This window comes from Xenopus tropicalis, chromosome 4 (assembly GCF_000004195.4).
Source record: "Xenopus tropicalis strain Nigerian chromosome 4, UCB_Xtro_10.0, whole genome shotgun sequence".
Lineage (NCBI taxonomy): Eukaryota > Metazoa > Chordata > Amphibia > Anura > Pipidae > Xenopus > Xenopus tropicalis.
In genome coordinates this window covers 35,323,181-35,467,359 of record NC_030680.2, presented here as the reverse complement: position 1 = coordinate 35,467,359, position 144,179 = coordinate 35,323,181, and the positions used below count along the sequence as shown (strand labels likewise).

The following is a 144,179-nucleotide window of genomic DNA, read 5'->3' as shown; positions in this document are numbered from 1 at the left end:
CCCTTTAATACTTTTGGGCAGGGTGTACAGATAAGTGGCTCACCAGGGCAGGCCACATGTGCTGTTTTCAATAGGGCAAAGGCACACGTGGCATTTCTTTACCAGAGTACCAGTGTTGAAAGGCTCAGTACCTCTCTGTGCCACCTGTCATCAACATAAATGGAAACTGTCACTGATGGTGACAGATAGTTTTTTAGGCCCCTGAATGTAGAAATGTGAAAAAGGGTGTTCTCGGGTGTTTTTATTGATGTGAATGATAGATGGCATCATTGCTGACATACAGGCAGAGAAACATTGTGTATGGCATAGGAGTAAAGCAAAAGCACAGAGACTAAAAAATAATACCAGAACATGCTCAAAATAAGATCAGATTATATGGATCAGCGCATAGAAAGGGCACCTTGAATAAAACTTTGGGTTTGATGTGAGTTGGGAAACTGATGTGCCATGGAGAGGACCATTGGCGTTCCTAAATGGTGGGGTGCCCCACAGCAAAAAAGTCTTCAGAGGGGCCCAGAGTGCAATGCAAGCACTATCCTCCTGCTCCTCACGTTCTGCACTTGCCCATCCCTCATGTCCCAACTCCCTGCCTGCTAGCTCTCAGGTAGGAAAGCGGTGGGGACGATGGGTAACTAAAGCTATAAAGGAAGCGATTGTGCCCCCCTGAGACTATGGTGTCTGTTTCCTCTATAGTTACGTCACTGTAAAGGACTAATGAACAATACAGTAGAACCCTGATTTTACGGTTTCCAGGGGTGGCGTCAAAACTAAGTAAATCCCAGGGGACATAAAATTGGGGTTCTGCTATATTTCATTGTCCAAGTTCTACTTGATCCATCGGTGTGCTTGTGGCCAATGCAACAGGTGCAAATCCATGATCTAGTTTAGGAGTCGGACAAGATTCGTCCTTTTTTCAGCAGGATTTGGATTCGGCCAAATCCATGTGCCTTGCCAAAACTAATACGAATCCTTAAATCACATGACTTTTTTGTCACATAAACACGGAAAATGAATATATTTCACCTAGTGCAAAATTAAGAGTTCTTTTCTCATATGCAGATTAGGATTCAGGTCGATATTCAGATAAATCTTTCACAAAGGATTCAGGGTTTGACTGGATCCTAAAATCGTGGATTCGGTGCATCCGTAGTACAAATTGCTACAGGATTAGTAACCTATAGCAACCACTCCAATCTTTGCTTTCAAAGTATATGCCTGCTCCCTGCTCAGTGGTTGTTATTCGATACTGGAACTTTTTTTTATAAATATAATGCAAAATTAATGAAAGAGCATAACTATTGTTGCACACAATGTCAAATTACTTCTCTCAAGGTGTGAGAACATTGACATACATTCATGTACATTGTTTGTCCAAAATATCCAGAAGAAAAAAAAGGAAAAAAGCCACACTCTCTCTAAAAATAGTCCTTTATTCCATTAAGTTAAAAAAATAAGTGGCTACTGTAGAGCAGACAGCCGGATGCGTTTCGGGAAAAACCCTTAATACCTTAATATTCAAGCACCTGCCTGTCCAACATCCCATTCTGAAACTAACTGTATTAATATGAAGGTGGTCCCCTCTATGCTATAGATCAGTGATCCCCAACCAGTGGCTCGTGAGCACCATGTTGCACCCCAACCCCTTGGATGTTGCTCCGAGTGACCTCAAAGCAGGTGCTTATTTTTGAATTTCTGGTTAGGAGGCAATATTTGATTGCATAAAAACTCAGTGTAATTGCCAAATAGATCCTTCTGTAGGCTTGCAGTCAACTTAGGGGCTATCAAATAGGCAATTACAGCTCTCATTGGCACCTCCAGGAAGCTTTTTTCATGCTTGTGTTGCTCTCCAAAACTTTTTCCATTTGAATGTGGCTCACGGGTATAAAAGGTTGGGGATCCCTGCTATAGAGCAACCTTTATTCTTGTTTCACTCCCCCACAAGGTTGGGCACTGAAGTTGGGAATCAGGCCTGATTCATAATTCCATTTAATTGGGTGAAGGTCAGAGTTGTGTGCATGCCAATGTCAGGAACACTCTGTCAAGGAGAGGGGTTAAACCTCCTGGAAGGCTTCTACCTAGCAACTGCTGGGGGAGGCTTTTTAAAGACCTTGCCTCTGTTCCCTCATTGCGTGAGCAAACAAGCTTTGTGTGTTGAAGTGGGGGTGTTGTAGAAGGCTTATTTCCTTTAGGGCTCTGGCATACGGGGAGATTAGTCGCCCGTGACAAGATTCCCTGTTCGCGGGTGACTAATCTCCCCGGATTGCCATCCCACCGGCGAAAATGTAAATTGCCGGTGGGATGGCATACACGGCGGTGCCTCGAGAGGAAACTTGCGCGATTTCAGTGAAATCACGCTGCCGCGTATGCAATCCCACAGGTGATTTACATTTTCGCCGGTGGGATGGCATTTCGGGGAGATTAGTCGCCGGAGACACGGGAGATTTGTCGCGGGCGACTAATCTCCCCGTGTGCCAGAGCCCTTAGTCAGTGGGTTTCAGCTATCAGATCAGTATTTGACCTTGTCCTCTCTAACTTTGATTTATGTTAATCTTTGGGTACTGCCTCAGTCTAATTCCTAGTACTGCGTTATTGGTTTCCCCCTTGTGTATAATTCAACTAGCCTCCTCACTATGCTCCTGTCTCAGCCCTTAGTACCGTGCCTCCTCTGTTGTGTATGAACCAGCCCATCTGACCATTCTGTTACTGATGCTCACTCCCTGCCTCTCTAGGACCGTAGTGGTTCCACTTCTCTCCAAAGCAGCGACTTTGGTTGAATTGCTTGACATTTTTTAAATCAGCAGTGAATGTTCTGACTGAGCACATGTCATTTAATGTAGTGTGCCTGGATAATTTTGGCTAAAAATGTGTCTGGATACTTTTGGCCATATAGTGTAGGTTTTTATACCAGAATAACTTGTTCCCTGGCGTTAGATCAGCATTAAGCCTAAAATACCTGAAAGATGGCAACAATTTCCCTTGCTTCCATGAAATATTTTGAACCTCAGGAGAACCATTAGCATCTCTTCCTATAAATAGCTCTGCATTTATAAGGCTGAAAAACAGCAATGCGCCAGTGTGTGTCCTGATATGGGCGCAGGCACCCTGTGCTTCTATAAGCAGCTGCTCAGCCTTGTAAAATCTCTATATGAGCACAGTGGCATGACTAAGAAGCTAAAGGGATTCTGGCTTCATCAAATAGCTGAATGAATGTTAACTTCTCTCTAATGGTCTCTACTAGGTCTCTCACTACTAGGTCATAGGGGGCTTCTTAAAAAAATTAATCATCACTCATCCCTTGCATTGTTAATAGCACAGACTGGGGGAAAATGTGCAAAAATCTATGGCAACCAATAAGCAGTTAGATTTGATCAGTATTCTACAGGCAAAGGAATTAAAAGAAATATGGGATGCTACGGACTACAGAATTTTGACATCCATTGTGTTTTGGGAATGTCCAGTATGTACCAGGAATACCGTAGCAGCTTCTATAAGAGAATGTGCTGATGTGTGTGCTATATTATATCAGTATTGCATAATTCTCAACATTTTTTACTGTGTCTTATTATATTGCTAATATTGTGTCTCTAATGCAGGATAAAAATAGCATTGCGTAGTTACCTGCCTCTTAATTGCATTCATTTGCATAAATATACCTGCCTTGTCCGGGAAGGCTTCAAGGGGGAGTTTCGTAAAATAGAACACACTAATGGTGGTTTAACACTGCATGCTGGATGTGACCTAATCTGCACTGGGATCACTTTTACTGCAGCTTGCATTTGGTAAAAAATGGACCACAATTGTATGCATTTCACACATCAGATACAATTGTGGTGGAAAAGAATTCTCCATGTGGCTGAAACAACACTTGAATTGGGGGGAAAAACTTCAACCCAAAGGCCAGTATTACAAACAAGGTGACAACTCTATACCTTCATGAATGCATTTGACTTTTGTGACTGGTCAGATTGCAAATACTTTGAATCTTTAGCTAATGACTGTGAACTAAATTGAGTCAGCAGGTTGCAAAATGAATTTTTAGGAGGGCCTCTTACCTTGCACACAGTGCCTGACACTGGTTCCCTCACCCGCCCCTTTTCCAATATGCTTGGCACCTGTATATTGACTTTAAAGCAATTATCCGAGGTGGAGAGACAAAACCCCCACAAATCACTCCCCCTCATCAACATTTCTAAGTGAATGGGAATCACCTTAATGGCGCCTTGTCCTGTCTAGTGTACCGCTTAAACACTGGCAGCTATATGGTTCTGTTACTAGACAGTATTCACCATTCACAATATTTATACCTCCCAAGGTCTCTTTTTGCTCTGTAAGGAAATATAGTATAATCCATCTGTTGTTTCTATTCTGTCTGCTGTAGACAGTGAATTTTACAATGGCAAAGACCTTTCACTGTTTCACAACAATTTACTGTTGTAAAATTCCCTTACAGGCACTGTAAAAAAAAAGTGCCTCCAGAAGTCTAACATTGTTGTATCGCCTGTCGCTGGCTACGACCCCAGAGTGGGCTATTCCTTTGACTTTTTTGGACAAGGTTAATTGAACACTGGCCTCCATAGTCTAGTAATTCCCAACAAGCTGCTTTGTGTGGGATAAACGTGTATTCTGATTGTGGTTTAAGAGTGTGATTGTGTTCAGGGTGTGCAGTGAGTGTCATTTGATAGACAGCAAGGCTCTGGCAAGTGAAATCGGATGCAGCTTGAGTCTTTCTGACGTAGATGGGATACTGTGAAACTACTGAATATGAGCCGATTGGTTGCATGCCGAATGTAAAGTGATCCTGGGGTGCATGTGTGGAGACCTGCATTTAATGAGTGCAGTGAAACAGTGGAAATAATGATGGTAAATTAGTACATGGGTTTGCACTTTAACAAGATAGATGTAAGGCAGATGTCTCCAAACCAGTCCAAAAATTGTTTTTTTTAATATAAACACATAAAGCAGGGCGACATACATAAGAAAATGAGGGAAACAAAAGCATAAATGGTCTGTTACAGTTGCCGTAATGAACATATTAACAACAATGTTTAACTCAACTTGGTGATGATAGAATATTATATATGTAATTAGTCGTCATATTCTGTCAAAAGCAGTTACATTACATTATGATCCATCTTTATGCTTTGCATAGGGGGTCATACCTGGGTCTGGATGAGGTTGCTAATTGAGAGTTTTTTGTTATATTCTGAGGATTCTTTGTAGAGAATCCAGGTTGTCCAGACTTTAGTGAAGTTTTCACACGATTTGGTGGTATCTGCAACCATTTCCTCCATTCACATTATATGGTTCAGCTCAATCACCCAGTCTCCAATCGTTGGAGCCCTGGTACTCTTCCAGCGTCTAGGTATTACTGTTCTAGCAGCCGCTAGTGAGAAGCCAAGGAATCCCTTTTGTTTAATAGTTATTTGCGTATTAGCTGGGGATATACAGTAGAAAGTAGTGCTAAAGCTGGGTCAGGGTGGAGATCAAGACATATCACTTTGGAAATGGTTTGGAATACTAAGGACCAGAAGGGTTGTAGACTAGATCACTCCCACCATTTATGTTTCATGTCACCCGTTTGGGTCCAAACAGTGTTTTATTAAAGGGGATGTTCACCTTCTAGTCAACTTTTAATATGACGTAGACATTGATATTCTGAGGCAATTTGCAATTGATTTTCATTTTTTATTTTTTGTGTTTTTTCAGTTATTTAACTTTTTGTTCAGCTCTCCAGTTTGGACTTTTAGTAGCTATCTGGCTGCTAGGGTCTAGTTTACCTTAGCAACTAAGCAGTGGGTTAAATAAATGATTGGATTAGATGAGGGGCTGAATAGTAAGATAAGTAATAAAAAGTAATAAAATTAATAGAAAAAGAAACTAGAATAAATTAAAGGAGAGCTAAAGCTTAAGCAAAGAAGTAGGTTAGAATTGCTGTACATTATGTTTTGGGGTCCTATATCAGCCCGAGGCACCCACAGGCCTTTAGCAGGGAAGATCTGTGCCCCCAAAGATGCCCCAGTAGCCCCCCATTTTCTTTTCTGCTGATTCCCTGCACATGCTCTGTGCTGCTGTCACTTACCTGAGCTTAGGGGCAGACTCATGATGTACTGTATATATAGAATATAAATGTCACAATACAATGCTAAAAAGTAATTAATTCAGATTCACATTACATGGCAGCCAAAAACCAGTGCAATCAGCAGCAGAATTTAATAATCAGCCCTGTAGCATCAGCTTATATAACAGCGGAACCTCAATAATTCAGTTTGAGAAACATTGTATCTAAGTGCAGGTGTAGCTTGTTAACATTTCTGGGCTCTCTGCCAAAAGCTACTTTTTAATTAAGTTTGAAAAACATTGTATCTTTTTTAGCGTTCAGGTCAGGTTCAGTGCAGGAGATCAAAGGTAAATGAGAGATTTTTCAGAAAGAATCCGGGATTGTGGGCTGAGCTGTCAAAATCAAGACTGTCCCGTGAAAATCGGGACAGTTGGGAGGTATGATATATATATATATTCCCAATGATTATGGGCACTCCAGTATCCTTCAGTCAAATTTTTTAATACCTTAATTCATGGTTAAAAAACATCAACATTTCGGTCCTGGTCTAGGACCTTATTCAAGATGTCAAACCCCAAAACCTGTACACACAATTGAGCTTTATAAAGGAAACATAACCCCACGGTGGGAGTGCGGACCTTACTGTGTAGGATATCTCTCTCTCTCTCTATATATATATATATATATATATTAAGGATGCACCAAATCTAGGATTCAGTTCGGGATTTGCCCAAGAAGTGACCTTTTTCAGCAGCATTTAGATTCAGCCGAATCCATGGTCTTGGCTGAACTGGATCTGAATCCTTAAAACCATGTGACTTTTTGTCACATAAACACGAAAGTTGTGCACGCTGTTCTTTTTAACCCTTCATTTTCTCAATTAGCATATGCACATTAGGATTCGGTTTGGTATTTGGCTGAATCTCTCTGAAAGGATTCGGGGTTCAGCAGAATCCCAAAATAGTGGATTTGGTGCAGGCTGCACTAGGGAGGATGGGGGTGTTATAGTAAAAAAATTAACACACATAGGAAGAGGCAGGGTTGTGGTTACCTAGAGCGGTTGCTGTGGGGTATGAAAAATAGTGTTTATTGAACACATGGATACCAGCTCTTATGAGCGCAAACTTAAATAAACTGACTAAATTCAAGCAAATAATGGATAATGCATAGAAAATATTCCAGAGTCGTATGAGCAAATGTGGGAGGAGGCCTAAGACTTGGGGGCACATTTACTAATCCACGAATGTCCGAGAAGCGTCTGAATGCGTTTTTTTCATAATGATTGGTATTTTGTGACTTTTTCGAGCGCTCAATACGAAAAAGTCGCGACAATTCGCAAAAATCGTAATGGCTATAAAAAAGTTGTGACAATTCACGAAAGTCATAATGGCTATGAAAAAGTCGCGACAATTCACGAAATTTGTAATGGCTATGAAAAAGTCGCGACAATTCACAAAAGTCATAATGCTATGAAAAAGCCGCTACAATTCACGGAATTTGTTAAGGACATGAAAAAGTCACGACAATTCGCGCAAGTCGTAATGGCTATGAAAAAGTCGCAAAAAATACGAAAAAGTCGCAAAATGTTCGTTTTCCAATCCAAATTTTTCCCATTCGGATTCGTGGATTAGTAAATCAGCCCCTTGGTGTACCACAGTTGACATTAATGCCATGGACAGGCACATCTTTAATTACAAGAAATACCAAGGCATATCAGAATGATTTTCTAAATGTTTAAATGATATAGGTAACTTTTACCTGTCATACAGGGATTCCATTTCATTTCTGGATTTTGCTGGAACAATAAATATGAGTAGTTAAATGCCAAATAAGTAGTACTACTCAAGTGGAAATTGGTTGCACTCCCATCTTTGTACTTCTGGAATAAGCTGGGTAATGACACTTATCCAGATAAAAACTTGTGTATTTGGCATGTGGATGCAATGATAAATTTGAAGCAATATGGAGGTCCTGGTTAGACCAACAAAACCTGGGGTTGCTGCTTTTGCCATCAAACTAGGAATTGCTTTCTTGGGCTCAAATCAAGCATCTTAACATCAGGCTTGAGGGCAGTGGCACATGGGGAGATTAGTTGCCCTTCGGCAAATCTTTGTTACTGCGGACAACTAATTTCCCTGCAATGCCATCCCACCGGCAAGAATGTAAATCGCCGGTGAGATGGCTTACGCGTTGCCAGCGCCGTATTTGTGTTCCATACGCCCCTAGGCCGCCCTCCCCCCTACTTCCCTGAGAACGCATGCGCGAACGCGCGAAGAACCTGCCCCCCTCCCACGCAGCAGCGAGTTCGCATGTGCAAATAGTTCAACTCCCATACGGAGCAGTGGGGAAAGGTCCCCGTTGCTCCGTATGGGGGCAAAATTAAAAAATTTTGTTGCGGCGGGGCAGCATGCCGCCCCTAAATTTCTGCCGCCCTAGGCCCGGGCCTTTGTGGCCTCTCCACAAATCCAGGCCTGCGCGTTGCTTCGTTTTCCCGAAATCGCCCGAAGTTGCCTCGATTTACATTCTTGCCACTGGGATGGCATTGCGGGGAGATTAGTTGCCCATGGTATATTAGATTTGTCGTGGAGCGACTAACCTCCTCATGTGCCACTGCCATAAAGGTTAAGTTACAGATTTAGTAGCTCTGTAAAAAACCATACAAGATCCTTGCAATATCACTTGTTAAAAGGGCCTGTAAGCGTTTCTTGATATCATGCAAGTCCAGTAAATAAGCAAAATCCACCACTCTTACTGTAAAAATAAAAAAAATTAAAAAATTTCCATGATAAAATGAAACCTCCTTTCTTCATATCAAAAGGTAACATTTTTCTTTTCCATCTTCACCTGCCTCAGACATCACTTTTCTTACACACACATTTTATTAAAGTGCTTTTGATTGTTTTTCAAAAATGAAAATCATTTTTTTTATATTTAATTTTGAAATTTCACATGGGGCTAGCCATATTCTTCATTTCCCAAGGTGCCACAGCCATGTGACCTGTGCTCTGATAAACTTCACTTACACTTTACTACTGAGCTGCAAATTGGGGTGATATCACCCCCTCCCAGCAGAACAATGGGAATGGAGCAAGATAGCAGCTCCTAGTAGATTTAAGAATAGCACTCAATAGTAAGAAATTCAAGTCCAACTTGGGACTCCTCCAGTTACATGGGAGTAGGAGAAACAATAGGTTACCTGAAAGCAGTTCTAATGTGTAGCGCTGGCTCCTTCTGAAAGCTCTGAAACAAAATACATTTATTGGTTCAAGAATAAAATTTTAAATGGTAGATAGAATTATTTGCTATGTAAACAGTGTAATTTAGAAATAAAAAGTACACCATAAAAATTATGACAGTATCCCTATAATTTATATAGGGCATTTACAAACATGTGCTCTGTGTAAGGTGTAGAAATGGTTGCAATAAGGCAATATTTTCCCTTAGGGCAGCGCCTTCCTGTAAATGAACCCTGAAATGTGCATAATCTGATCTGATGCTAGGCATACGTGTGTGTGTGTTTGCAGTGTATGTTTGCACACTATATTTTGATACATTGTATGTATGTAATGATGGTGATTATATGCAGTGTGCAAATCTTAGTAATCTTCTATTTTCCTGAAGCAAACATTCAGTGTTTATTTAGGCAAGTGAGGCGATTATCACAGTTTGTGTACTTTTGTGTTGTGTTTGTGAGCTGATGCCAGGAATCACACAGACATGTCTGTCATACTCTATGATGCTTTCTATTTAGGTCAATGATTTCACTGGCTTTGGAAACAGATCATTTGCTTATTCATAAGTTTTATTCATGTAGTGACACTCATGCCCAGGCTGAAAATCTGGGAATTATGGCAAATGCCTGAGGGGTTGCTGTAAGATGCCATAGACAGTCACTATTTATCCCAGTCCAGCCCCTCTGACATATTACCTATTAGGGCTCTGGCGACTAATCTCCCTGTTCGTGGGCGACTAATCTCCCCATGTGCCAGAGCCCTTAAGAGTAGCAGGCCTGGGTTGATGCTCTATCCAGGGTAGGACTGGCCAACCTGGCTACCAGGAAAAAACTCGCTCCGCTCCCACTCTGCTACCTACTTGCGGTGAAAAAAAATAAAGATGGCCATGCATTCCAAAATGGAACTACTTGTAGGTATGTAACAAGGCCTACAAGCTGGACGGATACTATATAAGAGCCCATGCACAGCATGGCCACCTTTCCATTGTTCCAATCATTTGGAAATATGGAGCATTGGCAAGTTAGATCCACAAACATATGGTACATGTATAGTTTTTAGGCTTAAATCAGAGGACCATTTTGCTTTCACAGCCCCCCTTACACAAAGCTGTTTGTGTGACAAATATATATATCCTATAGGGGTGGGTGCTAGAAAGAGGTCTTGCTTACAAAAAGCCTTTGAATTTTTTAAGCTGTTGTCATAGCAAACATATGATTGGATGATTGCAGACTGCATCACAAGCAGGCAGAGCCATAATGCTGCAATTCTACTTGTCCACCCTCTGTCCATTTGTACCCATGCCACCATGCTAAGGCTTTCCCAACTCCCACCCCAGTTGTAACTCACTTGCATCCTCACTCCCTTCCTGTCAGTTGTTCAGTCATTTCCCCTGCTTCCAATTAATTGGTTTATCTGCTGGTCTTCAACCTCACTCCTATCCTGTCTATCCCTAGTTCCTGCCCTGCAAGCAGTCAATCCTTTGCTGAATTGAACCGTACAACTCAATCAATGTCCCCCACATCTTCTAATCACTGTCAATAAAAATCATTGCACATGCTCTCGTTCTGGTTGCCGTGTGTGGTTACTCACTAATTCCTACAGACACCCGCAGCATCAGTGCGCTGGGTGTACAAAAGGAACAAACGATTACAGATGCGGCTGGGCAGCATATCGCCCTGAATAACATCCCCAGGCCATTGTGGCCTTCCCACAATCCCAGCCTGTGCACCATTTTGCCAGTGATTAATGAAGTTAAAATACCAATAAGACCTTGGTATGAACTGTAGTCTTATAATATTCACAGACCACGTTTATAGGTTAGATGTTCTGATTTTGGAAGTAGGGATTCTTACGTTGATTTTATTTCTTTTCTCTGTGACTGTACACAAGACTTTTAAGTGTTCATAATAATATTATTGGCAACAAAATGTAAGAGCATATTTCTTGCATGATTCATATCATAGATAAATCTATATAAATATATAGATCCAGTAACAATATTTTAGTTGAGCTCACCCATATTTACATATACAGGTGCAAGATATCATATCTGGCCATTTAGAATTATTTTGAGTCATTTCATCCTCTTTTGTTAAGGGAATACTAACACCCAACTGAAAACTCTCACTCAATTAGAAATGCCATCCGTAGGATTTGAAGTTTTAACAAATTTGCTCTATTTCCAAACTAGAACAGCCAACCAACCAGTTTACTGAGTAAGGAAGTCATTGCTCTCCATGGAATCAAGCAGAATCCTATAGCTCTGTGATGGGTTAGGGCTGTGTTTTTGAGTTGCTGTAGGTCTAAAAATATTCTGTATTCTGTAAAACAAAGTGCCAACCCTAAGCCCTGGGGATCCCACCTCTGCATCAGTATCTATTTTTTGACCATAACTGTAAACAATGCTTTCTTAGTATTCAGCTGCATTCTGTGTCACCTGTACAGACCAGTAGAGGAAATACTCCATTGAGAACCCTCTGTTTAATTTGTAGGGTTTAATTGACCTTTAAGATAATCCTTCTCACAACTTAGATTTCCTTTATTTTATAACTGTAGCTATCTTAGCGCTAGTACATTTAGATAAATAATAGTACATAAAACTATACAGAGGTTAATTTAAAAATGTAGAATTTTGTTCAGCAGAGTCACGGAGGAAACCCTCACAGACACTAAACAAAGAGTGTGCCCAGTTCAGAACTGAAGCCAAGACAATATAGTTGTGAGAAACCTTCTGTGCCACCATGTACTCTGAATGTAAATGCATCATAAATATTCTACTATATTACACAATGAACCCCGCTGGGGTTGCATTATACCTTAGAACCGAGCCATGAATGGCAGTTGACTTTTGTTAAGACTGGCCCACCACGGTTAGAAGAGCTTGAAGAAGCACTTTCATGCGATTGCAGTTTCAATGGGTATGACTACTTTGTTACTGTCTTGGATACAAGAAGAATGAGTATTGCAACCATGTCAGAAAGTTAAGTGTTGAACAGGATAAATGTTGGGCCACAAAGTTGGGTTTAAACCCTAAAGGTTTGAAGACATTTGATCTATGCTATCTATATGTTACTAACCCCTTTAACGTTGCTCCCAGTGGTCTCAAAGTAGGTACCCATTTTTAAGTTTCTGGCTTGAGGCTACCAAATAGCCAATCACAGCCTTTATTTGGCATCCCCAAAGAAATTTTTTTAATGTTTGTGTGGCTTACCAAAACTATTTACATCTTAGTGTGGCTCACAAGTATAAAAGGTTGGGGATCCCTGCATTAGACTTACAGCTGCTAAGAACCCATTGTGCTTTACTGCAACTGTGTGAAAAATGTTTATTGGAGAATAGTCCCTTCACTCTTTGTGCATACAAGCAGTAGAAATAGGCTGATTTTATATAATAGCACTAACTACCATGGGGTGAGGAGACATGTCAAGTGTTACTCATTGACACCATTTGTGGAACCGTTTGAGTCTGTATAGCTGTGCCTGTTGTGCATTTTCTGCTAAATTGTGCACAAGTGTGCCTACTGACCTAGGGGAACCCTGGAACTACTGCCACGCTTAACATTATTGAGTCATTTGGCACAGCAGACTTGTATCCAAAGAATCACATACTAATGCTGTTTTAACTCTTTTACTGCCAAGCACGTATGGCATACGTGATGGCAGTAAAAGGGCTTAAACGCCAACGACGTGTCTCATACGTCGTTGGCGTTTAAGCGCTGCCCTCTGCAGCGGCGGCATGTGCCGCCGCTGCAGAGGGCTTCTAACAATGACAGCCCCCCTGGGCAATGTGCCAGGGGGGCTGTCATCAGGGTCCTGCGAGCCGATCGCTCGCAGGACCCTCCAGGAAGCAGCAGATGCGATCGCATCGCATCTGCTGCTTCCTGCTTCCTCCCTCTCCCCCAGCGCCGGCCCAAATGAGGAAGGAGGCGATCGGTCTTCAGGAACAGGTAAGGACTTTTTTTTTTTATTGCATTTACACACTTTTACACACTTATACACACATTTACATACATTTATACACACTTACATACATTTACACACACTTACAGCACACATTTTAGCATTTTTTTTTTTTTTTTTTTTCATTTTTCACACTTTTATACACTTATTTACACTCATATACACACTTACACACTATCACACAACTTTTACACATGTACACACATGTATACACAAACACTTTAGTTTTTTTTTGTTTTGCTTTTTTTTTTTTTTTTTTTCATTTTACCACTTTGTTTTTATTTTCTTTTACCTAAAAACTGTTTATTTTGACAGCGTAACTATTGGATCAGATATTCTGGCCACTAATTACACTGTCATGTAACTTATTTTGTTGTTTCACTGATTTGCACAATTTTTGTGGTTTTATCACATTTTATCCCTATATAAGTATTCCTGATCTGTTTTTAGCGTAGCTTTGCCAGGTGTAACTTTGGTGTACAAAAATAACTTTACCTATTTTGAATTCATCAGAATGTGTACTTTCCAAAAATATATGGTTTTCTGGGGGTCACTGTATAGTTAGGGGGGGTTACTGCACATAATACACTGACAGGGGGCTCTGTGTGCAAAAGCTGAGCTGGCAGGCGAGAAATCCTTATGCGCTATTTTCATTTTGGGTTCAGTACATACCGCAGACTTTGGTATATCTATGCATATTGGGCATCAATCTGTTCAGTAGACCTCTGGTGTTCCTATTTGGGGTGACTTGCCTTTGTACGCAAGAAATTGTGTGAGATAAATGCGGCAAATTGCAACATTTTTAGGCGATTTTCTGAAATCTCATAAAAACCGATAACTTTAGGAAAGCTTTGCGGCTTGGTACTTTGGTGTAGAAAGGACTCTTTACCCTTGTTGGATTTGTCAGAATGTGTACTTTCCAAAAATATATGGTTTTGTGGGGGTCTCTGTATAGTTAGGGGAAGTTTTGGCACATAATACACTGACAGGGGGCTCTGTGTGCAAAAGCTGAGCTGGCAGGCGAGAAATCCTTATGCGCTATTTTCATTTAGGGTTCAGTACATACTGCAGACTTTGGTATATCTATGCATATTGGGCATCAAACTGTTCAGTAGGCCTCTGGTGTTCCTATTTGGGGTGACTTGCCTTTGTACGCAAGAAATTGTGTGAGATAAATGCGACAAATTGCAACATTTTTAGGCAATTTTCTGAAATGTCATAAAAACCAATAACTTTAGGAAAGCTCTGCAGATTGGTACTTTGGTGTAGAAAGGACTCTTTACCCTTGTTGGATTTGTCAGAATGTGTACTTTCCAAAAATATATGGTTTTGTGGGGGATCTGTATAGTTAGGGGAAGTTTTGGCACATAATACACTGACAGGGGGCTCTGTGTGCAAAAGCTGAGCTGGCAGGCGAGAAATCCTTATGCGCTATTTTCATTTAGGGTTCAGTACATACCGCAGACTTTGGTATATCTATGCATATTGGGCATCAAACTGTTCAGTAGGCCTCTGGTGTTCCTATTGGGGGTGATTTGCCTTTGTACGCAAGAAATTGTGTGAGATAAATGTGACAAATTGCAACATTTTTAGGCAATTTTTTGAAATGTCATAAAAACCAATAACTTTAGGAAAGCTCTGCAGATTGGTACTTTGGTGTAGAAAGGACTCTTTACCCTTGTTGGATTTGTCAGAATGTGTACTTTCCAAAAATATATGGTTTTGTGGGGGATCTGTATAGTTAGGGGAAGTTTTGGCACATAATACACTGACAGGGGGCTCTGTGTGCAAAAGCTGAGCTGGCAGGCGAGAAATCCTTATGCGCTATTTTCATTTAGGGTTCAGTACATACCGCAGACTTTGGTATATCTATGCATATTGGGCATCAAACTGTTCAGTAGGCCTCTGGTGTTCCTATTTGGGGTGACTTGCCTTTGTACGCAAGAAATTGTGTGAGATAAATGCGGCAAATTGCAACATTTTTAGGCGATTTTCTGAAATGTCATAAAAACTGATAACTTTAGGAAAGCTTTGCGGCTTGGTACTTTGGTGTAGAAAGGACTCTTTACCTTTGTTGGATTTGTCAGAATGTGTACTTTCCAAAAATATATGGTTTTGTGGGGGATCTGTATAGTTAGGGGAAGTTTTGGCACATAATACACTGACAGGGGGCTCTGTGTGCAAAAGCTGAGCTGGCAGGCGAGAAATCCTTATGCGCTATTTTCATTTAGGGTTCAGTACATACTGCAGACTTTGGTATATCTATGCATATTGGGCATCAAACTGTTCAGTAGGCCTCTGGTGTTCCTATTTGGGGTGACTTGCCTTTGTACGCAAGAAATTGTGTGAGATAAATGCGACAAATTGCAACATTTTTAGGCGATTTTCTGAAATGTCATAAAAACCAATAACTTTAGGAAAGCTCTGCAGATTGGTACTTTGGTGTAGAAAGGACTCTTTACCCTTGTTGGATTTGTCAGAATGTGTACTTTCCAAAAATATATGGTTTTGTGGGGGATCTGTATAGTTAGGGGAAGTTTTGGCACATAATACACTGACAGGGGGCTCTGTGTGCAAAAGCTGAGCTGGCAGGCGAGAAATCCTTATGCGCTATTTTCATTTAGGGTTCAGTACATACCGCAGACTTTGGTATATCTATGCATATTGGGCATCAAACTGTTCAGTAGGCCTCTGGTGTTCCTATTTGGGGTGACTTGCCTTTGTACGCAAGAAATTGTGTGAGATAAATGCGACAAATTGCAACATTTTTAGGCGATTTTCTGAAATGTCATAAAAACCAATAACTTTAGGAAAGCTCTGCAGATTGGTACTTTGGTGTAGAAAGGACTCTTTACCCTTGTTGGATTTGTCAGAATGTGTACTTTCCAAAAATATATGGTTTTGTGGGGGTCACTGTATGGTTAGGGGAAGTTTTGGCACATAATACACTGACAGGGGGCTCTGTGTGCAAAAGCTGAGCTGGCAGGCGAGAAATCCTTATGCGCTATTTTCATTTAGGGTTCAGTACATACCGCAGACTTTGGTATATCTATGCATATTGGGCATCAAACTGTTCAGTAGACCTCTTTTGTTCCTTTTTGGGGTGATTTGTCTTTATCTGATCTTTATCAAGAAATTGTGAGAGATAAATGCGGCAAATTGCAACATTTTTATGCGATTTTCGAAAATGTCATATAAATCTGCAAACTTAGGAAAGCTTTACAGCTTGGTACTTTGTAGCAATAAGAAATATTTACCCATTATAGATTCGGGGGGATGTGTATTTTCCAAAAATATATGGCTTTCTGGGGTGAATGTACTTTTTTTGTAGCATTATCCCACATAAAGGATGTAAATGTGTTGATTTTGCAGGAGCTGAAATGATAGATCATATGGGGGTATGTTCCCATTGGGGCCCCTACATGCCACATACTTAGGTAAACCTATACATATTGGGCATCAAACTGTTCAGTGGACCCCTGGTGTTCAAATTTAGGGTGTTTTATCTTGGTACCTAACACTATGTGGGAGATAAGATGCTGCAAAGTGGAAGCTTTGAGGGGATTTTTGGAAATGTCATCAAAATTGCTAACTTTAGAAAAGCTGTGCGGCTTGGTACTTTGGAGTAGAAAGACATGGGTACCCATTTTAGATTCGGGGGAATGTGTACTTTCCAAAAATATATGACTTTCTGGGGTGAGCGTACTTTTTTGTAGCTTTATCCCACATATAATGATGTAAATGTGTTGATTTTGCATGAGCTGAAATGACAGAAATGACAGTACATATGGGGGTATGTTCACATTGGGGCCCCTACATGCCACATACTTAGGTAAACCTATACATATTGGGCATCAAACTGTTCAGTGGACCCCTGGCGTTCAAATTCAGGGTGTTTTATCTTGGTACCTAATGCTATGTGGGAGATAAGATGCTTCAAAATGGAAGCTTTGAGGGGATTTTTGGAAATGTCATCAAAATTGCTAACTTTAGAAAAGCTGTGCGGCTTGGTACTTTGGAGTAGAAAGACATGGGTACCCATTTTAGATTCGGGGGAATGTGTACTTTCCAAAAATATATGGCTTTCTGGGGTGAGCGTACTTTTTTGTAGCTTTATCTCACATATAATGATGTAAATGTGTTGATTTTGCAGGAGCTGAAATGACAGAAATGACAGTATATATGGGGGTATGTTCACATTCGGGCCCCTACATGCCACATACTTGGGTAAACCTATACATATTGGGCATCAAACTGTTCAGTGGACCCCTGGTGTTCAAATTCAGGGTGTTTTATCTTGGTACCTAATGCTATGTGGGAGATAAGATGCTTCAAAGTGGAAGCTTTGAGGGGATTTTTGGAAATGTCATCAAAATTGCTAACTTTAGAAAAGCTGTGCGGCTTGGTACTTTGGAGTAGAAAGACATGGGTACCCATTTTAGATTCGGGGGAATGTGTACTTTCCAAAAACATATGACTTTCTGGGGTGAGCGTACTTTTTTGTAGCTTTATCCCACATATAATGATGTAAATGTGTTGATTTTGCAGGAGCTGAAATGACAGAAATGACAGTATATATGGGGGTATGTTCACATTCGGGCCCCTACATGCCACATACTTGGGTAAACCTATACATATTGGGCATCAAACTGTTCAGTGGACCCCTGGTGTTCAAATTCAGGGTGTTTTATCTTGGTACCTAATGCTATGTGGGAGATAAGATGCTTCAAAGTGGAAGCTTTGAGGGGATTTTTGGAAATGTCATCAAAATTGCTAACTTTAGAAAAGCTGTGCGGCTTGGTACTTTGGAGTAGAAAGACATGGGTACCCATTTTAGATTCGGGGGAATGTGTACTTTCCAAAAATATATGACTTTCTGGGGTGAGCGTACTTTTTTGTAGCTTTATCCCACATATAATGATGTAAATGTGTTGATTTTGCAGGAGCTGAAATGACAGAAATGACAGTATATATGGGGGTATGTTCACATTGGGGCCCCTACATGCCACATACTTAGGTAAACCTATACATATTGGGCATCAAACTGTTCAGTGGACCCCTGGCGTTCAAATTCAGGGTGTTTTATCTTGGTACCTAATGCTATGTGGGAGATAAGATGCTTCAAAATGGAAGCTTTGAGGGGATTTTTGGAAATGTCATCAAAATTGCTAAATTTAGAAAAGCTGTGCGGCTTGGTACTTTGGAGTAGAAAGACATAGGTACCCATTTTAGATTCGGGGGAATGTGTACTTTCCAAAAATATATGGCTTTCTGGGGTGAGCGTACTTTTTTGTAGCTTTATCTCACATATAATGATGTAAATGTGTTGATTTTGCAGGAGCTGAAATGACAGAAATGACAGTATATATGGGGGTATGTTCACATTCGGGCCCCTACATGCCACATACTTGGGTAAACCTATACATATTGGGCATCAAACTGTTCAGTGGACCCCTGGTGTTCAAATTCAGGGTGTTTTATCTTGGTACCTAATGCTATGTGGGAGATAAGATGCTTCAAAGTGGAAGCTTTGAGGGGATTTTTGGAAATGTCATCAAAATTGCTAACTTTAGAAAAGCTGTGCGGCTTGGTACTTTGGAGTAGAAAGACATGGGTACCCATTTTAGATTCGGGGGAATGTGTACTTTCCAAAAATATATGACTTTCTGGGGTGAGCGTACTTTTTTGTAGCTTTATCCCACATATAATAATGTAAATGTGTTGATTTTGCAGGAGCTGAAATGACAGAAATGACAGTTCATATGGGGGTATGTTCACATTGGGGCCCCTACATGCCACATACTTAGGTAAACCTATACATATTGGGCATCAAACTGTTCAGTGGACCCCTGGCGTTCAAATTCAGGGTGTTTTATCTTGGTACCTAATGCTATGTGGGAGATAAGATGCTTCAAAGTGGAAGCTTTGAGGGGATTTTTGGAAATGTCATCAAAATTGCTAACTTTAGAAAAGCTGTGCGGCTTGGTACTTTGGAGTAGAAAGACATAGGTACCCATTTTAGATTCGGGGGAATGTGTACTTTCCAAAAATATATGACTTTCTGGGGTGAGCATACTTTTTACTAGCTTTATCCCACATATAATGATGTAAATGTGTTGATTTTGCAGAAGCTGAAATGACAGAAATGACAGTATATATGGGGGTATGTTCACATTCGGGCCCCTACATGCCACATACTTGGGTAAACCTATACATATTGGGCATCAAACTGTTCAGTGGACCCCTGGTGTTCAAATTCAGGGTGTTTTATCTTGGTACCTAATGCTATGTGGGAGATAAGATGCTTCAAAATGGAAGCTTTGAGGGGATTTTTGGAAATGTCATCAAAATTGCTAACTTTAGAAAAGCTGTGCGGCTTGGTACTTTGGAGTAGAAAGACATGGGTACCCATTTTAGATTCGGGGGAATGTGTACTTTCCAAAAATATATGACTTTCTGGGGTGAGCGTACTTTTTTGTAGCTTTATCCCACATATAATAATGTAAATGTGTTGATTTTGCAGGAGCTGAAATGACAGAAATGACAGTTCATATGGGGGTATGTTCACATTGGGGCCCCTACATGCCACATACTTAGGTAAACCTATACATATTGGGCATCAAACTGTTCAGTGGACCCCTGGCGTTCAAATTCAGGGTGTTTTATCTTGGTACCTAATGCTATGTGGGAGATAAGATGCTTCAAAGTGGAAGCTTTGAGGGGATTTTTGGAAATGTCATCAAAATTGCTAACTTTAGAAAAGCTGTGCGGCTTGGTACTTTGGAGTAGAAAGACATGGGTACCCATTTTAGATTCGGGGGAATGTGTACTTTCCAAAAATATATGACTTTCTGGGGTGAGCGTACTTTTTACTAGCTTCATCCCACATATAATGATGTAAATGTGTTGATTTTGCAGAAGCTGAAATGACAGAAATGACAGTTCATATGGGGTATGTTCACATTGGGGCCCCTACATGCCACATACTTAGGTAAACCTATACATATTGGGCATCAAACTGTTCAGTGGACCCCAGGCATTCATATTTAGGGTGTTTTATTTGGTTACTTTATGACCTGTAGGAGATAAGATACTATAGACTAGAAGCTTTGAAGCGATTTTTAAAAAAAATCACAAATTTTGATAAAAACCAATAACTTTAGGAAAGCATTGCGACTTGATAGTTTGGAGTAGACAGATAGTTGTGCCTATTCTGTATTCCCCAGAATCTGTTCTTTCCAAAAATGTACAATTTTCTGGGATAAACCTTCTGTTAGTGGAATTTTGGCCTTGAAATCCAAAGTATGCAGTTTTTTTGGAGCAGTGCTTTGGGAATTTGGTAGTGTACTGCTGGGAGTTTTTGACCTATACAAGTGAGAAATCTCCATAAAACTATATATATTTGGTATTGGCACGTTCAGGAGACATGGGACTTTCCAAATCAGTTGTATATTCGTGCATAAAATAATTTTTGTTTCTAGTATGTGTGATTATATTATGGAAAATTTGATTTTTTTTGCATTTTTAGACATTTAGAAGCCTATATCTTGTTACAGAATTGGAATTACACAAAAATTCTACCATATTTTGAAAGCTTAGGTTGTTCTGAAAAAAACGATATATTGTTTTCCTTGGTAAACTAAAAGTCCCCCCGAGGAAAGGCCCCTAAAGTGAAACAGTGCAAAATGTTCAAAAACTGTCTGGCAATACAAGTTCCGCTTTGACCAAAATGGCTGGCAGTAAAAGGATTAATGCCACTTGCCGGAAGTGACAAAATTCCCACTCTGAAAATGTTAGTTACCACTTGCTCCTGATTTGTGAACACATACACTAAATGACCCTTACAGTTTAAACCTTACTTTATTTCTCTCATACATGGAGATTAAAAGGTCACTTTATTTCTAGATCTCTAACTGTCAGTGATATGGTTGTTCAAGTAAATGATTATTAATTAACTTGGCTAATCAGGTTGCTCCTACAGAGTGCATGTCTCTGAGGTTCCACTTTAGGCTTTGCTGCACTTCAGGCTTTGCTATGGCTGAGTAATGAATAGCAGCAAAATTAAAGGCAACCAAGGCACTTCTGTGTTAAGGTGGTCATACACAGGCAGATTTAAGCTGTAAATTCTGCCCAATGAGACCAAGTCACTAACTTATCTGCCCGTGTATGGGGTCCCCTAATGTGCCTGTCCAACTGAGGAGACAGGTTGTATATTGAGAAAATGTCAATGCAGGGACAAGGGCTTCATCGGCTCAATAATGCAGTGCTTACCATGATGGCCAGCATACCATAGTTGTGATCTGACTGATTGGCCCAGGTCAAGTATATTTGGCAATTTAATGAAACTAGGGGATCTTTATATATATGTCAAGCTTTAGGCAGCAGACTGACTTTTGTTTATATACAGTCAACAAATTTACATAGAATGTTCATCATTTACTGCCCCAGTAGAGCTTACATTTCAAGTTACCTATCACACAGTGATAGTCAGTTTCAGTAGGATCCAGTTAACCTGCCTGTATCTTATTGGATTGAATTAAGAAACTGTTTGAAACCCCTGCAGACGCATGGAGAGCATGCAGACCCCTTTCACATAGTGCTCAGGTCAGAGTTGACTCAGTATTGTGGCTCTACAATGCAGGATTGCTAACCATCATGCCATAAGTACTTGGATAGGCGTAGTCTAAACTGGGCTTTTTTAGCCAAACCTGGCTCTGAAGCCATGTCATTTGCTTTCATGGAATTTGCCTGTGACCTTCAGCATTTACATTATAGCAAACAACAGGCTATGCAGCTGGGTCAGGGCACTTTTCTGTTTTGTGTTGGTGGAGAAATATCACACGGTAATCTCACTGCAAGTATTAAGACACAGTCAGCACTCTCATGCATTACTACCTTCCATTTATCATGTCACGCGACTCCCATAGAGGATAGAAATTGCAAACAATTGTGTTTTTTACCTGATAAGATTACAGCAAAAGCACCTAGTTAAACAGCAGCCTAGGGATTATGGTACCATGCTGTTTCTCTGCTGCTAATTCTAGTAAGATCAAGACTTGGGTTTTGTTCCTTCAATTGCGGGAGATCCAATACTGAATATTGAATAGCTATAGGTACAGTATGCAAAGGAAGCCTTGTACAGATCTTCATTTCTGTGATGGATTTGAGTTTGAGCCTAATTTTTGGTTTCAATTTACTTCTCCTTTAAATACATGACTTCTTCAATCTGCTCTTCAGGCACAACCTGAAAAAAAGTTGCATTTGCCCATCATACTGCACCTGCTTTTTATAAATGAACATAATGTTATCTGGTACTAGGAATACATGCCTGTATATCTGCAGTGAGTATTCTACAATCTGATACACTCTGGGGTCTATTCATTAAAGTATTGTGTTCGAATGCACGTATTTTCTATGATTTTTTTCGTTAATTTCCACAACTTTTTCGTACTTTGCGACAATTTGTGCAACAAAATCGTATTTTACATAAGTTTCGTTATTCATTCAAGCTTCACAGTATCTTGACTTTCCTTGGGCCAGGTTGGAGCTGCAGAGTGCCATTGAGCCCTATGGGAGACTTTCCTTGGGCCAGGTTGGAGCTGCAGAGTGCCATTGAGTCCTATGGAAGGCTTTCCTTGGGCCGGGTTGGAGCTGCAGAGTGCCATTGAGCCCTATGGGAGACTTTCCTTGGGCCTGGTTGGAGCTGCAGAGTGCCATTGAGCCCTATGGGAGACTTTCCTTGGGCCGGGTTGGAGCTGCAGAGTGCCATTGAGCCCTATGGGAGACTTTCCTTGGGCCGGGTTGGAGCTGCAGAGTGCCATTGAGCCCTATGGGAGACTTTCCTTGGGCCGGGTTGGAGCTGCAGAGTGCCATTGAGCCCTATGGGAGACTTTCCTTGGGCCGGGTTGGAGCTGCAGAGTGCCATTGAGCCCTATGGGAGACTTTCCTTGGGCCGCGTTGGAGCTGCAGAGTGCCATTGAGTCCTATGGGAGACTTTCCTTGGGCCAGGTTGGAGCTGCAGAGTGCCATTGAGCTCTATGGGAGACTTTCCTTGGGCCAGGTTGGAGCTGCAGAGTGCCATTGAGCCCTATGGGAGACTTTCCTTGGGCCGGGTTGGAGCTGCAGAGTGCCATTGAGTCCTATGGGAGACTTTCCTTGGGCTGGGTTGGAGCTGCAGAGTGCCATTGAGCCCTATGGGAGACTTTCCTTGGGCCAGGTTGGAGCTGCAGAGTGCCATTGAGCCCTATGGGAGGCTTTCCTTGGGCCAGGTTGGAGCTGCAGAGTGCCATTGAGCTCTATGGGAGACTTTCCTTGGGCCAGGTTGGAGCTGCAGAGTGCCATTGAGCCCTATGGGAGACTTTCCTTGGGCCGGGTTGGAGCTGCAGAGTGCCATTGAGCCCTATGGGAGACTTTCCTTGGGCTAGGTTGGAGCTGCAGAGTGCCATTGAGCCCTATGGGAGACTTTCCTTGGGCCGGGTTGGAGCTGCAGAGTGCCATTGAGCCCTATGGGAGACTTTCCTTGGGCCAGGTTGGAGCTGCAGAGTGCCATTGAGCCCTATGGGAGACTTTCCTTGGGCCAGGTTGGAGCTGCAGAGTGCCATTGAGCCCTATGGGAGACTTTCCTTGGGCCAGGTTGGAGCTGCAGAGTGCCATTGAGCCCTATGGGAGACTTTCCTTGGGCCAGGTTGGAGCTGCAGAGTGCCATTGAGTCCTATGGGAGACTTTCCTTGGGCCAGTTTGGAGCTGCAGAGTGCCATTGAGCCCTATGGGAGACTTTCCTTGGGCCAGGTTGGAGCTGCAGAGTGCCATTGAGCCCTATGGGAGACTTTCCTTGGGCCAGGTTGGAGCTGCAGAGTGCCATTGAGCCCTATGGGAGACTTTCCTTGGGCCAGGTTGGAGCTGCAGAGTGCCATTGAGTCCTATGGGAGGCTTCCAAAATCATGCACTGAAGGTTCAATGTTAGAAAGTTTTTCACGCCGTTTATGATTGTTCGGATACGAATGGATTACGAAAATTTTCGTGCGACCACAGTGTGATTTTTTTGTGCAATTAACACACATCGGAATATTTCGGATTTGATACAAATTTTTCCTAAACATACTTTTAAAAGTCCGAAGTCAGATAAATCTACTGTTTGTGATTGACTGCAATGCGCAGAGTGCAGTAATATCCGGTTACAACAGGCAAATATTCATATTCAATATGTTTTTTTTAAAAAGTGAGATAAAATCATTATATAGTTTGCATACTTTTATATTAATTCTTACCTTTTATTTGTATTCTTTATGTATATAGCGCCGACATATTCACATAGTCAGTCCCTGACCCAGTGGACCTTATAGTCTAAAGTCCAGTAAGTCTCCCTGTATGTTATGGAATTTGCAAACAAAAACTTCTCACCTTTCCTTGCCCCAATGCAAATATTAAGGGCTCCCTCTCAGTGACACTACAATATACTAATGTAAATTAGGATATGGAAGGGTCTTAACTTCTGTGTGTATGTGACACGTAGTCATGTGTTCGTCCAGGATTCGGATTCAAATTTGGTTTGTCCAGATCCGAATCCTGCTGAAGGCAGAACATTGGCCGAATCGCCAGGGCCTCTATTGAATTCCAGTCCTGACCTGCATCCTAACACCGATTCAGTTCCTGCCACACCAGCCCAGTGAGAAAAAGCAAAATAAAATCCTTCCTTATATCCACCAAATGTTTCTGGATATATTTTCAAAGCTATTAATTTAAATAGCCACTTATTTGCCAAAAATAATCTTAATCCTATTACCTAAATTGTGACCATAACTACAAAAGAACTTTTTTGATAAAGCATCATTCAGTATCACCTGTAGCAAGCCAACAGCTGGGAGATTCCAAAGAGATCACTTTAGGCTGACCTTAAAGTATCATTATTCCATTATTATATGTAGGGGCCTTTATCATTCTTTCACCAAACTAAATTAAACTAATCCTTCTCACAGCTAAAACTTTCCATGTCTTTCAGTACTCTAGCAATATCAGCTCAGTACATCTAGATAAATAATATGAAAACGTCTTAGGAACTATGCAAGGCAGAGGTTTACAGAAAGGTCTATACTTTTTTTTAAAGTAAAAATGTACCATTTAGTGGGATTGGGATTTATTTGGATTTAGCAGTGCAGACAACAGTGACGCGCTTCCAGAAGTGAAAGAATGAGGTGGTGTTGGTAACATGTATCAGTCAAGTTTATGAAGTCTATGTGGGATATAGTGGGCTCTCCTGAGTAAGGACTCTTGTGGATATAGTATTTCATCCCATTGTTCTGAGGCCAGGTTGTGCATGTCATTGACCCAAATCCTACTTGTCTAGCATCAGAGCTCTGTCATTTATTCATATGACTCTTGCAGTAATGACACCTCTGTTAGAAGTATGTGCATTCCAAAGATGCAGTTGTGATAGCAAGTTGCATTATATTGCTATTGCATGAGAATTGCTCAATTATGATCAAAATTAGCAATCAAAATGCCCCTGGGGCTAAATACATTGCAGGAAATGTTACATTATTGATATCAGTTCCTGGCACAGAAGTGCTTACAATCTAATACTAATAGGATCAGATTCATCAGATTCCAATTAACCTGCCTGTAATTTTTCTCGTTTCTAATTAGTTTTGGGAGGAACTACATGCAGAACCTGACTACGTACAAGGCTATGTACAAGACTATGTCCAGGCCCCTGCCTAGGAACTCATCTGTGCTAGAGTGATCCACCACTGCATCAGTAACTGGCCATGACCATTGGGTACATCAAGTAGTCTCTACCCACTGCTGTTCCCCAACATTTGGATCTGAATAATTCTCAAGTTAGGAGATGGAAAGGGGTTGGGAGGGGGTCCACCTACCTTCCTGAACCCACTCACCCCTCATGAATAGAGCACAGCAGAATAAAAGCAGCAGATATTTGTTGGGCAAACACAGGTCCTTTTTCTCCATTGTTGACCATATGGACCTGCAACAAAAAATATATACATCTAACATAAAAACTTTAAGTTGAGAACAGTAATTTACCAAACGTAAAACATGTACCAGAACCTCAGCAGAAGGGGAGCAGAAATCCATACATATACAAAAGTGGGATAGGTACTCAAGAGTCCACATAGGAAAAATCTGTATTAACATCTTCACCACCTTATGTGTTTCATGCTCCAAGAGCACTTAACCATAGGCTAGAAATAAGTAACAGAAAGTCACTATTTAAATACACAGGGAGGGAGACCTATGGTAGCAGGTATTGGCTCTTTGGGTGAGGTGTTTTTGGAATTAGTTTACTCACCTTTAACCACTAGTTACACATCTCCATAAGTATATCAAGGATGGTGGACAAATAATAAAATTTATGATTTCTTTGAAATGGTGTTCACACTTCAATTGGGTTACTGTTGATGGTAAAGGCTTGTATCCATTTATACCATGCTGCTTAGGTTTAAAAGCAATTGCCTTTCACTTAGAAAACACCATTAACTACGAGAAAGTTTATACTTGAAACAACTGAAATTTTGTTGACCCACAACTTCTATGTCTTATTAAATACTAACTTCAAATGCAAAGAGCTGCCATGGGTCTAAGCTTACCCCATCATATGCAAGCTTTTATATGGGCAGGCATGCATTTGTGGCGAGGCACAAGGGCCCGGGCCTCGGGCGGCATAAATTAAGGGACGGCATGCTGCCCAGCCACCTATAAAATTTGTTCAGAGCACAGAGGATGGGACATGCAAAAATCTTCAGATCCTCCCCCCGCTCTGTATGTGAGTGAAAAGGGTAGTATCAACTTTTTGGATATAAAAGTGAAGCGTGTTGCACTATTGTAACATCCGTATACAGGAAAGGTTGATATAAAATGTTTTACATGAGGCAATCCCCATTTCTCTTGATTACTTTCAGGAACCTTGTCACCCAGGGGATAGGAGATTACCCAGGGTTGACAAAGCAGTACAGGTTTATGATCTATAATCTGAAATGCTTGGGACCTGGGGTTTTCCTGATAAGGGATCTTTCCACAATTTGAATCTCCCTATTAAAGGAGAAGGAAAGGTACAGTCACTAGGGGGTGCCAAAATGTTAGGAACACCCCAGTGATTGTAATCGCTTATCTGAAACCCCAGGTTGTGCCCTAGGTTGTGGCAGCCTGCGGTTTCAGATAAGCAATTACAATCACGGGTGGTGCCTAACATCTTGGCACCCCCCAGTTATTGTACCTTTCCTTCTCCTTTTAGGCTATTAAGAACACTGAAACATTAAATAAAACCAGTAGAATTGTTCTGACATCAATACAAATGCATGCAGCTTAGTTGGGATCAAGTACAAGGCACTGTTTTATCATAACAAAAATTATTTTTCAAAAACAGAATTATTTATGTATAATGGACTCTGGTTTTCCAGATAAGGGGTCCCATATTTGTGTCATTGCCCTAAATCAGTGCTATGCAACTTCTTTTGTACTGAGGGCTGGAATTTTCTGGCGTCATGGTGAAGGGCTGATAATGGGTTAGAAGGCCAATAATGGAATCCAGTTTTGACCCCTCCCCTTTTTTAAACTGCACCCAGTTCTGGGTGAACAACTAATTTATGTTCATTAAATTGGACCCTAATAGTGTTTGGACATACTAAAAATTATGCAGTTTTACTTGTTGTCGGAACCAGATTTGCCAAATGTTGAGTCCAAATTAACACCAAGTGGTGCAAATTTAGATTACACTTTGCATAGTTTTTATGTAACCTACATGTCTCAGTGTCATTAAACCCCCATGCTACTTGTCAACTTCAATAAAAAATGCATAGCTCCATAGAAACTAATTCAGTGTTCAACTGAGCTGAGTATCGATGAGCTACAGTATACATCATACCAATGAAATATGTCAAACTTTGCTATAAAGTTTATCATCAGTGATATAGAAAGGAGGCAAGATGGTAGAGAATTCCCAAGGAATGCATCGCCAAGCGAGTGGATCTTAAGGTGTTAAACCTTTAAACCTGCACCTTTAATAGAGGTCTTATGTCTTCAAAAATATGTGTTGGTCCTACAGATCTGTCCTAGATAGATACATTGTACCATAAGTCAAGGTGACTTTCCTTTCCCTTTCAACAAATCAAGACTATCAAGACCTGTTGGGTCTAGAAATATGGACCTTATCCAAACAGGGCCGTGCTCCTTCTTGCTTAAGCACAGGAGGCTTTTGTGGGTGCAGTCTTGTAGTTCATAATGTTGCTTTACTTCCCCTCTGCCTGTCTTTGTTTAAAACTGCAAACTCATTAGGTCCAGCTGCAGACAATTTCCCAGTTAAGGGGTTATTTAAGGCTGCCTCTTCCTCTTGTTTAGTTCTGTTTTATTAAATTATTAGCTGGATGATTAGCTCCTGTTCCAAAGGGTCCTGAGTCCTGTCCTAAATCACTGATTTGATAAAATGTTTGCCAAAATCCACTCTATGTGGCAGAGAGAGGAGGATTCATGTCCTGTCGATGTGTATACTGTACATACAGGGCAGAAGGGGGCCACATCTTCTTCTGTGTTGTAGCTGACAAAAAACAACTTATGCTGTTCCTGGTTTTGACCCCTGGCCTTTATATAGACTTGCTAGTGTCTGCTGCATGCCCTGACCTCTTGAAAGAAATACAGAAAGTAGGGGTGTAGGTATTGAAACTAGCCCAGCCACATGCCAGTGATATAGACTTAAAGTAACAAAGAGCCAGTACCTGAAGAGTGCGGATGAATGGGATATTCCCAGCTTTATTACATGGTGCTTATGACACTTCAAACCCGATCAAATGCAGTGGTGTAACGACTCTGCACCGGGCCCCCCTGCAGAAAAGTTTTCAAAAAGGCTTGGTGCAGAGTAGCAAGCCCCCGGCACCCTTCCCACCTCCTCCCTCTCCCTGCGCGCTGATGCATCTGCCCAGACCCGTTAGCATATAAATCCCTGCTTCCGCCCACTCTCCTACCAAGAGAGCCAGCAGTGAGCAAAGATTTAAATGCACCATTGGAGGAAGCAGACCACGTGGTCCGGGTCCCCCTGTCCCCATCTATTGTTCCTCTATTGTTATGCCACTGAGCAAACGTTTTGGGACCCACGGGGCCCTTCCTCAATAATAGAGAGCAGTACCCTGACTTCTTACCTGCCTATTTGGCTTGCTATTGCCCACTGCCTGCCCTGATCTCTTGCCTGCATAATTGACTTGCTATTGTCTGCCACCTGCCCTGACCTACTGCCTGCTTAACCAACTTGCCATTGTGTTCTGTCTGCGCTGATCTTCTGCCTGCCTAAGGCCTTGTCGCGGGTGACTAATCTCCCCAATATGACATCCCACCGGCGAGAATGTAATTCGCTGGTGGGATGGCATATATACGGTGCCGGCAATTTGCGGCGCCGCGTATGCCATCCCGCCGGCGGGATGTTATATCAGGGAGATTAGTCGCCCACAACAAGGGAGACGCAGGCAACTAATCTCCCCGTGTGCCACAGCCCTAACCAACTTTTTATTGTCTGCTACTTGCTCTGATCTCCTGCTGGGCAATGTCAGAATCATCCAATTAATCAGATGATAATGGGGCCCATCAGGAGATGAACGATCTAACGCTGTAATGTTAATGCTGTGTAAATGCTGTTAGACCTTAATTCAGCACCTGGGTACTAGAACCCTACAAAACACAACAGATGAATTTGCCATTTCTTACTCTGCAGTTTTATGGTTTAAGCACAGTTGGGCGTTTTTCCAAGCCTTACAATGAATACATTTGATCTTTAACTAATTAAAGATGCAGCTCTAATTAAGTCCTTTGGTACTGGCAATTAGATTTTTTTTCTTTGTCAAATTAAAATTCCTCCTCTAATTTAGGACAGCTGGCAGTTCTAGAATAAGTGCCATGTTCATTTTAGTGTGAACTAACAATGGAAATTTTTTCACAATACGTAAATGTAATTGTATATATCCCTAGCCTCTGTCCCATTGGAGGCTAATCGGATTAACTCCAACTGCATCACATGATAAAACAGATTGATGGGTACTCCTTTACTATAAATATATATCATAAAAATATAATAATATATAAATATTTCTATTGTACATAATTGAGTATCATAGTAATACATATTATTATTACTAGGCATGCAATAATAAGGGGAGATGAACCAGCAGCCACTGGGGGGGCTGGTCTTGTCGGACCTAACTGATTAAAATAAATGATGGAAATTTAGTTTTTTGTAGCCCTAATAAAATGTTGGTGTGGGGCCCTCCTAGCCCAGTAACACCATTTACACCACTGCCAGAGCCAGCGTTACTAAAATAAATGAAATGCAGGGCAAATTCATTCAGAGGTGCCAAACCTGCAGGCATCTAGATATTGGTAAAATACTATCATTGGCGGAAAGTGGAAGACCCCTGCAGAGTTCAGACAAGCAAGGGGCTGCAGTGAGGAGAAAGTTGCTGCATCATCCTGCTGACCTGGATTTAGGTTTTAGTTTCCTTGGCATTGCCCAAAGTTTTCAGATGGCTCTTTCCAGTGCACTTTTTTATGTTTGTTACAGTTACTGCAAGATGAAGGTGAAAGCTCTTTTCGGTGCAGAAGACAGAAAATACCTAAGTATTCAAAGGGCTGGATGCCTACAGAGTGCTGACAAGCAAGGAGTGGTGGAGTGAAGAAAGCAGCCACATCAGGTGGCAGAGCATCTCACAGGTAATCCAGGTCTGCTGCCCTTGTAACCAGTGCAAGCTGGTATTACCCCATACCTCAATTTATTGTTGGTGTATAATGGACATGGCATTTGGCAAGTAGATGTGGCTAAAATTTTTGAAATGTGCGAATAATGGTTCAATTACCATGCAGATCAAAAATAAAATAATGTCGAATCAAAATGCAGATTACTGTATCTTGTTCTAAGGCTGTATTTACACAAGCTATAAAATAAATATTGGGCCAGATTCAGTTCAGTGAGAAAACAATTTATCATGTAAAAACTCATGGACAAGATTCAATTCAAGGTGCAATTCAGTTCAGAAAATACTTATCTTACTGTTTATCACGTAAAAACCTGATGTCAGTAATTTGTACCCACATTGAAAAGCTTAGAACTTTTAGCTGAAACCCTCAGAAGCATCCGGAGCAGGGAGCACAACCAGGTCAGAGTGTGGTTTGGGGGGGTGGATGATGCGTGGCCTGGGCGAATTGGGGGGGTAGTTAGGGGAGGGATGGGCATGGTCAGATGCACCCTTGATTGATATAGCATCAGGTTGGCGTCTCTGTCATCCTCACATAAATAGTGATGAGCAAACTTTTTGCTAAGTTTTGCCAAGAAAACACGACAACCGGCAAGGCAAAACGGGACACATTTGCTCATCATATAAGCACACTGGGACATCATTAAAAACTCTGTACTTAAAATTTGCCATAGGCAGGCAGTAAGTATAGGGCTGTCCTGCACCTGGTTGGCCCCCGGTGCTCACTAGCCTGCTCGTGTGATTGTTGTGCTGGGGGGGGCTTTTGGTGATATCCTCATGCTGCCCACCACCTACCCACTCTGAATGCAGTGCTCAAAAATACAGGCAGAGCTGCATTCAGAGCAAGGTGCAGCCCTTTTTGCATTCAAAAAGCATTGTTAGGCCAATGTGAAAAGTACGAAAAATAAATTAACCCTATTGTCTAAATTCTGATGATTTCTTATAAGTGTCTCTCTGATGTATATTAATTATACCACATCAAACCTGTAAACATCAGAAAGCCAAAATGTCATACTAGTAACAGGAAGAGGCTAAAGCTTGTGGTGATTCTACGAAACCTTTAATGTGCTTGTGTCACTAGAATGTACAGGTTCTAATCATGTTCTGAAACTTACAGTAACGTTCTCATGAATGTCTTTGTTCATTGTGTGGCTGTGCTGCACTTTCACATTCATACAACGGCATCATATACAGAAAATGCTTCTTGTTCAGGCCCAGACTGGGATTCAAATTAGGCCCTGGCTTTTAAAGTACACAGAGGCCCAAACAGCCCTCACCAGCCCAATAAACAGTGACTGTATATGGCATCTTACAGCAGAACCTCTGACTTTTGCCAGAATCCATAGACTGCCAGTGCAGGCCTATTCTTGATGTGTGAGAAAAATAATGGGACCTTTCAACCACATAACAGTTTGGAAGTAGAGAGCTGCAGAACAAATGAAAAATAATAATAATAATTAAACAACGATTGCAAAATGCCCTAGTTTATTACTATCCGCATATTTAAATGTCACAGAGCGATTTGACAAAACTGTAAAACTGGGCAGCAAACTATAAAATGAGGTTCAATGTGGACAAGTGCAAAGTTATGCACTTTGGTAAAAATAATATAAATGCGAGCTATCAATTAAATGGTAGTGCGTTGGGGGTATCCTTAATGGAGAAGGATCTGGGTTTTTTTGTAGAAAACAAGTTGTCTAATTCCTGGCAATGTCATTTGGCGGCTACTAAAGCAAATAAAGTACTGTCTTGTATAAAAAAGGGCATTGACTCAAGGGATGAAAACATAATTTTACCTCTTTATCGGTCTCTGGTAAGGCCTCACCTTGAGTATCCAGTGCAGTTTTGGGCTCCAGTCCTTAAGAAAGATATTAATCAGCTGGAGAGAGTGCAGAGACTGCAACTAAACTGGTAAAGGGGATTGAAGATTTAAGCTATGAGGTTAGACTGTCGAGGTTGGAGTTGTTTTCTCTGGAAAAGAGGCGCTTGCGAGGGGACATGATTACTCTGTACAAGTACATTAGAGGGGATTATAGGCAGATAGGGGGTGTTCTTTTTTCCCATAAAAACGATCAACGCACCAAAGGCCACCCCTTTAGATTAGAGGAACGGAGCTTCCATTTGAAGCAGTGTAGGTGGTTTTTCACGGTGAGGGCTGTGAGGTTGGGGAACGCCCTTCCTAATGATGTTGTAATGGTAGATTCTGTTAATGCCTATAAGAGGGGCCTGGATGAGTTCTTGAACAAGCATAGTATCCAAGGCTATTGTGATACTAATATCTACAGTTAGTATTAACGTTTGTATATATAGTTTATGTATGTGTTGGTATAGATTGGTAAGTATAGGTTGTGTGTACTGTACTTTACTTTACTTGGAAGGGTTGAACTTGATGGACTCTGGTCTTTTTTCAACCCAATGTAATTATGTAACATCAATGTGAACATTTTTTCACTTAAAGGACCAATAAATCTTTGACACACTTGACAGAGGGATACCATATAAGTTTTATATGTTTACTGGAACTTTGGAGTTAATCAATGACTTTTTATATTCAAGTAAAAATACATTTGGTCATGACATAAATTATTTTGGGTGAATTGTTCCCAAGAAAACATCAACATTAAATTGTCTTTAATAGAAGACTTGAGAGGACTAAGAGATTGGTCCTTCAGCCACTATAATGCAGATGACTACAGTTGAATACATTGCTGATGATAGGGTAAAGATAGATGGAACTCAATGTGGCTATCCAAAATGTGGACAGCAGGGCCAGAACTAGGGGTAGGCAGAAGAGGCACCTGCCTAAGCCCCAACTGTAGGAGGGCACAAGACAAGTACCTCTTCTGCCTACCCCTAGTCTAGGATTCCTTACCCAGCTTGTCACCATGCTCCCCCTCCATCCACAACTTCAGTGTGCATGCCCACACATGCAATGATATTGGATAAATAGGCCGTACAAAATAAAAAAAAATATTTCTAATATAGTTAGTTAGTCAAAAATGTAATCTATAAAGGCTGGAGTGAGTGGATGTCTAACATAAAAGTCAGAATCCAACTTCATCCTTTCAGCTCTCTAACTTCTTAGTTAGTTAGCGACTCAATGGCCACTTGGGCAACTGTTTAGTTAACATGACCATACAGTAAGATTTGCTCATTTGACAAGGTCGCCAAATGAGCAAATCTTTCTCCCAATATGTCCACCTAAGGTGGGTGATATTGGGCCAATTTGATTGTGTGGCCCCAGGGACAAAGGCGCAGTCAGACCAAGGACCGCTTCAACGAGCCGATGCAGTCTCCAATCAGACGGAAAATCAAACCTGTCGATTGAGATCTGCCCAATTTTAGGCCAGATGTTGGTCGGGTAGGGCATGCAATCAATTTTTTAATGATCAAAAGCTCTCAGCAGCATGCCTTTTACTCCACACCTTTTCTTTTTCACTCATTATAGTTTTCTCTCCTTATTCTCCCCAGAAGTTATCTCTCCATTCTGACACCAATAATGCATTTGCTGCAATAACCTCTCATTGTATATGTATGTATGTACCATGGACTTGCAGGGGGTCGGATTAAAAGCTGAGCCTCTTGGGGGAGCTAAAGCAAAATGTTGAAAACTCTCTGCTTTAAGTTATTTACTCTTCCTAGATTCTAGAAGCCTGAAAGGCCTTAATCAAGCTTTTGCCTCCCCTTCAATATTGTATTACCCTAATGCCATGTTTGTGGCTGAAGTGCATGTTTCTGATATAAGGAAGGGGCAATTCCTCTCTGTGGCTTTTTGCCAAGGACATATTCTTTTGTCAAATGTATGGCTAACACTGAACACAAAAATTGCACATGCACATCTTACTAATATGCAGAACGCTGCAAGCTTCGGGTCTTGGTCTTGCTAAGGGAGGGATGCATCAATGAGTTAAGAACTTAAATAGACTTTCCTCATCCTTTATATCTCTCCTAAAACGCGAATCAGAGGTGCCATAGAATGGCATGATCATTATAGCTACTGAGCACTCTGAGTGATATATGAGATAACTCCATGATTCTCCAAAAGCATATTATCCACTGAGGGCTCTGAGAGACATTGGTAGTATGTAGTAATTGGCTTATGGTTAGATGCAGTTAGGTTTAGAATACAGGTCCAATAAAAAAAACTAAGTTTGGAGCAGGCCTGACACAAAGCATCAGTTTATGGCAGATTACAGCAGTCCTTCTGCCGGTTTTTAGACTGTAAATTTTAAGATAGGATACACTTGTTGCTAGATAATCCACAAAATAATAGCTAGTCATATTATTCAAACAATTTTTTTTCTTTTTTACCACCTGCAAGCGTATTAGTGCTTTTTACTAGTCCACTAATTGTTAAGAACTTTAAGAAATATCACTTAACTTGTCTAGGTCTTTCCCACTTGGCGCATCTTCTCTTTTTCTTTATTTAACTCAACCACTAAACTTCACATCCAGCAGCCATCTGTTTTTGCTGTGCTGGTTTCAGCCGGGTCCTTTTGACCACATCTTGTTTTCCTGCCTCAGATCTTGACACAGTTACCTGTCCTTTTATAAAGATTGCATTTCCTAGTTTAGCAAAGTCAGCATGGCCTTTTCGATCTACTAGTTATCCATTATAGCATGTTTGAGAACTAGACTATATTAAGCTGCTGATGTTGTGCAAATAAGTATATTTAGCTCATGGGACGGCTGGGTCCAAAAATATGCCTGTTAGGGCTGTCTGGCCTAAACGCCTCCAGCTGGCTAGCTTCTAGTCCTCCATGTAGGGTTAGGCAACAGGGCTTGTGTGTGTTAAATATGATGTGGTTATTATCAAACCAGGTGTGTGACTCCTCACCTTATATATGAATGTCAATTGTACCACTGCCTTAAGCTGGCCATACACGTACCGATAAAATCATACAAAATCCAGTTTCGTACAATTCTCAGACTGTGTGTGGTCTCAGAATTATCATCCCAATAATTTTCATACCATGATTGGCCAGGTTAGAAAATTTTGGTCACATAACAATAAAATCTGCACCTTTATTGTGTATCTGGCGATATCATTGAGGGACCTGCAATGGAAGTCACTTTCGTACGACTGACAACTCTTTCATGTTCAGAACATCCTCCGATTTCAAATCAGTCTGAAGGTTAGTGTTAGATCGTTGCATTTAAACATACAACCAATATCCGAATGTTTGTCCGAAGAAGACTAAAATATGAATGTGTATGGCCAGCTTTATAGTAAGTACCTTTAACCTGTTGTTTTTTCAATCGTCCAGATAGAATTTCTGGTAAGCCCTGAAGGGATGTGAGATGTAGTCTACAGAGCAACAGCTTGAGTATCAGAAGTTGAAATTACTGGATATATAACGAATTCCGAGTGGATATAGCAGTTTGGAAATGGTAGAGGTATCTATGGATTCTGCAGTGGTAAAGAAACGTTCCTAGAGCATAGAAAAGGGAAAAGCTACTAGAAGACCAAAGACCCCAGTGAAAGGAGAAGAAAAGGTACAATCACTGGGAGTGCCAAATGTTAGGCACCCCCAGTGATTGTAATTACTTACCCGATACCTCAGACTGGTGCTCCTGTTAGCAGAAAACTTCACAGGCAATCCCGTTCCTCCTGTTTTCTTTCTTGAAAATCCCAGGGCCGATGCATGAGCAGTAGAGCTACAATATATGCATAAATGGTGTGAAGAACGGAGGAAGAATATCGCTCACTCCAAGGAACCCGGGCTGGTTTTCTGCTAACAGTAAATTCTACATGCTAATGGCTTCTACTGAGACTAGATTGTTAGCAAACTTTGCACGTTTTATTACATTACCTCATATATGTCCTAAATATATTGACACGGGTGAGTGCGGAGGATTTCTTGTCTTCGTATAAAAGTTTGCACCCTCCCCCTGAAACTTCTTAGGTGGGCCAGAGTAAGAATGGAAAGGAGAAAGCTGTAGCTTAAGATTCTTTTTCAAAAATATACTCAGAACCTCTTGGACCCTATTTATTATTAAATCTAAAAGTTCCAGGGACAGGGAGCATTGAAAGGGGGGTTCGCCTTTGATTAAATTTTAGTATGAAGTATACCTTGAAATTCTGAGACCATTTGCAAATGGTCTTTATTTTTTGTGGTTTTTCAGTTATTTAGTGTTTTGTTTAGCAGGTCTCCAGTTTGGAATTTCAGTAGCTGTTTGGTTGCTGTGGTTTTATTTACCCTAGTAAACAAGCAGGGGTTTGAATAAGAGACTGGATTATGATTAGGAGAGGGTATAAATTGGACAATAGGTAATAAAAAGTAACAATAAAAAATGGAAGCCTTAGGGCTCTAGCACACGGGAGATTAGTTGCCCGCTACAAATCTCCCTTGTCGCGGGTGACTAATCTCCCTGAAATGCAATCCCACCGGCGAAAATGTAAATCGCCAGTGGGATGGCATATGCGAAGCCGCGATTTCCCCAAAATATCGGAAGTTTCCTCTCAAGGCAACTTCCGCGATATCGGGGAAATCGCGGTGCCACGCATGCCATCCCACCGGCGATTTACATTTTCGCCGGTGAGATGGCATTTCGGAGAGATTAGTCGCCCGCAACAACGGAGATTTGTCGCAGGCAACTATTCTCCCCGTGTGCCAGAGCACTTATAGATCAATAGTTTTTTGCCTTCTGTGGTCATTGTCTCCCATTTGAAAGCTGGAAAGTGACAGAAGAGGAAATTAAAATTAAAAATTATAAAAAAAAATAAATACTAATTGAAATGTTGCTAGGAATAGGGCATTCTGGAACATGAAAGTGAAAGTGAAAAAAGGTGAACCACCCCTTTCACGGCTGGTCCTGTTTTATTAGCACTCTAAAAATATGGTCTTTTGAGACACTGTTACCAATGTGTGTAAATATAGATTCATCCCAATCCCCTAGAAAATGTTGTTTCTGCTAACAGTCAAATATTCCATATGTGTAAATCACAGATTCCAAGAGTCATTTCAATCACCTAACTGTAAATCATTATTGTTGCTTTAAAACATTTCTGGCAATTGGTAGGTTATACTTTTCAGGCCCAGGCCCATCAAATGCTTAATCTGGCATTTTGTCCCCTAGTTCCTGAAAAAGTGTGTTGTGTAATTGTACATGCATGTCTTCATTATGTATTGTAAACTAGCGGGATCCATGACAGATACTTTCTCAGATTTAAAGGAGAAGGAAAGGCTAAGTCACTTGGGGGTGCCAAAATGTTAGGCACCCCCAAGTGACTTAGAGCGCCTACCTTGTACCCCGGGTTGGTGCCCCTGTACGGAGGGAACAGCACCAGCCCGGGGCACCTGTAGACACCGCTTCCTCCTTCCTTTGCGCGCTGCCGGCGAAATCCGCCGGCCGGCGCATGCGCAGTAGAGTGAAAAGCCGACTTTAATGTTTAAGTTCCGCTTTTCACTCTACTGCGCATGCGCGCGCAAGCGAGGAGGAAGGAGGAAGCGCCGGCAGCTACCCCGGGCTGGTGCTGTTCCCTCCGTACAGGGGCACCAGCCCGGGGTACAAGGTAGGCGTTCTAAGTCACTTGGGGGTGCCTAACATTTTGGCACCCCCAAGTGACTTAGCCTTTCCTTCTCCTTTAAGGCAGTTTATTTACACAGGGGTGCCCATTTCAGCATACAAAACACAAATCATAAAAGTAAATCCTGCCCTCTGGGCACTACCTTCACACATTAGATTAGTTCCCTCACTAACCTGGGCCCCTACCCAGGTGTAAGAAAACACAAATGTTGTGGTCACCCCTTTACTCATAACACTTCTGGGGGATTAGCTCAGCCTCCTGGCTTTCATTTCAGCTCCTTAGATCCTCAGTCTCTTGGTAGCTTTCACAAGTCTGGCTCCCTCTGCTCCTTGCAGTGGCAGGAAGCACCCCCAGCCCCTCTGGGAGTCCTAACACAGAGTGGTATCCTACCTGCTCTGTGCCCTGCTCTGAGAGACTGCTACACACCTTTCCATACAAATTAAATACTTTTCCACAGGACAGCCTTCCCATGGGAAGTAAGCTCTAATAAGTGAGCTGGACTACTGGAATGGATCGCCTGATCCGCTTGTTCTATCCAGAACCCTATAACTTCCAGGGCCAGACAGCAAAACCTTTTAAACAGAGAAACCATTCTCTGTTTATCAACCTCTCCCTTAAAGGTTACATCTCCCACTATGGAGAACTTGAAGGGAAAACTCACCTTTTCTCTCATTTGTTGGGCCATTCTACCACAGTATTCATTTCAATTGGTTACTTCCTTTGAACTGAATTATAGAAGAGACTTCTCTACCACACATGAAAGGCCATTGTGTGGAAAAACTAAAGCTGCAGTGCACCCTGTTTGACACAGAGACCTAATTCAAAAGTAGTAACATTTATTGCATATTGTTCCACCTCCACCAATAAAAACGCCAAGGTTAATATTTTATTCTGGATACGACTTTGACTCAACTTCAACTTGAACTGTTGTTCTGGCATTGGCACTGGAGAATTTACACCAAGAGAAAAGTCACCACATTTCTCTCACAACAGTGTGCTTATGGTTTTTAGTAAATATGTGTTGAGATGTGTTGTGAAAATACATCTATTGAATTGAGAAGAACTTGCGGAACTGGCAGAGTAAGACAAGGCGAAAACGTACACTTCTACTATACTGTATGGAATTGGTTACCAGCACAAATGTGGCTAAATCCTGTGACTGTGTCTGCTATAAATTTGCTGCACAGGAGCCCTACCTTATGTAGAATAAAGCTGCAGGCTGTGGAAAATAGTCCAGTAGCCTGATGACATTTTTTAGTTATATAGATCCAGCAAGCTACACTGTACAGGTATAGAATATGTTACCTGGAATCCCTTATGTAGAATGCTCCGAATTATGGGAAGGCCATCTCCTATAAACTCCATTTTAATCAAATATTTCAAATTTTTAAAAATGATTTCCTTTTACTCTGTAATAATAAATCACTACATTGTATTTGATCCCAATTAAGATATCATTAATCCTTATTGGAGGCAAAACAATCCTATTGGGTTTAATTAATTTTTTAGCGATCCAAATTACGGAATGACCTCTTATTCAGAAAACCCCACGTCTGGTGCACTCTGCATAACAGGTCACACACTTTTTTTTTCTTTATTCCAACTTTATTGCATGGTAAGTATAAAGGTAAGTACATAATACACAAATCTGGCAGGGTATTGCTAATACATTTAACCAATCAGTATAACATAATTACTTACTTGACCTGAGTCCTCTTCCTACTTTTAGCTTTAACCATTCGTCTATGTTTGTTTTATTTGTACCATTTCTCCTTTCAGGTCTTATCAAGACTGTACCAATTTAGTGTATCACAAGGACTAACTGCCAAAAAAGAGAGTAAAGAAAAACAGGTCACACACTTATAATATAATTTTACAAAAATTAAAGAAATAAGGGTTTTAGATTGAAACAAGAGGTTTTAAAAAACAAATTTCATCTGGAACTTTAGTTGTCCTTAAGAAACATTAAAAAGAAGAATAAGGTGACTGTAAATCCTGCCACTGAATAGGGTACATGTTACTAAAGCTGAAGTACATGTGTCTTTATATACACAAAGTTAGGTATGAGCACAAAAACATACCCATGTAAGCAAGGTGAGGCTGTTTGTTCCCTTATTAATGTGTATTCTCTGTTTCACAATCACTAACAAAGATAATTAACAGTGACTCATAAAGCATCCACCCACTCCTTGCAGCACCACTACTGCACCTCTGATTTGTGGCCCCTCCTGCTGCCCACAACCTTTTGATTAACCGGACAGATTTTGCAACAAGTAGGCAAGCCTGAACCATGCAAGCTCTTCCCCTTCATGTGTGACCAGGTTATTATGTGCATGAGTGCACCCCTAGGGTTGCACACTTACCTTCTAACCCTGCTGCTATATCTGTAAGCTTATGTGGCTATTTAGCCTTATGAGTCATGAGGTACAAACATCAGCACATTTAGAAGCTCTGGTTAAGTAACAGTAAAATGAGTGCATGGGTAAAAGTGCTGAGAAGGGATATGTTGCTCAGAAAGGGTAACACAATACATAATTCTGTGACATTTCCCTAGTGGCACACAAGGTGGCAGCACAAGCACACAAGCCTCTTGTTTTGTTTTTCTCACCTGAGTGCAAAATGACAAGTTTTTATTTTCTGCATTTCAAGCAACATTGTGAAGACAACCCAAGGTTGCCACCTGGCCAGTATTTTACTGGCCCGGATCGTAAAAAAAAAGTTATACTTGCTGTCAATGTTGTTATAAGGGAAGAAAGATAACAAACGTGACAACCATAAACACACCTCACTCATGCAATATGTTTAAATAGGAGCATATTCATTCATTGCATGCTTTCCAGGGATCTGCCAATTTGATTGTTTAGTGCTAAACACACTGCAAATCCATCCATATATGGGGCTGCCCTAAACTAATTAATCAAAGCTACCAAGTCACTATGATCAGCCGAGAGTCTCCAACCTTCCCAGTGTTGAACAGAGCCCTAATTAATCCATGTAATTTGGCTGCCACATGTGGTCAGATTAGACCTTTTTGCCACCCAATTGCAAAGGTATCTGGACATGTACAGCCAGATTTAGCATCTACTAATTTTCCTGTGTATTAAGTTGACCAGAAGAGTGAATCTTTGCTTGATCCTGTCGCTCAGTTGGTGTGGCAAATCTGTTGATCATTTGGCCCAGTGTTTGGATCACTTAAAGGAGAAGCAAAGGCTTATAAAAAGTTAATCTCAAGCTGCAGGCATACCTTCAGTTGTCTCAATAGTGCCCTTAAGTCTCCCCATATTTCACCTGTTCAGAAGATCTGAAACCAAACAGGAAGAAAAAACACTGAGCTGTGTAAAGAAAGTTCCCATAATGCTTTTTAGCATTCTTGAGGGAGGGGGGAGCAGGAAAGAGCAGAGAACAGAAAGCTGCGTGTCTCTGGCACAGGAATTACAGACACAACTAATCTTTTTTCAGAGAAATCAGTGCAGCGTTTCTGTGAGTGCTTATGGCTGTATTTACATAGACCTTTCTGATAAAGCTTACTTAGTTTTTACCTTTCTTTCTCCTGTAAGGGGCCCTAGGAATATGTATTAAGAGCGGACTGTATTCCTAGCCCGATATGGCTCTTGCAGAAGTTTCCAGCCATACATATCCAATCTAAACACTGGACAACAGCACTTATATTTGCCTATTTGTGTCTGTAAGTTACCCTCCCATATAGATTGTAAGCTCTACGGGGCAGGGACCTCCATGCTCTTGTCTTTTTGACTCTTATTGCAACTGTATCTTTTATTTATTTGGCTTTATTGTAATACTTTGTATTTATCTATTATCTTAATAACCCCCTATTTGTATTAATGTATTCTACTGTACAGTGCTGCGTACATAAGTAGCGCTTTATAAATAAAGATATAGATACGTACGTACATACCATATTGGAAGCCAGTATGGCACATGTAAGACAAGCTTTACAGACGATTTAATCCAGACTACAGATGAAGCTCAAGAACACGTTCAGATAGAAGCACAGTAAATGGCACAGACTTATGCCCCAATCTCTCCTCTGATGTTAGACAAACTATATGCCATAGCAACAACCAACACATATGCAGATTAACATGTATATTAGGGCTGTACTGCTGTCTGTAGGCCAGATATCATTATTTTAGTATGATATGGTCATGGAATATGGGGGCTATTACATAATTACCCCACTATATGGAAAAACTATAACCTGGCCAATGTATAGCACAACCCAGATAGCTGTCAGGCTGAGCACAATATACAGAATGTTATAAAGCACCAAACCCTGGATTTCTCCTTTGGAGTACAATTTGTTGGCAAAAAAGCACGCCTGTCTCTAACTATATAGATGTGCTGAGACGAGTTGAGGCAGAAGTTGAGTTGGATTTGCTGTTGCCAGGTGCCTCTTGGTAACAGAGAGCAGGTTTAGCAAGTTTTGGATTCAGTCTAATAAAGGGTGACATTCTGTTTCCTGTTAATTAGTGCCCAAATGCCCCATTACACCTAATCAAATATAAGTGGAGATGTATGAATTGAACACTTTACACACATGGATGTTGCACACTAGAGTTTTTTAGGCAAACCCTACCTGTGTTGATATAACAATGCTGACAGCAAGCAGTAACAGAAATCAGTGTTACAGTGCTTATAACTGGACAGGTAGTGCCTTGGTTCAGCTGGGCATTCCTGCGCTAAGGAAATACCACTACCGCTAAACTTTTCTTGCTAAACCTGGTCATACGTGGGTAGCTCCACTTGATGGCAACAGAGCAGATCTTTGCAAAATTAGGCCAAACCATATTGGCTCAATTGTAAGCCCCTGGGCCATCTGGATCACTGGGGGGGGGGGGGGGGGGGGGGGGGGGCATTTATAGACCTGTTGAGAGTCAACTGGCCTATATGGTTCTTGTCCTATAGGATTTGATATACTGCTTCTGCCTCTGAGAAAGCCTAATTAGACTGGGCATACACAGGCCTGGTTGAAGATACAGATAGGTCCCCATTCCTTCCTATCCAGCCCCAGGAAACAGCTGCAAAGCTCCAACATCCTGGGACCAAATTCCAGGTTTATACCTTCTCTTGGAAACCTCTGCCTGCTCTACTCCTGTGATAAACTATTGTAGGCTTTCTTGCTTAGTTTTAAATCAAGCTAGTCCTCATTCACTGGGTCCACCTCCCCAATTTCACTGAGGTGAACACCTTACCTTAGGGCACATCTTCTTTACCAAGGGCTACTATGCCTTAGGCTACCAGCACCATCTACCTTCCAACAATAGGAGTCTAAAACCTGAGAACATCTCTATTTTATTGCCTGGGCAACCTGCCTGTCATAAGGAATTTTGTTCCACCCCAGGACATGCTTTACCTGAACCTCCTCCCCCATACCTCCCATATTCCTAGCCCATGGTTAGAGTTAAGCTGCCCATATACATACCACTAAATTTGTATATATATGGTGACCTGCAAATCACTAACGATATCCAAGGTAAAACTGAAATAGGCCCAGATGAAACCTGGTAATTTTCTTGATACTATGCTCAGTTGACTGCACATCGTAACCCTGGTTCATTCTGGCTAAAAGAATAGGACTATTGTCATGACAATCAGGCACAAACCAGTTTTTATTTGTGGGTTTTTACAAAAGATAGAAAACAAATTCCTTGATAGTAGATAAAGGAAACAGGGTGTGACAAAGGTGGAAGCTTTGTGTCTAACTTCCCAGATTAGCAAACTCAGTATTGTTATGTAATGTGCTCAGTTAATAAAAGATTAAAAGGCTGACTTACAGTGTCAAATATAGGTCTGAAAGCAAGTAGGCTATGCAGGGTCAAGCACTGGCAAGTTTTTATTACTGGCTGTAGATATATTGATAAAATTTACCAGGTGAGGGACACTTTCAACGTTGGCCATGCACAGGCTGATTTAATCTGAAAATTCATTCCCATTTTAGGGGCAAGTTTTGGCCAAAATATGCTATAATAAGCAGGCGGCAATGAAAATACCTGGCTAGCCACTAGCCTAATAAAAGCTGCTGGGCTGCAATGACTGCAAGTGGGAAACTTACAGAAAATACAAATAGTAGGGCTGTGCAGCCTAGGATCTGCCATTTATTAGAAGTGTCCCTGAATTCTCAAGTAATTTGATAACTTTGCCCTGACTTTGTAGAAGCTTCTTTAATTTTGATAAGGAAAACAGGGATTAGAGCAAAAAGGATAGTTTCTCACCATCTACAGTGCCAGGCACCACAATCAGGCCTTGGTAGAACATTGGAGAGCAGCCCCTTCTTTCCTTTATATAGGACTCTCCAACCTATTGCTGGTCAACTACACCTCCCAACACTCACTAACAGACTGAGGCTGTGCAATGGAATAAAGCTGCTAGACCAGAATAATCTGGAGCAGCTCTAGAAAATACAGCTAGAAGGGCTGCACTGCTTCTGTTTGCTCTAAAGGCAAATCACTGCAGCCAGTTGCTGAATGGGAAGTACTGCAGGTTGCCCTGCACAGGAGAATGTACCTGGCTGCCAGTGCCAGGTGACTCATTGGGCTTCCTGTTCAACTGAATACGAAGTGATCCCATACTGGTAGCAGAATTTGTATTGCAGCCACATACACAATGGATTAAAGGGACAGCCATTCAGGCTGAAAGAAAGGAAAAATGGCACAGGATACATAGCAGATAACAGATAACCTCTGTAAAGTAACAAGGGTTTTATCTATTATCTGCTATGTAACCTGTGCCTTTTTTCCTTTGATGGATAATCTGTTTATATAAACTTTCAGAGGCAAACACTCCAGTTGCACCAGTGCAGGGCAACAGAACATAATATTGTAATTACTTTTATACACTTTCAGTTTTTTGGTGTTACTGTTCCTTTAAGTACAGAGGAAGCAGACCCCGTGATTGCTGTAGGGCCCAGTGAGGCCTAATTAGTAAGCAATTTCAATATATTCTGACAGAATACGTAAATTAACCAATGTTTTGGGAACCTAATTGAATTTGATGTTGGGCCCTCTAACATTTGGTTACACCAATACACATATGATGTTTGGGTGCTGTACTTTAATAACAGCTTAAAGGGGTGGTTTAAGTTTAAGTACATTTTTAGTACAGGTATTGGACCCATTATCCAGAATGCTCGGGACCAAGAGTTTTCCGGATAAGGAGTCTTTCCGTAATTTGGGTCTTCATACCTTAAGACTACTAAAAAAAATTAATAAAACATTAATTAAACCCAATAGGATTGTTTTGCATCCAATAAGGATTAATTATATCTTATTTGGTATCAATTACAAGGTACTGTTTTATTATTACAGAGAAAAAGGAAATCAATTTTAAAATCAGGAATTAATTGATTAAAATGGAGTCTATGGGAGACAGGCTTTCCATAATACGGAGCTTTCTGGATAATGGATTTCCGGATAATGGATCCCATACCTGTATACCTTGTAAGGGATTAATGGTCCTCCATTGATAATTAGGACACAGGGCAATAAGCACATACTTCACTTTGTGCACTTGTGTGTACCCCACACTCCTGTTAGGTTGGTAGGCGGAAGGCGCCCATTTATAAGGGTGACAGAGGGGTACACATTACCTTGCATTGCCAATATAGGTTGGTAGGTACCATGCAGGGTGACAGAGGGGTACACATTACCTTGCATTGCCAATATAGGTTGGTAGGTACCATGCAGGGTGACAGAGGGGTACACATTACCTTGCATTGCCAATATAGGTTGGTAGGTACCATGAAGGGTGACAGAGGGGTACACATTACCTTGCATTGCCAATATAGGTTGGTAGGTACCATGCAGGGTGACAGAGGGGGTACACATTACATTGCCAATATAGGTTGGTAGGTACCATGCAGGGTGACAGAGGGGGTACACATTATATTGCCAATATAGGTTGGTAGGTACCATGCAGGGTGACAGAGGGGGTACACATTATATTGCCAATATAGGTTGGTAGGTACCATGCAGGGTGACAGAGGGGGTACACATTATATTGCCAATATAGGTTGGTAGGTACCATGCAGGGTGACAGAGGGGTACACATAACATTGCCAATATAGGTTGGTAGGTACCATGCAGGGTGACAGAGGGGTACACATTACATTGCCAATATAGGTTAGTAGGTACCATGCAGGGTGACAGAGGGGTACACATTATATTGCCAATATAGGTTGGTAGGTACCATGCAGGGTGACAGAGGGGTACACATTACCTTGCATTGCCAATATAGGTTGGTAGGTACCATGCAGGGTGACAGAGGGGTACACATTACCTTGCATTGCCAATATAGGTTGGTAGGTACCATGCAGGGTGACAGAGGGGTACACATTACATTGCCAATATAGGTTGGTAGGTACCATGCAGGGTGACAGAGGGGTACACATTATATTGCCAATATAGGTTGGTAGGTACCATGCAGGGTGACAGAGGGGTACACATTATATTGCCAATATAGGTTGATAGGTACCATGCAGGGTGACAGAGGGGTACACATTATATTGCCAATATAGGTTGGTAGGTACCATGCAGGGTGACAGAGGGGTACACATTATATTGCCAATATAGGTTGGTAGGTACCATGCAGGGTGACAGAGGGGGTACACATTATATTGCCAATATAGGTTGGTAGGTACCATGCAGGGTGACAGAGGGGGTACACATTATATTGCCAATATAGGTTGGTAGGTACCATGCAGGGTGACAGAGGGGGTACACATTACATTGCCAATATAGGTTGGTAGGTACCATGCAGGGTGACAGAGGGGTACACATTACATTGCCAATATAGGTTGGTAGGTACCATGCAGGGTGACAGAGGGGTACACATTACATTGCCAATATAGGTTGGTAGGCACCATGCAGGGTGACAGAGGGGTACACATTACATTGCCAATATAGGTTTGTAGGTACCATGCAGGGTGACAGAGGGGGGTACACATTACATTGCCAATATAGGTTGGTAGGTACCATGCAGGGTGACAGAGGGGGGTACACATTACATTGCCAATATAGGTTGGTAGGTACCATGCAGGGTGACAGAGGGGGGTACACATTACATTGCCAATATAGGTTGGTAGGTGTGGGGCTAGGGCGGGGGGCGTGTCCCGGGAGTGCGTAGGTAAGGAGATGGTATGTGAGGAATGTGACAGGGCTGGATGCCGCCCCAGTCACTAGGCTTTATACAGGTGCGATAAGGAGAGGTGACTCGGTAGAGAGGCGCAAAAACTCAGCGCCTAGGAGCTGTATGTAACGGGACTCGGTTAGGGGCTGACAAGTTCATTTCGGGAGGGGGTAGCTGGGCGTTTCTTCCTTACAGCCCTGGGCGCTCCTTACTCCGTTCTCCTCATCCCGCTTTACTATCCCTCCCTTCCCCTCATTTAGCCGCCCATTCAGTCTCTCCTCCCTCACTGCCCTCCCCTTCTCACTCTCCTAGTTTCTCTCCACCCCCTCAGTCAGTCCCTGCTTCTCTCTCGCTGCTGCCTCCTCCTCTTCCTCGTTATTTTGCCCCCCTAGTTGCCCCCTGCCCTGTTCCCCAAACATGGCGGGGGCACGGCCAGGGGTTCACTCTCTTCAGCTGGAACCAGTCAAAGTGCCGGAGACTCTTATAAAAGGGAGCAAGTTCATCAAGTGGGATGAGGTGAGACGAGGGGAAAAGTTCTAAACTGGAGAGGGGGCTACTTACTGTGTACTGGCGGCTGCTGGGGATACACGGCTCAGTGACTCCCACTGACAAGAGATGGGCGCCGGCATTCTAGATTTCTTAGAGCTCTGTGGGATTTTGTAAGAGAGTGCTTGCAGTGCCTGCTGGGTAAAACATGTCTAGAGACTGGGCAGAATTTGCCTAGAGGGTCTTGCTGATCGCGTAACTTAACCTAGGGGCTTCTGGGTATCTGCTGGCTGATACATGTTCAGAAGCTGCTGAATATGAAAATATTTATTGGGGTTCAGGGTATCTGCTGGGAAATTCTTTGGGTATCTGTTGGCAAATACAAGTCCAAAGGGTTGTGTTGGGCAGTGTTTGTACAAAGGCTGCTGAGTACAACTTGGTACCTGGTTACCTGCAAACAGTATAATTCACATGCTGTCAGGTATCTAGAGGATAGCACTGTTTCAGAGGGGTGTGGGTATCTGCCAGGCGAATCTTGTTCAATGGCTCCTGGGTATCAATGTAGTACTTGCTTAGAGGCTGCTGGGTATCAGGGCAGTACTGGGGTATTTCCTAGGTAATACTTGCTCAGAGGGGGTTGCAGTACTTGTACAGGGTGTTCTTGGGATCTACAAGGCAGTACTTGTCCAGAGTATTCTGGGTATCTACAGGGCAGTACTTGTCCAGAGTATTCTGGGTATCTACAGGGCAGTACTTGTCCAGAGTATTCTGGGTATCTACAGGGCAGTACTTGTCCAGGGTATTCTGGGTATCTACAGGGCAGTACTTGTCCGGAGTATTCTGGGTATCTACAGGGCAGTACTTGTCCGGAGTATTCTGGGTATCTACAAGGCAGTACTTGTCCGGAGTATTCTGGGTATCTACAGGGCAGTACTTGTCCGGAGTATTCTGGGTATCTACAGGGCAGTACTTGTCCGGAGTATTCTGGGTATCTACAAGGCAGTACTTGTCCAGAGTATTCTGGGTATCTACAGGGCATTACTTGTCCGGAGTGTTTTGGGTATCTACAAGGCAGTACTTGTCCAGAGTATTCTGGGTATCTACAGGGCAGTACTTGTCCGGAGTATTCTGGGTATCTACAAGGCAGTACTTGTCCAGAGTATTCTGGGTATCTACAGGGCAGTACTTGTCCGGAGTATTCTGGGTATCTACAAGGCAGTACTTGTCCAGAGTATTCTGGGTATCTACAGGGCAGTACTTGTCCGGAGTATTCTGGGTATCTACAAGGCAGTACTTGTCCAGAGTATTCTGGGTATCTACAGGGCATTACTTGTCCGGAGTGTTTTGGGTATCTACAGGCAGTACTTGACAAAGTGCTCTGGGTATCTACAAGACAGTACTTGTCCAGAGTTTTCGGTGGTATCTACAAGGCAGTACTTGTCCAGAGTGTTCTTTGTATCTACAGGGCAGTGCTTTTCCAGAGTGTTCTGGGTATCTACAGGCTGTATTTGGCCACAGGGGTCTGGGTATCTACAAGGTAGTGCTTGGCCACAGGGGCTGGGTATCTACAAGGTAGTGCTTGGCCACAGGGGGCTGGGTATCTACAAGGTAGTACTTGTCCAGAGGCAGTACTTCTGCAGAGGAGTCTGAGTATCTATAGGCTGCCTGGTATCTGGAGGGCACTTCTGTTTAAGAGGATTGTGTATATCTGTCAGGTAGAACTTTGTTTATAAGCTGCCGGGTATCAGTGCAGTAGTGGTTTAGAGACTGCTGTGTATCATATTGCTGGGTATCTCCAGGTCAGCACTTGATTATAGATGGGTATCAGTAGGGTAATACTAAGGGGGTTATTTATCAAACATCAAGTGGGCATTTTTTTTCTCAGTTCGAGAACAATCTTGATGCAAATATATAAATATAAAAATAAATATATATATAAATATAAAATTGGGTAAGTAAAAGCTGAGTTTCTATAGAAGTCACTAGGAATCATCTCTAACAACTAACAATTTGTCAGCTTTATTGAAAATTAATGAAACAATGTGATTCTCTTTTGTGTGCAAAGTCAAGAAAAAACATTTGTGCGCTTTTTTTATGCAATTGCTTTTTTTTTCTTCACCTCAAAGATTAGTAAATAGACCTCTAAATAGCTATACATTTTTAGGTGAAATAAATTGGTAACTTACTGCTGGATAGCTCCAAGACAATACTTGTTGAGATGCTAAGGGGCAATTCTCAGAAGTAGAGGGAACCTTTTTTTGGAGTTAAAGTGGTGGCTAAACTGGTGTGAAATACTTTTTCCATACTCACAAACAGAAATCCACCTCAATTGCGACTCAATGGCCACTTTTCAGTCTTTGCTCTAAAGAAGGTACAGACAATCAAAGGAGTACTAGAAGAAAAATAAATTCCCCAGTACAAAGAGTGACTGTCGTTTTACAGAACATTTTTCCTCACACCTCACTACATTACAAACTGTACTGCTATACACCGTTTTACAAATATCCTTCAGGCATAAGTAAATACATTTTATTCTGTTGAAACAACAGTTTTTTCAAGTAGCCCATGTAGGTTCTTGTATAGTATAACCTAATTCCTAGCTAGCGATGGCTTTCAGACTTTTCAGGGTTTTTTGTTTTTTTTTAAAATTGGTTCAAACCCAGTTTGAGGCAAGATTTTGGTCAGGTCATGACTAGGTTACAGACAAACTAAAATATTGCTGTGTCAGCCATTCAACTATAGTCACTAAAATATCTAGGGGCAGCTAGTGCTTACTACAAACATTACCTGTGGTGATAATCTACATGCCCTTACTCGGCCTATCACATGCCCTTCCCCTGAATGTGAGTGACGTGAGACATTTAGTACCTGTTCCTAGTAATGGAAGATTATATATTATTATTAACCTTTATAAAGCCCCGAAAATCTAGTTCAGTTATAAAAGGCTCACCCCAAATATTACCCTAACTGACCACCATGCTGAGGTTCTATGGGTATAAAGACTAAATATTTTGGGCTTGGCTACTATAACTATTCTAGATTATAGAAGTACCCTAGGCTGGTTTTATTTTGTATTTGAAGAGTAGCAGTGGCCTAGGGAAAAATGTTAGTAATTCCTCCAGAAAAGATTCTAGTAAATGCCAAACTGAATCAAATAGTTTAATATATGTCAAAAAAGTTGCCCAGAGCTTTGAAGTAACATGATTTTAAGGGTTTGGATTCGGATAGGGTTAAATGAATATCTATCTATCTACTACTTAAGTAACTTAATACCCATTATCTACATTTAAATACTGTGTGAATATATATAAATATTTAGATGGTATAAAGTAGGGCTGAGGAACTGATGGCCTGCTGTCTTGATATGAATATATTTCAGGGTTTTTTTTTGTACCCACAAACTAACACAAATAATGTGATGCATTCCTTGTAAACGATGGACTAGCTTGATCTTGTGCCTGTTTATACATGCCTGATATTTTAAGCATAAGGCATATGAGAACCAATGTTTCTAACACTTTGTTGCGATGCCTCTATCAGAATTCTCTTGTTATTCTAGATACACCCAGAAGCCCAACCTAAGGATCAGCTAATGTGTGATTTGTGGTAGATACTTGTTTGCCCTAGTAGATTTTCTTGGAACAGCAAGTGAATTACTTTACCGCAGTGTTTTGATAGGTCTGCAACTGTATTATGGGGTAAGAAGGGCACTGACCAAACGTTGCATCTCAAGGGGATGGGGGGGGGCTCGAAATGATAAATACTAGAAACCTCTGCACTAGATAATGAAATCGTTTATTTGATTTCTATGCAGATGGCTAACCGTAGATCTCCATGAACCACAAGAAAAGTCACAGGGTTTGTTTTGTGATCCCTACTCTCTTTATCTCTGCAATCTGTCGGACACAGTATACATGACTGGGTACCTCAGGAAGACATTGATCTGGGCTGCATATACTTTACATTTAGAAATATTTCAGCAGATAAATTATGCTCCAGAATTATTTAACTATAAACATCCTCTCGGCCCAGTCCTCCTTCCTGTTCTGTTTGAGTCCCTGTTCAGTACAAGCTCAGCATGAGACCTGTTGCAAAGAAGTCAATGTTTGAGATTGCTCTTTCATTTTATTCCTGAAATGAGTAGCCTTTGAGCTTGAAGTGTTACACATCAGGAAGCTAAATTTACATTTAGAAGTATATCACAGTCTTCAGACTGTACCTTTTTAGTTTTGCCAGTACCATAAAACTGTGCCACCTGTTTGCCAGTAACATGCTAATGATAGCACTTAATCTCTGTATCCCACAGACGAGGGATGGAAGAAAACCAGGTAAAATTATGCGAGGAATGTGGGTCATGAAGAGGTGTGTTCTTTATGCATTCCTACCAAATGGACGATTGTATCCTCTGTTTAGATTATATACTCTGGCTAGCAGTAAACTCTCAACATCAACAGATTTATATATCTACTTTATTTGTAAGCCTTATTTGTCTGATCTGTATTTCATGTTACAGTTGTTTTTTTTTTTATATAAAATACATAGTAATGATTAACTGCTGAGTTTCAGCATACACTGATGCACTCAATTGCTCTATGAAAGCAGGCTTGGCTTGTCAGTGTGTTACATTCTGACAGTCTGGCCAGCTCTTAATTTTGGGAGCCTGTCTTCATAATGACTGGAAAGCCCACAGGCGGATTTTGGATTTGTGTGCCCAGACCTATTTTTAGTTTCATTAAATTATTGAAGAACTCGCGCAAGTCCTGATAACTTGCTATCTGCTAAGATATCAGAACAAAATGAGTAAATGTGGAGCAAAGAGTTATTGGTGAGTTTAAATCAATATAAGTCAATATATTTGCATTTCTCTTCTAAACAGGCAGGAAAAAGCCCAGCAATTGCTCAACCTGGTCTTCACAAATCTGGTGCGGCTTATATAATCAAGGGAGACTGATTATATATTTGATACAAGAATGTACAGTCAGTGTACATTACCCAGCAGCAAAATCACTAAATGCTAAGATATCTCTTTTTAACCGATAAGTTTATAATTCTTCTGAGAAGCGTTTGCCACCTGTAATTTAAAGGGGTTTGTTTACTTTTAAAGGAAAAGTAACACTAAAAAATTGCCAATTCTAAGCAACTTTTCAATTAGTCTTCATTATTTGTTTTTCATAGTTTCTAAATTATTTGCCTGCTTCTAACACTTTGTAGCTTTTAAATGGGGGTCACTGAGCCAAATTTCTCTATGAAGCTGCAGTTTAATTGTTATTGTTACTTAAAATAACTTATTTTTCTATTCAGGCCCTCTCCTATTCATATATGAGTCTTTTATTCAAACCACACCCTGGTTGCTAAGGTAATGTGGATCCTAGCAACCCAATAGCTGCTGAAACTCCAAGCTGGAGAGCTGCCGAACAGAAACTGAAATAAAAAAAAACTACAAATAATAAAGACCAATTGCAAATTGTCCCGGAATATTACACTCTATATCAGTGCAGTCCAACTTCTACGGTGCCGAGGGCCAGAATTTCTCTAGTATACATGGTGGAGGGCCGCTAATAGAAGCCAGTTTTGACCACTCCCCTTTTTGAAACCACACCCACTTCAAACCACACCTATTTTATCACAATGGTGGTAGCACAGCAAAATCCCAAATGCTTGGTCCTTACTGTGGGGATATCAACCATCATTCATATGTGAAAGAATTATGTCATATTAAGATATACCCTTAAATTCCATATGCCTCCTGCTCCCCTTTGGATAGCAGAGCAACCCCCAGTACATAATTACACACCTTAGGGACCATTTAATGGCTATTTCCAACTGCTAACAAACTCCCACAACAAACCCCTGCCAGGTTCACCTCCCACAAGCAGCATAGGGCAAGCAGAGTATGGCACACACAGGCAGCACTCTGCCTGTCCTATGCTGTCTGTGTGTGCCATACTCTGCCTGTCCTACCCTGCCTGTGTGTGCCATACTCTGCCTTCCCTATGCTGCCTCTGTGTGCCATACTCTGCCTGCCCTACCCTGCCTGTGTGTGCCATACTCTGCCTGCCCTACCCTGACTGTGTGTGCCATACTCTGCCTGCCCTACCCTTCCTGTGTGTGCCATACCCTCCCTGACCTATGCTGCCTGTGTGTGCCATACTCTACCTGCCCTATGCTGGCTGTATGTGCCATACTCTGCCTACAGTACCTATGTCTGAGGTGTGAAGAAGTGAACAATGGGAGTGATTACAGTCTGAGCCTGAGGTGTGAACACTGCAGGGGGTGAACAATGCAGGTATTAAAAGGTGTGAAAAACACAGGGGATTACATTTTTAAACAATACAGAGGGATTACAGCCTGAATCTGAGGTGAGAACCATGGGGGGCAGTTAATCTCAGTACTGATACCATTTAATGCTTACTCAAAGGTAAACCATCAAAGCAGCCAGACAGGTGGGGGGCCACACAGAGGGGGGTCGCGGGCCTCATGCGGCCCGCGGGCCGCCAGTTGGACAGCACTGCTCTATATCATACTTAAAGTTCAAACTCAAAGATGGACAACCCCTTTAAAGGAGACATATTGGATAAATGGGAAAAACCCTAATTTTGTAGGCAATTATGAATAATATATGGTGCTGGTTTTACTTTGTGCTAAAAATTAATCCTATCTGTAAAAATGGCCCCTTTGTTGGAGTTCCCTATAGATCCTATCACTTATCTGTCCGAGTTTGAAATGGAGAGTGGGCGTGTCCTAATGGTCCCTGCCAGACGCACAGGTTACAGTGCGGGTTGTGGGCCGTGGGTTTGGTTGGGATTCAAAAATTGGTTCTGTGCAGAACTCTAGTCCCAATTAATGTCAATACTTGTATTTCAGAAAAAGGGCCATAGGTTGGACATGCCTGATTTGGGTCTCTAAATCCAAGCTCTGACCTTTTAATCTAGTGAGTCATTGTAACTGACTATCACCCTTTTCATGTATGTTTTATGTTACACCACTTTATAGCAACTTTGTATTGATCGATTTTATATGCATGTCATATAAATACATAAAAACTATGGTACTCCATCTGACTACAAAATTAATATCTAATATTGTGCAGGAAATCCTCTCTATATCCAAAACATCTTTCAGTCTAATTAGATACGACTGTTTGTTTTTACTTTGTTTGTTGTAGAGATTATATTGCAGCCATAATGGTAAAGGGACGCAGGTAACTACACGTGCAATTAGGCAGATTTTAGTTCATCTCTAGGTAATACAGACGTGCATATTTACAGAAGGCAGGGCAAGTAATATTATGACTGTATTAGGAGCCAGACTATTCCAAGGGCCAGCCTTTTTAGGATCCTTTTATACCTGTACATTTTATTGTTTCTTAAAAACTACATTTAAGTCTATATTATTTTTCTTTTGTTAATATATGGGATGTTGGAAGATGTTATTCAAAGACAACTGGTTCATCTCTTGTTCCAGCTGCATATTTATAGTACTGGTAAAAAATATATTACAGGTATGGGATCCCTTATCCGGAAACCCGTTATCCAGAAAGTTCCGAATTACATAAAGGCCATCTCCTGTAGACTCCATTATAAGCAAATAATTCTAATTTTTAAAAATGATTTCCCTTTTCTCTGTAATAATAAAACAGTACCTTGTACTTGATCCCAACTAAGATATAATTAATCCTAACTGGAGGCAAAACAAGCCTATTGGGTTTATTCAACATTTAAATGATTTTTAGCATACTTAAGTTATGGAGATCCAAATTACGGAAAGATCCCTTATCCGGAAAACCCCAGGACCCGAGCATTCTGGATAACAGGTCCCATACCTGTATCCAGAAGCCTGGCGTCCTGAAAGCTGCAAAAGGTGATGATTTAATTTCCCATAGAGTCCAATTTAAACATTGTTTTAGTGATGGGCTTTTACTCACTAATACAAACACTGTGCCTTGAACTTGAAGTTTAACAAGCTAGTATAATTCTGGGCTAATAGCAAGGCAATAACTTTTACTGTTAATGTATTTACTAGCCCTAAGGTATTGTGCTCCACATTGTGAAAATATTCCTTATGTGGAAAACTCCAGGTCCTCAGCATCCCAAATAAATGATTTGTTCCTGTTTCTGCTATATATATATATATTTGTAGTGACAGAAAATAAAAGAATTATTTATCTACAGTGATTGCTTAGGCCGTGATTTTTTTTTTATGACTTTCCTGCCCTTTGAACTTCCATATCTAGAAAAGCTGGTTCAAAGTCGAGAGCTAAGATTGCCATTCAGCTGGAAATCTCTAGGATATGTCATATAAGTCAATAAGCCTGTGCTCAGCAACCTAATTCTCAGGCTGGGCTTGTACCCCACAGACAATTTGTGCACTGACTTTGACATTTCCAGTCAGATATGTTATCTGAAAACATATTATCCAGAAAGTTCCGAATTAGGGGCAGGCCATCTCCCATAAACTCCTTTTAAATTAAATAATTAAGTTGAAAAAAAAAATGATTTCCTTTTTCTCTAATAATAAAACAGTAACTTGATCGCAACTAAGGTATAATTAATCCTTATTGGATGCAAAACAATCCTATTTGGTTTATTTAATGTTTAAATGATTAAATGATTTTTTAGCAAACAAAGTATGAAGATCCAAATTACAGAAAGACCCCTTATTTGGAAAACCCTAGGCCCCAAGATTTCTGGAAGTCTCATTCCTGGAATAAATATTGTATACTGTATACACAATGATATGTAACTTATACATTTAGATATATTTTATATTATTTTATTGAAGTTTTAACATTTATACAAGATTAGTTAGAGGCTGGAAAAAGTGAGGACGAGGGATTTAACATGCAAATCAAAGCATTAGGCTAATGCCCATGATAGATTTCTGCTACCCCGGGTGACTAATTGCTTCTAAATGCCTTTCCTCCAGCAACAAAGGCAATCGTTGATGGGAAGGCCTATGCTTCGCTTAGGTTTTTCGAAGTTGAGTGAAATTGCCTGCAGTAGGAAACTTCTCTCTGTAGGACATTAGCCTTAGCCTGATAGAGAACATAACATTATCTTCCTAATCTAATACTTAGCACTAAGACTAAACATTTGAGGGCTTTCCAGTACACTTGGTGGAAGTGCTACAGACAGATAACAACGTGTGTCTGCCAATGCCTAATGTACATCTAAGAGTGCTATTGGCTTACTGTATTCTGACCAAATGTATGTTCTGACCATTGTTGGACTGATGTTGCGCCATAGCAAAACTTTGTTCTGACAGTCTGAGGTGTGACACATTATTAAAACTCAGTTCAGTAAACATGTGCTCAGATTCATATGGGTGCATAGATCCTTAAGATGGGAATACATTATTTTGTCTAACTGGTTTGTGTTGTTTCCCAAGTAATCTAATTGTTGGCCAAAGGGTTTGATGATCAGAATAGCCAGAAGAGCAGCTTTTGTCATGTATGGTCAGCTTTACACTCAAAAAAAGTGTTTATCTATTTTATGTTTTGAAGCAGTTTTACCCAATGTGATCAAATATTTGTACTACTGTATTAAATGTTTATAAATCTGTAATTAACATATTCCTAATGCTGAAAGCATTTGGTAACAGGCTACAGGACTGATGCTGGCCATACATGGTAATAAGCGCTGACGGTGGGTTTAATCAGGATAATGCAATAATTTGGCCCAATGGGTTTTTCAAACCTGACTATTTATATTTGGCTGAATTTTAACCAGATATTGAATAGGTAAGACCTCCCAAGGGCCCTATACATGTGGCGATAAGCAACCTGAAGGGTGATTCGGGCCGCATATGGATAGCTTAAGGCTTGATTCAGCAGGACCAGCAATGGATATGGTCTGCCATACAGACTTATTAAAGGAAAACTATACCCCCAGAATGAATACTTGACGAACAAATCATTAATGTAATGTTAAGTAACCTGTTAAAGATTCTCGCCAAACTGGAATATATATATCAGTAAATATTGCCCACCATTCAGTGATGGGCTGTGTGCTCCCTCAGAGATCACATGACCAGAAATAACAGAAAGAAATATGGAAGCAAAAGACAGAACACTGTCCGTTAATTGGCTGATGTGGTTAAGCATGTATGTGTGCATTGGCTTGTTTGTGTGCACTGTAAATCCTATGAACCCAGGAAGCGGCCCATAATTCTTAAAATGGCAGTTTTCTATTTAAGAGTACCCAATAGCCCATACTACTAAAAAAGTATATTTTTATGAAAATGGTTTATTTTGATCAATTATTATCAACATGTTGCTCACCAACCCCTTGGGTGTTGCTCCCAGAAGTCTTGTAATAGGTGCTAATTTTTAAGTCCCTGGCTTGGAGGCAGGTTTTTGTTGCATAAAAACCAGGAGTACTGCCAAACAGAACCTCCTGAAGGCTGCTAGTCCACATAGGGGGCTACCAAATAGCCAACCACAGCCTTTATTTGCAACTCAAAAACATATTTCATGCTTGTGTTGCTCCCCAACTCTTTTTACATTTGATAGTGACTCACAGGTTAAAAATGTTGGGGATCCCTGATTTAGATGAAGCAGGGTTTTACATATGTGTTTGTTTATTATTTTTATAGAGACCTATTTTGTTTGGGGGGAATAGTTTTCCTTATAACCACATTAATTTCTGGCACAGGTGTATTATAAAGCACCTGGCCATGTAATATCTAGTAACAAACTTTGGCACTAGACTGGCTTGTAATAAAGAGCTCTGTAACTTTCAGCTTGGTGTCATATAATGGTAGAATTTAAAAAACTTGGCCCTGTTTAGGCTGAAGACACACAGGGCGATTAGTTGCCGATACTTTTAATTAACTCAGTCCTGGCGACTTTCCGCCTATAGAGAACCAATTTTGTCGCGCAAATTAACCGCCGCAGCTCTTCTAAAAGTCATGCCAACTAATCACCCTGTGTGTCATTCGCCCTTAAGCTGCACCTGCCAACTGAATGTGAAGTGATTGCAAAGTGGAAATGTTTTGTCACAAAGTGGCAGGTCACAGTTAGGGACCATTGAGTGCTGAAGTGTGTAGTGTGTACAAAATTACCTATACTTAGATGAAACATACTTTGCTGAGTCATAATTTCTTTCTAAAAGCAATGTGAGCACAAGAACTACTCATCAGCAGCTCAATGGGCGAGCAGTTGCATGCAAGCCTAATATTACATTGGGTAGTGTAGGGCGACTGGAGTGCTGTAAAGCCCCTCTGGTGCAGTAGAGACCCTTCTCTGGAGTAATGAGTCACTCTTCAAATCTGCCAGTATGATAATTGAGTTTGGGCTGGTAGATTCCAGGAGAACACTTCATACAGCCCTCTGCGTCACTTGTTCGTCTCACTTTGTACTGAAAAGCACTGAGTTGGCCTGAATGCAGACACATGGTGTGAATTTATACACACTCTGCACCAAAATTCACTGTTCTTATGTGCAGGCTGAGAAGCAGCCCAGTGTGGCGCTAGCTTAAGGGTAAGAACCCACGGAGCGGCTCCGAAAAGGCTTTCCACTGGCAACAATAGGAGTCACCGATGGAAAGCTCTTCGACGGGATGAGCGATATTGCAAAAGCTTCGGATATCAGTCATCTCGCCAATTGGGGGTGTCAAAAGATTTTGAATGGTGGCCTAACAAAATCTGTGTTAAGGGCTGAATCATCATCAGGAAGAGGTAGAATCCCTATTGTTTTTACCTCCATATCTGACAGTTCAGCCCTGAACGTCAAAGGAGGAAACGAAGGATCTTTCCAGCGACCAGTGGTTGCAGGAAAGATCATTATTGGTATGGGTATGGCCACCTTAACTGCCTCACTGGTGCACTTGTCTCTTAATGGAGGCAAATCCAACTCTTAGTAGTCCAATGCTAGCAAGCGCTCTCCAAATTTTCCTTATAGTGGACTGATTATTGCACGTATAGCTACATACTTAAGGGCCACATTAGGACTGACCAAGCAGATGTCTGTGTATGTGTGCATATATATATATATATATATTTTGCAGGATTACATTGTATTTTATTAGTATTTAATACATATGAGCCATAATTATCCTGTAAATTATGTCCTTCTAAATATAAAATACCAAATAATTGGTGCTTAGTCATGTCATTTCTGTCACATGACTCACAGAAACTTGTATATTATAATAAATAATGTACCCCCGTTAAATAAATTTTCCATGACCTGTATGAAAGCACTCAGCTTTTGGCCTTGTCCCTTTATATGGTCATGGGACTCCTTGGTGACTTGTATTTTACAATAGATGGTACATTATTTACTATGTATTGCTGCTATTGTCTGCATGATTATTTCCTTTTGATTGTTTTGTTTATAAATTTGAGCCAGTTAGCTTCCTGCTTTAGAAAGGTGCAAGTACACATAGTATACACTCAGCACCAGATCTTGCCAACACTCTGAGATAAAAATAAAATGGGATTCTGCTTCCACTATTCTCAGGAATAAATAAGTGAATGCTGGGTCAAGTGTTAGGTCAAGTTTGTCTTCCTCTGGACATTGACTAGGAAACAACGATTTTAAAATAAGCCCAAATTTCAGAATGTCCACAAAAGTTGTCATAGAAACCCTGATATAGCAAACAGATGTGGCGGTAAAAAATGGAAAACAAACAATCAAAAAACATCAGCAGTGAAAAACTCAGCATTCTGGGCATGTAGATGCAGACATTCATAACCACAACTGACATACATTATGAAAGGTGACTGTACTAATACAGGTATGGGACCTGTTATCCAGAATGCTCGGGACCTGGGGTTTTCCAGATAAGGGATTTTTATGTAATTTGGATCGCCATAGGTTTATTCTACTGAAAAATAATTTAAACATTAAGTAAACCAACTTTGATGCTCCCAGTGGCCTCAAAGTTGGTGGCCATTTTTTAATTTCTGACTTAGAGGCAAGATTTGGAGGCACAGAGACCATGTGTACTGCTAAACAGAGCCTCTAGTAGTCTGCCAGTCAACACTGGACTACTAATTAACCAATCTCCTTATTGGTCACCTACTAGGAAAGTTTTTCTGCTTGTGTTACTCCCCAGCTTTTTTATCATTGAAATGTTGCTCACGTTAAAAAAAGGTTGGGGATCCCTGCTTTAGATTATATAGGTGCCCATTTAGTGCCACTATAATTCAGATGTCATGTCACTCTGCATGTGAATGAACTAGGAAGCAGAAAAATGGCCCTTCCCTGCCCTTAGATTAAATAGTTGTCCATTCAACTCCCCATGTAGTGTGACTAACAATTTGTAAATTCTGGCTAATGCATATAATCCATATTTATTGGGCTGGTTGTGGGCTGTCTACTTTAAATTTTTAATGCCCAATTTTTTTTATGCCCAAACCCTTGCAAGTACAGGTATGGGACCTATTTTCCAGAATGCTCAGGACCTGGGGTTTTTCGGATATGAGATCTTTCTGTAATTTGGATATCTCTACTAAAAGATTATTTAAAAAATAAATAAACCCAATAGGCTTGTTTTGCTTCCAATAAGGATTCATTTTTATCTTAGTTGGAATCAAGTACAAGTAACTGTTTTATTATTACAGGGAAAAGGAAATCATTTTTACAAATTACAATTATTTGCTTATAATGGAGTCAATGGGAGATGGTCTTTCCGTAATTCGGAACTTTCTGGATAACGGGTTTACAGATAATGGATCCCATACCTGTACCCGGCCTGTTTCAGAACTTTAGACTATGTTCAATCCTGTCATCATTATAAATATACCCATTCCCATTGAATGGCTTTACAGAAAGTGTAAAGCCAAAGGTTGCAGATCCTGTTTCTTGTGTCCATGTTGATTATGGCTTTGAGATCACCTTAAGGTTTGCTAGTTATTCCCTAAACTCTAGATATTTGTCAGTTGCACAAATGTTCTTTTACCTATTTAACAAGTTATTTTTGAGCCCCTCATCCTACTATTATCCTACTGCCTGCAAGAAAAATACACTCATGCTGTAAGTCACAGACTTCTCCCGTTCTGACTGGTTGATTCCAGCAGAAGTTAGCAATTTGCTATGCACAAATGAAAAACCACATATCTGAGTTTTTTGCAGTAAGAAAAGAAGGCTAGGTTGAGGAGGAAGTCTTATAAACAATTTGTATCTCAAAAACTATAAAAAATAAATAACAATAATTTGTAACTACCTTGTGAGTGTGCATTGGCATGTGTAGTGTTTACCTCTCTGTAGGAATAAGGAATAAGAGAGGCTTTCATGGACCTTCTTGCTGGTAAAACATAAACAGGAAGTGAAATAGATGTGTTTTCTTAAAGAATGCATGAGCAGCAAATCTTCTGCTATCCTAAGGGGGTAAGAGAAGAATATTCAGAAAGCATGGTTTCTTCTTGTCAGTGAACCTTGCGCAGATAGTTCATTGGCTGTCTTGGGAAGACACTTTTTTGGCATACTGTACCAGTGAAAGCAAGTAAAATGACCTACTGCACATGGGATTCTCAAAATGTGCCAGTGAAATCACCTGACATTATTTTTCTTAACAAGGCAAAATGAAATATAGCAATAGGAATGGACAAAATAATTTGTGAGGTGAAAATTTTTTGCCACACGGCAATAGCATTCACCCCACGTCACTTTCGTTGACGCAGCCGTCACTTTCTCTGATGCGGGCTTCGGCTTTTGATGTGTGTGTCAGACGAAGGACACACGCGTCAGAGAAAGTGACATGCTGCAAATTATTTCACTCATCCCTAAATATAGGGATATTCCCTTCACATTTTGATAATCCCAAGTGCAGTAAGGCTCTTTACTTACATTGTTGCCATACCACTGGCATATGTTACAAGAGGTTTGAGTAGAGACCACCTTATACGCTAAACAGTTATAAACAATATTACATTTTACATTGGGTCAGCATCTCTAGGATTCTGAAGCCATTATTCCTAAAGGAAGTAGCAGAAGGAACTCCTGTGCAAGCTGCCTAGCCTAACAGGAGTGTCCAGTATGGTCACCCCCTGTGACAACTTTAAAGGACTGGATCATTACTACAATAGAGATGTTGAACCTTTAGGCTGGTTCAATAAGTTCATTATATAAAATATGGCATGTCTAACCATATTCATTTTTAGTTCTCCTTTAATCTACAAGGTGATTCTCTCATTTAGTGGCATGAATATTTTTTGTAATCCTACTACTTCTACAGAAAGTTAAAACATTGTTACTTTATTTTTTATTTTATGTTAACTTGTATACAGTAGAACCCATCATTTTACATTTTTCAGAGGACCAGAAAAAATAGTGTAAAATCCAGGAAAATGTAAAATTAGGTAAATGCATTATTTATTGGCGGGCCATAAAGAAATATGGTGTGAAATGTGGAAAAATCAGGGGATGTAAAATTTAGGTTTTACTAAATCTGCTTTTTAAATCACAGAATAACCTCAAAGTTAAGTTTTTCTGTGCTTCTTTGTGTCTAGTCTGTTTTGAGGTTTTGTGCAACAGTTTTGTGGCATAAATGCACTGTTTGCACATTGTGAGATTACGTTTAGGATGCCACATATTTAATCCATTTTTCAACTTTCTTTTTTTCTTTTTTTAACCATTAGCCATTTGGATTTTGTCTGACTTGACACTCTTATAAATATTTCCATTATACCTTCATGGACATAATAATAATGTCTGGTGCGGGAATGTGAATGACATACATGATCATTTCCCTCTAAATGTTTGTAGCAATTATTCACACTGATGTAAAATATGTAACTGATACTTTGTAATGAAATCTGGTTTATTCAAAGTATGGGTTTACTATTTGGAGATTATTTAAAGGGCACCTAGCACCCTAAATTCCCTTCCCGCACCAGAGGTGCGGGCTGATGGAGCCTGCACTCTGGTTGGTATTAGATGAGAGAGCTAGATGAGTCAGTAGGTTGATATTGCTCTAAAGAGGAATGTGGAACAAATGTGAGTAATAACTGATATACTTTTAGGTGTAAGCTGGATATTACTAGCAGTGCTTGACAGGTAAAATGCATTAATCTTTCACAATACTACTTGCAATTGAGATGTCCAACTCTTTTTGGGTAGTGTAATAAAAGGCAGGTATAAATTATTGGTCACCTGTTTAAAAGCAAACATCTAATTGGTTGCCATGGTTTACTGCTCCCGCAAATTCCAGTATACATTAATTTAAATTTTTCAGTGGTTTTAAAGTTATTTTAATGTGTAATTGCTATTTAAAGCAATATCTCCCTGGCTGTTTAGTTTTTCTGCACTCCTGGCTCTGACTCCTGAAACAGTGTTGCAATCCAGCTGATAAAAGCTGATTGAAAAAACTGGAAGAGGGCTTAATCCTGTTATATTGTTCAGGTGATAAACACTGCTTTTGACTGCGGTAAGGCTACTGCCACATATGTGCAGTTCCAGGTCGAAATCCGCTCCATGTGCCTGTAACCAGGCCAACGCAATGACTTTAGGTGCAGGCACATTAAGAAGCTTTAAGGACCATAGGCTGCAGATTCTATCGCTAATGTGTGGCAGTAGCCTTACCTTTACAAGTAACCTTAAAACTATTGTAATTAATGTAATTTATTTATTTGTGTTATTGAACCTTTAATAATTAATTGCAAAAATATATCAGTGTATACATTTTAAGTGCTTGAATGTGCCATTGCTTATCTGCCCTATGCAGATTGTAGGTATACTTCTGTTGCATTGTTCCTGTGTGTACATGTCTGCTTGTATCTGTATTCCTGTGCAAGTTTCGTGGCAGCATCAGTGACATGTTTTGGTATCTTTGTGGATCTTGTTGGTAAATGACCTGCACATATTAAGAATATTTTTTTCAAGTTATGGAAAGCCAAATAAGGCAGTGAAGGGAGAGTGAACAGTGAAGTGAACAAAAGAGAAATTATAAACTAAAGGTGGCCATACACACACCGATATTATTGTACGAAACAAGGTTTTGTATGATATTCAGTGTGTGTGTATGATGGATCGACGAGATGACTGATATCCAGCCTTGGATAACGGTTGTCTTGTCAATCGGGCGGGACAAAATATTTTGATCCAAAAGCTGCGTTGAGGGCATTGTTAGATAGGGGTAGAATGCCTATTCTTTCTACATTCATATCTGACGATTCAGCCCTGAACGTCAGTGGAGGGTAGGAACGATCTTTCCTGCAACCATTGGTATGGGCATCCCCAATGGGCCTACCCAACTGGTAAAAAAATTGGCCAGATCTCGATTGGGCAGGTTTGACTTTCCCTACGGCCAAGAGATCAAATTAGCCCATGTTCGCACCTGTTAAGGTGGGCATATCAGGAGAAGATCTGCTTGCTTGGCGACCTCACCAAACGAGCAAATCTTTCACTGTATGGCCACCTTAACAAGTGAGGGAATGAATAGAATGTAAAGAAACACTAGAAAACAGCATCAACAATTTCTCCACCAGTGGGCAGACTATATAGTGTGGTGATAGCCAAATACTCGGCCAATTAGGAAAATCACTAAAAGAGGACCAGCTTTTAGTTGAGTTTAATGTAATTCTGTTACATCACAAACTTTTCAAATTAGTGCAAATGCCTTTGACGTGCCATTTAAATGGTAGGTTGCATGTGAAACTGACTACAGCTATGTCTTGTGGTTTCACCTACTGCCAACTTGAGCTCATGGGACACTAGATCTGTCGCTTGATCCTGCCATTTTTTATAAGAGATGGTCTCATTCTATGGTTTTAGTCTTGTTTATCATGCAAACATGCACCCTACAGCCCAATTTCCTTTCCAGTTGCCTTGCTTTGGCTTAATGTCATTATGTCATCATGGAACTCTCCGGTAACTCGTATTATCCTTAGATTTTTTATTATGGCTACATTATCCCTGTCTAAATAGTTTAGGGGAAGCAATAATTTAACTGTAATTCTTATTTCTCATGCAGTGTTTTGACAGGTGGAGCCTTCTCAGGAATAAAAAAAGATTGTCAAAATACCCTTGTCTGCCTACAGCAACTTCTCAGTCAGTTGAATGGAGATTTTGCTGTCTAGGCAGAGGGTGCCATGGTAAGGCAGGATGCATCTCTCATTTCTATGGCACGAAAGAATTCCTTTTTTGCAGAGCTATTGCCGACATGTTCTCCAATCAAATGAATAGAAATGCCCACAGCTAGCAAGAGCACCTTGACTTCTGTTGTTCTTTAACCTGTAGTCCTTTAAATCCCAGGTCCCAAGCATTCCGGATAATAGGTCCCATACTAGTATTTTTAAATTGAGGATTTTCCAGGAATATAGCCTTGCTTCTTGAGACTTGAGCATTGAAATAGCAAGCCTCCATCTAGGAGTGGCCATAAGTATTGCAAAACATTGCGTAACTCCAAATCCAAATGACCAGATTCACTATCTGGCAGAGGATACTGGGAATTACAGTCGAAAGCCAAGGCTGCTTAGTTACCCCTGAAGTTTTAATAGTTTTTTTTCTGTTAATCGCTACACATATTTCCACTGAAACTTACTATAGCAACAAGAGATATTTTCATTATTGGCTGACATGTTGATTTTCTTAGCTTTTATGCAGAAGCAGAGTAGCTCAGAATGTATCAGTGTGACCAGGCCTTAAAGGGGCACTGTCATCTCATAATTTCTCAAGTTTATTTTAATACACAAGAGCCATGAACATACTGTGTGATATATCCTTATATCTGCTTAGTGATGTTATCAGTTCTAAGTTATGCTTATGTGTGTCACATGGCTCATTGAAAAGTAAATACTTTTTTATTTTAACAATAGTATCACTTTAAATTATACACTTTGGGTTCCAGTAGGGACTTGTTACATTTAGCTGAAAGAAGTACAATTTAGAGGCGTCTATGATAGTCTGCAGTCTCTTGATAGGATAATAGAATGGTTATGGAATCATGCTGTGCTGGAATGTGAAATGGGTTAATGGGGCACTGTGTGAACAAAGCAAGCTCTGACTACCCGAACAAGGAGAAAAGGTTGGCTGCGCAAAACACTTGTTGAAAAACTTTTAAAGTGAAACCAGCACAAAAACATGCCAATGGTCCCATTATAATGCAAGTAAGTTTTTAGAGAGCCACAGTGGTTTGTTTATTTTTATATTCTACATTTTCTTTCACATTGTAGGACATTTTTTTGGGCTCACTGAATTCTGGCTGGCTGGGTTGTCAGTGTTGTTGTTTTGCATAGGAATTACTACAAAACATCTATGACTTTTTGTCATTCTAGATGTTCAAATTTCATAGGTTGCAGTTTAGAAGTTTAATGCACCCGTTTGTTTTACCTTAAAGCTGGCCAAGGGGATTAGATTAAAGATTAGAACTTGCCAATCGATAATTGTTTGTAAAGATATCTATTGGAGAATGATGCGGTTCATGCCTTGCTGGCCCACTGGTGACCTTCCCAGATATAAAAAGGATATCAAAGTGTATGGCCAATGTTAGTCATCTTTCTTACACTCTCTTTGTTAAATTAGCCACAAGCATTCCAAGCAGCAGTTCAGTAAATGTAATGGCCCGCAGGAATTTAGACTGCTGCTGCCCTCTGGCAGAAACTGCTCTTGCCTTCATAAGAACCTGAGATGAAAAGACTGTTACCTTACTTTATCTCACAAAGCAGCAATTCTGTCACGCTTTGTGGCCTAGAGTCTAGCTATCTGTATTTGTTACATATAATTTCTGACCATTGTAGAGTAAAGACTATCTGAAATCCACTATATATATATGTTACTGCAGGATGCTGAGAATTTAACAGGATTATTTGGCAGTGTGACCGAGATTAGACAGCCTAGTAAGCCAAAGCATTTAAAATATGTCATTTTATGGAATGTGGATAGATATATTTAGTAATAAAATCCATGAGAAGCAATTAGAAGAGCACAAGAAAAAAAAATTAAAAAGGGACATTTTGGGATGACTGCATCCCTTTAAGTAATTCTCTGCAAGGTTTGTCAGTGGTTGGTTAAATCTGGCAGAGTGTGCTTTCTGTTGTGGGTTTCTCTGTGGGGCACAAGGTTAATCAAATTATAGGATTATCTGCTTCTGATCAGCACTCACACTAATGGGATTAAAACAGTACCTCAGAAACCCCCCTGTGCTCATTTATAATCCCTGATCCCTACGTATAGCCTTTCAATCCACTGCAGCTTTTAAAGGTAATACCTTGCTTGCTCTGCTTGCACTTGGATTCCATTGCCCTCACATAGTTTGCAACTGCACCTCTCAACTGTCTCCCCTAGCTGCTTGGTTCTCCCTTTCACTGCGTGGGAGATTCAGTTTCCTTTTCTGTCTGTGAACTATGAAAATATGCATGACAAAAGCCAGCACATTATAAACTCAATATGCTTGCAAACACAAGGAACAGCAATGGTAAAGGTAATAGAGCAAATTAGGACAAAGAGAATAAAGTACCATAGAGAAAGAACGTTAGGGTTGTAAGCTCTTGGTGGCATTAGCTAATTACCTATTGTCTAGGTTTGCCTGTTTGCTGTATCATGTACAGCACTGCTGAATATGTTGACAGTCTGTGAATATTAGGGATGTACCAAATCCATTATTTTTGGTTCAGCCGAACCCCAAATCCTTTGTGAAAGATTTGGTCAAATACCAAACCGAATCCTAATTTGCATATGCAAAAGGAATAAATAGAAGCATGCATGGAAATTTTTTTTACTTAAGTCACGTGATTTTAAGGATTCAGATTCAGTTCAGCCAGACTCTTGAATCCTGCTGAAATAGGCAGAGTCTTTGCCAAATACCGAACTGAATCCTGGATTCGTGCACCCCTAATGAATATAATGTATGATCTGAATTTAGCACAAGAGACCCACAAATGTCTTGATATCTAAAAGCAGTTCTAATGTGCAGCACTGGCTCCTTCTGAAAGCTCAGACTCAGGCACAATGCGCTGAGATGGCTGCCTACACACCAATACTAGAACTAAAAAAATACATTTGTTGGTTGAAGAATAAAATTTTAAACAGTAGAAACAGCGTAATTTAGAAATAAAAAGTACACCGTAAAAATCATGATAGAATCCCTTTAAGGTTGACATATATAAGCCAATACTCGTTAATATTGCTATATGCAACCAGTAGGAACGTGGCCCAAACAGGCAGACCCTACTAGTGGTCACACATGCAAGGCTACCTTCCTATTGCTCCATTATTTGGACCAGCTGTCTGAAAGATCAGGATTGCTTCTGGGGAGCGGATACCCTTTGACTGGTCATACACATGTATGGCTACCTTCCTATTGCTCCATAATTTGGACCACTCGCCACTTGGCCAATGAACCATACACTCACCGACAAGGAGCAGTGGCAGATGAATGATTACTCAAAGTTGCTTGCAAACTAACCCCCACCATTACCCTTTCCATATAGGATGTGGATTGCTTGCCTAGCCTAGGCAAATGGTAGTTACAGGGCTTACTGTGTTCCCTGTACAGTGGGGCAGTTTATGGGCAGTTTTCCTTGCAGGGCACTAGTGGAAGAGACTGTTATACAGAGTTTCTGCATCACACAGTAAGCAGGTTATTTTGTACCCTTAGGGGCAGATTTACTAATCCACGAATCCGAATCCCAAAAGGGAAAAAATCGTATTGGAAACGAAAATTCTGCGACATTTTTTCGTCGCCGTCGCGATTTTTCGTATTTGTAGCGACTTTTTCGTCGCCATCACGACTTTATCGTATTTTGCGCAACTATTTCATCGCTGTTGCGATTTTTTCGTATTGAGTGATAGTAAATGGCGGAAAAACCAATCGCTGGACATACGAAAAAGTCGGAAAAATACCGATCATTACGAAAAAACGCATTTGGACGCCTGGATTAGTAAATCTCCCCTTTAGTGTTGCTCTAGAATATTTCGCTACATACCTTTGTGCATTCAAAGAATCCATTACATCATAACCTGCCTTAGACAATGTGGTGCATCATAGCCCCACCCAGGTGTTCTTTTGTACAGCATTCACCTGCAACTGTAGCACATCACGACTTCAGTTTAACCCATTAAGTGCCATTGTTTATTAAATCTAGGGAGCTGTCACTGTGTGTTTAGCTTCCTCTTTTACAGTTTCTTGTTTGGAAAATCCTAATACCTAGCCACTTGTGGCCCTGCATGTGGCCTTTGTGTGAATAGATTCCACATATATAGCTTCTTGTTTGGTCAGTGGAAATGTATATTTATTAGACAATGGTCCTGCATTCAGCCACTGGATGGCACTCGAAGGGTTAAACAGACAGTATACTATAATTGTTTATTTTTCTGTGTGTTCATGGAAATATTAATGTAACCATATTATTATTTTCCTGTTTCTTTGTATGCGCTTCTTTTCAGGTGTTACTTTCTCAGGCTGCAGTTTTAGTATTGCCTAGGCTGTTGTCAGTTAGGCTACAATCCTCTCCCAGGCTTGCTGACTGCAAATGTCTTTATCACATCCCTCAGCTTTCCTGTTGTGCTACTATCTACAGTAGTGTGACCCATTCTTTGATAAGACAATATTATTTGTTATATTAAGATTTTAATTCTTGTAATTTTAGTGTTACATGTTACCTTGTTACCTTATTTTAAATTTGTTGAATTTGTAGTGACCATTTTTAGAGACCATGCCTACATTGACATCATCAAGATTAAAATGAAATCAATAAATAAGGCATTTTGTTTAGGAATGCAACAAATCCAGGATTTGGCCTTTTTCAGCAGGATTCGGATTTGGCTGAATCCATGCTCCTGGCTGAACCGAATCCAAAACATCACGTGACTTTTTATCACGAAAACACGGAAGTTAAAAAAAATTCCGCCACGCTCATATGCTAATTAGGATTCTGGTTCATTTCATTATTCAGCCAAATCCTTTACGAAGGATTCAGGGGTTCGGTCGAATCCAAAAAAGTGGATTCGGTGCATCCCTATTTATTTTCAGTAAAGCTTGAGCCAAACATTTTGGATCTCGACAGAAAACTGGGACACATGGAAGCCCTGCACGTGGACTGCATTTTAGCTGAGTGACATGACTGGTGGCTCCAGTTTTAGAGTGTAATTACAGATGTGTAGGGAAGAAACACTACACTCACATTAAAACCTCCCAAACATTGTGCAGCTTTAGTCTTCGATAAATATGTCTATGTGCATGGTACCCAGTATTGTCGTCTTCCCCATTATTTCTATTGAATGGTTCCTATTGGCTGCAGTACAGTGAAAATGGACACCGTGGGATTTTCAAGCATGGGTTTACATAAGCAGGCATGAGTGACTGATTTTTGGGTGTGCATGCTCCCTGTGATTGCTAAATGTAATTCAATAAAGAGTCATATTACCAGGCCCAGCTACAAATTTCGACGTCCTTGGCAATTAGTATGTCATTAATAATTACAGTGGTATAATTCAAACAAATAAACAGTTTTGCAACCAAAACATTGTTGCCCCATCATGTTGCTGTACATCAGGGATGGGCAACTTGCCCAAGTCTGTTATGTATTGTCTCTCTCTTTTTACTCCCTGTCGCTCCGTCTCTTGCTTCTCCCTCTCTGCTGCCTGTTCACACTTTGGTGCTTCTGGTTAAGCATCAGTCACAACATGATGTGAGAGACTGCTCACAAACCATCCTTCTTCTCCACCTGTTTGTCAGATTCTTCCTCAGTCCTTCCCCTGTATCTCCATAATGCTGTTACTTACTGGGAAATGACATGGTCATTTTAGTGCTAACTGATCCTTCTGATTGGCCTACCAGGGAAACTAAAAGGATCAACTAGTGGGCCCCAGCCAAAGACAATTCTTATCAGTCATTTCATATTTCCACTAAAGCTCTATATGACACCTATTAGCACTGTCTACTAATTACTTGTAAGAGTGGGCCCTCGTGGTTTAGTTCTCTTTTAGGCACTGGGAGGTCCAGTCCAACACTGCACACATGTACAGGGAAGAGTTAAGCAACAAACCATTAATGTGCTAACGGTATTATAGATTGTATCTACAAATTTCCTCTTAGACAATAACAGGACTGTTTGAGATAAGATACAGAGGCTATATAACTCAATCTAGCCCTAAGTATGCCTGCTAAGTGATGTGGAGTGGGAGGGATTATCTGTAATTTAACTGTTTCCTTTTTTACCAGACCTAAACTGGTGATACTTGTTTGACAACTATTAAGGTATATACAGGTCAGAGCCTGTAAAGATAGACTGGAAAAAATAAAGAAAAAGTGGGTGGATAGGGTGAATGCAGAATGTTGGGGTTGTATTGGAAGGACTGCTGCATTTGTGCAGTTGGTCTGCTGCTTATTGCAGATTTATTGTATATGATGGTTTGTAGATAGTACAAGGCTAGTAGCTGATTTTAGGAATATTTTTTTCCTTTTTTAAATATAGTTTTACTTTGTAGGACTGATCAGTTAAGAACATTAAAGGAAAAGTGTATCATATAACTGACTCACTTTTTTATAATCGCAGTTGAATTGTTTTCACAACCATTCATGTTGTTGTGGTTTTTTTGTTTTAGATTCTCAGATTACATATATTGAAGCTTTTTACTCGGAGCACACCTAATCTAACCCATACCACTACATGACATTAAAGCACTAGACCTTAAAAGTGGACAAATGTTTATACAGATGATAGCAAAGTAAGGTTTGAGTTGTTCACCTTAAAATTTACTTTTAATATAATGTAGAGAGTGATATTCAGACATAATTTGCAGTTTGTTTTCATTTTTCTTTTGTGGTTTTTAAATTAGCTTTTAGTTTAGCTGCTTTATAGTTTGGAATTAATGCATCTATCTGGTGGCTAGAGTCTATATTACCCTATCCACCAGGCAGTGGTGTGAATGAGAGACTGGAATATGAATAGGAGAGGCCTGAATAGGTTATACAGAGTAACAATAATATTGTAGCCTCACAGAGCAATAGTTTATTGGCTACGAGGGTCAGTGACCTCCATTTGAAAGCTGGAAAGAGTCATAAGAAGAAGGCAAGTGATTCAAAACCTATACAAAATAAAAAATGAAGGCCAACTATAACATACGAAAAGTTTAAGTAAATTTGAACTACCCCCTTTAAATCCATTCAGCTAATGAATTTTGTAGGTAAGTGTATACAGACATTGAGCCTACAAAGTTTGTGGTTTCCCAGGTAATCTTGTCTCTCATAAGACAGAAGAGAATTAAGATATACGTGTTCAGAGATTTTAAGAGCCATAATCATAGCATTTCTCCCTTGGCATATTTCAAAGAGTAAAGCAATGCCCTATGAGAAGCATGCTTTTAGTTTTAATTGAAACTGTTCCTTGGCAGGATTTAGGCACTTCTTCACTGGCTAAGAAAAAGAGAATAAGCCCACTTTGCTATGACCCTATTAATCTGAGCTTCAGTACCTAAAATTTGAATAAAGAGCCAGCATTTCAATATGGGTCTTTGTGCAGTCAGTGCACCTTGAAATTTGTGGTGTTTTTGAGAGACCGATGGATGATGCTCTGAACCCCCTGCATTCAACAGCAAATTATGACATTAGGCCAGCTAGATTAAGGGAACAGTAACACCAAAAATGAGGAATCAGAATCCTTAAAACCACGTGACTTTTTGTCACATAAACATGGAAGCTGAGGTCCTTCAGTTACCACTCCATGTGCCCCAGACAGAATGCTGCTTTCTGTAGTCATAATTAAAAGGGGTATGTTGTCCACCACTCTCTGAAGCCAGTGGCAGAGAAAGTCATGTTCAAAAAGAAGTCTGAGAAACACATAATTTTCTACATATTCTGACCTACCCATTTCTCTGCACACACAGTTTTAAAAAGTGGTAATTATTGTGAGGGTTATTGATAGAGTACTTGAGGCTAGTGGCACACTGAACTGATACCTGCAGACAGAGGAAAGCCAATGCGCTCCCATCCCCTCCTTACAAGTGCACTGACAGGCACAGCATCAGCTTGTATGCAGATACATGGAGAGCATTTCGGTTCAAATACACAAAAGTATGCAATTTCATTCTGAAATATACTTGCTGACACCATGCTAGTCAGTGCACTTATTAGAAGAAGGGCATTGGCATTTCCCAGGTAGGGGAAAGCTGATTAACATGTGCATCACAGTTTTGACCACTGCAGTGGTCAGAAGGCTGTATGTAACAAAAAAAGCAAATGGCACTCAGGACTACAAACAGGGGTAAAACCCTTTTAAAAGTTTTATTGCGGAGGTGCAACGTTTCGGGGCAATGTGACCCCTTTATCAAGCATGCTTGATAAAGGGGTCACATTGCCCCGAAACGTTGCACCTCCGCAATAAAACTTTTAAAAGGGTTTTACCCCTGTTTGTAGTCCTGAGTGCCATTTGCTTTTTTTGTTGCTACTGTGTATTTGGAGGGTGCCGATCCCTCTAGCAGTGTGCACCGGACAAAAGAATTTTTTGGAGTGTTAGGGTGTGCGGATAAGGTCTCTGTGGTCCAGAAGGCTGTATGTGCCATTTTTCTAGCAGAAAGAGTAGATAGTTTAGCTGACGGAAAGTAAATAGAAGCACTGAGCTTCACGACAATATTCATATATGAAATCTGAACCTCCAAGGGCAATGGCACCCAGGACAGTTTTCTTTGCAGAAAAAACTCAGGGTGGGGGCAGAACTCACTAAACTGGAGTCAGCCTGAAATTTGAGTTAAAGGACATGTCAAACCCAAAAATAACTTTTTGCCTAATAAAAGAAAACGTAATTCTAAGCAACTTTACAATATACTTTCATTACATATTTGTAATGGGTTTTTTAATTATGTGTATATATAATCGTTATTAAAAGCAGTGTCTGCCTGTCCTTTATATTCCCTGTCCTGGTGGCTCTGGCCTTTCAAACAATGTAACAATCGCCAGCAGATTTTACAGACCTGACTTGCTGGAGGGGCCTGGCAACATTGTTTAAAAAGTAACAACCAGGAGTTCAGCAAATTCTGCTTTCTATAGCAATAACATTTACAAATAACTACTGAAGCACTAATCATTTTTAATACATTGATATTAGAAAGTTGCTTTGAATTATGTTTTCTTTTATTAGGTAAAAAATTATTTTGGGGATTGATGTCCTGTAAAGTGGAGTAGAATGTTCTTTCATAACTCCAGTTTCAGTTCAATGTGGCACTCCAAATGAATAAATGTGACAGACAGACAGAGTAGGACTGGGATTCAAAATAGGCCCTGGCAGTTTAAGTGCACAAAGGCCGAAACAGCTCCCATAGGCCCACTAAATAGTGACTGTCTATGGCTTTTTAGGGTGAAGACACATGGGGCTACTAGTAGTATCTACTTTTTCATGGCTACTGAACGCTAGAAAATACCCTGCCATAGACAATACCAAGAATTGCCTCTGCCAAAACACACGTAGAGACAGTTATCAGTAAATGATCAGCATTGTCTATTTTAGTAGCCACAACAAGTAGCTGCTACTAGTAGCTCCATGTGTCTTCACCCTTACAGCAGCCCCTCTGGCATTTGCCAGAATCCACAGATTGCGAGTCTGGGCCTACACACAGATCAGTAATAATGCCACAGAATATAGGAACACTGTATTTTAGCAGGGTGGGTTCAGGGCACTGTTTTTAAAGGTTGCCTCCCCCTGGTGATGATATTGCACATATCCAAACTCCATCAGTGACATCGCCAGACCTACCCTGCACCCTTCTGTGTGTTCTGATATACACCACCTATCTCTGACATCATCATGGCATGTAGAGTTGGGTGTAAATATATAAGCGTAAAGGAAATGTCAGCTGAGTTGGGTGCAGCTCTTGAAGGTGCGGGTTTAGGGCAGGGAGATTCACAGCCGGTGCATCACTGCTACCCTAATCTGTCATGCTTTGCTAAATTGCTTACCTTCATTCCATAATAAGCTGTAGTGAACTTGTGAGTTGGCTACAAACTGAGCAGCAGTGAAAACTTCAAGAAAAACACCACAATAAAATCTGGCGTGGTTGCAGTTTTTAATCACAGGAAAGTGTTTTGTGTCTGTGAGTGACATGACTGATGGGCAGGAAGTGAGGACCATTTCAGTAAATTATTATTAACTGGGTTACTAAGGTCAGGTGTATGTTCAGTTCCGTAACACATTTTGTGAAAGAGTGTAAAGATCTCTTCTGGTGAGCTTTGACTTGCACCCCCTCATACCCTTTCCTGATAACAGATTGTGCTTGGTTGCTGTATGTACTTGTGATTCCCACCACTGTTCCCCCTCACAGATGAACAGATTTTTCTCTGTGATTGACATCTGCAAGTCCATGTTCATTTCAGCTGTCATGTCTGAAATACAAGATTCTAAAGAAGTTTTTAAGGCTGATGTCCCAACTTCTGTTGCCGGTGAAAAGGCATTTTGGAGCAGTTAGTCGCCCGCAATAGCAGAGATCTATTGCAGGCGACTGACATGCTCTGTGGGACATCAGTCTTAGAAACATCTTTAGAATCTTGTATTTCAGGTTTCGTTTATAGTAGTAATATGTTGGTAGGTCAAGGAAATGAATATGAAACGCAGAGAATTTTGTGCTGACTTGAGTCAGTTTTATCTGGTGTCTCTTTATGTGGTTAGTCATTTGTAGAGCCAAAGTTTTGCCTAACTTGCATCCTAGTGAGTGTGAGAATTTACAAAGCAAATTGTATGAATTATGTTTAGAGTATGAGCAAAATCATTGTGTTAACTCAGAGCATGCTGAAAATTATGTATTGTGTAGAGATAGGACTGCCTTGAAATATATGTCTGTTATTGCCCTAATGGTTGTTAGGGCTGCCACATGGACGGCACCTTACCGGCCTGCGTGGTAAAAATGATGCCATTGTAAATAAAAGGGAAAATATAAGAATGCTGGTATTTTTTTCTTGAGAAGGTGGCAATCATAAGGGTAATTGATTCTCCTTTGTGTTGGGGGACAGTGACTGGCACTTAGTGTGTACCCAGTAACTCTGTGTCTTAACCCCCTCTCCCTTTAGATTTTAAGCTCTTTCAGACAAGGCCCCCTTTTACCTCTATTGACTATTGCCTACTTTGTATTTTAAAATATTCTCCCCAAATCTACACTACTTTGCACAGTTTTGCACATTGTATTCAAGCAAAGCTAACTTAGATGGCATCGTAATAGTTAATGCCATTTGTTGCTGTACAATATATAACAATATGGTAGCTTGAATAGTTTGAAAGTTAAGAGGTGAAATTAAGCTGTACACACAGAGAGCTGCGTGTTTACCTACTTGACCAAATGAGCAGATCATTGCCTAATTCAGCTAGACATGGTGGGGAAGCAAGAGGGTTGCTTAGCATCCAGTTACAGGTACGTTTATTAAAGTGGGCATCTACCATCATTTTTCCCTACAATATTTGTTCCCCAGAATCCCCGTGTCTGTGTGCTCTGCAAAGATTTATATTAACCCAAAATGCAGTCTGTGCATCTGTTTATGGGCAGACTTTGCAGTTAGATGTAAATTTGGGTGCAAAGTTCATATCTGTTTGTGCAGGGGTGTTTTCTGATTTTATTTTCCCATGCTGTACTTTAGTTGCAAACATCGATTTTGAGTTTGGTCAAAGACACATGCTTTGTGCACGCCAGGGCAGATTTGAAGTACAGGACTATATTTTGCATCCACCATGTTTTACTTTGCACCTTATACACGCTGACTGCTGCTACAATATTTTTACTGTTTTACAAATTTTACTGTTGTGTTAGCACAGTGGTAATTTTTTTTTAGTTTTGCGCTTTGAACCATTACAAAAGATTTATATATCATGGTTTATTTCAGTCACCGCATGTGGGATCCAAAGATCAAAAACCTCTCTGTACAAATTGTTGTAAATTGCTTTTCTGAGCACTTCGGGGATTTACCTAAATTATTTACTACTTTTTTGAGATGTTTAATGGCTTAAGTAGCTTTCTGGCTCCTTACGCAGCAGCTGTCTTGGAGGGCTGATATGGAGGTGGATATCTGCAAACCTTAGTGCTCGTTTCCCTAAGCATTTTTCAACACAAGGGAAGGAGTGCTCTCCCTCTGGTACACCACAACTAAATGTGTAAGATCAGGTCCTGTCCTGTCCCGTCTTACTTGCACTTACCTTAGAAGAAACGTTTTTTTGTGGGATAAAAAAGTGGTAACAGACATTCATTTGCTGTAGCTAATGGACAGTAAAAGCCCCTAACCCCTTTTGAAACTGTTCCACCACACATACCCCTTCCTCCTCCCCAACCGCATACACCAATCCCCCCAGAGGCTCCCCCCTTCCACTGTCTGCAGATACAGCGCAGCGGAGATATTGCCCACCATGTCTGGCTGTGACCTTGCTTTCTGTCAGCGGTATATGGGATAATTAGTGTCTTAGGGGCACGTTCATCAAAGTTCCAGTTTGAATCCCGAAATGGGAAAACTTCAGATTAGATACGATCATTTCTGATGATCACAAATATCACAAAAATGCTCATGAAAAAATCGGAATAGTCACGATAATATTGTATTGGCAATCTGAAAGTCCCGAAATTTTTGCATCGAACAATCGTAAACGGCGGGACTTTGATCCTTCTGTGCATGATTTTGGAAGCCTCCCATAGGACTCAATGGCACTCTGCAGCTCCAACCCGGCCCAAGGAAAGTCTCCCATAGGGCTCAATGGCACTCTGCAGCTCCAACCCGGCCCAAGGAAAGTCTCCCATAGGGCTCAATGGCACTCTGCAGCTCCAACCTGGCCCAAGGAAAGTCTCCCATAGGGCTCAATGGCACTCTGCAGCTCCAACCTGGCCCAAGGAAAGTCACGATACCGAAGCTTGAATGAATCTGAAACTTTCGTACTCGGCGCGACAATGCGTATTGTCACACAAGTTTTGTCGCAAAGTAAGAAAAAGTTGTGCAAATGTGCGAAAAAGTCGCAGAAAATACACACAGTACTACCAAATATGAATTTTTTGTGTTTTGTACCTGTTGTACTTTGATAAATGTGCCCCTTTAACTAAAAAGGTTGTAGCTAGAATATAGGCCTCATTTTATTTATACTGTGAGATTATGGATTTTGGTTTTTATCCTTATGAGAAATATTAGTCTCTATTGGGTAACTGCTCGTCTGAGACAGAAGGCAGTCTGATAGGAAGGAAGTTTGGGCAGGTTCTTCTGTACCGGGTTTTAAAAAGAGATATGGCATGAGAGACTGCAGGTAAGTAAACAATATTTACAGTTACTTTATTTCAGTTTATAGATTTTGGAGGGAGGGGCAGGTTAAAACCCTGTAGATCTGTATAAGCAAAACAATTAGGGAAATTGTATAGCTTATGTGGTCATATACTTGCCAATCCTCCATGGTGTCTCACCAGTTAGTTCGCAGTCCAACTGAACGGATAATGCATGCTGTAACTGGCCACCTTTGTTCATGCTGACAACCCAAATGATTGGAACCGAATGTAGTTAAGTATAGCCGTGGCCACCATTCACTTCTGCTGGGGCAGCATCTGCCAACATGGGACTTCAGCAAATGACATTTTCACTTAGGAAAGAACATTTGTGATTCAACAGAATTGCAAGATGCTCTTTCTAAAGAGTTTGCTGATCTTGCATGCATCCCCAGGCTATGATCAAGATCAGCCGAACTGTCCTAACAAATCTCGACACGTATGGCCATTTTTAGACTATAATAATAGGTCTGAAAGTGATTGTGCCTTTTGTGGTTGTGATTTTGTAAATTACCATTGTTGATTCATTTAGTTATTATTGCCCACAGTATAACCTTCTTCCAGTCAAAGTCTTATTGTAATGACATTTTGTTGATTTCATAGATAAAGGCACAGTTACAGCATACCCCCCAACTGTCCCGACAGCTCAGCATGCAGTCCCAAATTCTTACTGAAAAGTCCCTCATTTCTCTTTGATGTCCTGCACTGAACGCTAAAAAAGATGCAACGTTTCTCAAACTTAATTAAATGAGTAGCTTTTGGCAGAGAGCCCAGAAAACTTAACAGGCAACACCTGCACTGAGATACAATTATGACTAATAATTAGGGGAAGTGAGACTTGCAGTTTAAAGGGCAATGTCACCCTTTTTTTTTTTTTTTTTAATTTAGCAAAACTGAAATAACACATAAAACAAGACCCCTAAACCCCCAGAAATGTGTTCAAACTTTAAATAACCTACCAAATCTTGTAAAATAGGAGTGGTATTTAGGAGGTGCGGTCTCAAAAATGGGCATGGTCAAAAACATTTCTCCGTGCTACACGCAGCATTTCTTTTTGTCCCTCTTTACATTTTTGGGATATATGTTACAGCACCTTTTTAGTCTCTATATGTGTTATGTAATAAAAAGTGCAAAGTTTGCTATGGATCTAGTAGCCTCTCGAATTATGTGTTTTTTGCACAGTGGTCCTTGTCCAATTATGGATTATGTGTTGCCCTTGTCACACAACTGTGAATGTGATGAAATAGCAGCTTTCTTGTCTCACTGCCCTTTTTAAAAACAGTACAACCTGGCAAAAATAAATGAATGTTTTCTCTTCCACTCTCCTATCCTACATTATTGTTGCCTAAATCTCTGCTGTGTGTCTAGTTTTAGAGGCTGAGTTCTGTTTGTCTTACTGAAGTTTATTTGAAATTGTAAGCTCCTTTGTGCAGGGATTTCAGTAGTGATCTTGTTGTAGCTTATCATGTCCATTAGGAATATAAACAAATATAATCTTGCTTTCCGTGACACTAACCGCTGCAATATTTTCTTCTAGGAGCCCAGCAGCAAATCCCTGGTTACTCTGCGTGTGGATGCAATGGGGTTTTATCTTTACTGGACCTGTCCAAATATGGTGAGTATGGAAAATAAACAAAAGCGAGGGAACTGCCAAAGTATATCACAGAGCAAAAGAGTTTGAAAAGAAAAGTCACTGATGGAAAATGTGTCGGTCTGTTAGGGGCGAACCATTTCCTGATACTGTTAATTATTTTTTGTATTTTTTTGTATGCCCAGTCATTGGTTGAATGTTCTTTCACCCACATTCACACAACCGAGTCCAGCACTCCAATCAACTTTCAGGGTTATTCTCCTTCTTTTTAATAATAAATGGTTAAATATTAGAGGAAATGCATACTGTGCAAATAGAGCTGGTGTACACAGAGTTTTGGGAGCTGCTGCTTCCCATCCAATTTTATGCACAGGTTCACAACTTTGCTTAAAAGGGAACTCTGGCTTCCAAACAAAAATTTGTTAAAGAGCTCCACACAACACAGAAACCATAACATTATGTTTGCTTTTCAAAAAGTTGGCCACGCATGGCAGAATTTGAGCATTTATGCCAACTTTGTGGGGAAGAGGGACACCTGTGACACTGGACTGTTTTTTTAAGATGTGACTTTAAATGCCAAATGCAGCCCATGTCTCTTGTCATTGACTTCAGCAGCATCTTTCTGTTAATGTGCAAGGAGGGTGGATTTTGACCTGAAAATGCACTTTTGACAAGCGGATAACATTGAGGTCTGTGGCATGATTCATGGGAGGTATTTGGAAATTTCCTGACAGTGCAGAAAGTGTTAAAGATGTTTATGGATAAAGCCCCAAGTCTTAACATTAGCCTGTCTTTGCAACTAAACTGTAGTTACTCTGTTTAAATGGGGATTTCCTTTCCAGTCATCAAATATGGGGGTTGTTCATGAAATCCCATTTGGAATGTGAATTGTTGTATTAGCATATCCATAAAATTAGATCTATTCGAGAAAGCTTAAAGGGATACTGTCATGATTTTTATGGTGTACTTTTAAAAGTAGCTGCTGCTGCTAGTAGCTAGGGTTGCCGTCTGGCCAGTATTTTACTTTAAAGGGGAACTTTAAAGCTGCGGGGGGGGGGGTTGAGGTTAGGGGATGCACCCCCCAGTCCAACCCTGCGCGTCACTACGATTTCCAAAAGTTGCCTTTCAAGAAAACTTTGGGCGACTTTGCCTGCGGTAAGAAGATTTTATCGTGAGGGAACTAGTCTCCCCGTGTGCCACGGCCATAAGGAGACACATTGGCCCAGGACAGCATCAGTGTGCCATTGCAGTTCTTACCCGAAAGGAATTTCCAAACTGACAGACATTTGCCCTATTTGCAACCAGATATTGATCTTGCAGCCCTTAGCATACACCAGTGCACAAGCAAATAAGTTACCAACTCGATCTGGATGTTAAGCATCTATGTAGTGGATGAGGGCAGGTGGAATAGAAATGACTGTATACAGCACTGTATGTTGGTCCAGTTGTGCACTGGGCATGACCCTCCGCAGCCCAATCGGCATACTGCATATGTGCCCAACACTACAATTCAGAAAACCCCCCCCAGTTATTTTTTTGTTTGCTAATTTTATTTTACCATATAGGCACCCTAGGGCTGCCCCAATAAAGCTGCCACTCATAGGCATGGCCCCTTGGGTGACTATATGGTAAATATAGCCCTGCTTGTATATGGGAAGTGAGGTGAAATGAAAAACATTAATATAAAGTGAAAGTGGAACAGAAATAAAAGTGGATCTATTTTGAGGAACATAAAACAAACGACTGTCTGACTTTGGTACTTCAATAAACTGATCTTTTTTTTGAGAATTCTGCCTGGAGATATGCTTACTGATTGCCTGCTCTCCAAAAAACAGTTATATGCAGTCCCCTAGCTGAAGGGCAGTGCACCTTTTGGAAAAGTATAGAGGGACGTAGAAAAGAAGTATTGTGGTCAAGTAGTATATCAGAAATGTTATTAGCCCTTGTAGCACTAGTATATTCCATAGCAATACAGAGATGTTTTACTTTCAGTCCCACCCTACACTTACATATATACTAGGGTATGTGTCATCAAGAGCCAGCTACATTGTCTACATCGGGGGGTGGCTTGGAAACTCACATAGACACACTGAACCTAGGACCCCAATCACCAATCTTTATAGGGGCAGATGAGCAGAAGGGAATGGAAGTGAAGTGTTACTGTGAAAATTATTAGAAAGGCTGAAGTAATTATATGTGGTGTGTGGGAATGAACCAGAATTGTATGCTCAGATGTATAGACAAGACTGTGGCTTAATGGTTAGCACTTGTTCCTTGCAGCTCTGGGTCCTGGGTTTGATTGGGTGGGTTTCTTCATGGGTATTCAGATATCCTTCTGTGCTGCAGAGGCATCTGTTACTAGGTGTGTAGGCACCAATTTAAAACATACATACCGTATACACTCGAGTATAAGCCGATCCGAATCTAAGGCGAGGTAGCTAATTTTACCTAAGAAAACTGAAAAAACTTATTGACTCGAGTATAAGCCTAGGGTAGGAAATGCAGCAGCTACTCCTAAGTTTCAATAATCAAAATAAATACCAATAAAATAACATTAATTGAGGCATCAGTGGGGTATTTGTTTTTAAATATTTATTTTAAAGAAAAACCGTAAACTAGCTCTGCAAGTGGAGAAGAGGGTCAACATAAACAATATGTGTACTACCCCATGCTCATTGTGCATTAGCAAACTGGCAGCAGACCTGGTCCCGGAGGACACGTAAGGGGAAATAAGTATTGTGACTGGGAGCGAGCCAGGGCACTTGAGGGTCTGGTTGTGGGTGGCCTAATTTGCACACAAAGAACAGAAGGTGCTAGTCTGGAGGGACCCATGGCACCCGACTTGAGTCTAAGTGGAGGGTGACTTTTTCAGCACAACTAGGCTTATACTCGAGTATATACAGTACATCTCACCGTGTATGTATAACAATTCAGCATTGAAGTCCTTAGTATTGCAGTCTCATCTCTATCTTCACTCTGTAGTGGTCGTTTACCCCAAGTGTAGTGAGCAGAGTGCAGTTGCCATGTTTATTACCCACATTAATTTTAATTTCAGTGTCATCACAGTCACTAGTTGGAATGTACGGTAGTTAAGGCCATCGCTTCAAAACTGTGCACAATATGTAAGACCAGAATAGAACAGACATTTATGGTGGTCATTGACTGAAACAAACAAAAAAGTCAATGTTGAATACAGACAGGGGAAGCAAACGTACTAGAGAAAATAGGGTGAGGCGGAATTGAGGAAAAGGGAAGCCCTCTAAATTAGTACTAGAGAAAATAGGACGAGGTAGAATTGAGGAAAAGAGAAGCTCTCTAAAATGAGTACTAGAGAAAATAGAAGCAAACGTATGATTTGTGTGAGAACTGTGAGGGAATAGAAAATAGGTATGGAGTGAAACATAATAATAGTAATAGGTATGGAGTGAAACCTAACAATAACAGAGATAAAATGTATATAGTGGGGTGGAGCAGAAATGAGAGGTCAGTGAAATTGATGGAAGATAAACATAAATGGATGGATGGGACAGAGTAAATATATAGAGAAAGGATGAGATACATAAGTGGCAGAGAAAAGTCTGCATTTACACCATCCTTTCACTGTTTTCTCCTGCTCATTCTTTCTCTTATCTTGTAACTGTTCCAAAAATTCTTGGTTATCTTGTGCTTGCAGCTGTGATCACACCCTATCCTTTCTGTGTCAGAAACGTTTCTCCCTGCATTCTCACAGCATGTGCTCTTATACAGGCTCTGGAAATGAGCTTTGTTAGCATGGCACAGTAAATTTGAGTTGCTCTACTGTGTATGGTAAATGATAGGGGATTGATAAGAATTGTCAGACTTAGGGCTCTGGCACACGGGGGAGATTAGTCGCCCGCGATAAAACTCCCTGTTCGCGGGCGACTAATCTCCCCGAGTTGCCTACCCCTGCCATCCCACCGGCGAACATGTAAGTCGCCGGCGGGATGGCAGAAATCGGAAATCGCCGAAAAGACTCGCGAGTCTTAAGCTAGGCATATACTGTATATGTAAAGATACTTCTCCAATATTGGAGATATGATCCAAGTAATTGATTGGATAAAAGTGAAGGTGTGCAGGCCATCGGGGCAAGGACCCCATCAATGAGCTGATGCGGCCCTTTTCCTGCCTAGATTTTTAAACCTGCCCAATTGTCATCTTGCCGATTTACAGTCTAATATCGGTCAGACAGGCCCATTGGAGGGCCCTATGCATTAGCAAATAAGCTGGCAACTTTGTCTAAAGGTGGCCATACACGTGGCGATCTGACGATGTTTCGTACGACCATCGGTCGCACAAAACATCGTAAGATCCGCCACACACCATTCAGGGCTGAATCGGCAGGTAAGGAGGTAGAAACAATAGGATTTCTACCTCCTTCTGCCGATTCAGATCTGAAGGGAGAATTTTGGTCAGGCGCCTTCTATGGCGCCCGATCAAAATTTTCCAACTGGTCCGATCGGTGAGTCGGCCGATATCTGCAGCTTCCTGCGATATCGGTCGACTCACCGACATACCATTCACGCACTGATTATCGTACGAAACGAGGTTTTGTACGATAATATCGGTGCGTGTATGGCCACCTTTAATCATGCTGAATTGCAGATTAAATCTGCCCTTGTATGGTTGCCTTAAAAGATAAGTACCTTAAAGGATACGTAAAATAACATAAAATTGCTTGGGGTCCTTTTCTGAACTTTTTTCCAATTTACATTCATTGTATATTTTGTTCAGTTTCAACGCTACTAAAGTTTCTTTTAACTGCTAATTAGAGGTATAGGATCCCTTATCCGGAAACCCGTTAACCAGAAAGTTTCAAATTACGGAAAGCCCATCTCCCATAGACTTCATTATAAGCAAATAATTCTAATTTTTAAAAATGACTACCCTTTTCTCTGTAATAATAAAACAGTACCTTGTACTTGATCCCAACTTATTGGGGGCAGAACAATCCTATTGGGTTTATTCAATATTTCATTGAAATTTTAGCAGACTTAAGTTATGGAGATCCACATTAAGTAAAGATCCCTTATCTGGAAAAACCCCAAGCATTCTGGATAACAGGTCCCATACCTGTATAGTAAATTCTGTAACAGTGCCAAGAGATATACCTTCTGAAGGAAAACAGAGAAGTGTTCTTATGTTGCTCTACTCAGGAAAGAGATCAGAAGCCTCAGATGCCTCTTTCCATCTTTTCATGAGTAGAGCAATATTAGAACACCTGCCTGCACTTAAAGCAAGGAGAACATTTTCTTGGAATCAGCCTAGTGTGCCATTAGCTGTAGATTAATCATTGGTGCTTTTGTACTTTTGGTCCTAGTGCATAAGGAAACACCATTATGAATCGAGTGAGTGCTAGAGTAAACCTCTGTGTGCATGGACTTGGTGCCTGAGTATCATACTGGTGTCTATGGACCTGGAGCTAGGATGAAACATTGGTGTGTATGGACTTATGGCTTGGATAAAATAATGGTGTTTATGGTATCTAATAGTAGTAAGTCTAAAGTAACAATGTTTCATTGCACCACTCAGTCGAGCAGCTAATTTAATTAAGCAGAGTACAGCAGTAGAAATTCCCCAACATCTGTAAAAGCACTTGTTTGTATGGACTGGGCACTGGGTATGTAGGCACTTGTTTGTATGGACTCGGCACTGGGTATGTAGGCACTTGTTTTATGGACTGGGCACTGGGTATGTAGGCACTTGTTTGTATGGACTGGGCACTGGGTATGTAGGCACTTGTTAATATGGTGTGGGTAGAACAACGGAGGTGTCTGGCTTGGCTTTGTAAAACACCTGTATATCTGGATATTGCGCTTGGCCAAAGCACAAGCCTGTGTATCAACATGGTACTGGGGCAAAAGACTATGGGGCTGATTCACTAAAGGTTGATAAAACAAACGCTATTTATAGCATGTGTTAAAAATTTTATTGCTTCTTATTTTTTGCGACTTAACGCTCGATTCACTAAAAGGACACGTGTCATAATTAAGACGCAATGTTCTTTGCGTTATTTAACTCGCGATGAGTGTTTTCCTTGCATTATTTCCCACTGCGCACGATATATTTCTCTGTGTGCTATATTAGTGCACAATATTACGCATGTAACCATTACTTTCGGAAAACTACTGCTCTGAAAATCACCATTTCCCTGAAAACTGGAGGATGCATCACTCTCGGGCTAACACATACTTGAATAAATCCCACTACAAACTTCTTGTTGTGTTGCAAAAGCTCAAGAACCACAATTTTCATTAAATAACGCCTGCCCCAAGTAGGTGTTAATTTTCGCACAGTCTAATGCGATATTTAGCGCGTTTAACGCTTCATATGTGTTTGTGAATCATGCGTTAGTATTATTTCTATGGAAGAATTACCGCAATGCATGGTAAATAACGCAAAAAACATGCGATAAGCATTATCGGCCTTTAGTGAATCGGCCCCTATATGGGCCCAATTCATTAGGAGGACCACATGTTATTTTCTGAATGCTACAGCTTTGTCCATATGTGCTAAAGTCAGTGCTTAACCTTTAACCACAGAGATGCACATTACCAGCTATATTATCAATTAACCTTTATGATCGAACAGCCATAGCTATAAACACACACCCACACTTTAGTCTTTGTGTCTGTGGTCAGGAAATTATATTTTGATATATATGATTGTTGACTCCATTAGCACAGGCACTGATATGGTTTGTTAAGCTGGCCATATACGCCCCGATAATATAGTTTGAAACCTTGTTTCGTACGATATTCGGTGCGTGTATGGCAACTCGGCGAGGTGACCAATATCGCAGAAGGCTGCAGATATCGGATGACTCGCCGATCGTGCAGGTTAAAAGATTTTAAACTGGCTCTGGAAATCAAGGAACGTGCTACTGCTGCAGAAATAGGCCTAAACCTTCCTGGCCTAAGAGGAAATTAGGCAGGATGTTTTAGCTCACAGAGTTTAAAGGAGAAGGAAAGTCTAAGTCACTTGGGGGTGCCAAAATGTTAGGCACCCTCAAGTGACTTAAATCGCTTACCTTTTACCATGGGCTGGTGCCCCTGTACGGAGAGAACAGCACCAGCCTGGGGTAGCAGCGATCGCTTCCTTGTTCGCTGCGCGCGCATGCGCAGTAGAGTGAAAACCCGAACTTTGAACAGAAAAGTCAGCATTTCACTCTACTGCGCATGCGCCTGTCCCGGACATTTGCCAGCAGCGTGAATAGGGAAGAAGGAAGCGCTCGCTACAGGTATCCCGGGCTGGTGCTGTTTTCTCCTAACAGGGGCACCAGCCCGGGGTACAAGGTAAGTGATATAAGTCACTTGGGGGTGCCTAACATTTTGGCACCCCCAAGTGACTTAGACTTTCCTTGTCCTTTAAATTAACTTTTAGTTATAGCATAGCCAATAACTTCAGTTACTTTTTGTTCAAGATCTCTCAAGTTTGGAATTTTACTTGCTATCTGGTTACTAGGGTCTTGTTTACTTTAGCAACCAGGCAGTGGTTTGAATGAGAGACTGGAATATGAATAGGAGAGTGGCTGAATAGAAAAATAAGAATTAAAAAGTAATCATAACGCAATAATTCGATGGTAAGCTCACAGAGCAATAGTTTTCGTGGCTGTCAGTGTGACTCCTATTTGATTGCACAAAAATCTTTAAAAAATAAATAATGAAGACCAGTTACAAAGTCGCTAGAAATAGCAACTTTCTATGCACATTCTGTGTGCTAGAAGTTATTTATTGGTGCAGCACCCCATAAAATATTATATACCGTTATCTTCCCTGGCTATACACGGCCCTGCCAACTTGGTCCCTCCAGACTTCATACGTGACCTTAAGGATAGTGTATTTGTAGGTGCAGGGTTAACAGATACAAACTTATTTACATGTGTGTATGTGTGTACTGTTTCATTATGCTTTAAATCCAACCATGATTTTGCCCTTTTCTGTCTCACTTATTTTTTCTCACGCATCTGGATTTCTGTACCCCTCCTCCACATCTGGATACCGGATGGCCACTCTTACCCCCCCTTACATTTCCCACGCTCCCCTAAACTCCTCCTCTCTTTACCTTTACTCTCCCATACTATACTGCTCTCTCTTTACCATCAGGCCTCCTACCCTTTAACCTTTCCCACAAATTCCCTCCTTTCGTCTTGTCTCTCACATCCATCTCTTCTCCTGGTTTTTCTTCTTCCTTCTCTTTGCTCTCTTCATGCCTCTTTATATTCTCCTCTGCCCCTATGCAGGCCTGCCCTTTCTTTATTTCTTTCCTATTCACTCTCTACTTCCTTTTTCTCCCACACATCCCTACTCTTCCTTCTCCCTCTCCCTCCCTCTATCTCTCTCTCTTAAGATTAAGGGCTCAGGGGAAGTTGGAGCGGAGGGGGTGAGGGGTGGGGGGAAACAAGTGTTTACATTTTTTTATATTCACTCTGTTCTCCCCTTGCTCTGTGTGTGTGTCTGTACAGTTGTGCAGTTAATTGCACACATATTCACTCCTTGTAAACACAAATATTAGCCTAGATGAACCAATTCACTTATGAGGGACACGTATGAAAAGGCAGCAAATGAGTACAAACAAATATATATTATTCCTTGTTTTTATTTCAGCAAACTCAAATATTCTGAGTGAAAGGCATGAAAGTACTTGTGCACAATCTAGATTGTAAGCTCTACGGGGCAGGGACCTCCATCCTCTTGTGTCTTTGACTCTTAACTTATTGCAGCTGTATCTTGTATTTATTTGTATTTATTGTGATAATTTGTATTTATCTATTATTATCTTTAACCCCCTGTTTGTATTAATGTATTCTACTGTACGCTGCGTATGTAAGTAGCGCTTCATAAATAAATCAAAAACCTACACAAAGCCAGCAAATGAGTACAAACAAATAAATATAATTTTCCTTGTTCTTATTTCTCCAAACAAATATTCTGAGTGAAAGGCATGAAAGTACTTGTGCACAATTACACACTTACAGGTGGCCTGATCTTTGTGCCTCATTTAATGTGTACTCCAAATGTTTCCTTGAATGGGCTGATTATGTCATAGATGACATTTTTCTGAGCCAGGTTTTATTAAAGGAGACATATCATATAAAAATTAAGAATGTACCAGTGAATTATACTCCTCTAAATAAAGAAGGATTATGCTTAAAAAAGTGTTTCGGACTGATTTATTGAGAAATTCCATCAAAACTCCACTAGTTCCGCCCATCTGTTCCACTTCCTGCTGGCTGAATTCTCTGGATGGGATCCGCCGACACTCAGTACACTGCACAATGGGATAGGAGCCAATCAGCAGCTAGGCTGACCTGATAGGGAACTGAAGCATGTCTTTGATTGTGTGTGCAAGGCTGTGATTGGCTATGCCCCTCCTGATGTGCTTCTGGCAGGGACTGTTAGGACGCCCACCCTTGATTTGAAACAAGGACCGAGAACTGAATCTATAGGGAGTTTCAATATTGGGGCCATTTTTACAGATAGGATTCATTTTTAGCCCAAAGTGAAACCAGCACCATATTTCCTACAAAATTAGGGTTTTTTCCATTTATCCAATATGCCTCCTTTAAAAGTAGGGTGCAAACAGTGAAATCTCTGGAGCCCTAGGGATTTGCTTAGTGCTATCAACATACTTTGAAGGGCCACAGCTATTGGTGGCCATACACATTACAATTACGATTTTTCTGGCGACCTGCCATTCCCCATGCATCATTAGTGATGAAATACATTTTTTCATGTGATTTATTAAGCAGATAAAACAGTCATAGAACTTCCTGCTGTTTCTTGTGTAGTAAATGTTGCTTCATTCTCCATGTGGCTGTAGGCAGATGCAAGTGCAATTATGTGAAATGGCTTAGCAGGGGAAAGCACAGGATTTCAGAGGGGCACTTTCATCTTTATGTTTCACCTAAATCATCATCATCTTTATCATAGTGTTGCTACCCAGCCGGTAAAAGACCAGCCAGGGCCAGTATTATAAATTTGTCGGCAATATAATTGCCAGTAAATTTATAATCCCTGGTTGTTCAGCCTGCAGCCTGCCACTTATCCACCCCAATTCTGCCCCCCACTCCCTCTCCATCTTGCCCAATACCTCTTTTGCTCTGCCTTCTTGCTGATTCTCCTTTGCCCAATGGTGTAGCCATAGGCTGGCTCATTTTGTGTCTTAGGCCTGCCCCCTGCCTCCACATCATCAACTGGTAAGAGGGCCCACGAAAATGTTGCAACCTTACATCATCATCATCATTTTCTATGGCAAAGCAAAGTCTACAAATCATAATGCCCCACAAATGGCAGAAAGTCTGTGCCTTTTTTCTTGTATGCATGCCCCGCTCTTGGTTGTAAAGGATAAGGTCGGATAGAACTTTGCCCCTGCTCTGTAGTGATACACTAAATTCAGTTTTTGTTTTAATAACCAATCCCAGTACATTTTGGAATTCATGTTCAGCTGGTAGTTTTGGGCCCAGACTCTTAGGTTATTGGCACAAGAGCCATTTCTAGGCCACATTTTTTAAAATGCAGTATGGCAGCATTAACGATTATCATGACCGACCATAAATACGCTTGTGCCTGTTCTCTTGACACTTTTGTTGGATCTCAGGTAAGTGTACCAGCTGCTATGCATATCCTATTGTTCTCAATGAATATGCACTGGTATACTGGGGTACTGGCTCTTATATGCCACTCACTGTTGGTTTCTGTTGGATGTTGCTTTCTATACTCCTGGTAAGTTTACCATGGCACATATTAGGAGCATTCTTACTCTGAATGTGAATGCATTACTGAGTATTTAGCGCTGCATAAATTGTTATTAAAAGCACAATATCACCTATATAAGGTCACTAAGTAGTTATTACTGAGTAACCTTTGTTAAAGGAACAATACCACCTTGATAAAAAAAGAGTCTGATTAGACATTACATAATTTTTAAGGCTGCAGCAAAAGTTGTAAATGCAAATATTGCAGTAACGTTGCGTTTGTGGTTTATTTTTATTTGGCTGAATACAGAATGTAGAAAAAAAGTGGGAAATACTGAATCAAATACCAATATGTGTATGGAAATTTGAGGACATTTCAAAATTTCAGCATTTGACAGCAGAATGATTACTTGCCATTGCTGCAGTTTGCCAGTATCACAGAATTTTTTGTTAATTCCAACCTTTTTCATTTCTTCCGCAGGAGGTTGATATTTTGGATATCAGCTTGATAAGGGACACCCGGATAGGAAAATATGCTAAAATTCCAAAGGTAAGGAAAATGTAGAAAGGGATTGGAATTTATAATAAGTGTGGAAAATGAGTGGTCTTTATGGAGGATTTAAGGGCTACATGGCAGGAATTGAATCAGAGCTTTCCATATTAAGGGGAAAACCATATACATTACCAACAATGTTCAGTTTAATTAGCAGGCCAGTCACTGTAAGGAGCTTCACAAACTCTTTTTGAGCTTTCAACAAGTAAAGGTGGCCATGCATTGGCAGATTTCAGCTGCTGGCATGGGCAGAATTCAGCTGCTGATTTGGGCCCTTCAGACTGATTTGGCAGCTTATCTGCCCATGTATGGGCCCCCCCAACAGGCCTACCTGACCGATATCTCACCTAAAATTGGCCAGATCTTGATCAAGCAGGTTTGATTTTCCCATCGGATTGGGGACCACACCTGGTTTGGTCCCCGGTCTGACAGCCCATATACCTGCTGGCTTAATTTGACTGAATATATTCAAATTAGCCTGATATTGGACGAAGATACGCTTGTTTTGAAACCTCGCCAAATAAGTGGATCCTAACCTGTAGTTAAGAGGAACTACACTGGAAAATCTGTTTGACATTTGGCCCTCATTGGCATGTGTAAACTTGACTGAACATGCCCAGATTTGGTAAGGAAGTTTGGGCGGTTTCTACTATATTTCTTGAGCATCTGGGCAAATATGGCTAATTGAGCAGTCCATTAGGACCACAGCATTCTATGTCCTGATGGAAAATTTCATAAATTGCATAAAGTGATAAAACAAAAAGATAGTCATACTCGTGTATTGGCCATCGGTGTCTGAGGGCTACTTGGGTGGCATGGTTGGCCCATGGCCATCTTTAGTTATTATAGGCCAGCTCAGACACTTCTCTTGGATTCCAGTTTTGTGGCCCATGGGTGAAAGGATTGGATCCCTTGCCATATTGAGCCATGTTGAGACTAACTGTTTCTGCCTGATATTACCCGTTCCTACTGTCCAAACAATACTTTGACCTCCAGGGCAAACAGTTTTTTTTATTTCCTGAGTTCTTAAAAATGTTGCCATTATAAAGTGGAAAGAGCTTACTCACCCTGAATCTATATAGTGCCCTTTTTTTCTCCTCATATTAACTTTGCAGCCTACTCATAATGTTGCACAATGCAGCATAGTCATAGTGTTGCAAAATACAGCCTGCTTTTGGTGTCACACACCAGGTGACTGTATTTAGTTCAGTTTTAGAATAGTTATTAAGCTGGAAAAATGTAGATATATAAAACTCATGATGGCCATACAAGGGGCGTTGTGTAAACTCTCCAACTGCTGGACCCACAGGCTGAATTGATAGGATACAAGGTGCCACACTCGGAATGGCTGCCTTTTCTATTGTTCTTAACATTCACCTTTTTATCTGCCCACGCATCATGCATTGACCAACACAGTGCATTGCTAGTTATACTTTTCAAACCGCCACCAAACCAACTGGTGTCCATAGTACATGGATATTGGCAAGTCACCATACATGTACGAATATAGCAAGAATATACTGCTATCAGATAGTGCTAAGGCCAGAGTTGAATATAGGAGACCAGCACAGAAATGCTAACCACTGCACCATTGTACAGGTATCGGACCCCTTATCCGGAAACCCCTTATCCAAAGTGGGTTCCGAATTCCAAATTACAGAAAGGTCATCTCCCATAGACTCCATTTTAATCAAATAATTCACATTTTTAAAAAAATATTTCCTTTTCTCTGTAATAATAAAACAGTACCTTGTACTTGATCCCAACTAAGATATCATTAATCCTTACTGGCGCCAACACTATCCTATTGGGTTTAATTACTGTTTAGATACAATTTTTTTAGGTAGGGATCTGAATTATGGAATGACCCCTTATCCGGAAAACCCCAGGTCCCAAGCATTCTAGATAACAGGTCCCACACCTGTATCACCATATGATGTATTAATATGGTTTGTTTTCACTAGTCCAAACCATGAGAAGCAGCGCCAGCTCGTTATTCCTCCATCAGCATCCTATTTGGGAGTGGTATGATTCTCCTGGCCTCCAGCAATGCCAGACTTGCTTATCAGATTGCCGGGTAATAAAGTGTTTCATCACCGCAGCAAAGGTGTTTTCACTGCTTCATAGTCCAGTGGCAGCAACCTTCACACCATTGCACCTGGCAAGGAGCATGGTGATAAAAGGCTAGTGGATGGCTGCTCTCTAATAAACAACACCATGCTCCCAGTGAATAGTTTTTGTGCTGATATTAACTCCAAAGACAGGAACTTGGCAGTAAGTGTTCCAACTGAGGCCATGAGATTTTAGCAGGGATGTCTGTATACTTGTGTATCTCAGTGATCTGACATACTATGTAGTGTATAGATAGAACCTTAAGAAACAAGTAATGGGCTAATGGCAAGTATAGGAGGAAATGATAGGGGCTTTGGTGTAGGATGACATGAAGGGTTTTTGCTTTACAGTGTAAGAGGGGAAGCTGGCATTGTACAGAGAGAGCCGGTGTTTGTTCTGCAGAATGAGAGTTAAATGGTTGCTAGAGTGATGAAGTGGGGGCTAGAAGGATAGAGGTGTCATGTATCCAGGAGAAAGGTTAAATGAATTAAGAAGAATGTGCTCTTGTAGGCTGAGATGGGGGAAAGTGCCCTGCCATACGCAATGGGAAAGAGATAAAGGAATAGTCTTGTGTAGTTGATGTTTATAAAAAGACTGAAAGTGAGGGAAGTGCTATAATATAGTGAGGGGACAATTGCCTGTGATAAGTAATAGCAAAGGAGGTATTGCAAAACATAGTTTGTTCCCGCAAAACGCTGTCCTTTTGCAGCTAAGATTTTTATTCTGCAGCCTGTACATTGCATGCATGGTCGCTGTATAATCTTGTTGGTGTGATAAGGACCCATTTGTCATATTCCTGGTGCAGCATTGCGGTAATCTAGGGAGACCACTTCTCACATGCTTCTTACAGGCTGCGGTGCTGCCTAGGCACAAGATTGTCAGAATATACAGTTGCCCGTGCCTAGGGAAACCCCTGAACCTCTCTGAAAACTAATTCAAAAACTTAAACTTGTGGTCTCCCTTTGAACAAAAACAGAATAGTTCATTTGTACTAAGATCCATATATGGCCCCTGCTTTTTAATTGCAACTTGCTTACAAAAAGGAAATAATGCAATTAAAGGGGTAGTAACCAGGCATTTGTTTTCAAAGAGCTGACCTGTAAATTCAACCTGCTGATTGTTTGTCATAGGTTACTAGGCAAGTTGCAAACACCTCAACACAATGAGTGGCACTTTCTAGCTCATCTTCCCTCATTATGAAATTGCTTCAAATACCTTCCCACCCTAACTAGCATGTCTGCATTTCTGGCTGGTAGAATTTCCTTATGTCAAGCAAATAATATGAATGCAGTCCAGAGCTTTAAGAAGAAATGGATAGTACTCAAAAGCACTGGTAATACCCATTGGGACAACCTACTGAAATATTAGTATTTGATCCAGTCAAAAAAGGGGTCCTTAGAGCTAGGCACAATTATGCACTCAGAATATATGAAGTGACTAAAAATATGAATGACTGCGCCATTTAAAATCTGGATATCACACTCAGTTTTAATAATCACTAATAATCACTGGCAACAGGCAAAATGCAACAAATCTGTGCAGATTTTTTCCCAGTGATGCCAATGGAAGGCAGTGCCAGTAGCCTGCGGCATGCATCCAGCCACACAATAGCAAACACTTGTTATTTAGAGAGATGAAAATCTAGTACCTATTGAAAGGCCCAGTGTTTGTAGCCCATAGCTCTACAGATGTGTCCAGACATCAGAGCAGCTCAGCAAGCGCCCAGCAATAATGCTTCAAAGGGAAGCGTTCCTTACATGCACTGGGTTGAACTAGTTTCTATCTCAGTTCAAATGAATCATTTCCATTTTTGGTATTATGCTTGAATTCCAACCCACGCACCTAAAAAAGGAGCAAATTTTTATAAAAGGTGCTAGAGCTTTAAAGCCAAACTCAGTAAGGTGAAGTCATATGAAATAGTTGCATTGGCAATATTCGTAAATATTTGTCCGGCTTTATGGGATTACGTTTTGGAAACAAAAGGACATGGCAACTTAAAATGCTGGGGGAATTATGGTGATTATGATTTAGCATCAAAAACATCAGATGGCCATACATCTGAAGACTTGCTTGTTTAGCAAGGTTGCCAGATGAGCATATCCTTGCTTGATATTACCACCTATGTGCTGGGCCATATTGGGATGATCATTCCAAGCATATCATGACTCATAGCATCATAACAGAGGGCAATGCAGTGTTTTGGGAGAGGACCGACTCAACCCTGATGGGAATTTTAAACCTGCCCACTAGTGACTGTAAGTAATGGTGGTCATACTCAGGCCTATTCTATACAAAATGCAGACTCAGCTCCTCCTGGCCACAGCATAATTTTCAAGGCCCTCCTTTATCAAGCGGGTTAGAAAATTCAGTAGGGTGAGGATTACAATGATCAGATTATGCCAATTTGGCCCAGCATATTATTGGCCAAATCAGTTCTGCCCTTTTGGTGACTTCAGATCTTACAGTGTATTTCCAGCCTAAGGCAATATCTGTAGCTCTAGGAAGTACAGTTTCAGGTAATAAATGGGACAGGTAATAATCAGAATGGTGTACAGTCTCTGTGTAGTTCTGCAACTTATGTTGAGACTTTAGTATAATAATGTACACAATGTTGATATAGTGTGATCCCATTAGTTTTAACTGTGATTCCTCTTCCCCATTATTTTCTGTACAACATTTAGATATAGTCTTATGCTTTCAACCAAACAAGAAATAAATATAATGTATGGCATGTAAATAGAGTGCTCTGGTGCTCCAGTACTTACCCAGGCTTTAGCTAAGGGATGCATACCTGTAACAGCAACTAGATGTGCCTTGAATAGCCCTCCCCTGTAGTTATTAGCTGAATATGCACTGGGGCTGTATGTGGTGTTTTTCATTGCTGTCAGCGGGATGCAACACGCACTGGTTTGGTCACTGCTACTTGCCAATGAAAAGGCTATTGGTACACTATTTTTCTGCAGTGATCTGTTTTAGACTGATGGGTCTAACTACTCAGTACTTGGTGGCAACCAGGCATATGTATGAGGATCTTGACGGTGACACAAAAATTGTGGCACGCTGCTAGTTGTAACCATGTGGATGGGGTCAGCCGACAACAACCATATTGGACAGTACACGAAAATTGCTGCAAGTCTTTTGTCCTTAAGGAGGCCATGCATGCATTTATGTTTGGCAGACGAACAGGGCATGAACAAATTGTTCAAGTGAAATGTGGCATGTTTTTTTCTTAGATTGGCTTTAATTTAATTTTAATTTGTCAGGTGTAAATTGAATATTGTTTTTCCAGTTTCATGCCAAATCAATCCCAGCACTTCTCTCTGTAGTTTAAGGGATAGCTGTGACTCTAGTTCCACCTGCTGGGCATCCATATAATGACAATTAACTATATGTAAAAAAATGAAACTCACTGATGGCCTCTCTTTTTTTCTACATATTTTTAGGATATGAAAATGAGGGAGATTCTGGGATTCACAGCCCCAGAGCACCGCCCTGAGGATAAACTTTTCACAGTAGTACATGGCACCGATATTGTGAATATAAGCTTTCTCAACTTCATGGCTGTGCAAGAGGATACTGCAAAGGTGAGAGCTTGCAAGGGAAGACCGGGAAAACGCTCCTGTACCCAAAGAAAATTGAAGAGTCAGCTTAAAGTAATTTGTTATTTTTGTGTTTTTTCCTTTCAGGTTTGGACAGAAGAACTTTTTAAATTGGCACATAATATTCTGGCACAGAACTCATCTCGGAACACCTTTCTGCAGAAATCGTAAGCCTGTAACCAGCACCCATCTGTTTCTCTTAAACACAGAGTTTTTCTCTACTGTTTTGAACTCCTCCTGCATTCTGTCACAGCTCCTTGGTTCCTTGAGTACATGCATTCTATGGATTGTCTATTTGCTCCCAGTTCATGACATTTTGTGTATACGTTACCTCTTGTATTATGTCCCTGACCTATGTAGTGGCCTTATCTTCTATGCTCAGCTTCTGCAAAGTAGGCCCATCATTCTACACAGTAGCTCTATCCATTTGCATGTGGTCTGCTCTTCCAGTACAGCATTTCCTTTGTCCATTAAAGCAGGGGCTTAATTATAGAGGAAACAGACCCTATAACTTCTGTACCCAGATGGTGTAGTGGGCCTGTTAAGATAACTGACGGATAACCAGTTTCATTATATATTTACGAAGAGTGTCTTATTCCCAAAGTTTGTGGGAATGCTAAGAAAGACTTCATGTGGGACCCAGTAACTTTAAGGGGGGAGTTTACAAAAGTGGGGATATTGAGACAAAATAAAAGTGGAGTTGGATTTTCTGCCTTATTCACAAACCTCTATCTCTACTTTTGTGAATTTGTCATTATACAGATATGTTTCAGATTTTGTCTTTTAGATATTTTACAGGTTTTTATGAATTTGTCTTCGGCTCTTAATAATTCTGTCAGTTTGCCATCAAACCAAGTCCCACATCTATATGAGACCTGTAATAATGATTTTACATGCAGGCTTTCACATTTTATTTTCTAGCCATTTCAATTTAGGGGCATTTCCTGAAGGGTAATTTTAGTTCTCCAAAAAAAATTATACATAATTTTTTAGGACAAGCTGGGCTTTCTAATTTTTTCTAAAATTTTGTGTAGTTCCACTTCACAACAATAACAAGTAACAATAACAAAAGTAACCAGGTGTAATACCTTATTCATGGGAAGAAGTGAATCAAGGGCCTGTCCCCTGCATTACCCTGCCACCGCACTACTTATCTATTCCCCCCCCACTCCCCAAGTGAAAAGGGGCCCAACAGGACCAGGACCCACCAGGTTTTTTCCCAGTGCCCTGTTAAGCCAGTCCCACCTTGAATTCACAGTACCCCAATATCCCATTTTGGGTGTCAGTGTGTATGTGCTGCTTGCTGATCACCAAGATGGCTGCTGGGAACAGAAGTGATACAGCTAGTCAGTGTTTTACTTGTTTATAAAAATGAGACTTCAAGAGGTGTGTAATGAGGAATGGGTGAAACAAAGCAAAACAGAAGAGCTTGGAATTGATCTAACAGAGTTACACTGAGTTTACTCCATTTTGAAAATGTTGAGGACAAAAATAAATGTTAAAATGTCGTTTAAAAGACAAATTCATTCTAAATGTCCATAAAACTGTCTTTCTTTCACCAAAAACGGAAAAGTGGCAGTTGAGTCAGAATTTAGGCAGATTTGTGTTTATGAATATGGAGAAATTGTTTTACAAAGGGGCTATGTTTGTGAATTCCTCCCAAAGAGTTATGCAACTACATTGAAACTCCCTACTCCATTCAGTCTTGGGCATTGGGTCCTCCTTCCACTACTTCCATAGTAGGAATATTGAGTAACCATGTTTTTATAATATGCCTGGATGGTTACCCTTCCTCTAACATATTTCCTCATCTTCCATCCCCCTTCTTGTTGTCATCTGAATATAAGACGGTGCTAACCCACTTGTGAAATACAGCACTAAACACTACCTTCCAATCAGTGCTGATAACTGTCATCTAAAACCTGATCTTATTTTTTTACCTCACAAAATATATTTTTTGTTTTGTTTTATGCAGATACACCAAACTAAAGCTGCAAGTGAATCAAGATGGACGAATTCCAGTGAAGAAGTAAAGGAAAAAAATTCTATCTTTCTGTCTTATTTTTCATGTTTATGAAACTGTGAAACAATGAACTTTGAAACAATACATTTCCATGATCTCTAGCGTTTACATTAATTATGGAGTGTTCTGAAAATGTGAAGCAGCTAGCTTACAGCCGCACCTAGAATTAACTTGCTGTTTGATGAGGTTCTGAAAGCCATTGTTACTATCACAATGGCGCTGTTTTATTTATTTTTTTCTTTTTTAATAAGCTTTTACTTACTTTTTCTCACTCGGCCTCCATTACCATGTGCTGAAACTGTCCCTTGTTTTTTCAGTATCCTAAAGATGTTTGCAGCTGATAAGAAAAGAGTGGAAACGGCGCTGGAATCTTGTGGCTTGAACTTTAACAGGGTAAAACCAATGCTTACATAATTCTTTGCAAGCCATACTCTTACAGATCTTACATAGTTTAGTTTTGTGAGTAGTTCTTCAGCATCTGAAGCTATGTCATGTCATTGGGCAGCTTCCCCCTACCTTTGCCAGAATCCCATACTTTGTTACATCTTTAAAGTCCTTGTAAACTCAAACCACAATGCGCAGATTAAAGGAAACATAACCAAGTGCTATGTTTTCTAAGAAACCTTGCCTCTCATGCACCCACCCTGCTTTGGGGACACAGAAAACACTGCCTATAATTTAATCATTACGCTTACAGAATTTCTAACCCATGGTGTAACTTGTTTTTTTGATGATGCATTTTTTAGCCAAACACAGCTTTAATGGTCTCCATTCTGCTATAAAAAGTGAACTGTTCCTTCTCTGGGTCTGTCGCCTAACCAGTAGTGTATCTTAACCTCTAAAATGTGAACTGATCCTTCTCTGGGTGTTTCGCATTTCATTATCTAGCCATTTCACTTTAGGGGCATTTCCTGAAGGGTAATTTTAGTTCTCCTACAAAAATTATACATATTTTTTTAGGACAAGCTGGGCTTTCTAATTTTTTCTAAAAGTTCCACTTCACAACAATAACAAAAGTAACAAGATTTAATGGCGTAAATACCTTATTCATTCTCTGGGTCCTATTTATTAGCTCATATCACATGTCCCCTTTCAATTTCATCCTGAATTACTTTTGTCCTCATTTTTTAGGGAGATTCTATTAAACCGGAGGAATTTACTCTTGATATTTTTGAACGCTTCCTGAACAAGCTGTGCCTGCGTCCGGATATCGATAAGATCCTTTTAGAACTGTAAGAAATTAGATTTATTACTTTTTTATTGCATAGTATATTAGGTTTATATTAGGTTTACTAAACAAAACATGGTCATGTGTCTTGTAATGTGTTTAAACTGTGTTGATTAATTGTTTCTAGAAATAAGGTGAAAACAGGAAAGAGTGGGTGATGGCACAGAGAACAGGGAAGGAGAAAGGAGGAGGCACAGAAAGCCTTGGGACAGGACAGAAGAGAGAGAAGGGCCATGGAAAGCGGGGGGGGGGGGGGGGGGGAGATCAGGGTAGGAACAGAGAGTAGAAGAGGACACGGACTGGGGATAGACGGGAAGGAGGGGGCAAGAGTACACAGATTGGAGAACGATAGAGGAGATGGTAGAGAGGGTATGGAAATTCCTCCAAATGCTGTGATTGCACGCCCCAGTTTTTGTAAGTAGAATAAAAGGCATGGGATCTCTTATCATCTCCCGTATAGATAATTTTAAAATGCAAGTTATTTCATTTTTCTCTGTAATAACAAAAAAAAAAAATCAAACAAAAAAACAGTGCCCTTACTTGGTGCGTGAATCCATATTGGTGGTGCCCTTATCCAGAAAACCTAAGGTCCGCAAGCATTCTGGATAATAGATCCTACACCGTTAGGTCTTATATCTGTGACAATGTGTTTGTGTATAAATCAACTTTTATTCCCTCCTCCTATGTATTTTTTATCTCAGCAGCACTTGCTTATTTGCACATTTGTTTTGTCAGTGGAGCCAAAGGGAAGCCGTATCTGACTCTAGAGCAACTAATGGACTTTCTAAATCAGAAACAAAGGGACCCCCGACTCAACGAGATTCTTTTTCCTCCACTTAAAAGAGACCAAGTGCGGCAGCTTATTGAGAAGTATGAGCCCAACAGGCAGTTCCTGGAAAGAGGTAAGTGGGGTGCAAGGCAAAATCAGTTTTCTTTGATAGGAATGGTGTGATTGCAAGACAAGTGTAGGTGATAAGGAACAGAAAATATAGCAGATTTTGCATTTGCTTTGTTTTTCCTTTAAAATTCTCAAGTTTCATGTATTTCTATAAATTATTCTGAACAGGTAGCCTTATTTATCTGCATTTCGGTTTTGCCCACGACACACAAGGAGTGATCCATCTGCCTTGGACCTTAAAAATATTGTCACAATTATTGATTTTCTACTTGATGTTGTTAACTTCTCAGCCACAGTTTTTCACTTATATCTTTCTGTGACTACAGACCAGATGTCCATGGAAGGTTTCAGCCGCTTCTTAGGTGGAGATGAGAACAGCATTGTTCCGCCAGAGATCCTGGATCTAAGTGATGATATGAACCAGCCGCTCAGCAGCTACTTTATTAACTCTTCCCATAACACCTACCTCACAGGTGAGTCATCAATATTAAAGGGCCTCCCAGGTTCAAACCTACACAGGGTAATCTAACAAATCACAGTTTGACTTTGTTTGATCACTGCCACATTATTCAGAAAGTTTTGGTGACAGAGCAAATCATTTTCATGTATTGATCTTATAATTGTTGGAGTTGCTTCTTTAAATCAAGGAAGCCACAAAATAGAGTGGACTACAGTCTATACCCTAAGGCAGTGATCTGGAACCAGTGGCTCGGGAGCAACATGTTGCTCCCCAACCCCTTGGATGTTGCTCCCAGTGGTCTCAAAGCAGGTGCTTATATTTGAATTCTTGGCTTGGAGGCAAGTTTTATTTGTATAACAACTAGGTGTACTGCCAAACAGAGCCTCCTGTAGGCTGCCAATCCACATAGGGGCTACCAGATAGCCAATCACAGCCCTTATTTAGTACCCCCAGGTAGCTTTTCCTGCTTGTGATGCTCCCCAACTGTTTTCACATATCGATGTGGCTCACAGGTAAAAAAAAGGTTGGGGATCCCTGCCCTAAGGGTATGTACAGCACAAATATTAGCTTTAAAACCAGAAAGCTATTAGCAAATTTTATATTTGTAAATCTAAAATGACAAGTTAGTCAGGAAATGGAAGCAGAGCCAAAGGATATAGGGAATGTATAGTTGGTACTTGGAGTGATACTGGATCTGAACAGAAATGCATGTACATTTGAAAGTGAACAAAATATTGGCGCAAATTAAACAACAATATTTGCTATTACTTTTACAGTCAAGGTAAAATGTTATTAAAATTTTCATCCCCCCTCCCATATAACTGTACCAGCTGGCCAGCTAACTGGAAACTCATCAGTGGAGACGTACAGGCAAGTGCTATTAACTGGCTGCCGCTGTATTGAGCTAGACTGCTGGAAGGGACGCCCCCAGGATGAAGAACCGTTCATAACCCATGGATTCACTATGACCACTGAAATTCCTTTTAAGGTAACATAAGCACACATTGCCTTGTCTAAAAGTAACTTAATTATAATCATATGCTTGGTCAGTTGTGTTTAATTTTTTCCAAGTAATGTGCTGATTATCCAGTATACACATGCCTATGGGTTAGGTCATATGTTCTTATAATGATGTTTTTTGGAGCCCACAGGCAGGCTGGGGACAATGACAGTTTGATGTAGGATGACCTCTTGCTTGCAGGCCTATAGTCAGATAGCCATGCTTTCTATAAGAGGGAATATACTATGCTAAAACTGACAATCTCTGTCATCATTTAGGTGATAAAAATGTCTAAGTGCATTGTGTTGTATCCAATTAAGTGTCATGTTTAGGTGGATATGTCATGATACAAAACTCTATGCACCTACCTAGGTCACTAGATAAGCTGCACTTCATTGTCTGCATAGCACACATAGTGGTTACTCTGCCCCAGATTTTTGGCAGAATAAAAAATATCTGCTGTTATTAACTGTAAGGTTCTGCCTGTACCAGTATTTTCAGGTAGATTTTTATTATAGTCAAGGACAGCGTGCATAGCCAGGTCCAGGCATTGTTTCTAATTTAAGGAAGAGATGCCAACATGTGCCCTGAGCCTTATGGGATTGTATTTTTGTCATCTTTTGATCCAATTTGATATCCATATTTCTCGTAGGAAGTAATTGAAGCAATAGCAGAAAGTGCCTTTAAAACATCACCTTTTCCTGTCATTTTGTCATTTGAAAATCACGTTGACTCGTAAGTAGTTTATCTGTATTTGATAACACCTTTTTTAAGTATTCCACTCTTCTCCCCACCTCTATCCAGTGCAAATTATTAAATCAGTGCTTGTTTTTTTTTTCTTTTGTGAACCATTTTAAAGTTCAAAGCAGCAAGCAAAGATGGCCGAGTACTGCAGGAACATCTTTGGAGATGCATTGTTAATAGATCCATTGGAGAAGTATCCTGTGAGCGTGCCATTTCTTTATTTCCTTGCAAAATCTCTTTCTCTTTGTGTTTCTTTTGCTCTTGTACAATTTTCAAGCATAATCAGCCCATCTTTCTACATTATTTACTTTATAAATCTGACACTTGTTCCTGCTACAGACAGCCTTTATGCTCTGGGTTGATGACAGATTTTACCTGCAGGCAAATTGCAGTGCAATTGTGTTGGCATGGTGTCACTTACTTCACTAAGCATCAATAATGTCAGTACCATTTGATTCCCTTGGTGCAAGTCAGTAATGAAGTATCTGTCTAAATGCTCCCCTAGTTCTTGCATCCACTTTTGTGCTGCCTTTATAACTGAGCTGTGCAGTGGATTGTGAGTTGTTGGCAACAGAAATAAAAAGTGTGGAAAAAAAAAACATCTGCAAAATATTTGGTGCATAGCAAAGGCAATTCCCTTTAACACACCCCCTGTCTTTTTTATGTCTTTTAGAAAATATACCCATGGCTATTTAAAATACCCCAACCTGCCTACAACCCATGCAGCACTTTACCTATCGCCCAGTTCATGACTTTTCATTTCTCTTAAATCTCACGGCTTCTCTCAATTTACTTCCTTTTAGCTCCAGGCTGGAGTTCAACTTCCTAGTCCCCAGGAACTAATGGGTAAGATCCTAGTGAAGAATAAAAAAAGGCACAAAGTGGCAGCAAAAGGCCCAGAAGGCAGCGTAAAAAGAAGGGTCAGCGAACAGACCTCTAATACTTACAGTGACTCATCCAGTGTGTGCGAGTCTTCTGCTACAGGTTTGTATAAAGGCTAGGCACATCAGGCATTTTAATTGCTTTTCTTTTTCTTTTATAACTTGGATATAATTAAGTGCAGTTGAAAGCCTGCCTTTCCTGCTGCCGGCAACAGCAAGGTCCCAGTGTGTCTCAGTGTGTGCATCTCAGGATAATGATATAGGCCCTGTAAGAATAAAGAGTTGGAATGATATTGGCCCTGTGAGAAGAAAGAGCAAGAATGATATAAGCCCCATAAGAAGAAAGAGCAAGAATGATATCAGCCCAGTGAGAAGAAAGAGCAAGAATGATATAGGCCCTGTGAGAAGAAAGAGTGAGAATGATAAAGGTCCTGTGAAAAGAAAGAGTAGCAATAACATTGCATGTCAGTGTGATACAAGATCATGTTTGTTTTCTGCTGTTTCTAAGCAAAAATCACTTTAACACACATCAGTACAGTCCCTGAGTTTCAACTCAAGTGTTTGATGTGCAGGTATCCTACCTTCTGAATCAGCTGATGTTACACTGACACTTTCCAATGGGGATGAAAAAGTAGAGGAGAAACCCCCTAGATATACAGAGCCACGGAAATCAATTGGTAAGAAAATCATATTGTTGGTGATTCTTCTACTGTACTTACATAAAGTAAAATGTTATATTTATTATTGTGTATACCCTTCCTTCATGCTTTTACTTTCATCTCCCCAGTCAGTTTCCTACTGTTTAGTTGTTTCTTTCTTGGGATTTAGCTAATGTTAGCAGCACCCTTTCCATATCTCATATTTCTCCTCTCAGATCATGATGCTTATAGTGAGGAGGAAGAAGAAGAAGAGCCATCGGATCCCAAGAAATCTGATGAGGTATGGTTACGCCAGCTAGGGTACCACTGAGCTCTACTACAGATTTGGAATCTCTTATCTAGAATGCTTCACACCTGGAGTTTTCCTGTATAAGGGGTTTGGCCTTAATTAGCTGTAACAAACATTGTGGTCACTAAAAAAACACTACATGATCCAACAATATTGATTTCATATGACATGGATTTACAGTATGCTAGCTTACTTAACATCAAGTTCAACTTAATGGCTTATTACAGAGAAAAAAGTAAATCAAAATAAAAGAGTATTTCAGAACTGTCCTGATAATATGTTTCTGGTTAATAGATCCCAGACCTGTACTTAAAGGGGAAAATGAAAATTACTAATAACGAAAATGAAAATTAAAAATGTTCTAAATGTAGTTGATTCTGTACTGTCTCAGAAATAATCAAGTTTATCTTCAATATTCTCCTCTCAGCAACAGTCTCTTCATGCAGAAGTTGGGTGGAAGTTTCATTGGCAGTTAGATCTAATGTATCTTTTAGGGGGGGATCCTTTTCCTAGCAGATTTATTGTTACTCACATAAATGATTCCAGCACAAACAAAATCTAGCAACTATATAACTGACTTTGGCACACATCATGAATTTAGAGCAACAGAATTTCTGGTGATTGTTAAGAAGTGAGCTCTAATACATCTTGTAGGCAAAAAGGGCACCCCCCAAACACTGCATTAGGCCCTACTGTCAATCAAAATCTGCAAATGCTGAGATGGGGAGACTGAAGAATAACATGGTTATTTTAGAAATGGCACTGAATGTTTTATTGATTATGTTTAGAAGATTTCTTATTTCAGGATGATTGAGCTTATATTGAATTTTCATTTATACAATATTTCCCCTTTAAATTATAATTATACACTTTTTTGTCTCATTGCAGGGTACAGCAAGCAGTGAGGTGAATGCCACAGAGGAGATGTCCACACTTGTAAATTATGTAGAACCTGTTAAGTTCAAGTCATTTGATGTGGCCAAAAGTGAGTAAGGGTGAACACAAACAAGAAAGATCATCAGAGAGGCTTGTGTGAAAATAAGGGGGTCAGAAGAAAAGGCTGATACATGGGTGCTATCATTTTAAGAAAGTGTATTTGAAAGGAAATAAACTGGGGAAGGAAAAAGAATTAGCCATAAATCTGTAACGTTCAAACAAGAACTAAGTCTGAATGTTAAAAATGAAACAAATTCACTGCAGAGGTGGTATGTGCACGATGCTCCTATTTATAGAACCCTTCCGTATTTGCCCAAGTATTTGTTTTGTTAGACACAGTTAAAAAAAAAGTCTATGAACAGAAATAACTCATTCTGTAACTCATACAGTATTTTCTATATTCATTTGGTCTTCTTTATATTTATTTTCCTTTCTCTTTTCCTTTCTTTAATATAGCATTGGATTTCTTTACCTCTTTCTTTAACCATACCTCCTATTATTTTCTTATGATGTTTTTCATATCCTTTTACGCTTCCTTGTCTCCTATCCCCTCCATCCATTCCTGCTTGTCCCATATCCTTGTGCCTTAATGTTATCTTTCTTCCTATCTTCCAGAAAGAAATAAGTATTATGAGATGTCCTCATTTGTTGAAACTAAGGCATTGGAGCAGCTCACTAAATCCCCAATGGAATTTGTGGAGTATCCTTACTGTCACATATGCACAATACAATCTTTCATAATATTTTATCTGCCTCAAGGGCAGCCTAAGCATTCAGTCTTTTCTTGTGTAATGGCCTGCCAACTGTTTGTAATGTATCTGTTTCCCATTATCTTTTAACATTGTTTATTTCTTTCTGTAAATTCTGCCTTTACATTTTTTTCTAAAATATTTCATTCTTAATTACTCTTCCTTGTTGTCTTTTATCTGTTTTCCTCCTTAATGGGCACTCACATTAGCTTCTTACATTGTCATACGCAATCCTTTCTTTCACTCTGTATTCCTGCATACTTTATTCTTCAAATTCCATGACTCTCTACTTCACTTTTTCTTCACTGTTTTTCATTGTAACTGTTTACACTTTTGGAATCTTGCACCTAAGCTATTCTTTTGTTCTCTGTTGCCCTAAACATTTCACTTTATAGGTTTTTTTTTACTTTTTTCATCATCCTTTTTGCATGTTTCTCCCTGACATCCTCTTGCTCTCAGATATAACAAGAAGCAGCTCAGCCGCATATACCCAAAAGGAACTCGGGTAGATTCCTCAAATTACATGCCCCAGCTCTTCTGGAATGCAGGATGTCAAATGGTGGCTTTGAACTTTCAAACGTTGGGTAAGTCATGGTGCTTAGCACTATACTTAACTCTATAACACTATACTTAATTCTGAGCACTACTCAGACACAGGCATATGCTCAAAAATGCTCAATTTTATGATTTCAGGCATTTTATCCACTGCTGTTTTATTCTTAAGCCTACTGACAGCCCATTTGGTATAAGTCTGAGTACTTTATACAGATTACTTTTTTCCAAGGATCTTTCATACAAAGATGCTGAAAAATAGTTTTTGTATAGTTTCAAGACTGTGAATACAGAATATGCCAAAAATCCTCTGAAGAGGCCCTACACAGGAAAAAAGTTAGTGGTTTAATTAATTGGGGGCATCCAATTAATTGGGACCCCCTGTGGGGGTTTTGGCTGTCATTATCTTTTAAGCACTGAAACAAAATAGCAGGAAACTTACACATTCTGGGACTAAAGGCGTGCAAAATGTCAGTGCAATGTACCAATTTTATTATCCACAAGGCAACAACTTGCATTATTTCAGCCACCACAGTCAAAGTACAAGAAACATTTTTACTAGATGCCATATGACCAAGATTGCACCACTTAGTATATTGTGCTTAGTGAATGCAATCCATTGGCCTTTGGTGCCTTTGAGGGAAGGGATAGTTTATTGTAGCAGAAACAAAATGGACTCCACTGATACGGGCTTATCATCAACAATGTATGTAATTATACATACACTGACTGCAGAAAAAAGAAGGATTCAGTAAACATAGAGGAAATGCTTGCTGTTAGCTCACAGATGTTCAGACAGTCAGTTCATTCTTCGGTGTAGGACAAACAGTTTGAGTTATACTAGTCCTTTCTTCAGAACTCCCAGCCCTCCTATCAACACATCCAGAATCTCTCACAAAAGAACGGCCATGGCAAAACTTGAATGTGAAGTGAAACAAGTGCACTAAGTCAACAAGGCATGCAAGGATTAGATTAACTGCAAATAGCATCACATCTATATACACCTGTTCCAGAGTCTAATATAAATGTGTACATTTAGCTCTCTGTCAAGCATTTTCTGTCCTACTTAAAAAAACTAAAAAAAAAGACAAACAGGTAGTTCCAGTGTCTCATGAAAACTGCTTGTGCTATTATCTGGCAGGCTGGGGAAATCAGGGTTCCTTTGTATGTCACTTTGTGGACTGGCAGGTACACAGAAACCAATAAAAATAACAGTACCATTATAGTTTTAGTTCAGTAGAGATACAAATATTAATGTCAACAGATGATTTGTTTGCTGTATTGTACTTACTTTGGTTATGACCTGCTTATTTGCATACATCTGTATACTGCCAAATTGCTACTGTTCTCTGAGAGAATTTACGAGACAATTTCAATAAGAATACATTTGTAGCCCTCAATTTTAGTATCTCAGGAGGCAGCACCATATTTGCCCTGCTGTGGCAATTGCTTGATAGAGTGAGTTCCTGTTGATTCCGCAATTGCCGTAGCAGGCAATGAGGACAATTTGGCACCAGCTCCTGAGGTAATAGAAATGATGATGTGCCTTTTCCCATAATTCCTTTAACGTAATCAGGTAGCAGGTATCTTTCCTCCAGTTGTCCTTAAGCTGCTATTGTTGTCCTCAGTGTAATGACCTTACACCTTGCATCAATTTTGTCTTGCTTAGATCTTCCAATGCAGCTGAATGTGGGAATTTTTGAGTATAATCGACGCAGTGGTTTCCTTCTAAAACCAGAATTTATGCGAAGGACAGACAAGCATTTTGATCCTTTTACTGAAAACATTGTTGATGGAATTGTTGCAAATACGGTTAAAATCAAGGTAAGTGACGAGGAAACTAGTGATGTGTGGGTCAATCCATGCTCAACCCTTACCCGCCTGCTCCCACCCCGTGCTGGTGAGCCGTCTGTATTTATTAAAAGGAAGAGTTCAACCCGAACCCACCCGCAAAGGATGCGTGCATGCTGAGCTGGCCCACCCTTCACTAGAGGAAACATAACCAGAGATTCATATTGGGCAGAAATCAGCTAAACTGCATCAAAATCTGTGCATGTATGGTCAGCTTTGTTTAAAAACATATAAATTATTTTAAAGTGGACCTGTCACCAAGGCATAAAATGCTGTATAATAAAAGCCCTTTTCAAATTAAATATAAAACCAAAAGCCATTTTTTTATTAACACATCCATACCCATTATAAAAGCATTTAAAATCCTAGCTGTCAATCATATATTACTTACCCCGCCTCTATGCCCTAGGCATACTGTTACTTTCACTTTCAATTCAGAACTCTCCTCACATTCCCCATCCCTCCTCGCCATCTAATTCGTAACCAGTGCATGGACATGGGTATCAGGTCCCCCCATACTGGCACAGAAACAAGATTTTGGCAGGATGCAAAGCTTGCCTTAATAACAGTGTCCACAAAATGGCGCCTGCCTGCTTGCTGCAATTGGGAATTCCAAGGCTGAACACCAGACATGCCACTGTCCATTTATCCCTGAAAATCTTTTCACACATTAAGGATTAGGCACATGTGTTTTTATGGGGAAAACTTTCATCCCCAAAGTGTACCATGATTTATTTTCATTTTTTTCATGTCTTCCATGGGTGGAGGGAGTTTGTTTCCTGGCCTATTTTCTTATCATATTCTTGTCCCTGTCCTATAGATTATATCAGGGCAGTTTCTATCTGAAAAGCGAGTGGGCATATATGTGGAGGTCGATATGTTTGGCCTGCCAGTTGACACTAAGAGGAAATTTCGCACAAAAACTTCCCAAGGAAACTCATTTAATCCTGTCTGGGACGAAGAGCCTTTTATTTTTCCTAAGGTAAGTACTTCTTGCGCTTTTGCCTTTCAAACTTTTTTTCAGTCCTTGGACCTTACAATGTCTTAATCCAATAGATTCCTTCTAATAGTCTGTAGTAGTCCTTGTTTCATTTTCATACCACCTCTTTTACCCCTTAATATCACCATTATCTGTGTTGCCATGGTGTCTTTATGCTCTCCCAGGTTGTACTCCCCACACTTGCCTCTCTCCGTATTGCTGTCTTTGAAGAAGGTGGAAAGTTTGTAGGTCACAGAATACTGCCTGTCTCTGCTATCCGACCAGGTGGGTACAGAAAATAGAAATTATCTACTTCTATCTATCTGTAGCAAAGATTGGATATTAGGACAAGTGCAAAACATGGGGGGGGGGGGGGGGGCTGGGCAGAGGATACCATAGACTGATGCTTTTCAGCATTGGTTTGGACAGGTGAAAGCAGTACCACATACTGGGACTCCTCCAGTTACATGGGAGTAGGAGAAACAATAGGTTACCTGAAAGCAGTTATAATGTGTAGCACTGGCTCCTTCTGAAAGCTCAGACTCAGGCACAATGCACTGAGATGGCGCCTACACACCAATATTACAACTAAAAAAATACATTTGTTGGTTTAAGAATAAAATTGTAAATGGTAGAGTAAAATATTTGCTTTATAAACAGTGTAATATAAAAATAAAAGTACACCATAAAAATCATGACAATCCCTTTAAGTGAGACCCAGACCCACCAGGTATGGAAATCAGAAATTGTCAAGTTGAGGCAGAAGGGAAATGAGTCCTTTGCACTGTGAATTATAATAGTGAGTACAGGCAGATCTAAGCCTGTGGTCAAAAGTAGTGGGCCTCTCTCTGCTACATTCACCTTGGGCTCCAACAAGAGCAACTGGGATGGAAGGCAGACCCAGAAATTGTGCAAGTGGTCTACATGGTCATTTGCCTACCCCTCATATGTAAAAGCACAAATTTACACCCCTTAATACTCATTTACACTGCATCTGGGGCACTGTTGCAGAGCACAGGTAGGTGGTGGGATAGGGAATCCCTTCAGGCTGCCCCCACCACTGCCCTCCTAAATACAGCCCTGCTAAATGAAAGCAGCACTGTATTCAGAGGAGAAGCAGTGGTCTTTGTGTGTCAATCTGGAGACCTTTGTCTAGAGTGTCTAAAGCTGGCCATACATGCACCGATAATATCGTACGAAACCTTGTTTGTAAGCATTTCCTGGTGTTGCTGGCTCATTAAGATATGTTAATGACACTATTATACAATAGGGAGTTTGCTATTTATTCACACACCAGTATTAGTAATGGTTCTGGCTCTAAAGGGTCATGACTGAAATATTTTTGCTTTAGAACATTCCATCATGTAGATCAGGGGTCCCCAACTTTTCTTACTCGTGAGCCACAGTCAAATGTAAAAAGACTTGGAGAGCAACACAAGCATCAAAAAAGTTCATGGAGGTTCCAAATAAGGGCTAAGATTGGCTATTAGGCAGCTTCTATGTACGCTATCAGCTTACAGGAGGCTTTATTTGGTAGTAAATCTTGTTTTTATTCAACCAAAACTTGCCCCCAAGTCAGGAATTCAAAAATAACTACCTGGTTTGGGGGCACTGAGAGCAACATCCAAGGGGTTGGTGAGAAACATGTTGCCCCTGCGCCACTGGTTGGGGATCACTGATGTAGATCTTTCTCCATTTTCTTTAACAGGATATCATTACATTTGCCTAAGAAACGAGCTAAATCAGCCTGTCTGTTTGCCAGCTCTGCTTGTTTACACTGAAGTCAATGATTATATTCCTGATGACCACCAGGGTATGTGACATTCACACCTTTCATTGTCTCTCATTTTTATACTTCCACCTGACCTCTCTTTAAGGGCTCTGGCACACGGGGAGATTAGTCGCCCGCAACAAATCTCCCTGTTCGCGGCCGACTAATTTACATTTTCGCCGGTGGGATGGCATTTCGGGGAGATTAGTCGCCCGCGAACAGGGAGATTTGTCGCGGGTGACTAATCTCCCTGTGTGCCAGAGCCCTAAGGGTTAGGCCTCACGGGGCGGCTTGTTAGCCTTATTGCCTTTTTGTTCTGGCATCTCTGCTTTCTAGTCTCCTAGGTGAACTTCCTAGCTGTTCTGATTATAGTTTCACCCATGATTGATCTGCCCTTTTTTTTTTTTTTTGCCCTGTACTGCCCCTGTATATGAACCAAGCTAAACACTTGCAAGTTATGATCTCTACCTTTCAGGCATAACTTTTGTTTTTTGTCTCATAGGCTATGCCAATGCCTTAACTAACCCTATCAAGCACATCAACCTCATGGATCAAAGGGCAAAGCAACTTATAGCTCTGATGGGAGAGAATGAGGTATGGATTCTGGCCTAAGGCTTATTACCCTAAACCCATGATTGGAATTATACCAGATATTGCACTAACATTGTATTTGTACTCACAGCAACTATTCAACAAAGACAAGTCTGATTGGGATCCAAAATCAAAGCCCCAGATAAGATCCCCAGATGATACCCCAGAGAAGAATAAGATACCAATTATTCCTGTGCCTTCCCCACCAGGTATGGAAGGAAAAAGCTGCTGTTTCTGCTACCTATGTTGCCTCTGTGTGTCCAGCATAGATAGATAGCACCAGGTTATTAAGATTTACACAACATAAAGAAATGTATGTGATTAGTTCAAATCTATTTAATTCTGTTTAAAATCGTGACAGTTTCAGTTAGGGCCAGTTTTCTGCACTAGAAAACAAATTATTTGCCTCACAAGAATGAGGTAAAACATTGCTGTAGTGACTGTAGCCTGTGGCAACACATATGTAATGCGTATGTTTTGCCCTGGCAATTTACATTAATTCTGCTTTTCCCTGTGCTGAAGGGGATGACAGTGGTATTAATGTAAAAACAACGTCCCATCTGCTCTCCCCAACCAAATAGGCCCACCCTCAATCCACCCAATCCTAGGGTTGCCACCTGGCTGGTATGTTTTTCACAGAAGAAAATTCCCACTTCCATATCAACCCCTTTTATGTCTCACTAGTAAAAGACTATACTAAAGATGGCAATCCTAAGGGCTCATACCGACAAGTGTTTTTATCTACGCTCCCCTGCCGTGGTGTTCTCCTGCTTTCCTCCGCTGGGGAGTGCATATAAAAATGCATTCCATTGCTCTTAATGGGGCTGTACTCACACAGGCACATGTAAGCACCAAACACAAGTGGAACACAGCATGTTGCTTTCCACCTGTGTTTGGCACTTACATGCACCTATGTAAGCACAGCCCCAAATGGAAGAATGAAATGCGTTTTTTTCTGTGCTCCCTACGTTGGAACAAAGGAGAACTCCACCGCAGGGGAGCGCATGAAGAAACGATGGCGCATACGAGCCCTAAATGTGTAGGTATATGAGATTGTGCTATGAAATAGTAATTAATAGTGGAAATGATTTAATAATGGCAGTATAATTAAATGTTGTTCTATGGAAAATACTGAGTTTGCCACTTCTCCTAGAAGTCAATTCCATGATGATGTGTATCTTTCAGCTTAAGGCTGTTCAGACAGCTATAGTTATTAGCTTTATTCTAATTTTTTTTGTGGTAAAAGTAATGCGTCTTGTGCCTTGGCATATGTCCCCCCCAGCCACTGGGAACTAGTTATCTGCCGTCTCTATCACTTTCATCCCCAGTAGTTCAGGCGCTTCTCGTACCACTGGCAGAATTGCTTGTGCTTGAAACGTCAGAAGTAATCAGGCTCTTTCTTTCCTGTTAGATGCGAACGACACAAAGCAACTGATAACACTTCTGTGTCGACTCATGGTCTCATTTCTTTAGCTTTTGTCCTTTATCTAAATCTGTCCATGATCCTTTTTTAAGCTGTTCGATTACCTCTGTGTCTTTGCACAAGGTCCTCCGCTTCCTCCATCACACACAGCTCATTACAATGTCTTCTACTTGCACCTCTAGTTCTGTTTGCCCAACTAGCCAGTGCCTCATTGCCTTTGTCTTGCATTCATGATCATGCAGTTTGAGCATGTTACACAGCAAAATTGTTAGACTGAGAAGAGAATCTAAAGTTATATCCCACTGATAGGTCCTGCATATATAGATAATTACTCAACAAATTAATCAGTGAAACAAACAACCATTTATTGGCTCAATTTACAAAACATTTAAAAAAAAGTTACAAACATACTATACCAAACGAAAGACAGGTGTCTCCCAGTGCCTCAGGTACCTTTACCATTGGGTGCTTCATCAGAGGAGGTTTGGCTTACTCATGTCACTTCCTTTATGTACCCTACACCTATAATTTATACAGCACACAGGGCTGCAGGCCAACCCTATAATGGGCACATAATAAGTGAAAACTTAAAAATATACATTCCCCAGGCACTTCAAACAAACCCTGCACCCAGCATAAATCATATAAAACACACATTGCATCAAGTTATATCCAGTATTCACTTTAACTACAATACTTTAAAGAAACTTTTGGGGTAAATACCAAGTGACCGACCTCAAATATTTTTCTTAGTTGATTATTTCTCATAATAATTAATCCATATGGTGTGAAACGCGTTAGAAGGGCAGAGTAAGGGTACCATGAGGCACTGGGAGACACCCGTTTGTCGTTTGCTGTAGTATGTAGTTTGTAACTTTTTTTTAAATGTTTTGTAAATTGAGCCAATAATTGGTTGTTTGTTTTACTGATTAATTTGTTGAGCTTGAGCATGTTTCCTGATTAATTAGAACCAGCTCAGAATCTGTTAATTTTCAGGCAACTGGCCATATTACATTCAGGCCTGCCTTGGATCAATCTGTTCTTTTTATTTTACTTTGATTACTGCTAATATCATAAATAGATAAGAGAGCACCCCCTGCTGTTCCATCTGTTGAAGTCTGTTCTGTCTGTTAAAATTACTCATGCAGGAATCATCTTCTGACTCTTCTCTGCTCGATTCTGTCATGCCCATGACAAAGAACTAAACAGAAAAGTATCAGGGGATGCTTCCTGCACCAGTTAGTTAAGATTTAGCCATTTAGTCTAGCCTATGATCCCCAACCAGTGGCTCAGGGGCAACATGTTTCTCACCAACCCCTTGGATGTTGCTCTCAGTGCCCCAAACCAGGTAGTTATTTTTGAATTCCTGACTTGATGGCAAGTTTTGGTTGAATAAAACCAAGATTTCCTACCAAATAAAGCCTCCTGTAAGCTGATAGTGAGCATAGAGGCTGCGTAATAGCCAATCTTAGCCCTTATTTGGCTCCTCCATGAACTTTTATGATGCTTGTGTTGCTCTCCAAATCTTTTTATATTTGATTGTGGCTCACGAGTAAGAAAGGTTGGGGATCCCTGGTCTAGCGTCTGTTTAGTAAGACAAGCAAGGGATTCTCTTTGTTGCACAATTATGATTTTAGCTCCCTGAACAGTTATGCATTGTAATATTGTGGCTACATGTCCTTGTCAGTTTCTTACTGTCAGAGCTAAAGTCCTGCTTCCAGAAACAGTGACGGACCAAACCCATGCTTCTCTACGTTGTAGGGTTTACTGGGCTGTACAGGAAAATCCCAAAGGCCACCAAAACTGAAATCGGTAGTCATTCTAAGTGACTTGTGGAAAGCCTGGTGTTATGTCTGCCTCCTATTTTGTGATTATACAGCGATAAACATTTATAGTGTGACAAAGGGCTTCTTATTTGCAGACTAGATCATTAACTATTGGCTAAATGAATGAAATGATAAGAAAAAAACATGCTGACACCTGAAAAAACTGCACATGTAATAGAAAGAGAATGGCACCCAAAGTGTGTGGGTTTGTGGGTACTAAACTTTACAAGCAAATAAAATCTATGTATAATTTTCTGGATCTCTCTTTATTGTGAATATGGTTATAGTCTTTGCTGTTTATTTCAAATTTATCATTTTCTCTTATGCAGCGCAACGAGATGACCACATAGCCAGTGTTCTGACAGGTAAAATTGTGGGGGGGGGGGCGGCAGATATTGGGTGTTTGTTGGCAGAATGGACCCCAGCTATTGTGAATAGCAGAATTTATCTGCTTAGCACTTAGCGGCAATCCTGTTTTGTGCCTGTAGCTTACCTACACACTCAGATTGTATGGTTGCTTGATTTCTCCTATGTCTATTACCTCAAAAATCTTAATTTTTGTAACATATATTTATGCTACATGTTTCCTTCCTATTTGTACTATTACTGTATTGTAGACCTGTACAGCACTAGGCATGCAAGTAGCACTAAAAGCACACATACAAATGATTGTAGGTTACAGTGCAGTCTCTCACACTGTCTATTTCCACAGACATACAAGCCCCCTCTATGGAAGAGCTCAAATCCCAAAAGAGCTTTGAAAAGCTGATCTGCCGCCAGTACAGAGAACTGCGTCAACTCCGTCGCAAGCACTTGCGCAAGGTGTCATCTCTGTGCAAGGAGCAGAGCACTTGGGTGACACAGCTGCAGAGTATCCGCAGGAGGAAGCCATTTGGAAGAAGCCATAGAGCAGTTTCTGGGTGAGTAACATAACAGGATGGTAAAAAATATAATAAATGTGTCTATATATCTTAGTGCTTGCTCTCTAAAGAACGGACTACCTTGAGTTGGGCGATATCGGGCTGATCTGATTGCTTGACCCCCAGGCCAAACGATCAGATCACAGTGACAGGAATGCACGATGTTGGGGCGAGGACCACATTAAAGAGGCAAAGAGGTCTTTGATGGTGCTTTGATGAAACAGCTTGTGATGCTGTGGGACAGTGTTTTATACACAGGGCAGTCTTATATTGTAGATTTACTGCCAGTTTGTGCTGGTTGCTTGTGTGCCTTTTCAAAAAATAAATTTGTGAAGTTAACCTATTAGTATTAAAACTGTTAATGATTTTCTCCTGATTTTACACCCCGTCCCCCATACCTTTCTGCACATTTCCTTGCACAGTAACAAAGCGGCAGGTTTCAGACACAGAAAGTCACAGAAGATCAAAAGGAGCACACAAATATATGCATTAATTATATGGTGACAAATGAAATACAGTGTCATCCCCTGAAAAAAACTTGGGAGAACAAGGCAAAAATTTAACCTGTATGTGGAGTGGATGTGCCTCCTCACCTTAAAAATGAGCATATAGGACTGTCTGCTTCCGCAAATACAGTGGCAGTCCTGCCAGATTATCTAAGACAATTTCCCATTAGTGCGCTAAGTACAGGGACAGAGGAGCTGAGCAGTAGGGAAAAACTGCCAGGCACTGCACCCAGAAAAAAGGCCTGGGGAGAACGCTGAAAATAAGCATGAACAAACTAGTTCAGTCAGATGGAGTTTTTATAAAGCAGGCTCAGACTGCCTTCATGACATTCAATATACAGTGGCTTGCAAAAGTATTCGGCCCCCTTGAACTTTTCCACATTTTGTCACATTACAGCCACACCATGAAGTCCAAAGAACACACCAGACAGGTCAGGGATAAAGTTATTGAGAAATGTAAATCAGGTTTAGGCTACAAAAAGATTTCCAAATCCTTGAACATCCCACGGAGCAGTGTTCAAGCGATCATTCAGAAATGGAAGGAGTATGGCACAACTGTAAACCTACCAAGACAAGGCCGTCCACCTAAACTCACAGGCCGAACAAGGAGAGCGCTGATCAGAAATGCAGCCAAGAGGCCCATGGGGACTCTGGGGGAGCTGCAGAGATCTACAGCTCAGGTGGGGGAATCTGTCCATAGGACAACTATTTGTCGTGCACAGCACAAAGTTGGCCTTTATGGAAGAGTGGCAAGAAGAAAGCCATTGTTAACAGAAAACCATAAGAAGTCCCATTTGCAGTTTGCCACAAGCCATGGGGGGGACACAGCAAACATGTGGAAGAAGGTGCTCTGGTCAGATGAGACCAAAATGGAACTTTTTGGCCAAAATGCAAAACGCTATGTGTGGCGGAAAACTAACACTGCACATCACTCTGAACACACCACCCCCACTTTCAAATATGGTGGTGGCAGCATCATGCTCTGGGGGTGCTTCTCTTCAGCAGGGACAGGGAAGCTGCTCAGAGTTGATGGGAAGATGGATGGAGCCAAATACAGGGCAATCTTGGAAGAAAACCTCTTGGAGTCTGCAAAAGACTTGAGACTGGGGCGGAGGTTCACCTTCCAGCTGGACAACGACCCTAAACATAAAGCCAGGGCAACAATGGAATGGTTTAAAACAAAACATATCCATGTGTTAGAATGGCCCAGTCACAGTCCAGATCTAAATCCAATGGAGAATCTGTGGCAAGATCTGAAAACTGCTGTTCACAAACGCTGTCCATCTAATCTGACTGAGCTGGAGCTGTTTTGCAAAGAAGAATGGGCAAGGATTTCAGTCTCTAGATGTGCAAAGCTGGTAGAGACATACCCTAAAAGCCTGGCAGCTGTAATTGCAGCAAAAGGTGGTTCTACAAAGTATTGACTCAGGGGGCTGAATAATTACGCACACCCCACTTTGCAGTTATTTATTTGTAAAAAATGTTTGGAATCATGTATGATTTTCATTCCACTTCTCCCGTGTACACCACTTTGTATTGGTCTTTCACGTGGAATTCCAGTAAAATTGATTCATGTTTGTGGCTGTAATGTGACAAAATGTGGAAAAGTTCAAGGGGGCCGAATACTTTTGCAAGCCACTGTATGTGTTCCGTGTTCATTTTATTTGTGTGGCCTTTATTAAGTAGTGTCTTACTGCATAAGAATGCTATACTGTATCTACTGGGCCTGCATATGTCTCCTGCAGGAAGTACAGCCTTGGCTAATACTAAAAATATATTAAGTGATAGGTAAAGCACACAATGGGCAAAAATTCCTGAATTCTGTGTTTTTCCATTGCAGTGCAGATCAGGATGCTGAGCAAAAGTTTATGGATATGCAGCTGGACCAACAGAAGCGACTTCTGGAACTGCGAGAAATTCAACATGAGCAGGAACGTAAACTAAAACACAGCCACTTACTGCAGGTAGATATTCATTTGCCTGACTTGTGAGTGCACCCACGTGTGTTTGGGTGATCAAATTGAAATTAATTCTGGGCATTTCACCCACCAGTAGAGCTACTAAATGCTCAACAAAACTCACCCTTATTCTCCTGTCACTTTGAGACAGGACAGAACTCAGTTGAAAAGAATCAGGAGATGCTTCTGGCATCAATTACTTACTTTTTCAAAGTTCTGGATGGCCCCGATAAAACAGTACGGAAGGCTTGTGTTACAAATTTAACATATTAGTAGTGTGTGAATACTTTTAGAATAGTACTACTACTTCCGCCAGCCACCTCTTCCAGGCCCCACCATGCTTCCAACTCATTTGTGTCCCCCATTTCCTGTACGCTCTCAGGTAGAAGAGTGGCTGGGGTGGGGGAAATGCTATAACTATAGAGAAAGTTGGCCTCACGCCCCCCCCCCCCCCCCCATCAAATCTGCTTCCTCTTTAGTTACGCCAAGCATTCAGTAAAATCTCAGAATTAGAACTTCTGGAGTTAGACAGTGAGACTGATTTAGAGGAAGGCTAAAGGCAGCCATACAAGGGCCGCTCTCCTACACTCTTTGACCAATCCATGCACAGGCCAAATGGGCAGAGATTGTACAAGGGGCCATAAATAAGTTATGCACCTTTGTATTCTGGTCATTCATGCAAAGTGCACCAATGGTCAGAACAGCAGGACGTGATAAGGGAATGCATCTCCATTTCACCTCCACATCTACTGATATGCCCTACAGGCAACACACAATTCCACTCTGTAACTTATGCCGCTTATATAGCCACGTGTTGTTATTGTAAATTGAGGGACAAATAATAGAGTTTTTATCTCTCTGAATCTTCTTAGGCTGTTCAGAAGCTCCAGGAAGTGGCCATTTCCTGCCATTCTACTCAACTCAAGAAGTTAAAGGAAATCAATGAAAAGTAAGTGTCTGTGAGCAGCGGGTTTCTATTTTATTTGGGAACATTAGGATGTGGGTGATAGAGGTCATAAATTAGGATTCTGGGGGAGCGGAAACACTGCAGTATGGGTAAAAAATATGTGTTTTAGTGCATTGGGGGGGGGGGGGCAATTTGTTACGTCCCTTCCACTGAATACAATCACTTTTACTCCAGATTGTATTCTGTAAATAACCTAACTGCATTAGTAGCATTTTAAGTACATGGTCTGAGCCCTCAGTGTTCCTCTGCAGGGAGAAGAAAGAGCTACAGAAGATCCTGGACAGAAAACGACATAATAGCATCACAGAGGCCAAGTCACGGGAACGTCAGAAAAAGGACGTGTAAGTTATCAATAGACTTCCAGTATACAATCCTTACTGTGTATTCTGATTTTACCTTTCCCTCTCTCCTCACTTGCTTTGCTCCATCCTTGTAACCTCTTGCTTTATTCAGCCCATGTCTTGTCTTTTCTTCCCCCACAGGGAACTGACAGAAATTAATAGACGTCACATTAATGAGTCCGTAAGCTCCATACGAAGGGTGAGCTCCTATGTGTGCAATATGATGGATGCCAGTTTGTGTATCAAGGTGGCAGTTATTTATAGCAGTCACCTCACATAGCGACATGTGACATGTATCATGCTACCACGTCAAACACTCCTGCTTCATGTAATGACATTACTGAATAATTGGCTTTATTATTTAAATATGACATTATGGCATTGGTACCAGCAGTGGCACCAGTTAGGAGATACAGGGGGAATGTGCATAAATAGCATGCAGCGTTGCTATTGGGCAGAATTGTAATTCAGAACATGCTATCTGCATACATTTAGCTATGTTTTTGCATTATCAGATTTACCCACGCCCTCTGGCATATCACTGGCACAAACAGTGCAAAGTAGCCAGCTTTATGCCAGGGATTCAGATAATGTGTCGCTGCATGTTTTGCATGGGGTATATGAATGCGCCAATGCTATTATCATCATTAGCACTTACTCATTAATTATTCTTAGGAAAAGGAACCCCCCTCACACACTATAAACATTCCCCAAGATTAGTGTGGCTCTTAAGAGTGGTATACTTGGTCAAAACAAATGAGAAAGAAAAGACAACCCCTTTATTTTAGAGTTATGCTATTTAAGAACTTCAACTATATACAGGACCTCAATTGGAACTATAATCAGGTATATATAATTCATAAACTAATTAATCTTTTTTCTTTTTTGATCACTTACTCAGTAATAGTACCAGACTGCAGGCATGCAATTTAATTTAATAATTGTAACTAACACATGACAACACAATTGTTCTGGCTACTAAAATATGTAGCAAATTATATATGACAAAAAGACTCGCAATTTCACCCCTTAGCCTTAATGTGATTCGCTCATCATAATAAGGAAACAACACTGATTTACTTACATTATTGGAAAGTATATTTTTGGTTCTGATTTAGCTGTGTCTATGCTGCCCAAAGCACCAGTCTTTTCTTGCTTCAACAAAAAAATCACAGATGACACAGATCTTATGTCTGACAAACTTGTTTATTTAGCTTTAGATGTCTTTAAATGACATGTAAACCCCCACAAACATGTAATTGGCAAACAGTCTCTTTGAAATCTTTAAATCCCTGCCACTCTGATTGGTAAAAGGTTAATAGTAGGGCTGCAGCATCCCCTTAAGCACTTAGGATTCCTTCTCCTCCTGTAACCCACTTGGACCCCTCTCTTAGGAACTGACTTTGGTTCTTGGCTAACTGAGCATGCTCAGTTCTTTTTCCGTTACTAAACACACCCTCCAGTCTAGCAGCCAATTAAAAGGTGGTACTGCTGGTTTTCATAGAAACTTTGCTCTAGCTACTGGAGAAATGTTTTTTCTCCTAACCTCCTCTCCTAAGCACAGTCAAAGCAGAACTCTTTATCAAAGTAAGTTCTGCCTGTGTAAGCCTGCATTCCTTATTGTATGAACTTTACCGTACATGTGCTGTTTGCAGATGTAAATGTCAATGAAGATGTGTGAGAGGGAAAATGGCTGCCGGGTTAAAGCTGCTATTTGTTTTAGGAAAATGTGGTGCTGGTGAACAGAGAGGATATAATCAGTAGAAATGGTGTGGTTTGGGTGGGGGAGATGTGCCCAACTTATATATATGGTAGGGTTTATATGTCCTTTAAAATGGAAGTTGTCAAATCTATTAAAACAAATTGCTCAAGAGGAAATGGATGAAAAAAAATCTGTTTTACAAATATAAAATTGGTAGTTTAACTATAAAGGAATACTGTCATGGGAAAACATGTTTTCACATCAGTAAATAGAGCTTCTCCAGCAGAATCCTGCATTGAAATCTGTTTTTCAAAAACACAGATTTTTTTGTATATTTAATTTTAAAATTTCCCAGGGTGCCACTGCCATGTGACTTGTGCTCTGATAAACTTCAGTCACACTTTACTGCGGAGCTGCAAGTTGGAGTGATATCACCCCCCTCCCAGCAGCCGATCAGCAGAACAATGGGAAGGGAGCAAGATAGCAGCTCCCAGTAGGTGTCAAAATAGCATTCAATAGTAAAGCTGGCCATGCACTCACCGATATCAACGGTGGATCAACGATACCACCAATATCAGGTTGTTTCTTTCTCCATATCTGATGATTCAGCCCTGAATGTCATTGGAGGGAACAAACCATCTTTCCTGCGACCAATGATTGAAAGATCATAATTGGTACATATATGACCACCTTAAAAAATCCAAGTCCGGCTTGGGACTCCTCCAGTTACATGGAAGTAGGAGAAACAATAGGTTATCTGAAAGCAGTTCTGATGTGTAGCGCTGGCTCCTTCTGAAAGCTCAGACTCAGGCACAATGCACTGAGATGGTGCCTACACACCAATATTACAGCTAAAAATACATTTGTTGGTTCAAGAAAAACATTTTAAATGGTAGAGTGAATTATTTGCTATGTAAACAGTGTAATTTAGAAATACCATAAAAATCATTCACATAAACAGTATCCCTTTAAATTGTTTTTAGTTTGCTAAGTCTATGATTCTTAAGGTGGCCATACACGAGGCGATTTCGCTCGTTGTGCGATGAACGATTATATCGACAAACGATCGTATGGCGATCGAGTTCCCATACGATATGCCATCCACGGGCAACGATAATTCGGGAAAGATTTTGTCGCATCATTATCGTAAAATACGTACGATCGTACATCTACGTACGATCGAATGTCGTTGACTTCCGCTGCTGGCAATCGTGACATGCGCAGAGAACAATCGTTGAAAGACAAATGTCTGACACTCACACCAACTGGCAGATTTTATCGTTAAACGACCAAAATTTTTAAACCTGGCCGATCGATTTTGGGGACGATAATGTCGGCTCGTTTAGTGGGCTGACGATCGTTCGTACACCACCAACTATACGATAACTTAACGATAGCATCGGATCATTCGGGAATCGGTCGTTTGTAAGTAAAAAATCGGTCCGTGTATGGCCACCTTTAGAAACTCTTCAATTGATCTTTAGTTTTTATAGTTATTGGATTATTTGCCTTCTTCTTCTGCCTCTTTCCAGCTTTTTAAAAGGGTTCACTGACCCCAGCAGCCAACAAAAAAACACTACCTTCATTATTTGTTACTTCATATGACTTATGTTTCCATTTAGGCCCTCTGCCATTCATCTTCCTGTCTGTCATTCAAACCATTTCCTAGTTGCTAGGGCAAATTGGACCCTAGCAACCAGGTAGCTGCGGAAATTCCAAACAGAAAAGCTGCTGAAAACAAAAAGCTTAAATAATTCAAAATCTTCAAAATAATGAAAGCCGAAAATGCACTGCACTTTGCAAGTCTATATCTGAAAACCAAGTTGAGCTTATAATATATGGTAGTCTTGTGATGATGATGGCATCCAGTTCATTCTGTGTCTGTTTCTTTCAGCTGGAAGAGGCCCAGAAAAGGCGACAAGAGAAGCTGCAGGCGGCTCACCAGGAAACACTGCAAAGGATAAAAGATGAGGAGCCAAAGGTCAGCATTAATGTGACAGACACCATAATACCCTGATACCATCACTATAACATAGATCTTCTACTTGCCCTTTATTAGCTCCCCCCTTCTTATGTTGGCGTGACTCCCCTGTTTGCATGCAGCCTCTGGCCTATATGAAATAATGCGCACTTGGCCTGTACTTCATTATAATAAGGTTGAGTGGCCTTTAATTCATCCAATAAAAAAGATCTAGCAGATCTGAGGAGGAGTATGTACAGTATAAGGGGGGGTGGCTGCCTGTGCCTCACCGGGGCATTCCAGCCAATTAGTGATGAGCCGAATCTGTCCCATTTCAGTTTGGCGAAAAATGACCCACACAACCATTTTTTGACGCGCAACAATTTTTTTTGGTGAACTCTTTTGGCCAAACTCTTCCACAGCAAGTTTTTGTGCCCATTTCACGAAGCAATCGACCAGTGGCGAAACAGAGATTCGCCACGAATCCATGCCTGGCGAAGATTTTCACTCATCACTACAGCCAATCAATAGTATGCATAATGTTAGTGTGTGAGTCATGAAGTTTGATGTCTGATAAAGGGGCGTGTCACCAAAATGTCACATTTTATAAATAAACACGCAGGGTTATTCCCGTGGCATGTATGCTTTAGCATACGTTGGGCAAAATGCATTTGCACATATAAGGGGTTATGTAATAAAAGGCACTCATTTTGCCCAGGAGTGGTAACCCATAGCAACCAATCAGCAGGTAGCATTTACTGGTCACCTGTTTAAAAGCAAATATCTTATTGGTCCTGATCCTGGGCAAATGTTGTGCCTTTTATTACATATATTAATAAATTATCACATTATATGGGTGATAGTTTTATGATGACCAGATATCTATAGTTCATAGACGTTGGTCAGGATCATCGGGTCCCCCATACAGACACTGAAAATCACATTAACAGTCATCTTTCCATTCTCAACCCTCATGTCTTCCTTTCATTTTCTCCCAGCTGCAGGCACAGTTAGATGAGTCTTGCCAAGCTGAGTTCCGCCAGCTGCCCCAGGAGGTCCGACGTTACTTGCAGGAGGATGGCTGGGTTGGCAGTGGTTCAGGTCCTCCCTCTTCTTCACACAGCAGCCCGCCCTCAATAAGCCGGAGCTGGGGGTCGGAGTCTGGCGAAAAAGATTCTCTTCATTCCCCTGGAGACTCAAGTGATGAAGCCACCAGGCTCTGACCCCCACAATAAACAAATGAACTTTTTTCCTTCCAGATGCTAATCTTGGAACCCAACATTGACAAAACATGTCTCTAGTGTACAGGGTACTGATAAAATAAGATTTACCCAGGATGCAGCTGTGTACAAGCGCACCCCATAACCAGAGGGTCACAGGAGCCAGCTCTCCACACAAATCCAGATCTCTGCTCAGTACCCCCAAATGTAAACCATTCTGTGTAATTTGTGTCATCACAGATGTGGGGAGAGGAAAGAGGACATGGTACCTGAGTGTGAGTGAGTCAGCGAGTGAGTGAGTGAGTGGTGCAGAACACTATGGGAGAAGAAGTGCTGAGTGGCCCATGAACAGAAACTGTAGCTAAAATATAAACTGCTTCTATATTAAAGAGTATTTTGCAACATTGGCAAATATATATTTATTTAAAGGGATACTGTCATCAGAGTAAAAGTGTTTACTTACACCAGAAATCAATGTTTAATATTTGTGTAAAAGTAGTGTAGTTTTTTGTTTTTTTTCTGTGAAGGGGGGGGGGTGTTACTGATTTACTTCACTGCTGAAAAATGTCTCGTCTGTGCTTTGTGGCAGTTTCTACTTCAGTTCATAGCAGTGCTTTGTTGTTTGTTTATGACAGGTGTTCTAAATACACAACGATGGGCAGAGCGTTCCTCTTACAAGGCAAAGATAAGGACCAATTAGCCTGTGTATAAAATGATCCAACTACAGTGCTGCCCTTTGTCTGATGCAGATGTGAGTGGGAGAGTCTGAAACATTTAACGTCTGGGGCACATAAATCCATCATATCTAATCCTGCAATGCCAAAGAACGTCACAGCATTAATAATGACTATAGCAAATGGGGAGATTTGGCTGTCGCTGCCCTCTAGTGAAGGGTGCCTGTCACTGCTGCAATCCAGTAAGAGCCTGTCATTCCGTAGCATCTGGAGTGAGAAGAGGTGGAGAGGGGCATTTTGTCTGCCGCTGGTTCCAGCTGAGGGCAGTGTCCCTTTAACGTAGTCAGAAATACAGTCCTGAGATTCTGCTCTCATGGAATGTTCTTAGGAGGTGTCAGACTTTTTTATGACATTGTCAGTTGCAGACTGTGAATACAAGCAGCCACTTGCCATTTTAATGATGGCCAATACATTCCCCTAGGTGATGGCAAGCATGATCACCACTTAAAGGGTGGGTACCTATAGGTGTAAAGTGCACCTATCGTCAGCCAGGTTTTTGTTTTTCCACTTGCTCCATACATATTAAACCCAGGGTGCCGTTGGTGGAGGCAGCCCATTTTTATTGGCTCACCAACTATAAGGTATTTTAATATACAGCCAGAATAAAAACAAATAAAACACCAGCACTGAAAATCCCCATGGGGAGAGACTGTTCCATCTACTCTCTTTTTAACTAAACAGATAGCTGCCCCTGGCCTCCTATTGCAAGGCTTATTCTTCAGCACTTGTAACTACCGCTAAAAAAACAGTTTTAATCACTTATAGCACCATATAGAGTTGGCAGCAAAAGGTTTTAAAGAGATATCTGAAGGTCATCTGACATTTGTACATCATATAATGACCATCTGTGTATATCCCCCAATGTGGAGAGCTTTATGTGTACTTTCACTTCAGCTTTAGTTTCCCTTTATGTCGGTGATTAAACAAGCATCTCTATTGCTTGCTCTTTGCCCAGAAACTCCAGTGCCCCCTGCTGGCATCACTTTGGGCTTTAGTAAACGTAAGGCAAGTCGGCCTTATAATGGCTGGAGTGAGACATTATACAATGATTCCTAATGGTTCCTAATATCTCTCTTCTTGAGGAAGGTTTGGTTCTTAGAGTAACATATGAATTTGTAATATATGAAATGGAGAGTAGTTGCTGACCAGTGGGCCTCTCATTGCTTGGTATAACCCTCTCGTGTGTATGACTGGCACTGTGAGTGTTTGTGCGTGTAGGAATGGCTCGTGCGTGTCACTGTTACTTATCCTATTATATGAATTTTTTATTCACATTTTATTTCTTCAGTAAAATGATCAGAGATCAAACTGCTTTGTCCTGTTATGCTTTTACTTCTTAATAAATGGCCAACATAATGTACACTCTTAGTTGGGAAAGGTTGGCCAAGTTTACACTGGAGAAGAGGCGCTTAAGGGGGATGTGATAATTAATTAGAAATATATAATGGGACAGTACAATACAGTCTCTGATGGGTTTATTTGCTGGTCCGTCCTTCCTTCCAGTGGATAAAAGAGCATCCATCCATTCCACAAACACGGCGTGGCGATTTGCTGAAATTGCAGAGAGGCAACTTCGGCGATCGGGGCGCCGCATATGCCACCCCACTGGCGATTTACATTCTGGCCGGTAGGTTGGATTAGGGAGACAAGGGAGATTTGTCGTGGGGCAACTAATCTCCCCATGTGCCACGGCCCTTAGGAGAGAGCAGAAAATTCCTTGATATCAACTGTGATTTTCTTTTTCTGGCCATTCCTCTGGGCGCCATAAATGAATGGGTAAATCCCCTAACAAATTACCTCACAAAGCTTTATAGAGTCCAACCCCCCCTTGCCACTGTGTTTTTATCAGGCTTATTGAATAAAGAAGTAGGGTGGGTATGCTGCCCAGAGGCATGGCCAAGAAAATCACAGTAAGTATCAAGTAATTTTCTTCTTTTCTGACCGTCCCAGGGCAGCGTGGGTTAGTGCCCAAGCAATACATTATTTAGTTAAGAAAGAAGGCCCAGACTGGCAATCTTTGAATTCTGGCAAATGCCAGAGGGGCTGCTGTAAAATGCCACAGACAGTCACTATTTATTGGGCTGCTGGGGGTATTCCATGGAGTGCGCACAGGCATTTTATGTTTCTTGAGCCTCCTGGCAGAATAAAGGACTTGGAAGTACAACAGGCTTCTAAATGTGGAATTTGGGAACCATCGTTGTGGAACACTGACAGGTTGGCCAGGCTGATATTAGAGCTATTAAATTCCATACTCTGTTCCTATATTTGATCTGGAGGCCAAACGGTTTAAGACATGAAAGCCTTAAGCTCCAGTGGTAAATTGCTGTAGTGAAGTAAAGATTCCCTTGACCTTGATATCATAAGGTCGTCTAAGTATTGGTAAATTTCTATCCCTTTCTCCCCCCCAACCCTAACACTCACCCGACCATAACCAGCAAAATGTTTCCCGCACCCAACCTGTACCAGTGTCTTGCCTCTCCCTGTGCTACACTGGTGCAGAGAGTTAGTGTATGTCCCCTGTCTGACCCACACCCAGCCCGAACACGCAGGACTTGCCCAAATTTCATCTGGAACAGGGACAGGTGGAATGAGAAGGGAAGCAGCTTTACACTGTATCACCTCCAGTATGGCTACTCCATCCCCAGTACTCTTTCCCCAATGGTCTCTCACCCCTTCCAACTATAAACATAATCCTAATACTGACAGCTCTCCAGCTCACTAACCCTTAGGAACAGATTCACTTGCGCCAGTGACAAAAGCCTTCCAATTAAGTTGCGCACCCTAACATGAAACAAGCTTAAAGGACATGTAAAGGCCAATCAAGTTACAATTTTGAAATACAAGACTACAAAAAAATCACCTATGTAAATCTATGTATGTGCAAATACCGCTGGCAGCGATTCTTGCAACTCTTTCAGTTTGAAAGAGCTATTTCAGCGCTACAGAGATGAGTAGAATGAGTGAAGGGTTAGACAAGGTAGTGATTAAGTAAACGGGGTTTCCTAAGTTGGATTTCAGCAAAGAAGGCTTTACATGTTCTTTAGGGCTGTGGCACACGGGGGAGATTAGTCGCCCTTGTCGCGGGCGACTAATCTCCCTGAAATGCCATCCCACAGGGGAAAATGTAAATCGCCGGTGGGATGGCATACGCGTGTTTCCGCGATTTCGATACGTGGCGGCGTATGCCATCCCACCGGAGATTTACATTTTCGCCGTTGGGATGGCATTTCAGGGAGATTAGGCGCCCGCGACAAGGGAGATTTGTCGTGGGCAACTAATCTCCCTGTGTGCTACAGCCCTTAAGCATCACATGACATCAGTGCAATGCACCAAAAATCAATTCGATTAAACCATCTTGCTTTTGATTGAATGAGACATAGGCAGGGTTGGACTGAGATGTGCAGGGTCCACCAGGGCTGCTACCACAGGTCCCTGCACCCCTAATAGGTCCCAGTCGCTGCCTGCACACCCTCCGCAGGGGCCCTCACCAACCGTCCCACTCCCCCGCCCTGCGGGGATTGGGTCAGTCCACCCCAGACATAGGTCCTATCCGCACTCTGGGTTTTCTTTAGAAACTGTAGTGGAGTTGGCTTTTGAAAGCGCTCTTTATTCGCCATCACTATTTCACTCTTAGTGCTTCTCTCGGGTATGTATTCTCTCATTGGTAGCGCCTCTCTGCAGCCATCGTACCTCTCTTTATTGGTCGCACCACTCTTTATACCCTTGGTTGCCATTAAAATAAGAATAAAATGAATTCTTCCTCACTAGGCAGCATGTCATTGGTGTGTGAGAGACACTGGGAGAGTGTTTGCCAGGGTTCTAGAATCAGAAGACTAAATACAATGAGTACAAAGGCAGCTCTGCATACACATGTCCTGAGAATCTGTTCCCTCATCAACAATGTAACTCAGCCCAGTATGAGCCTGTGCTGGTACTGTATGGGGGGAGGGATCCCCAACCTTTCTTACCTGGGAGCCACACAAGCATAAAAAATGTTACTGAGGGTGCCAAATAAGGGCTGTGATTGGCTATTTGGTAGCCCCTATGTGCACTGGCAGCCTAAATGAGACTCTGTTTGGCATTAAACCTGGTTTTTATGCAACCAAAACTTGCCTCCAGGCCAGGAATTCAAAATAAACACCTGCTACTGAGAGCAATATCCTAGAAGTTGGCTTGGGGAGCAACATGTCGCTCACGCACCACTGGTTGGGGATCACTGCTCTATAGGAACCCAGCACTTCATGAAATCAACTTGATCACCAAGAGAAAAGGGATCATTATGAATTACAATCCTATCTGGGCCTGTTTTTTATAATATGCATATAATTAGCATTAGCAACCAGCGGTCAAAATGTCACATTGCATTACAGGGCTGTAGGCCCGAATCATGCAGTATCACATGCAGCCTAGTTATCTGGCACCCTGTGTGCCTTAAATTGCATTATTATAGAGATGCTCAGTTCTGACAGAGTCTCTCTGGATCATGTGTGAGCAGAATCATAAGATTTTAAATAGAATTTTAAAAACAGCAATAACCTTAACCTGCCTTTTTCAATGGCAGTCAAAAGTTATTAGTGCCCTAATAATGCATCACACTGCCTCCTGGTGGCACGACAAGTAAACTACTTAATTTTCCTCCCTTGTTAATCAAGGAACAGACCTTTATATTTTTATATTATATATTTCTGCATTGCCACTGAGCTGTCATTTTAAGTGGATAAGGAGAATGGCAAGCAGATTATTTCCTCAGATAATAGCACTTTGTTATTGGAGGAGAGGCTAGCTGCTGTTTCAAATGGGCAAGGAAAAGCCTTTTCATTTGTCAAGTGTGGTATTTGAAATGGGAGAATTAAAAAATGTGGAAATTTCCAGGTATGTTTGCTTGTACATATGGCCCTGCACTGTTATTATGGGATGCTGCAAGCAATGCCAAAAGACAATTGGTTTTCAACTGGCACACAGCTGTCACGCTGAGCGGGCAAAGGGACAGTCAGAGAGACTGGCACACAGCTGTCACGCTGAGCGGGCAAAGGGACAGTCAGAGAGACTGGCACACAGCTGTCATGCTGAGCGGGCAAAGGGACAGTCAGAGAGACTGGCACACAGCTGTCACGCTGAGCGGGCAAAGGGACAGTCAGAGAGACTGGCACACAGCTGTCATGCTGAGCGGGCAAAGGGACAGTCACAGAGACTGGCACACAGCTGTCATGCTGAGCGGGCAAAGGGACAGTCAGAGAGACTGGCATACAGCTGTCATGCTGAGCGGGCAAAGGGACAGTCAGAGAGACTGGCATACAGCTGTCATGCTGAGCGGGCAAAGGGACAGTCACAGAGACTGGCATACAGCTGTCATGCTGAGCGGGCAAAGGGACAGTCAGAGAGACTGGCATACAGCTGTCATGCTGAGCGGGCAAAGGGACAGTCAGAGAGACTGGCACACAGCTGTGAGTGCAGCTCAGTGGGCTGCTCCAGTCAGTGCCGGACTGGGACCCCAGGGGCCCAACAGAAAACCTTACACCATAGGCCCACTCTCCAAACTATTTTTCCTCCTTTTCTCGCCCAACCTCTTTATTCTCCTAGTCTCTTTAATTTACACGCTAGCATCTATTCTTCCATCTATTTCTCCCCTTTTTCCCATTCAGAAATAGGGAATGAGCATGAAACAGGCACAGGCGGATTTTCAATAAGGCTAGGGGAGGCTAAGCCTCCCCAAACCTGCTCTGGCACCCTAAAAATAAAAAAAATAAAATAAAAAAAACTGGCTCTGTTTCTGCGCTGTCCTGCAAATCTTCTCCTGTCCCTGCAAGCTCCGGGTTCTGCTCTAATCAGCTGTGCTCTGATTGGATCTTTCTTCTTGTATATTCTCCAATCAGAGCACAGCTTTCTTGACAGACAGTAAAATTGACCAATCAAGACACAGATGCAGACAGGGATCGGGAAATTTTGCAAACTGGAGACAGGCAGAAATGAAGACTTAAAAAAGAAGAATCTGCAGACTGTAAGTTTACCCATGAACCAGCTTTGAACTTTGCTGCAGTTTTCATCCCACAGGTACTATACTGTATATGTTCTAAAGGCTGACCCACTAGCTGGAATTAAATTGTTTTTTGTCATCTGAATATCACCTATAATATCCCTATCCCGCACCCTGACAGATGGAGGGTAAGTTAATTTTTCCCCCTGACAAAGCTCATTGTGCTTTTATATATTTGTTATGGTTTTTTGCACATTCTATTTTTTTTTTACTTTTGTCATTGTTTTTTTCATTTCTAGTTAGTTACAGTGGGGCCAATGCTGTGTATCAGTGCCAGTGTTATAGTGCCAGGGCCTGAATATCTGCCATCAGTACCCACTGCTCCTCATGGCATATAATGTGCTGGGTTTGTATATAAAGACTGTGTCTCGCTGTATATAATGTGCCTGGGATGTCAGTACCTGCTGCCTCTCTCTCTATAAAGCTAACTTAAACACATCTAATGGGGAGGTTCACTTTTAAGTTAATTTGTAGTATATTATAGAATGGCCTATTCCTAGCAACTTTGCAATTGGTCTTCCTAATTAATTTTATATAGTTTTTGAATAATTTGCCTTTTGCTTCTGCCTCTTTCCAGCTTTCAAATGAGGGTCACTGACCAAAAAGTATTGCTCTGTGAAGCTACAGTTTTATTTTTCCATGCAGGCCCCTTAACTATTCATATTCCCATCTCTTGTTTAAACCACTACCTGGTATATAAGACCCTAGCAACCAGATAGCTGCTGAAATACCAAATGGAGAGCTGCTGAACAAAAAGCTAAATAACCGAAAAACCATTAAAAATAAAAGAGGACCAATTGCAAATTGTCTCAGAATATCAGTGTCTACATCATATTAAAAGTTAATTTAAAGGTGAACTACCCCTTTAACCTAACTGAACACAAATGTATAGAGAACCCCTAACAGAAGTGCACGTATGAATGTTTTTACATCCTAAGCATTTTAGGGTTAAAAAAATCCCCCTCACCCGCACTTTTGCACAGTATCCCTGGGAGTCAGTGGGAACTGCCAGAGGTAGTTGGGAGGTTAATTTTTTACACCAGCAGGGAATCCACTAAGGTCAGTCTGTGTATGGGCCATCTTTAACCTCCCCAAACAAAAAAGTCATCCTCCGCCTATGGAAACAGGCCAAATGGTCAGGAGCAGGAGAACCCACTGACACCTGGGCCCACTGGGAGTTTTCCTGGTATCCTGGTGGGCCAGTCCGACACTGGCTCCAGTGTATGGAGTGCAGCTTAATGGTCTGGTTTAGCTAGAGCAGCTTTATAGTCTGGATCAGTGAATGCAGCTCAATACCATGGTTCAGCGAGTGCAGCTCAATGGTTTTTGTGAGCTAATGCAGCTTAATTGTCTGGTGTATAGAGTGCAGCTAAATGGTCTGGGTCAGCAAGTCCAGCTGAATGACCTGGAATCAGCGAGTGTAGCGCAATGGTTTGGATTAGCAAGTGCAGCTCAATGGTCTGGGTCAGTGAGTGCAGCTGAATTGTCTGGGTCAGTGAGTGCAGCTCAGTGGTCTGGCGTATGGAGTGCAGCTCAATAATATGGTTTAGCAGGTATAGCTCAATGGTTTTTGTAAACGAGTGCATTGTAATTGTCTGTTGTATAGAGTGCAGCTAAATGGTCTTGGTCAGGGAGTGCAGCTCAAAAATCTGGTGTATGGAGTGCAGCTTAATATTATGGTTTAGCAAGTGTAGCTCAATGATTTTTGTAAACAAGTGCAGCTTAATTGTCTGGTGTATGGAGTGCAGCTGAATGGTCTAAGTCAGTGAGTGCATCTCAATGGTCTTGGTTAGTGAGTGTAGCTCAATGTTCTGGGTCAGCGAGTGTAGCTCAGTGTTCTGGGTCAGCTAGTGTAGCTCAGTGTTCTGGTTCAGTGAGTGTAGCTCAATGTTCTGGGTCAGTCAATGGTCTTGATCAGTGAGTGCATCTCAATGGTCTTGGTTAGTGAGTGTAGCTCAATGGTCTAAGTCAGCGAGTGCAGCTCAATGATTTCGATCAGCGAATGAAGCTCATTGGTCTGGGTCAGTGAGTGCAGCTCAATGGTCTGGGTCAGTGAGTGCAGCTCAATGGTCTGGGTCAGTGAGTGCAGCTCAATGGTCTGGGTCAGTGAGTGCAGCTCAATGGTCTGGGTCAGTGAGTGCAGCTCAATGGTCTGGGTCAGTGAGTGCAGCGAGTGCAGCTTAATGGTTTGGTGTATGGAGTGCAACTTAATAGTCTGGTTTATTTGGTGCAGTTCAATGGTCTGAGAGCAGCTCAGTGGTTGGGGATAGTGAGTGCAGCCTAATTTTCTGGATCACTGAGTGCATCTCAAAGGTCTTAGATCATTGAGTGCAGCTTAGTGGTCTATGTCAGTGAGTGCAGCTCAATTTTCTAGGGCAGCGAGTACCGCTCAAATAACTTAATGGTCTGGATCAGTGAGTGCAACGGAATGGGTTGGCATATAGAGTGCAGCTTAATAGGTTTATGGAGTGTAACTTAATGGTCTGGATCAGCCAGTGACGCTCAGTGTTCTTGGTTAGTTCTTCGTGTGTGTGTGTGTATGGAAGCTTTGTTTGTGCTTTATTTTTGCCGTGTAACTTGCTACCTGACTGACCTCCCAACATTCCAAACTTTTCTGTTTCTTGTAACGTTTTCCTCTTTTTTACTCCCCAGATTCATTCTAACCTTGTCCTGTTGCCATTTCCCCTCTGCTTCTGGCTGAAGCTGCCCATACCCACACCGTGCCATTGGATATTTCCATGCTGCCACATGATCCAGACGTTCCCAAGCTTTGGCTGACATGGCCCCTCATCAGAGGAGAGTCTAAATCCTGTTGCACCAATGACCCTCTGAATATTCATGGCATCTGCTTTTCACTTCTGTAGTTCCATTAGTTTGGGGCGACCATACCCTGTATGGCCAGTTGTACCGTATCCGTTAGTTTGGGGCGACCGTACCCTGTATGGCCAGTTGTACCGTATCCGTTAGTTTGGGGCGACCGTACCCTGTATGGCCAGTTGTACCGTATCCGTTAGTTTGGGGCGACCGTACCCTGTATGGCCAGTTGTACCGTATCCGTTAGTTTGGGGCGACCGTACCCTGTATGGCCAGTTGTACCGTATCTGTTAGTTTGGGGCGACCGTACCCTGTATGGCCAGTTGTACCGTATCTGTTAGTTTGGGGCGACCGTACCCTGTATGGCCAGTTGTACCGTATCCGTTAGTTTGGGGCGACCGTACCCTGTATGGCCAGTTGTACCGTATCTGTTAATTTGGGGCGACCGTACCCTGTATGGCCAGTTGTACCGTATCCGTTAGTTTGGGGCGACCGTACCCTGTATGGCCAGTTGTACCAAAAATAAAGTCCCCCAGAAAACAATGTGACTGAGTATTAAGACCTATTGCACCTACCTTTAGCTCAAAAAGGCTCTAGTGGAAAAGCAGGGAGCTTTTAAGCCCCAGCTCATTAGCACACACATGAAAGTGATTCATTGGTTTAAAGGCTACATAGCAGCTAGAAGCAAAATTTGGCTACAATTTGCACACAAAACACAGAAAGAAATCGCCAGCGCTCGGTCTAACCCACGCTGTAGCGTTGACCAGCTGCTATAAACGATAAGTAATGGCTTTTTATCGTTTATAGCAGCTGGTCAACTCCAGATTGTGGGTTAGACCGAGCGCTGGCACAATAGTGTGTTTCTAGCAGCTGGTCAACGCTACAGCGTGGGTTAGACCGAGCGCTGGCGATTTCTTTCTGTGTTTTGTGTACAAATTGTAGCCAAATTTTGCTTCTAGCTGCTTTCTTTCTCTTTGTGTACCGTATCTGTTAGTTTGGGGCGACCGTACCCTGTATGGCCAGTTGTACCGTATCTGTTAGTTTGGGGCGACCGTACCCTGTATGGCCAGTTGTACCGTATCTGTTAGTTTGGGGGACCGTACCCTGTATGGCCAGTTGTACCGTATCTGTTAGTTTGGGGCGACCGTACCCTGTATGGCCAGTTGTACCGTATCCGTTAGTTTGGGGCGACCGTACCCTGTATGGCCAGTTGTACCGTATCCGTTAGTTTGGGGCGACCGTACCCTGTATGGCCAGTTGTACCGTATCCGTTAGTTTGGGGCGACCGTACCCTGTATGGCCAGTTGTACCGTATCCGTTAGTTTGGGGCGACCGTACCCTGTATGGCCAGTTGTACCGTATCCGTTAGTTTGGGGCGACCGTACCCTGTATGGCCAGTTGTACCGTATCCGTTAGTTTGGGGCGACCGTACCCTGTATGGCCAGTTGTACCGTATCCGTTAGTTTGGGGCGACCGTACCCTGTATGGCCAGTTGTACCGTATCCGTTAGTTTGGGGCGACCGTACCCTGTATGGCCAGTTGTACCGTATCCGTTAGTTTGGGGCGACCGTACCCTGTATGGCCAGTTGTACCGTATCTGTTAGTTTGGGGGACCGTACCCTGTATGGCCAGTTGTACCGTATCTGTTAGTTTGGGGCGACCGTACAAACACCTTTTTCTCATACACCTTTTTCTCTCTGTTACATCCTTTCTTCCCTCATATCTAATGTGAATGTCTCGTGTATAGTTGGCTTGTTATAATCAGGCAAAGTAGCTGCTTCTGACCACTGGATTCCTGCCTGCAATATTCAGCCATTTCCTTGCCAGCCCCATTGGGGTGAATACTCGGCTCTCGATGTGGGTAAGGACCATATTGGATTCTGTGTAGATTTTATCAGGACCTTTTAGTAAGAAGTACACTGGGCCAAGATGGGGGCTGGCAGCAGCAGCACAGAGGGAAATATCTCTTTTGTTTGCAAGAGCTCCTGGCGTCCATCTATTTATTTATTTAAACCTTGCACTTACACTTGGCAGTGGGAAGTATAGTTAAACAACACCCTCCATTAAGTAACTTCCCCTTAGCAAAGGCCCATCCTGTGGAAGAGGAGTCCAATGTACCCCATGCTCTATTACTAGCTGGACATTTGGTCTAATATAACCAAAAACTATTTGCCCCCTTCCTGATTTCTTATTCTTTTGCATGTTTGTCACACTTAAATGTTTCTGCTCATCAAAAACCGTTAACTATTAGTCAAAGATAACATAATTGAACACAAAATGCAGTTTTTAAATGAAGGTTTACGTTATTAAGGGAGAAAAAAAACTCCAAATCTACATGGCCCTGTGTGAAAAAGTGATTGCCCCCCTTGTTAAAAAATAACTTAACTGTGGTTTATCACACCTGAGTTCAATTTCTGTAGTCACCCCCAGGCCTGAATACTGCCACATCTGTTTTAATCAAGAAATCACTTAAATAGGAGCTACCTGACACAGAGAAGTAGACCAAAAGCACCTCAAAAGCTAGACATCATGCCAAGATCCAAAGAAATTCAGGAACAAATGAGAACAAAAGTAATTGAGATCTATCAGTCTGGTAAAGGTTATAAAGCCATTTCTAAAGCTTTGGGACTCCAGCGAACCACAGTGAGAGCCATTATCCACAAATGGCAAAAACATGGAACAGTGGTGAACCTTCCCAGGAGTGGCCGGCCGACCAAAATTACCCCAAAAGCCCAGAGACAACTCATCCGAGAGGCCACAAAAGACCCCAGAACAACATCTAAAGAACTGCAGGCCTCACTTGCCTCAATTAAGGTCAGTGTTAACGACTCCACCATAAGAAAGAGACTGGGCAAAAACGGCCTGCATGGCAGATTTCCAAGGCGCAAAAAGAACATTAAGGCTCGTCTCAATGATTGCCAAGACTTTTGGGAAAATACCTTGTGGACCGATGAGACAAAAGTTGAACTTTTTGGAAGGTGCGTGTCCCGTTACATCTGGCGTAAAAGTAACACAGCATTTCAGAAAAAGAACATCATACCAACAGTAAAATATGGTGGCGGTAGTGTGATGGTCTGGGATTGTTTTGCTGCTTCAGGACCTGGAAGGCTTGCTGTGATAGATGGAACCATGAATTCTACTGTCTACCAAAAAATCCCGAAGGAGAATGTCCGGCCATCTGTTAGTCAACTCAAGCTGAAGCGATCTTGGGTGCTGCAGCAGGACAATGACCCAAAACACACCAGCAAATCCACCTCTGAATGGCTGAAGAATAACAAAATGAAGACTTTGGAGTGGCCTAGTCAAAGTCCTGACCTGAATCCTATTGAGATGTTGTGGCATGACCTTAAAAAGGTGGTTCATGCTAGAAAACCCTCAAATAAAGCTGAATTACAACAATTCTGCAAAGATGAGTGGGCCAAAATTCCTCCAGAGCGCTGTAAAAGACTCGTTGCAAGTTATCGCAAACGCTTGATTGCAGTTATTGCTGCTAAGGGTGGCCCAACCAGTTATTAGGTTCAGGGGGCAATTACTTTTTCACACAGGGCCATGTAGGTTTGGATTTTTTTTCTCCCTAAATAATAAAAACCCTCATTTAAAAACTGCATTTTGTGTTTACTTGTGTTATCTTTGACTAATAGTTAAATGTGTTTGATGATCAGAAACATTTTGTGTGACAAACATGCAAAAGAATAAGAAATCAGGAAGGGGGCAAATAGTTTTTCACACCACTGTATAACTTAAATAGCAGGTTTTGAGCAGTTTGATGCCCTGTTCCATTATTTAGTTATGGATAGTGATGGGCGAAACGTTTCGCCAGGCATGGATTTGCGGCGAATTTCCGCGTTTCGCCATTTTGCAAAACGGATGAAAAAATTTGCAGCAGAAAAATTAGCCGCACGTCCAAAAATTGTCACCGGTTTCAAAAAAGAATAGTTGCGGGTGACTAAATAATAGCCGCAGGCAACAAAATAATAGCCGTGCGACAAAAAAATAGCCGCGGTCGACAAAAGAATAGCCGTGCGACAAAATAATAGCCGCGGGCGACAATTTTTTTTGCCGCACGACATTTTTGCTGTTTCGAAAATTTTTCGGCGTTTCGCGGATCTTTTGAAAGATTTGCAAATTTTTCACAGATTCACTCATCACTAGCTATGGAGAAGAGAAATGTGTGACATCAGGACACACTGATGATTTTTAGCAGTCAGCACATCTTACAACTAAACAGCTGGTGAGGTGCCCTGGCATCAAATAAGTAAAAAAAAGTATTGCATCTAGATTCCGAAAGAAATAAGGAGTACTTCAAATCCAATGTGCTCACCCAATCCCTGGGAGCGATGCGAATGGTTTTCATTTCCAAAGTCCGTACCCTCAGGTACCTGTTGAGCCCCCTGAGGTCTATGATTGGTCTATGGTTTTTTGTAGCTTTCTGAATTAAGGCGATAGGCGAGTAATACCCTCTGCCCCAATCCCTTGCTGGAACATAACGTGCTGCTTCCTTGAGTAACAGCCGCCATATATATTTTTCTGCAGCTTCCCTCTCAACCTTTCTTGCTGGAGTCTGTAAAAATCTGCAAAACATAATCTTAAAAGGAGTAGAAAATTCCAGACGTTAGCCCATTAATATCTCTAATGCCTACTGATAAAGTAGATGTGGCAGGCACTTCATCATTGCAATTTGGTCTGGGTTTGGGGATCTGGGCAGTTTAGCCCTATTCTCTTGAAAAAAGAGAAACTTGGACTGACTTCCATGATGATGATCAGTAATTCTCCCTGCCGAGCCAGTAAGATTCAGATTGTCTTTACATGTGGAGTGTTAAAGTCCCCATACACGGTAAGATCCGCTCGCAAATTCGCCAAGTGAGCGGATCTTCCCCCGATATCCCCACCTACGGGTGGGCGATATCGGGGAGCTTGAAGTTAAAAAAAAAAATAATTCGATAGTTTGGCCCTGGGGCCAAATGACCGGATTATGTAGGCGGCAATGGGGCAGTCGGTTCGGGGACCGCATCAACGAGCCGATGCGGTCCCCGATCCGACTGAATCTTTTAACCTGGCCGATCGATATCTGGCCAATTTCAGGCCAGATATCGGTCGGCCAGCCCGCTTGTTTCTTGGAGTCGGTCCAAGTGACCGTTATCGGCAGCTTCTATCGGCCTGTGTATGGGGGCCTTTAGCTAGTGTAGAGAGTTTATTTCAGCAGAGCCGAATTTTAGTTCTAAAAAACAGAAATTTGGCTCTTAAAGTTACCTGAAACCACCTCTCTGATCCAGGAAAGGATATCTGCGCACTGCAATACAGAGAGAATAGCAGGAGGAGGTGATGCTGCCATGCGTGGCTTGTGTATTTGCGCTAATTCAGCCTGCCATGTACCTGTATATATTACAGAGCCCCTTATTCCTCTCAGCAGGAGGTTTACAGGATTTACAGGTGGATGCCACTTCCCCCCTCTCCATAGATCTTTTTTCTTTTATAGGAAGGATCTTCAGGGTTTCTGTAGGGACAAATACACTTACTGTATTAAGTACTTTTTGCAGAGCCAATGAGCTTACCTGTCTGGGGACTCACCTTGAAGCCTTAGGTACAGGTCAGGCAATGTACATGGTTTCCTACCAGGAAGGGGTCTTTGGACATTTTGTTACCTGCACTGGATGTTATTAAGCACTTCCAACAATATGTCCCATGTCCCAGTGTCCTAAGGATGAGTTTTATCTTTGACACACCTAAAGATCTTTTTAAGTGCAAATGTACACTAAATTTTGTCTATCCAAATACTCAGTGCCAGGCCTAGCCAGCAGGGTTCCCTAGGCAACACAGCCACCTCGCCATCTGCACAACCCACTGCCCCCCTTCCATCGCACTTCACCCCCCCACATTTCTTCCCCTGGCGTTCATGGGGTGAGCGCAATGCGCCACTGCACAAGAACTAGTAGTAAGCTGGCCATGGGGGGTCCAGCCCCCCCCCCCAGCATTGCGCTGATTGAGATTTTAGCAGATAATGCTGCTTTGCCAGCAAGAAATGGCAATTGGCTTCCATTCTTGCATATTACATTTGATTTAGAGAATGAGCCCTTTAGGCTAATGTCAGGCATGACGTAATTCCACTGATGGAGAAAACGCCTGAACTGCTCCATCACTGTGTCCATGGCGCTCCTTATAGATGTTTACGCGTGACCCTTTCTCTCATGTCTCTGTATTGCAGGAACACATTTAATACATTTGAAATGAGCAATCCCAATAGATATTTCTTTTTAACGCACACAAAGAAGATTGATTCCGAGTGATATGGAACTGAATAAAAGACACCATGAACACCTCGCTGTTGCAATGAATAGCAAGTAAAGCAGCCGTATAGCAGCCATACATCCTTCTACCTACTGCCCTGACTGCTGGCACCTTACATTTCCTCTCATCTAGGTGAAGCTGTGTTGCAGGATCACAGAGCCCAATGGCAAAAGGGTTAAAGGGGAAGCATCACTGTGGGAATTTTAAAATAAATTGTTACCAAAGTTCGATTTAAATTCCTATGTTGCCTGAGATTTGGTAAATTCCTAGCTTCTTATAGATGTTAATTGTGTAATAGAGAAACCAAATATTGGCCCTGTTAATATATGTAGGTGGTCAGCAGCCAGCCCAAAAGCCAACAGTTACACTTCCAGTGTTGGACTGGTCTGCTAGAGAATCAGAATATCCCCTGGTGGGCCCAAGCCCAAGCCAGTTCTTTCCTATTTCCACTAGGACACCTATTACATTAAGTGCTGGCTATATCTAATAGTTGTGAGAGTGGGCCCTCAGGGTCAGGTTCCCTGCCGGAACCTACCGTATATACTCGAGTATAAGCCAAGTTTTCCAGCACACAAAATGTGCTTAAAAAGGAACCCTCGGCTTATACGCGAGGCAAGTATCAAAGGCAGTGCCGTATTACCTCTCCAGCCATCGGGCACGCCCCGGGCATCCGTCGTGCACATCACAACGCGCACACCCCCCCAAGCGCGCATTGTGACGTGCGTGCATGCGCACTGGTTGCCTGATACAGCAGCTTCCAACAGACCCAGAGACCAGCAGAGAGACCTCAACCAAAACCAGCTGTACAGCGCTTGCCAAGGCCCAGTTATCCATTACCTTCTGAAGCGAACTATGAGGGGAGCACTCGGATAATTCCGGAGGCCAACCATACAAGTAGTACCGGGTGAGTAACAGCTATGTTTTATATTCAGGCAGGGGCGTGGCTTTAAATCAGCACTTTCCAGCAGTTTCTATATAGTAGCTCAGTACCAAATAGAATGATCCAACTATGAAGCTCGAGTCTGGGGGCCATAAAATATCTCTTGGGGAACCCAATACACTGCTTTCAATAACACAGATTTCCTACAGAGGAATCAGAACCTTTGCTATGGTGCTAAAGTGTTTGTAAAACAACAGGGTGGTTGTAAAACAAGTAAAGTATAAGTAATCCGGCAGTCTTTACATGAATAAGTAAAGTATAAGTAATCCGGCAGTTTCTTTTAACTGAATAATAAGGGTTCAGCCCCATCAGGTTTTGCAAAATTAAAATGATAACATTTAGATGGTTGGCTGGTTGGACAAGTAATCCGGCGCTGCCCTTACTACTCTGCCCTTAATACTCGGACACAAGCTAGTGTGCAGGTGTGTTAAAAGAAATGGATGCCTAGGCTTATACTCGAGTCAATAAGTTTTTCCAGTTTTCTTAGGTAAAATTAGCTACCTCGCCTTATATTCGGATCAGCTTATACTCGAGTATATACGGTATGTGGTCAGTCTGATACTGTGAAGTTCTCTAGTGATCCAATTACATGGCCAAACCGCATATGCCCAAATAAATTGCAAATGTTTCTTGTGTTATGGCCCAGACTCAGTAGTCTATTACACAGCCAAGCTACAAGCAGAGCTTTTCTGATTCATCAGAAGCTGCTGTGAAACCACCAAGCTGGAGAGAGTGCAGAGACTGCAACTAAACTGGTAAAGGGGATGGAAGATTTAAACTATGAGGTTAGACTGTCAAGGTTGGGGTTGTTTTCTCTGGAAAAGAGGCGCTTGCGAGGGGACATGATTACTCTGTACAAGTACATTAGAGGGGATTATAGGCAGATGGGGGTGTTCTTTTTTCCCATAAAAACAATCAGCGCACCAGCACACTAAAATCTACATTTAGTATTGATGTTGGTATATATGGCTAATGTATGTGAATGTATAGATAGGTCAGTATAGGTTTGTGGGTGCTGGGTTTATTTGGATGGGTTGAACCTTTTCAACCCTGTGTAACTATGT

At 41.1% G+C, this 144,179-nt stretch overlaps 1 protein-coding gene across 2 annotated transcripts; it reads left to right on the top strand.

Moving 5' to 3' along the window:
- The first annotated feature begins 47,768 nt into the window (after nucleotides 1-47,768).
- Nucleotides 47,769-128,350, top strand: plcb3 (phospholipase C beta 3). Of its 2 annotated transcripts, none has more exons than XM_002940224.5 (33): nucleotides 47,769-48,185; nucleotides 80,843-80,920; nucleotides 92,092-92,160; nucleotides 97,719-97,859; nucleotides 97,962-98,041; nucleotides 99,850-99,903; nucleotides 100,215-100,290; nucleotides 101,029-101,129; nucleotides 101,861-102,027; nucleotides 102,350-102,496; nucleotides 103,314-103,471; nucleotides 104,136-104,218; nucleotides 104,343-104,427; nucleotides 105,031-105,211; nucleotides 105,681-105,785; nucleotides 105,983-106,047; nucleotides 106,945-107,041; nucleotides 107,608-107,692; nucleotides 108,201-108,325; nucleotides 109,963-110,117; nucleotides 110,965-111,126; nucleotides 111,309-111,408; nucleotides 112,832-112,936; nucleotides 113,397-113,488; nucleotides 113,577-113,694; nucleotides 117,064-117,099; nucleotides 117,447-117,654; nucleotides 120,001-120,124; nucleotides 120,991-121,067; nucleotides 121,337-121,426; nucleotides 121,568-121,625; nucleotides 125,023-125,109; nucleotides 126,087-128,350. In XM_002940224.5, exons 1-33 carry the CDS (start codon nucleotides 48,087-48,089, stop codon nucleotides 126,309-126,311), a joined length of 3,633 nt encoding a protein of 1,210 aa, XP_002940270.2. In that variant the 5' UTR covers nucleotides 47,769-48,086; the 3' UTR covers nucleotides 126,312-128,350. The 2 variants fall into 2 exon arrangements, with proteins under 2 accessions (XP_002940270.2, XP_031756505.1); XM_031900645.1 differs by lacking the exon at nucleotides 47,769-48,185 and adding an exon at nucleotides 78,888-78,976.
- Nucleotides 128,351-144,179: the final 15,829 nt, after the last annotated feature.

Bases quoted from the DNA above. Each gene is read 5' to 3' on its own strand.
- plcb3 (XM_002940224.5), top strand. From the start codon at position 48,087: ATGGCGGGGGCACGGCCAGGGGTTCACTCTCTTCAGCTGGAACCAGTC. The intron at 48,186-80,842 runs GTGAGACGAGGG...ATTTTCTTCTAG, and splicing joins AGTTCATCAAGTGGGATGAG to GAGCCCAGCAGCAAATCCCT. The intron at 103,472-104,135 runs GTAACATAAGCA...TATTTCTCGTAG, and splicing joins CCACTGAAATTCCTTTTAAG to GAAGTAATTGAAGCAATAGC.